General features: G+C 35.8%; 2 protein-coding genes and 1 long non-coding RNA gene across 4 annotated transcripts; 2 read left to right on the top strand and 1 right to left on the bottom strand.

The window, feature by feature from the left end:
* Positions 1-32,255: 32,255 nt before the first annotated feature.
* Positions 32,256-89,346, bottom strand: EXOC5 (exocyst complex component 5). Its single transcript, XM_045566602.1, has 18 exons — positions 88,960-89,346; positions 64,549-64,643; positions 63,631-63,778; positions 61,750-61,944; positions 58,147-58,211; positions 55,674-55,702; positions 54,379-54,488; positions 53,057-53,101; positions 52,812-52,952; positions 51,674-51,756; positions 50,455-50,664; positions 49,007-49,154; positions 45,984-46,092; positions 41,488-41,608; positions 40,181-40,267; positions 35,437-35,545; positions 35,030-35,245; positions 32,256-34,405 (listed from the first exon to the last, which is right to left on the bottom strand). The coding sequence occupies exons 1-18, from the start codon at positions 88,984-88,986 to the stop codon at positions 34,217-34,219; spliced, it is 2,127 nt and encodes a 708-aa protein (XP_045422558.1). The 5' UTR covers positions 88,987-89,346; the 3' UTR covers positions 32,256-34,216.
* AP5M1 (adaptor related protein complex 5 subunit mu 1) lies at positions 89,249-108,566 on the top strand. 2 transcript variants are annotated; one of them, XM_045566613.1, is made up of 9 exons: positions 89,249-89,726; positions 94,244-94,889; positions 99,361-99,588; positions 100,948-101,087; positions 101,365-101,421; positions 101,795-101,880; positions 101,971-102,089; positions 104,926-105,022; positions 107,684-108,566. In XM_045566613.1, exons 1-9 carry the CDS (start codon positions 89,653-89,655, stop codon positions 107,752-107,754), a joined length of 1,518 nt encoding a protein of 505 aa, XP_045422569.1. In that variant the 5' UTR covers positions 89,249-89,652; the 3' UTR covers positions 107,755-108,566. The 2 variants fall into 2 exon arrangements, with proteins under 2 accessions (XP_045422569.1, XP_045422573.1); XM_045566617.1 differs by lacking the exon at positions 101,365-101,421 and having other exon boundaries at positions 89,251-89,726.
* A 7,666-nt stretch (positions 108,567-116,232) lies between these two features.
* On the top strand, positions 116,233-127,600 carry LOC123640364. Its single transcript, XR_006735959.1, has 3 exons — positions 116,233-116,247; positions 126,729-126,873; positions 127,448-127,600. It is a non-coding gene; the product is annotated as an uncharacterized LOC123640364 (long non-coding RNA).
* The last annotated feature ends 16,579 nt before the right edge of the window (positions 127,601-144,179 follow it).

Genomic DNA, 144,179 nt, shown 5'->3' with positions numbered 1-144,179 from the left:
TAACAGGATGAACTTGGCATCTCTGAACACCACACTTGACCCATCCCTGCAAGGACATCACTTGTGTAGCAGTCCCTGAAGGACAGGCAAGGGCTGGAGTGGATGGACACTTTGTTGGGTAGAATCAGACTTAGATATTTCTACTATGGACAATCCCGGAGTGGTTCCTTAACTGAGATTTCAGAAATATAGGCATTATTTCAGAAAACTAAATTCATATCATGGGGTTGCTAGAAGCAAATTTTATCAAATCAAATCCTTAGATCTTTTCTGTTCTTGTTCTCTAAAAATCGCTTCCTTTTCTCTTAGCTGCCTACACACCTGGGCATTGTCTTACACATGTGGGGCTCAGTTGACCTTATCTTCATGTTCCTTGTGCTTTGTATCAAGGCTACATTTTTCTCCTAGGTCACCTAACACTTTAGAAAAAGGGACTAACTTCTCCGTCTACTTGGCCTCAGGTCTACGACTTGACTGGTTACTTTTTCCTCCTTATCACATTCATCCGGGTAGGCATTGACCATGGTGGTGGTGGTAGCACCTTGACCCTTCTCTTGGCCGCAGTCTTACTGGTTTGACTGATCTCAATCTCCCCTGGCTTTACCCTACATGAGGCGGGTCTGGATATGGTCCTCGCAGATTTGACTGGAGGAAAGAAGAGGACCTCAGCAAAGAACCATGAGGAAGGCTACCCCTACCCAAACAGATCATTTACTACTCTTCCTTTCAGGTTCCTTCTCCTGGTCCCCCCAGCCACCACCACCACCTAAGTCATTAGGGATCTTTCAAAGGTCAAAGCAATACCTTCTGCAACTCTGACCCACACAGGAAAGTTCTGCAGTACTTTTCACCCTTAAAGAGACAGCCCTACTCATTCTATGAGGTTAAGATGTAGCATCACTAACCCCTATCCACATTCAATTTATATTCCTTTAAAAATCCAGTTCAAGTCAATTAATCATGTCTAGGATAAGACTTATTCATGTGAGTATTCCCAGTCTCTGACCCTCCTCTCCTACCCATCCACATCCACATACCCCCCTACACCCATCAATAGCTAAAAGAATGTTGTACATTTCTCCCCACTCTCTTGTCCTCTAAGCATATTTTGGCCTTTGCCAAACCAGTTTGGGCTCTTTCTGAGACAGAATTTGAGGAATGAGTAGACAGAAAAAAGACCCAAAGAAAAAGAAAAATGGGAAAGAATCTTGCTAGCTGGGCCACTTTCATTGCTTTCCTTTGCGTAAAATCTAGGTGATGGGTAAAGCTGAAAGGAAATTAAAAAAAAGAATAAGCCTGAGCTATTTACTTGTTCTGTACAATAAAGAACAGAGAAAAAGGGGAAGAGAGACAGAGAGAGAAAAAACCACAGTGTGAGGTGTCTAGAAGATTATTTCTGGGGCAGCGTGGGTAAGAAGTATCTTCAGAACTGCGATATATGGAAGAAGTGAGAAGGGGAGAGGGGATTTTTGTTACTGTGGGATATGAAATAGACTCCTACAGGGCTCCTTAAGTGAAGCAGGTTAGAATTAGAATTCCTTTAATTTCTCATGCTTGCTAGACTTTGCAGAACGTGATTCCACACAGACTGGGCCAGTTGGACCTTAGTTTATATTTAAATTACATAATGATCTAAGCCTCTGGTTGGAAAGGTATTATCAAGTTCCATTCGGCATCCCATAGAGTGACGGCTCTCAAGACAGAAACGAGCAGAGCACAGGCACAAAAATATATTCAGGCAAAAATAAAAATTCGAATTGGCCTAGAGATGGGTCTCCAACACCTCAGAAAACTCAACATTTACCACTGGCATGCTTTCTTTCTTTTTTCCTTTTAGGGGTCATTCAGAGACAGCTTCCAATATTTATTTTCTTACTTTTCTAAGAGGAAAGTCAGAATTTCAAAATGATAGCCTTTTCCTACATGAAAACTTACTATAGAAGGACTTGAAACATTCTGTTTCTTGGCCTGGTGAGGGATCAAAAAATATTGTTTATGATAGGTCATTGAGAGGAATATTTTTTATTTTTGCATTTTTCTGATGTATGTATGTGTTTCACAAGAAAAAAAGTTAAAAGTTATTAAAAGCATTCCTTTCTGCTGTGTGTTTACTAATAATTGAAACTCAACTTAAAATGTTGGGAAAATGGTAAAAGCACCTTTATTCTCTTTGATAATCTCAGAGCTGTGGAACAACTTCTAAATCTGGAAACATCTGGGTTTTCACACTCACTATTCCTCTCTCACCCAGTTAAGAACATTCAGAAGAAGACAGACTCATTTCAATATTCTTTACACATTTAGAATGTAGGAAAATCCTGGAAATAATTTAACAAATATTACCCTGCTCCATTTTTCTCACTTTGAAATGCATTTCTAATTCAAACATAATGTGATCTAGATATTTGCTTATAATTCTGCCACGTTTATTGTTTCATGAAATGCAGATTTCTGTCTGTGAGAGTTTGAAATCAGATTCCAAAACAGGGGGCCTAACTCTGAACAAGAACCCATCATTTTTCATGAGGACAGAATCCAACTCCAGAGGTAGTCTCAGTTTAAGTGTGCCAGATTTAGGGATAAAATCCCTTTTGGTCTATGGAGAGAGTTGAAATTTTAATCAACTATTTTCTAGCTCATAGAATCCCATATGGTGTTGGGTCATTTTGAACCATGGGTATGCTTTGACGGTGTACATCACTTTTGTTTCTTTCCCTGAAGTAAAGACACAACATCCTCTGAGGAGCTGCACTGGGTGGAAGCTACTCCCACGAATCCGTTGATATCTGCTGGCAAAGCTACCCAAGCAAGTCACGCGTGAGTAGTCGCCTTGCTAATGTTTTGGCATGTCATGATTATGCACTGCTAAGTCTTTGTCAGGAATAAACCTGTTGCCAATGTTTGTTGTTCATGCCTGTTGTTATTAATTTTCTTTCTTCCCCACCCCTATAGCAATCATGCTCTGTTGTAAAACGGTAAGAAGAAAAAGTAAGGAAGCTGATGATTGCTGTCCTCATTTGCTTGCAAGAGTAAAGGGAGATGAGGCCACAGAGAGGGAGAGAAGGGTGTATCAAACAAACTCCCAAAAGGAAGTTTGTTGGCATGAATGCCTAACTCTAAAGCTGAACTCCTCCTCGGCAGCACATTGTAATCACCAGGGGAGGTTTTAAGAGACTCATGTCTGGGTCCTTCCCTGATGTTTAAACGTGTCAGGAGATAGACTGAAACATCAGGATTTTTAAAAATTTCCCAAGGTGATGCTGATGTGGAATCAAGATCGAGAACCATTCCTACAAGGATCCACTCTTTAATCACTCCTTGTCTTCCACCCAGACTCATTGAATTGCCCCCTCTCAGACATCACGGGAGCATGTGACATTGCAGCCATCCACGACCTCCAAGACCAGCTAGTCTCACCCTCTCTTTTGTGGCAGCTATGATGTAACACAAAGAGCACTGGATCTAGGTTCAAGGACTATACTCTTCCATTTCTTAGTTTAATGAACTATGGCAAGTCATGACATCGCTCCCAGGCTCTTTTTTCTAAGATACTGGACTTCTGAGAAAATTCAGTGACCATTATGAAGGCACCTAACTCAGTTTCAGGCATATGGCAATGCATGGTTGCTCTGTAAATATTTTTGTCTTTGTTTCTATTTTTATAGATGGGGGCACTGCACCCCAAAGGGATAAAGTAATTGCCCAGAACTCTTTCCATTATAACTGATGCTGTCAGGAGTTTTCTTGTTTGGGTGCTATTTTGTGTGTGTATGTGTGTGTGTGTGTGTGTGTGTGTGTGTGTGTGTGTGTGTCTGTGTGTTTTAAATTGGACCAAGTGAAAACACATCATTTTAATTCTATCCATGGTCATCCCTCATCCCTTTTCCCCATCACCATACAAACACACACCCCTGTAAACTTGGTTCAGAAGGATATATAATATAGGAGCAAACAAAAATGTTAATGCTGCCTTGGGATTTTTAGGGATGGGACTGCTCACCAAATCCCAGCTCTGATAATATTCCACTTTGGAGTCCGAGACAATCTATCTACACCTCCTCCGTTATCTCCTCCATCGATAAAATGGAAAAATTCCACCAGAGATTAATTCTTGCCTGCATGGCACTTTAAAGATTAAAATGCACTACATAAAAAAAAAAAAAAAAAACCAAAGCATTAACCATAGGGAGGAATAGAAAAATCACCAAGGGAAGAGGTAATAACAACTGAATCAACCAGAAGGTAAGCCTTTACTAAAAATGAGCTACACGATTGCTATAAACTTAGATTTCCTGTCTTGATCCCTTGAGTATCTGTAGTTTGCCTGATTAAGACTTAACTAAAATCGAAATTCCAGGTAAAGCTGCTGTGTTTATATAAAAGGGCAAGCTCATTTTTTAAATTAAAAAATCCGAGATAAGTTAGTTCTTAGGTGAACATTGCAGTGTTTTCTCTCTCTCTCCTCTTTCTCTCTCTCATTTGTTGATCTTCATATTGAAATATGTCACAGTTGGTGGTGTCTTAAGTCATGCGTGGATACAGCTAAATGTCTATCTGTGAAAAGAACCTTATTCTCTACTACCAAAAGTGCTTAGGAGCCATCAGACATTTCAAAAACAGAAAATACTATCAGGTACCAATACAGACTCTTGTCCCTTACTGCTGCCCAAAAGGATTCCAAAGTTTCCCAAATGTATCTTAGTTTGATCAAATACATGCTAAATTAGTTATATGTTTTCTATAAAACTGAAAAATCAGTCAGGAGAATATTTTTTACTTGATATTATAAAGTTTGTCTTCCCTGAAATGCCTTCATTATCCTTTGAAACAACTAATGTTCACATTTTTATCAAGGCCCAAGCCTCACTTCTTGCAGGAAACCTCTGCTACTACAACCTGTGCTGGAATAACCCCTCTCCAAGTTTGTAAAGTTTAAAGTTTGAACATGACAAAATTAATGATTGGCTGCCAGGGCCTGCCCATGTGGTTCTCAAAGACGGTGGTGGGTGGGAAGGGGTGCTTGGAAGGGAAAGGGGAGCCTATGCAGGTAACCTCATCAGGAAGTAGGGAAGCCAAGGGTGGTTTCTGCATCCCCAATTTCTCTGGATGGAACTAACAAAATGGGCGTCAACTATCTGGGAGGTCCTGCCCACCACCGGGCCCAGAAGCCTTCCATGTATGTTTAAGCTGCAGTGGACAACTGCCACCAAACTGCGGCCAGGTTCACGATGGATTTATATGGCACAGACCCCTGGAACGCCCATATGGCTGGCTAGTTGGGCAACCTCACTCTGGTCATTTTATTAATCTTGCAATATGATGCCAAGTTTTAAGCAAGTGAATATTTTGGATCATGTCATGTTTTTCTGATCATGGAGAGAGTTTTACTTTAATTCTTCTTATTCTCAATACTCTACAGTATTATTTTTGAGTTTGTAGATTTCAACCCCCAACCAAATTGCAAGTTCACTGATTAGAGAAATCATGTTTTCTATGGCTGTTATATATCCCTCGGTATCTAGTGTAGTATGGATTGAGGGGCTGGAGGGTGCATACTCAGCAGCAGGTTTCATTGTTTGTTGAAGCTTAAGTGCAGTATGGAATGTCTCAATATAGATTTCTTTAACTGCCCGGAAATAAGTCTGTCTACCATAAATACTCATCCCCCAAATACATCCCCATATACACAGGAGGCTCTTGTACTTGGTTCTATTATTGGCCAGACTTTCAGGATACAAGCAGTATATTCCTTTATCAGAGAAGTAAACGAAGGTACCAAACATCTTTGTGATTCCATCGCTCAGTTATAAACACAACTTTCAACTTTTTCTGATTTTCTGGTTTTCCACAGAGCTACTTATGAAAGCTCTATTTCTTTTTTCTGTCTATGCTAAGTGACTGAGGAAATAGAAACCACACATACTCCCCGCCCCGCGCCCCACCCTCCCCCACACACAAACTAGTAGTGTGTCCTCAGGAGGAGCCACCAACATAAAAGTCTGGAATGTGCTTGGCTTTGCACCCATCACAGCAAGGCATTAGAAATATTGGATTTAGTGTTGTGCGTCCACAGATATAAAATTAGGCCGACAGAAGTCTGGATCCGGGCCTCGCTCCATACTGCTAACTTGTAGAGCACTGGTAGCCAAAAGGGTTTGGAACGGTTGTCTCTCTACAGATGCTGCCATTCATTTCTGTGGGAACAGGACCACTTACATCTAATTACAGTTTCTGCTTAAATTAACAGGACAGATATGACAGCAAAAACTTCTTCAGACTAACTGGTGGGGAGACCTTTAGCTGACACAGCTTATGAAGTAGTTGGCTTGCAGCAAAGTAATGTCAATTTTTAAAAGTAATTTAGGATTCATATGATTCCACCCAGCAATTTATGGCAGCTGGAGAAAAATATCTGGGGGGGGGGGTGGGGGGTGACTGGGCAGGCAGGTGCATACAGCATTTTAGAAAGAAGAATAGGTTATCTTACAGAGCGACGATTGTAGAAAGATTAGGTTATTTTACACATTACCATTACACCACTAATGAGCGGTGGAGCTGGCATTTGAACCCTGACAGCTGAACTGCAGAGCTGTTGCTTTTAACCTTGACTGCCTCCAAGGACACCTCAACCCCTAAGGTATGTTGAAAATGCCACTAACAAACAACTAAAGGAGACCCTATGCTTAATACTGGTTTGATGACAGTTTTACTGGCCTTCATTCTGGCTAGTCAACTGTGTGTTATGGGATCCAAGGCGAATCGACCCCTCAGGACCCTACAGATCCCTCATTCTCTAACGGGGGCTGGTTAAAGTTCTTATGTTCTGTGGGAAGAGGGTGAGGCTTCAGGGAAGAGCACTGGGAGGCAGGGAAGCAAAGGCTGGGGCCCCACGTCCCAGTGTCCTCCCGGCATAGCCTCCCAGCACTGGACCAAAGAAAGGAAGGGCAATTATCTGGGAGAAATTTGGAATTGCTGTCATTGTCCTGTCAGTCCCAGACAGCCACCAGACCCAGAATGATCTCCATTGTTATGCAAGCCAGAGTGCAAAAATCACCACAGGTGGTGTCAACCAAAGTTGGCAAAGGGAGGGATTTGGATGGTTTGGGTTTTTTCAGCACCCAGCAGCTACCTGAACAAGCTTGCTCTGGCCATTTTCTCGCAACCCTGTGGCCCATATTTCAGCCAGTCTATGTTGCAGCTCCTATGGTCACATTATGGTGGGCAATGATGACAAAAGAAAGACTTTTTTTTTTTTTTTTTTTTGAGACACAGTCTCGCTCTGTTGCCCGGGCTAGAGTGAGTGCCATGGCGTCAGCCTAGCTCACAGCAACCTCAAACTCCTGGGCTTAAGCAATCCTACTGCCTCAGCCTCCTGAATAGCTGGGACTACAGGCATGTGCCACCATGCCCGGCTAATTTTTTCTATATATATATTTTACTTGGCCAGATAATTTCTCTGTATTTTTTTTTTTAGTAGAGACAGGGTCTCGCTCTTGCTGAGGCTAGTCTCGAACTCCTGACCTCGAGCAATCCGCCTGCCTTGGCCTCCCAGAGTGCTAGGATTACAGGCATGAGCCACCATGCCCGGCCAAAAGAAAGACTTTAAATGGGGTAAAAGCCAAAGATCACTGTCTCTCCCCTTAAGTATTTGGTGGTGAGGAAATGAAAAAATGTAGCATTTTCATGTTGCCATTCAAGATTTGGTAAAAGGCTTATTGCCACACAGTAGAATCTTGAATTCGTGATTGAATGAAGAGGGGAGTCTTTTTGTTTTTTTCTTCACAGTTCCAGCTTTTTATTTTTTATTTCAGCATATTATAGGGGTACAAAAGTTTAGGTTATGTATATTGCCCTTGTCCCCTCCCACCCCGCCCCCTGCCAAATCAGAGCTTCAAGTGTGTCCATCCAAGAGGGGAGTCTTATTTAGTCTTAGACTTATCTTGCAGAATCTGAGAGTTGAAAAACATTCAGAAACTACCTTTGAATTGGTAAGTCCTGAATGTCTCTTTGCCTTATCCATTAGAACCTGAGAAATTGCCTTTTAGGGCTCAAGACCATTAATAAGGTAAGAAAAAGATTTTTCCCCTGAGTCCCTAATGTGACTATTCAGATAATAATATCACAGTGGTGATCATATGCAAAACAAGGAAATAAACATTACTAGCTGTAGGTAAAAAAGTACCATTTTACACAGATCTCCAGCACATTCTGAAAGCAGAAATTGACACAGAACCCTATGAAGAGAGTGAATCTGACCAACAGTCCTCAGATAGCCACTCCAGCAGGGAAAGAGAAAGTGATAGAAATGGAAATTTTCGCCTTCAGCACACTGGTACTATCCTCCTTCAGGCCACCAATATGCGTTATGATCAAAGGAAAGGCAATTTAAATTTGTTGGGCAGAATTTTTTCCCCCCAGCCTATGGGCAAGGCTGTTTTATTTGCTTGACCCTCTCTAGTCCTAAAACTATTTATGGTCAGATATTACCAAACGTGTGAAGAGCCACAGAACAAAATTACATTTCTTTTAACCAAGGATAGGGGAAATAAGTTAATTTCATGCTATTTCTTGAGGTCAGATAACAAAATGCACATTTACCCAGGAAGAGAAATCATAGGCTTTTCTTCCCAAAACTGTGAGTCCTGAAAGTATAAGCAGCTGAATCCAGGAAGCTGATGGAGGGAAGCTGTGTGAGAACTCGGATGCAACGTCCTGTGGCAGCCAGTCAGGCTATTCCAGGGCACAGGCCATGGATAATGGCGCCTTCGCTGGCCATCAGAGCCAAGCGGTGCGCGGCTCCGAGACCAACGCCCGTTGCTGGACTACTGCAGGCTATGGTGACAAGGTCAATCCTTGGGGCCAACACACAGCTCTAGGGACTCTTTGCTTCCCTCCCCACATTTCAAGCATGATTTCTTGCAAGAAAAAGGATGGGGTGAAAAGATGGGATGGGATGAAAAAATGGGATCTTGTGCCACAGAGAGGGAAACAGACAACTGAGTACCGAGTGCTGATAGGATTGGAAGAATTAATCCATGAATTTTAGAGCTGGAAGAGACACCTGAGGGATCATGGAGTCAAACCCTTTTTGTAGTTGTGGGAACAAAGGTGCAGAGAGTTAACTTGTCCCGGATGCACAGCAAGTTGGTGGCAAGACAGGACCAGAAAACATGGCTGTGTACATAGGTCAGTCCTCTTTCTACTAAATGATATCATCTCTAGTTCAGGAAAGTTAAAGTCCCTTTAAAAAGAAAGGAAATGCTTTCCATGTATATAACATTATGTTTGGAAATAAAATTTAATTAGGTAGACTGTCTCTGGTCTCTACCTTGTACATGTCTAGCCCACCCAGCTGAATTCAAATTATGATTGTATTGGTGGGAATGTAAATTAGTAAAGCCATTATGGAAAACTCCATAGACATTCCTCAAACAAGTAAAAATAGAATTACCATATGATCCAGTAATCTCACTCCATATTTACCCAAAAGATTGTTCACTGCAGCACTATTAACCATAGCCAAGTTATGGAATCAACCTAAGCGTTCATCAGTAGATGAATGGATAAAGAAAATGTGGCATATATACACAGTAGAATACTATTCAGCCTTAAAAAAGAGAAATTCTGTCATTTGCAAAAACATGGGTGGAATTGGATAACATTATGCTAAGTAAAAAGAGCCAGGCCCTGACAGACAAATACTACATGTCCTCACTTACATGTGGAATCTGAAACAATTGAGTTCACAGAAGCAGAGAGTAGAATGGTGGTTACCAGGGTCTGGACGGGGCAGGGAAAGGGGAGATGATGGGCAAAGGGTATGAAGCCTCAGTCAGATGGGAGCAGTAAGTTTGTTTGAGATCTATTTCACAGCATGGTAAATATAGTTAACAATAATGTATTGTACATTTCAAAATTGCCAGGAAGGTACATTTTGAATGTTCTTACCACAAAAATGATAAGTATTTGAGGTGACAGATATGTTAACTTGATTTAATTATTCCACACTGTATTTACAAATCATAACATCCCTTTGTACCCTGTAAATATACACAACTATAAATTGTCAATTTATAATAAAAATAGATTAATTAAAAACCAATTTATGATGAATAAAATCTGTCCTATATCACAGCCAACCATCCAGGTAAGCAGGACCCACAGCTTCCTACTGCTCTGTGGCACCACAGTCATCCTCTCACTCCTCAGTGGATTCCAGTCCTGACTCCAGAATCCCAGACAATACCTTACTTTTTCCTCCTAATTCTGTGTTCTTCCCCCACTGTCACCAAGCTGAGAGTTTTGCCCCTGAATTCACTGGATATTTAAGAATGGAGGTATTCTCAGAGACATGGTTTGCATATTTAAGCAGTTTACAACTTTTTATCAATATAGTAGGCAGTGACCAATACAAACCAAATAAAGCTCAATGTCCCAAGGGGGTGGCTATAATGACAGTACCTAAGAGAAGCACCTGAAGATCATCGTCTCTACTTCTAATGAACCCAGGAGACAACGCAGGTGGCCACATCTTCCTAGATAGCCGACTTCTAGATCGATCAGTGGTTCTCAAACTTCAGTGAGCATCAGAATCACCTGGATGGCTTGCTGAACAAAGATTGCTGGACCTCACCCTCAGCATTTTAATTCAGGAGCTCTTGGGTGGGGCCAATGATTTATTTGCATTTTTAACAAGTTCCCTTGGTGATGTTGATGCTGATGCTGCTGTTCTGGGCATCACACTTTGAGGATCACTATTCTAGACCAAAACTAGGGCAGTCTGGGAGTGGGAAAGGATAAACAAATGCATATATTTCCTCTTGAATTGTATCTACATAGCAGATTCCATCATACAATATTAAGGAACAGGTCCTACCAATAAAGCTCTTGCTTGGAGATTGCCTTGGACTGATGCTTTGGGAGACCCTCACATCCCCAGGGAGTTATGGATCAAGAAAGGGGTCCTTTAAGGGCTGAGAGATAGGTGGACCTACAGCTAAGATGATGATCTTGAAAGGAAACTTCGGTCCTGCATCCTCAAAAGCCACACAAATCACTGTCTCATTATCACAAGCTGGAGTGACACAGTCTAGAGCCCTACCTGAGGTCAGATCCACAAATCCAGTTGTCCATACAAAGCTATCTGATGCCAGATTCTGGGGCAGAGCATCCAATAAATGATGTTCCCAGAGGCTGGTGTTGATGGTCCTCAAGCTGTGACCTCAGGCAGGCCAGAGGATGATCTCAGCACATCTGTTGTAAAGTGATGCACAGACTTTATTTTTAAAGCAGATGCCTTAAAAATATCCCCGATAGTCTAGTCTTCTTTCATGCTATTCTGAGGGCTTTAACAGGCCTTCCCTGTGGGGCGGACCAAAAAAGGGGGGAGGGTGGGGATCCCTCCCGCACAGCATGTTATAGTTGACAATATTAAAATGTATTCTCAATTCTCACAATTCTGTGACTGTTGGTGTTAGTATCATTCCCATTTTACAGATGAGGAAATGGAAATCTAGTAAGGTTTACCCAAGGTCATGAAGAATTGCGATTCAAACCCAGGCCGCACAAGCTCGATGCATGATGCCACACTGCCTCTCAGAGGCCGTGGAACAGATGTACGGCAGTCGCCGTGGGAAATGGTTCTGAATAAAAGTCAGGAGGACAACCAACAAAACTAATTAAAATTTTTCATGCCAAGCAAAGTAACAAGAGAATGGGGCAAGGGGCAAGCTGTTTGGTCAGAAAATGATGGAGAAGCAAACAAAAACAAGCTAAAACTGGATTGGTTTTTTCAAACAAGACATTCACACAGTGATTTCACAAACAGATTAATTTCTCTGAGGGTACACTTGAAGGTTCTTACATAAACTATCCTGAGGGACCCTTAAGCAGACACCTCACCAACCACTCCCTCACAGACTTATTTTAATACTCTATTTTGCCAAATTTTTTAGTTTAGGGTCATCTGGGAAGAACAAGGAACTAAAACTGCTATGTTGAAGGTAGCCAATTTCCAGTGATTTGAGAACACTTATTGAGACAGCTTTAAATATGTATTCATGAAAATGTACTTTTCTCATAAAGTCATTCTCCTCCTTGCTTCTCATCTCTTTTATGTCCTGGGTCAGGGCCAGCCCTAGGCAAAACTTACAAACAGAGGTTTATTTTCAGCACTACCTCCCTTCCTAATCTGCACTCCCCCTCATTTTCCTATACAAACCCCAGGTACTTCTTCCTACCTCCTTTTGTCCAAGGACTCAGTTTTCTTTCCTTCCCAATAAAAATCTGCTCTCCAGAAAGAACATAATGAAATTTTTCAGTCTTAGACCAATGGTTCCCAACCTTGGCTGTACACTAAAATCACCTTTTATTTAAAAAAAAATACATATACCAATGCCTGAGCTGCACCCTAGACCAACTGATTCAGAATCTCTGATAGTGGAGTTCTGGCATCAATATTTAAACAAAACAAAACAAAACTCAACTCTCCTTCAAGTGATTCTATTAATAATATGCAGCCCCAGGGTTGAAAATCAAAATATATACACAATGGGAAGGCTTATTATCTTGCTGTTTGAAAAGATTTGTATTTTATATCACAACAAAGCCTCAGTAGTGGGATTTTTCAGGCAGATCATGAGATTGTTGAAGAGAAGAGGGAGAGTTAGAGTGAGAGGAGAAGACTCCTATGTTGAACCACGCCCTGTAGAGGTGGGGCCAGCAATTGGAGGGTCCTTCAGATGCCTGCATTTGGCTTAGACTCATTCTGTCTCCTGGGTTGCCTCTCAGACACACTGCCCTTTGACTGATGTTCACAGTGGTCGTTATTCTACTTCCTACTTTCAGTTATCTCTACTTTCTTTCCATGCTGGCAGATTATTTTCCTTCTTAGGCCTGATTCAAATACCTATCCATGACTTTCAGCATTCAGCTAAGAAAGTAAGGTATGCTGATTTATTGAACAGGTAAATGCTTTAGCAATGGTTCCTGGGTCATCTTGTAAAAGAAATGAATTAAAGCTGATTGTCTCTTTCTGGGAAAGCCTCATAGGATGACAATTTGGTAGGATCACCAAGAAATCAGGGTCTGGTTCTCAGCTTTGTGGGCTCTGAACTATAGTTCTATTATTGCACAGGAGGGTGATCAGGCCCTTGTGAGGCAGCTTGTATGAGTCTACCATGTAAGAATCATAACCCTACCATGCTCACTTTTATTGAGATCTTTGACTGCCAGATGGACTACCCCTGTTGGCCAGCCTATACCTTAGGAAATTAAATTAAGGTCGGGAAATTTGTTAGAGAGACTAAAGACAGAGCAAAGATACATATGGAAAAAGTGCCTCCACAAAATGCTTCCAGGCATCCCATCTAGAACTTCTAGAAAACCAGAGATTCTTACATTTTAGCCATACTTGCTGCATCCCCTTCTCTTTGCCCTTGAAACAGAGAACTGCTTTCTGAGAGTTAGACTTTGGGAGTGGCAGAAAGATCAGTCCACGAGGATAATTTTGTTGAAGGGATATTGCCAAAGAGAGTCAGTTACCCAAAGTCTGGGACAGTCTCTTCCACCAGACCAGTGGTTCTCAAACTCTCCTGCACGTTAGAATCACCTGAGAGCTTGCAAAACTCTGGGCCACACCTGGACCAGCTGGATCACAATCCTTAGAGCTGGGAGCCCATGGCATCAACATACTAGGGGTGCTAAAAATGCCACAGAAATGTATTGCCAGTGAACTCAGATTATTTTTGTTTTTTTCAGATTATATTTTAAATCCCAAGGTGATTCCAATGAAAAGTCAAATTTGTAAACCACTGAACTATGTCTGTGAAAATAATTAGCACATTCACATTCAGATTCCCCTCTCCCCCAGACAGGGCTGGAAATAAATCCCTTCTCTTTTTTTCTACCTTCCATCCTATTTGGGAGGTCTCAAGGTAAGGGAATCTTGTATTTATATCTATATGCCAGACATGGAAGAGGCTTTTACATACTTTGTCTCCTTAGTTCTGGACACAGGCTGCCCATCCCAATCCACAGGGCTGAGCTTCTTTAACATACATATGTCAACCACAACCCCCAGGTTTCCTTGATCAGAAATTTTGAGATTGGGTGCTGGGAATCTGAAAATTTTTTAAAATTTCCCAAATGAGTTGACTCGAAACTAGGGCTAAGAACTGTTGAGCCATGTAGATAACCCGGCACTTGTGACATCTTTTGGCACTTGTCACAATAATACCACTTTTTATTCAGGGTCAGATTATAGGATGGACAAATCAGAAAAATGCCTGTACCACTAATAAATTAGAAATGTTAAAAATACCTTGGAAATGTGTTTCCAGTGAAATGAGTTATTTATACATGCATCCTAACAAAAAGGGCAAAATGTAACATGGTTCCATTTCTACTAAAGTAGATGATATAACCTTTCAGAAGAAACTAAAAGGGAAAAGAAAAGAAAACATCCTTGCCAGTATTGACCACCCCCAACTAAACGAACATTGGACCACAATTTTCAACATCCTTGGTGCTCACATATCTCAATCCAGCCCTTATATCATAATGTCCAATATTCACTGATGCTATTTGGGTTGGTTGTTCCCAGGTAGACTGTATGGTAAAATAACAGAGCCAATAGCAATACTATTTATTGAGCACTTACTATGCATCTGGTGCTAAGTGTTTACTGTAACTTCTTTCTATAACTTCTCTTATATAGGGAGAATATCCATTCATTCTTCATTCAACAAGAATTGACTTTCTGCTGCAGAAAAAGGCAGCACAGTATTTAATATTGGCAAGCACACAGGCTTCCGAATGAGACAGCATGAGTTTGAATGCCGGTCCTGTGGTTGTGTGTCTTTGGACAAATGATTTACTTCTTCTAAGCCTTGGAGTTGCCTCTTCTGTAAAATATAGATAATAATGAGATCATGAGTAATTCATTAAAGCACTGAGCACAACGTCTTAGAACTATTCAGTAAGAGTAAGCGTCAGGGATTGCTATTGCTTCTGTGTATACTATGTGCTAGACCCGTGCTGGGTGCTGGATACCTTTATCTTCTGAGCAAATTCATCCATCCATTTGTTTATTCGTCTATTTAGTAAGTCAATCAGTAACAAACCATTTTTTAATGCTGTGCTAGACGTGGGAGCGCACAGGTAAGGGGGAGACAGTAAACAAATAATAGAAACCAGAGGTGATGAGAGCTGCAGCAGTGGGGGGGTGTAGCGGCCTGCCAGCGCCAAGGGAGGGGCCAGACACCCTGGGGAGAGGGGCAGTGGCCAAAGGCCTCACGGAGACATCTGAACAGCCCCTGGAAGGAAGAGCCGCAGCCTGAGCCGGGAGGGTGGGAAGTGGGGAAGGGAAGAGCATTCCAGGCAGAGGAAAAACCATGTGACAGTTTAGGTCTCTAGGGTGATGGCCCTTGCTGACTGGAGAGGAAGGGCCTTCACTTTTCTCTGGATATGGCAGTTTAAGGGGTTGGGATTTAATTATTGAGCCTGTAGACTTAGATCCACCTACCATAATTCTCGGGAAATCCTCGTTAAGATTTGATGAGTTACCTGCGCTGCCCATATAAATCAATTGAGCAAAAGTACAGGCAAATAGTGTTTTCACTATAGCAATCACTCAATCATTTACTGGCAAGAAACTGCGAGTCCAAAGGCAAAAAGGAAATTTGGGTTTAATAACTGTTTTGCAATAGCTATTCCAATAGGATTTTCCTGCTATTTTTCTAACACTTGGATTTGTTTTATTAGCCTTTAAATATCAAATGCATAATTCTGCAGCAAAAATGGGCTTTTGAAATGTTAACAGAAAGAAGTATTATCAACATACACTTACTACGTTACGGTATATTCTAAACACAAAGGATCTTGTCACTGAGGTTTTCATAGGAAGAAAGCTCTGCCGATGCAGCTACAAAACACAGACCAAACCTATAGCACTTTGTATCACTCACCCCCACCCCAGAGGAACCCTTTTTGAACGCTTTCTGCACACTCCCAGCAGCCAGGATGTCTCCCGGGAAGTATATGTTAGCCCTTTAATCCGGATCCTTGCAATACAGTGTGATAAGGAAAAAAATAATAAAAGACTATACACACTATTGTCTCTGAAAGTTGGGGTTGAGGGTGATGTTTATTTTCTTTTTATACTTTTCTGTATTTCCCAAATTTCCTGTAATGAATATGATTTATTTCTTAAAAACTACATAATTTAAAAACATCCTGAGAATACAGGACAAACACTTTATCACTTAGGCTTCACACGTAGCCCTCTCTCACGTCTCATAAATCCATTTTGCTTTGCACAATGTGACTGTGACAGAGACATTGACCCCAGTGCCCAAGTGCCTCAAAGAAAATCACTCTTGTTACTGTTGTAAAATTTCAGCTGTTTTCTTTCGTTTCCTGTGCATTTTCTTTTCTTAATTACATCTTGTTTCAGAGTTTATGATTTAACTAATTTTATCTTAATGTATGCTTTAAAATCAGATTATTGTCACAGCTGATAAAACAATAGGCAATAGGAATACAATTACAATGGCTGAACATTGATCCATTCCTTTAAAAACCTTCATTAGAAACCTTAAAATAGGAGCAAGAGGCTTGGAGGTAATTCATTAAAATTTCTCCAATGAACTTATAACAAACCATAAGAAGCCAGTAATGACAACATTTTAATCATTTGCAAATATCAATAACTATTATATTTTGATAAGCAAATCAAGATTAATACAATCTTAATAGACTGCTTATTTTCTCAAGAAATTAAATTATAGGGAAAAAACGTCATCTCCTGGTCATACTCTTACACAGCAAGAAACAGTTTAATTGTAAATGTGCCTTTTAGAACCTTTAAATTTCAAAAAGATGAGGAGGAGGACAGATCCTGTGTACTTACTAATCTGTAAATAGAGTACCAGGCCAAAAATCAATTCTGAAATGCGGCATCAATTGCACAGGCTTCCACTTAGTTTTAGTTGAATAAAAGCCCTACTAGATACGCAAATAACATCAAACTTGCCGGATTAAAGAGAGGCCCCTCATATTCTAAATCATGATTGTCAATCATCACCCAGGATTAAGGGATATATTTTAAAAACCTAAAAGCAAGCGCTTCCTTTTAACTTCTGCCTACTGCGCATTTTGGATTATTGCCCAGAAATAGCATTACTTGAAACAAGACTGCCTCCCTCCTACCATCTATGAGAAGTACATTGTTACCATCTGCTGTTGTCTATTTGGAATAAAACTCAGCAAGGCAGGCAGCTTACCGTTCAGAGCTCTTCAGCAGACTACGCTTGTGTTTAGAACGTAGCTTCACATTTAAATAGAGCTGATTTTTGGTTTAGTCAGTGTTTTCTCAACATTGCTATCCTCCCCACCAGAAAGAAGCAAATTAGTCTAAGAACTAAGACGACCACAACATATTTACATTGTAAAGTGGAAACTTCCTTTAAACCCTGCAGTGACCAGTGAAGCTTTACTTGTAAACTCTCCAGGTTTATTCAGGTGAATAATTTCCCCATTTTGTATTTTCTCATTAGCATTACCCTCTCCAGGCATCCATGACTCTCACTATTAGAAAATACTCTTTCATGTGTTCTTAGCGAATAAAACCTAAAAGACGTAAACATCAAAGGGCCTTGAAATAATATATTTTATATATAACAGGAAAATTTTTAAAGGAGTTATAGGCCTAATAACACACAGATTGTGAGAATTTGTATAAAACAGATGTTAAGATATGCAAATAATATCTCTAAAGTATCTGATAACAGGTTTCTTCAGTTAGGAGTAGGGGAAGACTGAAGGTCTAGATGGGGAAAGATATCTACCTGTCTATATTATTTTACACTTTTCATTTTTAACATGTAAATATATTAACATTTTTAAATGTACCAAACATGCTTTACTTATAACCAATAATGTGGTTATTTAAAATTGTAAAAAGGAAATAAAATATATACTGGTTCTTTAAATTAAAAAAAAATCAACACATTCCAGGACTAATCTTATCAAGAAATAACCTTTTAATAAGATTATTAAAACAAAGTGTTAATTTATGAAAAGTTCAGCATTCTATTAAAATGCTAACAAAGCACTGAATTACAACCCAACAGGTTGCTTCATTGAATTCATTCATCTACTTCTGGCAAAGACATTCCAAATTTGAACTTAATTAATATTCCTTCTCCTGGTTTCCATAGTTTCTTTTTAAACATGAGTACCAGCAGAAACTGGCAGTAACTTCACCCATATTCTCAATAATAACCCCCTCTGGCTGTCAATATGTATGAAAAGGAAAATGTTTTCCATACCCAGAAGAGCCGCCATTTTCATGTCTTTTGTTTAAAAATATGCTGGTAACATTTCCTTCTCGCTCTTTCTTATTTCACGTACGCAGTTTGACATACTGAACTCTTTCCCTGCCTGTGGTTCACTCAATGCTCAGCTGAGAAATCAATACTTAAGAGTAGTGTTGCCATTCCTGGATCCAAACAGCAGCCTCCCATTCTACCTTCTTTTAACCTCTACAGTGGTCTATAAAATCAGGGCCTGACAATTAAGTGTTCTAGTAGGAAACAATATCTTGGCTTGAAACTGAGCTGGGTATAGAATATTCCTTTGTTTCTATTCTAACATCTGAATGAAGGTCTCCTGGACCACTGTAAACAAATAAATGGATTAGTAAGAAACAGTATCTAAATGAGTAAGTGACATGTCGGTCCACTAAAGTGCTTGGTTAGGCACAACTGATTCACCATATTGCACACCTTTTCTCTAAGGCTATTTTACTCTAGCCCAGAGTGGATGGAATCACAGTCTCAGACCTAATCTTGTACCTCTCTCTGCCTCATCTTCTTTTGTATCCATGCTTGCCCTTGCTGGGCTGATTGTCTCCTGGGAGTCACAATAGCTCCAGCTGTATGCTGGTGGGCTGTAGCAGCATACTCGGTACTTCTGTATCCCCTTTATCTTAGTCTAGAACGTCGACAGCCTTCTGCCATGACGCTGTTGCTCTTGTTTTCCACCTAGCTTCTCCATCTCTGTGCATGGACACATTCCATACTGCTGATGGAAAATATTTCTGCCAACTAAATGTGTCTGTTGTGATTTACAATAAGGTTTATAGCCCTGATCTGGCATGAGCTCTATTTCCTCTGGTTTGCACAAATCAGATCTGGATGGCACCTCACGTCAGCCCCTGTGGTCTCTGCTTGTGCTACTCTTTGCATTTGCTGTTTACTGGCCGTCATTGTCAAACGTACACATGAAGACCCCACCCAAGAGGCCACAAGGGCAATGACCTCTCTGGTAACTTGTCTTTGGTTTTGCTGACAACCGTGGCTATAACAGCAAGTGATCACACAAGGGAGTCTGTTCTCATGGCCTGTACAAATGGTCTTATCTTGTCCACTGCTACTCTTATGAAACACACTGATTCCTCTATTTTCTCCTGAAAGGTTTTCAGTGAGAAGAATAAGCTTGTAAGCAAAGTTTAATTTTGGTTTGAGAAGAATAAGCTTATCACTCATGACAATAATGTTAGTAATCTACTTCATTGAGTTTTGTGTAGATTAAATATAAAAGCACTAAAATAGCATCTGGCACAGAGTAAGTGCTCCACCAGTGTTAGCTATCACCATTAGGAGTTCTGATTAGTACCAGGATGTAGGGTTGGCTGAAGCATTGGAGAAGTGCTTTCCTATGTGTAGACTTAGATGGGACTCTGTGTTCCTATGTGGTCACTAAAATGGACTAATTTCAGATATGAGAAATTCACTATACTGTGACTGACCTTCTAGTCCCACTCTCAATCATTTTAAAGCAGAAAAATGAATGGGCCTTGGAATCAGGAGTGAGGGAGTGGGGCAGGGAGAGCCTCTTTGAGTCTGAATTTGAGCATGAAAGTTCTGGAGAGTTTTGTTGATGGGTGTTAAATTGGATTCAACATGTGGAGCCTGATAGAAACTCCACAAGGTCCCTGATATTGGATTTGGGGCTCATGAACCCGAGAAAAAATCACTGCCAATGGCATAGTAAATCACTTTTGGAACTGTACCTTGATTATCCTCCAAGCATACAGTAAAGATTTAGTAACCATTATGACCTTAGGTTTAGGGGGAATTCAAGGTGTTGGATTGGAGTTGTTAGCATTTTAGTATTTTTAAAAAATTGACCCTTTATAGCCCAAGCCAGTAGAACAGGAGTACACTACACTATATATTTCTGGTTATACTACATTGTATAATTCTGTAATGTTTGGAGTATACATTAGTGAAATGAGAATGGGAAAATATATTATTAATATAAATATATATACACATATACATGTGCTTTAATCCATCTATACAAGAATTACTACAATAGTTCTTATTCTTTGAGGTCAAATGTTAATTATTCAACAAACAGTGCAAGCCAGGAGTTGCATTATATCCAGAAAGTTCTAGAAAATGTGCCTCTGGGTTCTACAGTATTTTTAACAGCACGTTAATGGCTATGAATAAAATACTGAGGTAGTTAACATTTTAATTACTTTATTTTAAATAATCTTTTAGAATATAACTTAAATTCAGAAGTGTACAAATTGTTAGGTCATTAAATATGAAATGTCCAATTTCAAATCGAAAGTGTAATTATATCTAAAACAAGTAGTACAATTAATCAAAGTATGTGCCTAAAGTATTGACAGAGTTTTGCCATCTTAATGGTAGCTTGCTTATGCCAGCAATGAAGAAGCCTGAAGAGCAAGTGGTGATGAAATCATGAAAGGCGTTTTCCACGGCTTGTTGAGAATTGAATATTTTTCCTTGCAAGAAGTGGTCCAAAGCCTGGAATGAGTGATAGTAACTTGGTGCAAGGTCTGGTGAATACAGTGGATGACAGAGAGTTTCCAAGTCCAGCCTCTGTAGTTTGAGCAGCGTTGTTTGTGCACCATGTGGTCAAGCATTGTCTTGCAAGAGGATTGGCCTATTTCTATTAATCGTAAGCATCCTCATCATTTCGTCCAGTTGGTTGCAGTAGACATCCATTGTAATCAACTAACCAGGTTTCATGAAGCTGTAGTGGATAATACCAGCACTGGACCACCAAACAGATCCATTAGCTTTTTTTGATGAATATTCGGTTTTGGACTGTGTTCTGGAACTTCATCTTTATTCAACCATTGTGCTGAATGCTTGCGATTGTCAAAACGAATCCATTTTTCATCACATGTAACAATACAGTGTAGAAATGGTTTGTCTTTATGTCATGACAGCAAGCTTCGAGATGACTTCTCTGCTGACCCTTGCTTAATTCATGTGGGACCCATCTATCCAGCTTCTTTACCTTGCCCATTTGTTTTAAATGGTCCGATATTGTTGGAATAGTAACATCAAACCTTGCTGCTAATTCACGCATAGGTTGAGATGGATTAGCTTCCACTACAGCTTTCAGCTCATCATTATCCACCTTGGTCTCAGCCCACCCACATGCCTCATTTTCAAGATTAAAATCACCAGAATAGAACTTCTCAAACCATCGATGTACTGTGCATTCATTAGCCACATCCTTCCCAAACACTTCATACATATTTCGAGCTGTCTGTGCTGCATTGGTTCCACAACAGAATTCATATTTGAAAAAAATAACATGAATTTTTGACTTATCCATGGTTTAACAAAAATTGCTCTAAAAAAAAATTTTGAAAGACAATCACAAGCCAAAACATGCATTTGAAAGAATGAGGATGTACCTTCACAAAAAAAGAGAAGTGTCAAAGTCAAATGTCAGAAATACCAACTGTCAAACTTAGTACTTAAGGAAATCGGACATTCCATACTTAATAACCTGCTTTACATTTACCAACATGAGGAATTGTTAGGGCTTCTTAATTTTTGCCATTCTGCGGTATGCATGATGGTATCTCATTGTGGTTTTAATTTGCAATTCTCTGATAACCAAGGAGGCTGAGCACCTTTTTATACTTCTATTGGAAATTGGATATCCTCTTTTATGGATCATGTTTCCAATTTTTTGCCCATTTGTCTATTGGATTGTCAGTAGAATTCTATTTCTTAAAGCTTAGGTCAGTCCACAAATTGATCTAAGCAGAAGTTTCTAATTTCAATGCAATCTAATTTAGGGTATTTTTTGGTAACCTGTAAAGCTATCTTTGCCTACACTAACATGAAGATACTTCCCTATGTTATCTTCTAGAAGCTTTATTGTTTTATCTTTCACACTCAGGTTCATAATTCATTTTTGTGTATGGTATTAGCTGGGGGGGGTCAAGATTCGTTGATATATATATGTGTGTACTTATACATACATATATATATGTGTGTGTGTATATATATATATATATATATATATAAAGAGAGAGAGACCATGTTTTAAAAACTGCCTTTCTCTCACTCCTCTGCAGCACCAATTTTGCCATAATTCATTAATCAAGTATCCACATGTGGGTCTATTTCTGGACGCTCTATTCTGCTCTATTATTTCTCTATCCTTGCTCAACATTAAACTGTCTTAATTACTGTAACTTTGTAATAAGTGATGGTATCTAGTGGTGAAAATTCTCCAACTTAATTTTCTTCAAGAATATCCTGGCTATTATGGGAACTTTGCATTTCTATATGAATTTTAGAATCAGCTTGTCAATTTCCACAGCAATTTCCACCTGCTGATTTTTATTAAGATTTTATTAAACGTATAGATCACCTTGTGGAGAATCAATTTATAATATTGAATCTTCCAATTCATGAATATGGCCTTTCACTCAATAATGTTTTTCTAGTCTTATGCATAGATGTCTTACATGTCTTTCATTAGCTTTATTATTACATATTTAATGTTTTTGATGCTTTTGTAATTGGTATTTTTAAAATTTTTATTTTCAAATTGCTTATTGCTGGTGTAAAGAAATACAGCTAATATCTTGTATATTGATTTTGTATACAGCAAGCTTACTAATTTATTATGATAGTTTATCTTATATGGACTTTCTAGGTACACAACCAGATCTGCAAATAATAAGTTTCTTGCTTCCTGCTTATTGCACTGGTGAGGATCTCCAGTACAATATTAGGATAGAAGGTATTTTTCCTTCATTACTGATTTCAGGAAGAAAATTTTCAATATTTTCAATATTTGAAAATTGTTAAAATGTTTGGTATATATATTTTTGTAGATCCTTTTGTTTCCTAATTCGCTATGCTTTTTTTATAGATAATTTCATTAACTATTTTTTCCTGCTTCTATTGGTATGTTTTTTCCCTAGTTCTGAAAATATGGTAAATTTCGTTGATTTTTCAAATACTTAACTTTTCATTTTTAAAATAAATCTGATATGGTTTTGATGTATTTCCTTTTTATATATTACTGGGTTTGGGTTGCTAATATTTTGTTTAGGATTTTTGCATGTTTGTTCATGAGAGAGATTGTTTTGTAATTTTCCTTTCTTGCAATGTTGTCTTTGTTTTTCACATCAAGGTTATGTTGGTATCATAAAATGTGTTGGGACGTCTCCCTCCTTTACTATTCTCTGAAAGAGTTTGTACAAAATTGGTATTATGTCTCCCTTTAACGTTCAAAGGAACTTATTAAGAAAGTCATCTGAACCTAAGTTTTCTTCACAGGAAAGCCTTTAATTATGGATTCACCATTTTCAATAAATACAGGACTGTTAATATTTTCTACTTTATCTTCTATCAGTATTGGTAAGTTTTAAAAATTTTTTTGAAATAAAGTAACCACCTAATCTAATTTTTAAGTGTATTGGCAAGAGTTGGCCATAATAGCCTTTTTTTTTTTTTTTTGAGACAGAGTCTCACTCTTGCCCGGGCAGCTAGAGCGCTGTGGTGTCAGTTTGGCTCACAGCAACCTCAAACTCCTGGGTTCAAGTGACCCTACTGCCTCAGCCTCCCTAGTAGCTAGGACTACAGGCATGTGCCACCATGCCCGGCTAATTTTTTCTATATATTTTTAGTTGTCCAGCTAATTTCTTTCTATTTTTAGTAGAGATGGGGTCTCACTCTTGCTCAGGCTGGTCTCGAACTCCTGACCTCAAGCAATCCTCCGGCCTCGGCCTCCCAGAGTGCTAGGATTACAGGCGTGAGCCACCGCGCCCGGGCCCCATAATAGCCTTTTGTTTTCTTTTTAATGTCTGTAGAACTTCTATGGAAGTTTCCCTTGTCATTCCTGATATCAGTTGATTGTGCTTTCTCATTTCTTCTTGATCAGTCTCTGCCAGAGTTCATCAGTTTTATTAGTCTTAAAAAAATCAACTTTTGTTTATCCTTTCTCGTTTGTTTGTATTTCATTATTTTCTGCTTGCTCCAGTTTTTATTATTTCCTTCTTTCTTTCCTTTCTTGGTGTTGAATTTGAAGCTTTATCTTAACTTTTGGAAATGTATATTTAACTGTTTTCAGCTTTTCTCCCCCAATGTATGCATTTAAGGTTTTTGTATTCCAAAAGTTTTAAGTTGCATTTTTACAATTCAAATATTTTCCATTTCTATTGTAATTTTTCAGACTCTTGGGTTAGAGTTGCATTAATTTCCAAATGTATGGACACTTTTTAGTTATTTTCAGCTTAATTACACTGTAGTCACCGGACATACTCTGAATAATTTCAAATTTTTGAAAATCTTTAGAACTCTACGGTCTAGCACATAGTCAATTTTATAAATTTTCATGTACATTTGAAAGTGTATTCTATGGTTGTTATGGGTGATCTTCACTTTGTTTTATATAATCTCCTTCACAGAAAATAAAAAATTAAAAATTTTTAAAGACACATTTGTCTTTACTAAAGTTAAATATGCATTACAATTAGGATATTTGCTAAATACAATTTCAGAGTTTTAATGAAATTCATATTTATAGTTTTCTTATTTATTAAAATATTCAATATTCTGTAAATGCTTTCTTTTGGTCAGTCATTAGTAACCACAATGAAAATTATTTCATTTCACTGTGTTAATATAATTCCTAAAGCAGAATAGAAAGCATCTGCAATATAAGGATGACAACATGTAGGGTTTTCTACTACCAGATTTGGAAATAAAATTACCTCCACAGGATTTGCTAATCCTTTGGTTATCTAGTAGCCTGCTTTAACTAACCTGGTTATGTCAAACTTTCAAATGATCAAAACAATATGCTTTCAAAACACCTGTCTGAAATCCATCAAAAAAATTAGTTTGTAGTATATGCATAATTTGTAATTACACTTTCCACATATTATTGCCAAGAAGTCATTTTATTGACCTTGCTGAGATAAACATCCAATTTTTGGGATTCCTGTTAAAATACAATGGCTAAGAATGTTATAGATCTGCAGTATCTTCCCAGAAGAGACTACTTGACATCCTAAGTGTTAAGTGGAAGACTTGGCTTAGAATTGGGAATCAGGGTGTAAACCATTCCAGCATGTGAACAGTCCAACTAGAGGAAGTTGCAGTCAGACCTTCCAATTTACACTTCCTAAAGGACTGACATCAGGGTAACTGGTGTCATTCCCTTTGAGTCTACCCATTACTACATTCATACACTAAAATGACAGAAAATTATTTTGCTTTAAGTAAAAATTCAAACAACCATTTATCAAATTATATATTATTAAAATTTCAAAATCATTCCATGTTTCAAAGCCCTAGAATAGATTTTTTTTCTCCTGCCATAATTTCTAGCAGATTAAGATGTTTAAATTTTAAACATCACCTGAACTAAGTTCTCCTGGTGAAAGAGTAGATGTCCTTTCAGTACTTGTTGACATTCCTCCTAGACTTACTTTTCCTAATGTATATTAAGTCCATGGTGTTAGTATTCACCAAGACATGTAAGCCAAAAATCCTAGAATCATTTTTGATTCCTTCTCTTGCTCACCCTTCACAACTAATAAAGCAACAACTGATAAGTCCTATAGGTTTAATCTTCCAAATGTTTCCTGAATCCATTACCTCTTCTTCATTCCTGTGCTACTCCCCTAGTTTAGGCCCTCACCATCCAAAGTGATGCACTAGCCTGGCTTCTGCTCTTTTCTCTCTTACAGCCCACTGCACAGATTCTTACCAGTTATGTTTTTCTAAAACACAGAATTGTTCATGACATTCATCTGCTTAATCTCCAATGGTTTTCTCTTATCTTTATGATAAAGCCTAAATCAACTGCCATAACATTTAAGACTCATAATATGCTAACTCCAACCCAACTATTCCAGTTTTACTTGACTTTTTTGATGAAACACACACTCTGAGCTCTACTCGCACAGCACTCTTCCTTTCACGTCTTTGCAAGTGTGAGTTACTTTGTCTAGAATGTACCTTCCCTCGTCTCACTTCATGAAATGCTACTTATCTTTTAAAAATCCGGCTGAAATGTAACCTTCTTTGTGAAATCTTCCTAGAGGTAATAGAACAAAAAGGTAATAGAACAAACAATGGCTCTGGAAGCTTGAGGACGTGAGTTTGAATTGACTCTATTACTTTTTAGATACATAATTTTGGTCAAGTTATTTAACTTCTCCATGCCACAATTTGACTATTTCATGTGAAGTTTATCTTAACGTGTGTTAGATCCAGCCCAGACAGACTCCTTTCTCACATGAAGTCTATCTTACTCAACATGTATTTTTTTAAAGGCCTACAAAAACAACAATTGTATCATCCTTTTTCCTTTGAATTTTATTAGAAAAAATATCCTATTTGTATTCAGCGCTTAATGGTCATATGTTCATTCACACAGTTTCTCTGATGTATCGTTATTAAATAGCAATTACAGTAGCAAGGAGATATATTACAGAAAAACATGGTATACATTTCACATTTAATTCCTTCAAAATTTAAGTTGCATGTCTTTGGCATAACACTTTACCCTCCTCAATTCAGCTTTATCAATTTGCTCACTACAATTAAAAAAAAAGCCAAAAAACTCACCAAAATATAGTTGTTTCTGAGTGATGAAATTATGAGTAATTTTTTAAATTTAGAATTTAAAAATCTTTACATGATTCCTGTAATGACCATTCTTATTCCCCCAGTTGGGTCCTACAGCCAAAACGTCAGTAGCTGAACGGGGTGAGGATGCCATCCTCCTGAGTGGGGCAGGGGGAAGTCCAGTATGGGGTACTGAAGCTCAAGTGGGGTGACGGGAGTGTCACACAGAAGGGAGTGTGTGTGTATACATGTAAAATATTTATGTGTGTGTACACACATAAAGCTTCCTAGCACTATCCATTAAGAAGGAGTAAGGGCAGTGATATCTCAAGCATAATAAACACATCTCATGTCCAAATCTTGGCTTCTGATTATCAATTTCACTAACAGGTGGAGGAACGGTTGATTCCAGAGCTGGGGCCTAGGCAAGTACAAGATGAAGTTGGGAAAATCCTATTGTGCCCAGCAGTAAGAAAGTGCTTTAAAAATGGTGGGAACATGTCAAAAGAACACAAGAGCCAACTCGAAGAGGTTCCTACTGACTAAACTTGGGACAATTTGAGATTTGGTAAAATAATAGATTATAATCCATTGAACAGAAAACCATAAATCTGACACTGATTAGGAGCAAGATCTATATAACTTCAAAGTACCTCCCCACAAAATATTACATTGGGAAAACTATTATAATAGCTTTGCAGTAGAGAAGCCTGATAGGCAGTACCTTAAGCAAGCGATCAAAATGAACATCATCAGAAATGAGCAAAGAGAAATTGTGCACCACCTGACAGGATGCAATGAGAACACAGAAGCTGTAACACTGCCCAAAAAGAACAACTGGAATCTAATCATGAAGAAACAGAAATCTGTATGTAAACATCTTACAAAATAACTTGCCTACAATCTACAAAAGTGCCAGGGTTTACAAAAGTCAAGGATAGACTGGGGAACTGCGTCAGAGTGAATGAGACTACGAACACTACAACCTGAAGCAACATGTGATTTTGAACTGGATCCTAATAAGGCATTATTGGAACAATTGTTAAAACTTGAATGGGGGTCTGAGGATCAGATGGTAGCAATATGTCAATATTAACTTCCTAATTTTGATGTTGTATTGTGGTTATACAGAATTCTTTCTGGAAATACAAAAGTATTGGACGGTGATACAGCACAATGACAGCAACTTACTCTTAAAGGGAAAAAAATTTATTTGTACAGTATTTACAATCCTTCTATAAGTTTGAGATTTCAAAAATTTTTCTTTAAAAAAAGCATAATGCCTAAAACTAATCAATAGATTTTTTACTTAACGAGTTGATAAAGGAATTCAATGTGATATATAACTCTAAAAAACATAATTTTAATGATGTTGAACTTTGTCCAATTCCTGTGTCCACTGTGCACATACATGCTTTTTAAAACTGTTTTGGTTTTGTGTCATTAATTCCCCCATAAAATTGTCTCAGGACTTTCAGAATCTTGTTTAAACACAAACACACACCCACACACCCTATTAGGATAGTGAAATGTTCATAGATGCTGTGCAGTAAAGTTATGTGAATTCTTTTTTTGAAATCAAACAAAAATGTAGAGATTATTATAAAAATAACTTCTCCCCCTTGTGGCAAAAATTGAAAATATATTCCACTGGAGAATCCTAATAGAGAGGCACTTAGTATTATTCCTTATAAAGTATTTTTACATAATTCAGTGAATCCCCATGTTATCTTCTAAATGGTACATAGTATTTAAAAAATATATATACTTAAGAGGTAGCTTCACAGTGTTCTTTAGGTCAGCATTGTCCAGATTCTATTTGGATAACATTCTCTGCAGCAAAAATCTGCAGGTTTGATAGAAATGCCACAACAAAAGGCTAGAGTTCAAAGGAACCAAAGTTACTCACAGTGTAAAGATTAAAATGATAGGCAGGAAAAAAGGGATGGCTTCATTCAAAGGCACCTGCCAATTTAAGATTACAGGGGCATCAGGAAGGCTTCCCACCTCTCAAAACTTAATCTCAAAAATCTGAAAGTACACCACTGGAGATTAATTCCTTTGAGTTAGTTCTATTCAATCTTTACTTAGTTTATTAATATAAAGATATGCTGAAAGGGATAAGACATTTTCTTCATTTAAGATTCCCAATGGTGAAAACAAAGAAACTCACTTATCTGAGCTATAAATGAACTTAACCCTCCACATTTCTTCCTATTAAGTCACCAGGCACTGATAATTCTATGTTTCACTGACCTTTCACTGATTATAATTTAAGTGGTTTTTGAAAGTAAACTTAATTCCAGTTTCAGACTTTTAAATTAAAAGTGGCTCAGTTGGATACTGTCTCTTAAACACAGTAATATAAATATTAGTATCTTGGCTAAAATGAATTATTGACAATTTTAATACATGTTGCACAGTACATATTAATATAGAAAAATACATGTTATCAGCAGCATAATGTTGACCATGTTCTAATCCATTCCACCTGCTCAAATATTAGTGCAAATAATTATATATTTGTAATGCATCACTGCTGTCTAGCACAAATCTATGCCTTCTGAATAAATGACTTTCCTCTGAAGTTGTTTGCTATTTGAAGTATGATGTGATATATTCTTATTTAAACTGGCTTTTTACGGTGAGGCGGACTACAACCTTCTAAAACCACTTAGAAAATGAGCAAGTATGTTTAATTACTTGTCTTTCCCCCCGAAGTGATATTTAATCATAAAAACTGGCACCTATCAAATAATAGTGATAAAATATATCGGACCTAGTTTAAAAATATGAATTTTGTTAAGCCCAAGGTTATCAGCCTAGCTGTTTCAATTCACCAATTAAAATCCCTATTCTCTAAGTATCAGGTCTCTCTCCAGTATATACTTCAAAGGTGGTTTCCGCCCTAAATTTGGAAAGAGAAATGATTGATCAGTGGTAGAAATAAAAGGTAAGAGTTATGGCAGTTTTTAAAACCCTTAACATGCAATTTTGATTACATAAAATGACTATCTATTGCTAATATACTAAATACTTTTTGCCCTATATTCACTACAGCATTAGGCATTTAAAAACTACCAATGCACTAAATGTTTAACAGAATTGGCAAGCTTATGACATTTTAAAACAATTTCCTTTTGAACTTAAAAATACTGATTTCCTCATATCTTTCAAAGAAGAGTTGTCATTTACTCCTGTATTACAAAATATGATACAAAATACCTGGACTCTTTCTATTGTGAAAATTATTAAGCAGAAAAAGTATTACGATTATATAAAATAATACTCAATAAAAAGAACTCTGTGATGGATAGATTTCTATTTGGTATAATATAAACTTAATATACAATTAAAATTTCATGACTATACTTAATACAATTTTAAAAACCAAACTTCAAAAAAAGTATGACCACACATTGAACACGTTAAAAAAAATACAATAGTAAACTATATTGACCCTGTATACCAACTTCATAATCTATTAGTAAATGCTACAAAGAGACCCAAACATTGGATGAAAAAAAAGATTAAGCAAAACTAACAAGCCTATCAAACTAAAGGATCTATTTAATGTTACATAACAAGAATAGTATATAGAACATGAAAGTAAATGAGAAAGATTTAGATTTCAATCTGAGCCTTTTATCAGCTGTAGACCTTGACTGGTCTACTTACCTTTTTGTGCCTTAGGTTTTTCATCTGTCAAATGGAAATAATAGTACCCAAATCCTAGGGTTGCTCTGGAATCAAATAATATATGCAAAGGACTTAGCACAGGGTATGAGACTTAAATTTTAAAAATGTAGCTATAATTTATAATGCACTAAATTTTTTAGATTGCTAACTGTTTTTACTTCATGTAGAACTATTTAGTCTAACAATATGGACTGGTCTTTTCTTCCAAAGCATATGATATATTACAGGATAGATCTTCTCAAGCAGAGAGAGGTAATATAGAAACTGAATATAGTTAGACTAACTGGATGAAAGTACAGAATGCTTTGTATGTCAAATTCTCCATTAGAAATCAGGAGAATTCAGTATGCCTCTGGAAAACATGTCACACTTCTGAGAAATCAAGAGACAATATGTGGGTAATGTGCAGAATATTTTTGCATCAAAAGAATGTTAATCTCCCAGATGTGAGTTTTGTAGTCACCAAAAACTATGTACTGAGTGAACCTTGCTATCTCTCACATATAGTACAAGCATGCCTTAGCCACTACCCTACAAACAAGATCAACTTAAGAGGTTTTGTGGCATTTTAGGAACCAAAATCTCTTTACTCAGATACTTGTAAATATTTACCTGCATAAGTGAGAAAAAAGTATTTTCAGGAAGCAGTAAATTCTCCATTTGGAATCAATCTACTGGTTGATAATTAAATTATTTCACTGTGAACCAGAAGGCTGGTATTCAGAAAGTGAAATATTAAAAAAAAAAAAAAAAACAAGAAAAAGAAAACAAAAACAAAGTGAAATACTTAGAAGTGAAAGGGGAAATAGAATGGTCTAAAATATAACATAAATTAATCTACTTTAGCAGCTCTTTTTGAAAAAAGGAAAATCCTAAGGACTTGCAACTATGGCAATCCTCAAAATGAGACCAATAATTATCTTGGAATGGTTAGATAGCTGGTCATCTGTCTATGGATTCATCTAGCTGTTATTTAATAATTCCTCATAAGGCCTCTTCATCTACTCTGGTTGACTGTCATTTTCAACATCATAATTTACAGAAGTTAAACTACCTTCCTTAAGCCTGTGTTCTGTATTTCACATAGTACACTCAAGTTTTAGAAAAACAATTTGCATTGTTTTACAGCATATATTCAACTTTGATACATTATCTAAATATTGCATGTTAGCTCATGTGGAAGTGTGGAATACTGCAAAGATTCCCCTTATTTAAAATGTTAAAGTTAATAATATACAAAGCTCCATTATCTCTACCTAAAATTTTACCATTGTGCATATGAAAAACATTTTACTTATTGATCATCTCTTTCAAGTCATAAATTTTGGGTATAATTTTGTGATAGCTATAAATATGAAAATACTTTAAAAATCAGAATACAAAGAATGCATATTCCTTCACACAACACTTTTTTTTTTCCTTAGAGAAAGACCATCTATTTAGGCTAAATTTCTTATCTTGGTTATAGTCAGTCAAGTATTTTTCTGCTAAAAAAGGAAGTGAGAAGATCTATGCTATGAGAAATAAAAAACATCTTAAAATTTTAAATAAAAAAAATCATTTATAAAATTCAGCATGGATGGTCTTAAAATGTAAAAAGAGTGAAATAAAAAAAACAACTGCAGGGAATTTGTTTATTGAACATTAATAGTAACACTTCTAAATTACGTATTCATTTATGAGTTTTCTTTGTCACTGTCTTGTCAACGGACATAATGAAAACTATTGCACAGAACTCAACCATGGAAATAATAACAAAATATCTAAGCAACAAGTATATGCTTTACATTTTAAAAATTGACCCAAACAAAAAATTTGAAGCACTTCTCTGATTGGAAGTCTTAAAATGTTATCTCATGTTTTATTTGAGATTTTTTTTTTTTTTTTTTTTTTTTTTTTACAAATTGACACTGTACAAAGAACTCAAATGGCCAGTAAAACTACTGCCTTAAAATTGTTGGCTTTAAGTAACAGAGGTATAATTTGAATTCACATCAGAGCTTTCTAAAATGGCAATAGTAACAAGCATGACTTTCTCTAGTATCCAAAACCTGTTCTGGCTCTCCCTTGGCTAAAGAATAGAAAATCAGACAGCCTTCTAAAGCTGCCACAATGTCCTAAAATGCTTTGACAAAAGTTGGCATACTTCATTTCCCTTGCTTACCTTGATAACACTGGGCTAAACATAAAATGGAGTAAATTCGGTAAATAGTAACTTAAACAGTAGTTAGCTCTGGACCTAGAAGGTTTGGTAAAGTTGATTACCATTCAGAATAAGGTTCTCAAATGCCAAGAATGAACATTAAAGTTTATCTGTTTCTAGAAGACTATGAACCACACAATGGAAGCTGAAACACTACATATAATTTAGAATACATTCTTGCAGAGCACGCTTATAGGGTTTATAGAATAATGGCCTTTCTAAATTTTCACTTGATGTTTAAAATTTTATAAGTGATTTATTATGTCACCAAATTAAGTTAAGCCAATTAACTATATCCAAGTAGGAATAACTTCACAAATGCCTTGAAAAAGAATAACAGAGCTACAGATATGAAAAGCAACCAGTCTTTGAAAAGCTTATCTCCAGACTTAGAATACACAATGATAGCTATCAATTCTCAATTCCTGTTAAAATAGAATACTACCTGAATGTTCAGCCATCCCATCTTATTCAAGTTTAGCATGAAAAGAGAAATCTTAAAGGACTGCATTGTTGCTAACCACTGTCAATATTTCTCATATGTATCTTTTAGACTATACCTCACTTTTTTTTACTTCCCTTATAATATTAAAATAATGAATAAATACAGTTCTTTAGTTAAGGTCTGCTACCTTATCTAAAAGTGAAATATAAAATAAAGTAGTTTTATTAATTCCTTGCTAGACTTGGCTTAAAATCTATTTACCAAATAAGAAATAGTAAACTTTAAGTCTTACCCAGAAAGCAGACATATTATGAACCACTCCTAATATCTACATAAAACATTTCACCATTTTAATTTAGTTTATGACATTTTTCTTGGAATTGTATCATTGTTATACCTCAGAAAAAATCCAATCAACCAACCGCAGAAGTTATGCTGTTAATCTTTTGAAAGAGGCAAAAATTCTTCAGGAAAACTTAAAATAACTTGATTAACAATTACCAGTACTAAAAAGGACATTAAGAATTGGTGAACAATAAACTTGGTTTTGCTGTATTTCACCTATTATTAATGCATAACAGAATGGTAAAATTTCCAAATGGAATATGTTAAAGAATAAGAACCAGAATACTGGTAATATTTCATTTGCCTTCTGATACCAACATTTTCCAGAATGAAAACAGTCACATGTAGTTTTACAGAATTTGAAATTTGTAAGTTCAAGAATGGAATTAAAATCCAATTTGGGGGGGGGAAAGCAAAATATAGCTAGTGGTGTCCAAACATCAAATAAAACCTCAAAGGTAACTATGGCTGCTGTTTTCTTCCAGTCATTTTTTCCATAAAATGTTGGCTGTGTCATAAGGAGTCTCCTGTGCTTTCTATCAACCAAGGCCTGCTGAAGTACAACACATTCCCTTTGTAAATTCAACCTCAGCTGAAGTGTCGAGCAAGGCGGGCAGATCTATAGTCAGCACGAAGTTGTACGAAGGAGTGAAGTATGTTCTTGTCCAGATTAGCAAGTTGTTCTCCTGAGCAGACTTGCTTTAAATTGTCTGGGGCAACTACCAGAAGATTGCAAAGTGCATGCAGAGTATCAAAAAGATGTAATACCAATGGAATCTGAATTGAGAGAAGGAAAAAAATAACATTGAAACAAAATAATTTGCAGTTTTACAATAGTTTGTAAACTTCTCACATATAGTCAGTCAGGACTTACTGGTATGGGAGGAGTTCTATATATTAGAAATTTTTTAAAGCACCTAAAGGGTTAAAACTCAAAGATTTCAGTAGTTACATAAACTCTATAATCTTTTAAAAAGGTTTTATGTCAATTTCCTTCAATAGTAACAATCATTTTATAGTTCAGTGGACTAGAACTAGTTATCATTAATATAGAACTTTTCTTAAATAATTTAAACCTTAGGAAAAAATGATTTCAGAGAGACATACATGAAGAAAGAGTATTATTTTTCCTAATGTGTGACATATACAGCACTAGCCATGGAAGTCAATAATGCCAGGACTGTGGAACTGAAAATAAAACCTGAGGCAAAATGTGTTAATATTGAAAATATAATTGGAACAACACTTCTTCAGGTAAAGATGTGTTAGATCTCTCTCATACAATATCAACAAAAGTTACAAACTTTTCACTAGTTATTACATACAAGTAAATATAGATTTTTAATGGGCTGACTTATGTTTCTGCACCTATTTACAAGTTTGATATTTATGTATACATACCTTGAAGTCTTTGGCACATTTTCTATATTCAGCTACATCACAAATTGCTAACATGCCACCCATACAACTGTAGGAATATTGTTGAAGATGCTCATAAATAAGTCGATGAAAACGTACTCCAAGTTCCATTAAAACTGTGTCTACATTCTTCCCATCCATGGAGTTTTTAATCTTCTCCACTTGTTTTCGTACATAAGCACAGACTTTTACACAGGCCTGTAAGAGGTTTTCTACACTTATTATGTAGAAATGTATATTAGCTTAGCTAAAGAGAAAATACATACAGTTTCTCATTAATCTCTAAGTATAAAAAAAAACATAGGGCGTAGTTAGATACACTAATGAAAATGTTAACAAAGTATTAACAAAGCAGCTATTCTTTTAGCAAATTGAATCATTTTACTCACATTAGTATACTGAATTAAAACATTGTTTTCATCTTCTGGCTTAAAATCTGTTTTCTTTTGTTCTGCAGCCAAGATATGCTTCATTTGTCCAATCATACAATTTAATGTCCTAGAGAATTAAAAACACAATACATTTAATCCATTTAATTTATTATACATTTACTTTTATATTACTTGTGCTAAATTAAACTAAAATTATTTAATTTCATGCCACCATAAAACTATTTTGCTATTGGTAAATTCTAGATTTTAGAAAAAGTCCTAGGTCTTAATATCAAAGAGCTCTTGGTTTTATCATCTTCCTGCTCAAAACAGAGGGCAGATTCTTTAAACAATACTTTATTTAAGAAAATCTTAAAAATCTTAGAAGCCTGTTACTAATTCATTTCCTTAACAACTAAGGATCCTCAAAGGCAAAACAATACACAAGTTGAGTACCCCTTATCTGAAATACTTGGAATTAGACGTGTTTTGGATTTTGGATTTTTCAGATTTTGGAATATTTGCATATACATAATGAGATATCTTGGGGATGGGACCCAAATCTAAACATAAAATTCATTTACGTTTCATATATACCTTATACACAAAGCCTGAAGGTAATTTTATACAACATTTTTCATAATTTTGTGCATGAAACGGAAGCATCAGAAAGCAAAGGTGTCACTATCTCAGCCACCCATGTGGACAATCTGTGGTTGTTTGGCATCACCATCATGCCTGACTCTGAATTTATATACCAGAGAACAATCATTTTTTTACATTTATTCACATGTAAATACTTAACAGTAAAAAATATGACATCCCATTAGTACAGTGAAAAAATAATGTGTTCGGGGTAACTAAGCACAGTGGCAACACCATAATACTTGTATTGGCTATTAAACAGCAGCAACAACAAATGGCAGGCTTTCAGTCTCCACCTATGATGCTGTATTTTGATTAAAAGGTTACTGTGCACTGTATTTTTTTTTTTTTTTTTTTAGGTGAGAAGAAACATCCAAAGCAATTGAGGGACCAGGAAGTAGGTCCTCTAAGGACGAGGAGGCATTCTGCTGAATGGCTTTTTGAATGTTTCTTTCAGTCATCTGTCACATTAACAAGAGTTTTTATCTTAGAAGTCTCTCTTTAATTTTTACAAACTGACATGATTCTTTGTTTTGTTATGAATGCATGCTGCCCTAATCCTTTACTAAGCCTATAGCACGTTTTCTTGTCCATGTCGTCCATAGGCACTTTTTTGGCAGTGTTGGCAACATCATCTTAATCATCGCAATTATCACAATCACCTTGATTCAGAACCATTTTGGTTATTTCATTATCAGTCAATGAATGAATAACTGGACCCTCAATTTTGATGTTAAACCTCTTCAATTTCCACTTTGTTCAGCTTACTGATGGACTCTGAAGGTATATTTTTTGCATATGTAAACAGGTCAGACATTTTTTTCCTCACTTCACATACAGATAGAATTCTTCAAAGTCATTGCTTTGTTCATCATCATCACTGAACACAGTCATAGGCCAGGCATGCACAACTATGTCTTTAGTCATTGTGTTCCAAGTGTTGGCAACAGCACATAAGGCATCCTTCATGCTAAATAAACTCCTTCTGAAAACCTTCCACACCTATACCTCTAATCACTGCTGCTGGCATGCTGCACAAGAAAGTGTTTTTATAATTATTCTTCATTGATCTAAGAAGATCCTGGTCATGAAGCTGAATTAATAAAGCTACATTTGAGAAAAAGTACAAACATTACTTTTAATGAGAATTTCACCTGGAGGATGAGCAGAACTGCTGTCAAATGACAAATCTTGCAGTTGTCATCCAGTCCATCTTCCCTGCAGTAAAAGCAAACCACTAGTACAAAATGTTTATGAAACCAATCAGAAAAAATGTTGCTGATAATGCATGCATTTTTGTTAGCATAATAATGGATTGGCAAGAAATTCACTCCTTGAAAATTGTGTGGATGCAAGATTTTGCCTAATACAGCAAGTTTACACTTATGCATGCCAGCTACATTAGTACATCCCAGTATAGTTATGCTGTCCTTGGCATCCTTAATTCCTAAGGGGCTGCCTCATCAGCTGTAGTCTGTCAGGGTCCTTCTGGAGCAATAGTGCCAAAACAGTGATGTTTCATCAGCATTATAGACTTGTTCTGGCATCAGATTTTCATCAGTGATGACCTTGGCAAACTTGTCAATGAATTTCTCCACTGCTTCATGATCAACAGATGCTTTTTCATCACAAATATTTAAAATGCAACTAGCCTGTTGAATATTCACAGTTCCCTTCAATTTTCAGTTCATCCAGGATAGATCTTTGTTTCATGATCAGCATACCATTAAGTGGCATGTGCTCACTGCAATGCTGATGAATCCATTTTTTTGGTACATGATTCAGACCTTCATTTTTAGCCTTATGTAGTGTTTTTGTATTTTTCATTAACTTCTGTTCATCACTTTCAGCACAGAACCTCAATAGTTTTTCCTTTTGTTTCTTTAGGTCATATATAGTGGTCATTCTAACACCATACTCTTCTGTAAGATGTTTCACATTTATGATGCCATCCAGTTTCTCCAACAGCTTGACTGTGCTATAGAGAAACACAAGGGCTTCCTCTTTTTTGTTTCTTTCTTTTAGCTCTGTTGCCCAAGCAGGAGTACAGTGGTGTGGTCATAGTTCACTGCAGCCTCTAACTCCTAGCCTCAAGTAATCCTCCTGCCTTAGCCTCCCAAGTAGCTGGGACTACAGGCACATGCCATCATGCCTGGCTAATTTTTTTTTTATTTTTTGTAGAGACAGGGTCCTGCTATGTTGCCCAAGCTATTCTTGGCCTCAAGTAATCCTCCTGCCTCAGCCTCCCAAAAAACTAAAAGACTTACATAATGAAAACTATAAAACATTGCTGAAAGAAATTAAAAAAGACATAAATAAATGGAAACACATCCCATATTTGTGGATTGGAAGAATTAATATTGTTAACATGTACATGGTACACAAAGTGATCTACAGATTCAATGCATTCCCTATCAAAAGTCCAATAGCATTTTTCACAGAAATAGGAAAAACAAACCTGAAATTCAAGTGGAACCACAAGAGATCCTAAATAGCTAAAGTAATGTTGAGTAAGAACAACAAAAACAACAAAAAATCTGGAAACATCATACTTATTGGTTTCAAAATATATTACATGGCTATAGTAATTAAAACAGTATGGTACTGGCATAAAAGACAAACAGACCAATGAACAGAATTCAGAGCCCAGAAATAAATCCATGCATTTATGGTCAACTCATCTTCAGCAAGGGTACCAAGGACACAACACAGGGAAAGGATAGTCTCTTCAATAAACGGAGCAGGGAAAACTGGACATATTCACACATAAAAATGCAATTTCACCCTTACACAAAAAAATCAACTCAGATTAAAGATTTTAATATAAGACCTAGAACTGTAAAACTAGTAGAAGAAAACATAGGAAAAAATTTCTTTTCTTTCTTTTTTTTTGAGACAAGGTCTCATTCTATTGCCCAGGCTAGAGTGTAGTTGTGTCATCATAGCTTACTGCAACCGCAAACTCCTGGGCTCAGGTGATCCTTCTGCCTCGGTCTCTCAAGTAGCTGGGACTACAGGCATGTGCCACTATGCCAGCTAATTTTTTCATACTTTTGTAGAGATGAAGTCTCACTATGTTGCTTAGGCTGGTCTCCAACTGCTGGCCTCAAGAGATCCTCCTGCCTCTGCCTCCCAAAGTGCTAGGATTACAGGTGTCAGCCACCATGCCCAGCAAAAAAATGCTTCTTGAGATTGGTGTTGGTAAAGATTTTTTTGGATATGACCCCAAAAGAACAGGCAATAAAAGCAAAACTATACAAAAGTGACATTGTATCAAACTAAAGAGTTTCTGCACAGTAATGAAAACAACCAATAAAGTGAAGAGACAATCTATGGAATAGGAGAAAATATTTGCAAACCATACATCCCACAGGGGGTTAATATCCAAAACATACAAGGAACTCAAGCAATTCAATAGCAAAAAAACAGATAACCCAATTTTAAAAAGGGCAAAGGACCTGCATAGACATTTCTGAAAGGATGACATATTATACAAATGGACAACAGGCATATGAAAAGGTGCTCAACAGCACTAGTCATCAGGGAAATGAAATATCACTTCACACCTATTAGGATGGCTATTTTCAAAAAAGGCAAGAGATAACAAGTGTTGGTGAGAATGTGAAGAAAAGAGAGTACTTGTACACTGTTGGTAGGAATGTAAATTGGTACAGCCATTATGGAAAACAGTACAGAGATTCCTGAAAAAATTAAAAATATAACTACTATATGATCCAGAATCCCACTTCTGGATATATAGACATATCTGGTTTTACTGTGTTTTGCTTTATTGCACTTTGCAGATATCATGTTTTTTATAAATTGAAGATCTGTGGCAACCGACCTTCACTTTAAATCAATGATTAAGCTTAGTGAGGAAAGCATGTCAAAAGTTGAGACAGTATGAAATAAAAAAACCCTCAGGATCCAACAAAAATAACATTCTAATAAGGATGAAGGTAATATGCAAAATTAAAATAAAAAATTCAAAAAATAAAATCAAGATGGTGGGATTAAGATAGATTTCTTTTCTTTAAAAATCATTTTCATGCTGCTATGATACAGTGTTTTTCCAATTTAGGAATTATAAGAGAAAAAAATAAAACCAGCAACTTGCCTATCAATCCCAGTATCCAATTTCATCTCCATTTGTTCAATTATTTCTTTTTTCTTCTGAAGGCATTCAGATAACTTCGGAGAAGAGCTGTTATATATTTAAAGGGGGAAAAAATCACATTAACAGCCTTATAATTTCTAAAACTTTTCACATGCATATTACATTATGTACCTTTATAAATACATATACACACATATTATTTTAATTTGTTCACAAATCCAAGAAGCACATAAGAAAGAATTATTTAGCATTCATTATGCCTAATGTATTATAACAGTCACACTAGAAACAATTAACCAATTAAAAGGGAAGAAAGAGGACAATTTAAATTTGTTATTCTGATCCTTGAAGAGACATCTCCTAAGAATGTGATTTTGAACTTTTGGAATTATTTGGTTTGCTTTATAAATAAATATCTAGTATGGTAATAAGAAAAGTCATAGGGTATCATCAGAGTATTAAGAACACAGTAAATCATGCTCATTACAATTTGGAGGCTAACAGCCAATACAGTTGTATATAGCTTTCTTAAGTTTAAAAAACTTGACAATCATATTTGTCTTCTGAATGCTACCAAAAATGTCAAAAATATCAAGGAATGTGCAACCCTAAGAATTGTGTGAATTCTCTGCTATGTGGCCTAGCAGTTCTTTAAAAACAAATTCTCTTTCAAAGAAAGAATCATAAGTGATCTCTGAGACTGTTTCTGGACCAGTCTTGGGATATCAATATTTGTAACAAAATGCCAAAAATTTTATATGAATATTTTTCCTCTTTAATAATAGTGCTTAAAAGACAATTTTGTAAAGCATGTTCACATATACACTATCTTATTTCTCACACACTTTAAAAAGTTCACATAAATTGATACAAAGATATAAGCTAAACCTTACCTAATGCCTCACCAAAATCTGTTCTATTGATCTCATAAATTTTTTTGTAAGTCTTTGTATTACAACAACTGGATACAAGTGGACTGTGTTTGTTGGATCTTGTGAAGGATGTCAAATTCCACTAAGCTAGAGGTCTTCTTTTACATCAGATTTCAGTTCTAGGTTTATGACACATTAAGTCTTTTCAAATATACCAAAATTAACAACATAGTAGAAAAAGAAAACAGGAGTGCGGGGATGAAGCAAAAGGACTTTTACATTTTATTTCGTAAGGACTTTTACGTTTTATTTCATATCACCTATCCTGTTTGACATTTTTATGAACATGTCCTACTTTTAAAATTTAATAAACATATATGTAGAATATTTTAATATTCATTAAAATGTCAATGAAAATCAGAAAATTTGACTAACCTTATTAGTGGCATAAGGTGATCATTAAACTGCTTGTCAAAAAGATGAAAAATAGTATTGGCCTGTTGCACAACATCCAAAAAATAGAGATTTGCATTCCTAGAATCTGAAGAAGGAATTCCTAAAATTGGAAAACATACATATGTTAGAATTACCCTTGAAGAAATTCATCTTGGCAGTAGAAAAAAAGAATGTGGTTCTATATACACATAAATAAAAGTAACTTCTGTTTTAACAAATCAGCAATGATTTTTATGGACAGAAGAGAAAATATATAAACAAGCTTAAGTTAATAACACTCACCCTAAGTTATTTTGGTGCTTAAATTTTCACCATCTACTTAGCCTTCATGATTTGCTCAAATAAATCAAAAAACAGATCAACAAATCATCTTGGGCTCTACCTTCTTCCCTTCCCCAACTCTCTGGTGCCCAAGGATTCACATGAGACAGGAATACATTCTCAACATTTTTCTTATAACCAGGCCTCTCATCTCTGATAATACTTAAAATAATTTTCCCCCCAGAGATGGAGCCCCACTCTGCTGCCCAGGTGTGTGGTGGCATGATCATAGCTCACTGCAGCCTGGAACTCCTGGGCTCAAGTGATTCTCCTGCCTCAGCCTCCCGAGTAGCTAGGACTACAGGCTCACACCACTGTGCTAATTTTTTTTTATTTTTTGTAGAGACAATTTCTCGCTACATTGCCCAGACTGGTCTTGACGTTCTAGCCTCAAGTAATCCTCCTGCCTCTGCCTCCCAAAGTGAAAATAATTTTCTTATTGGTCTTCTTGTATTTTATCCTATATACCGCTGTCATAGCAATGTGCCTAAACTTACACATTTCACTCACCACTACTAGTGCTCTCCATTATTTCCTCAAAAATTCTCAAAATCTCCTTACCCTCTACAGAATAAATTCCTGATTTTCAGCATGGTAATCAAGCCACTCCACATTCTGACCCCAAAATGTCAGCTGACCTCTCTGGATTTCAGTTTCCTTCTTTTTGTAAAGAATAACAGAAGACCTCTAAGGTCCCTTTTCACTCTAGATGTTTATGTTTCTAGCGAAAATTAAAAGATGTAACAGACTAAGAAAAATATTGATAGCTAATGAAAAAACACAAGCTTAACATATAGAGTACTTTATAGCTATGGTTCCCAACCCCACTGGTCCACAGCCTGTTAGGGACTGGGCCACAGAGCTCCATTTCCCCCCTCTTCCCATACCCGCAACCCCCTCCCCCCCAACCCCAGCCACCCCGTGTGAAAAACTGTCTTCCCTAAAACTTAGGAAAGGGGAGAGGGTGCACCCACAGCAGGAGATAAGCGGCCAGCAAGTGTATTTACAGCTGCCGCTCCCCAATGCTCACATCACCACCAGCCCCACCCCAGTCCGTGGAAAAACTGTCTTCCATGAAACCTGTCCCTGGTGCCAAAAAGGTTGGGGACCACTGTTAGGATGATGATTTTTTTTTCAAAGTCTTAAACATGCAAAACAAAGGTGATTTTTTTTCCCATAAAAGACAAAATTACGAATTGATAAGAAAATTAAAGTTACAAGAGAAAAAAATTTATATATGTAGAAAATACTAACCTTTGCTATTAATGAAAAACATGAAAATTAGGGCAATATTGATGTATGTTTTTAACCACTAAACTATTAAAGTTTTTGTGGAATACTCAATGATTACAGAAAAACTGGTACACACATACAGGCCAGCAGCAGCATAAACTGGTGGAGAAAGAAAACTTTTAAGAAAATAGTTTATATTGAAATGAAAAAATAAAAAAATTATATATCAACAATTTTAAATTTTATATATAAAAATCTATCTCACACTTTCACTCTGGGATTTTATCCAAAGAAAATTAATCAAAATAAGAAAAATAATTTTAAGCTCTACAATATTCAATGCAGCATTATTTATATTACCAAAAACTTAAAAAGATGTAAGATGTCTAATAACAGAGTGTAGTAACTTTATATGTGCATGACAGAATTTTATAAAATCATTAGAAATAATAGCAGTGAATACTAACTAAATAGCTGCTTGGATTGGCAGGGTGCAGTGGCTCGTGCCTGTAATCCTAGGACTCTGGGAGGCCCAGATGGGTGGATCGTTTGAGCTCAGGAGTTCGAGACCAGCCTGAGCAAGGGCGAGACCCCATCTCTACTAAAAATAGAAAGAAATTATATGGACAACTAAAAACATATATAGAAAAATTAGACGGGCATGGCGGCACATGCCTGTAGTCCCAGCTACTTGGGAGGCTGAGGCAGGAGGATTGCTTGAGCCTAGGAATTTGAGGTTGCTGTGAGCTAGGCTGACGTCACGGCACTCTAGCCTGGACAACAGAGTGAGACTCTGTCTCAAAAAAAAAAAAAAGCTGCTTGGAAAATACTTATGAATATGAGGAATCTTTCTATCCTACAAGGAAATTTCCTAAATCTTTCCAAATTGAGAATATTGCCTGGAGATGCTAGATTTCCATACTAGCTAAATTATAAATCCTTCATATCACACAGATATAAATTCATGTTACTTTTTTATTATCTTCATCTTCACATCTTTGAGGTATTACCAATACAAATTGCCATATTAAGTCATTTGCAAATGGCAAACATTAAATACTTGATATGAAGGGTTTGCTGTAATTAAGTTTTAAAAAATGCTTGTCTATGTCATAAGAGCAACAGTGTGAAAAAATGGGTAAGAAAAACTACAGTTAAGCCAAAATGACTGAATTATGGCTAATTTTGGTTCAATATTACAAACATTATGGAATGTTATATATAGTCCATAAAAATTGCGAGTATCTACTATGTACTTTCTAGATGCTACAGTACAACAATGAATAAAACAGACAAAATTCTTACCCCTAAGAGAGCTTACATGCTATTGTTTCTATACTCTCTCTCCAAATACTCAATTTACTCTTTCACTTCATTCAGCTCTCTGGTTCATGTCTCCTCAGAGAGGCCTTCTCTGACAATCCTTTCAAAAAAAAAAAAAAGCCTTGCGCCCTCGAATCTTCTATCCTAACTCCCCAATACTATTCTCTATCCCTTACCTAGTTTTACTTTTTTTCATTGCACTGCCTAAGCATTTATCTATCTTTTCCATAACAATGTAAAACTCCACAGGTACAGGAGTAGGCACTTAATAAGTATGTGTTAAATGAATGATTTCTAGTGAGTGGAGGCAGACATTAATAGATGAAAATGTCATTGTGATAACTGCTATAAAAATGATGAGATAGTGAGTAACCGGGCTGCAAGAGGAGGACTACTTTGGTTAGGATAATCAGGAAGGGCCTCTCTGAGAAGGTGACATCTTAGTTGAGATCAGTTAGTTGAAAAGCCAGCCATGAGAAGAGCTAAGGCAAGAGGATTTGAGGGATGGGGAAAATTAATTGCAAATAGCCTAAGTGAGGAAAAAGAACAAAAGTCCGAGTGACTTGAGCAGTGAGGGGAAATGAAATATCAATCAGGAAGAATATATAAGAGGCTAGATCAAAAACCATGCTTTTCTAAAGAGTTTGTTGTTAGTTTCCCTCTAAGAGTAATAGGAAGCCACTAAAGGGTCTTAAATAGGGAAATGATAATTAAACTGGCCGTTACACAAAGCCAGTAATACAGGGAAACCAGTTATAAGTAGACAGATAAGATGGTGTTTAAACTAGGATGGCATCTATGGAGATAGAGAAAAGTAGATGACTTTGAGTTATGGCTGGAAGTATTAATATACTGACAGGATTTGTCAATGAACCGGCTGTCAGGGTTGATGAAAAGGAAGAATTAAGGTAACTCCTGGGTTTGGGTGAAGCTTGTCTGAACAACTAGTAAATGGTAATGTCATTTTTTTAAATTGACATATAATAATTGTACATATTGATTATGCCTTTTAATGGCATGGGGAAGAATAGAGAGGAACAGGTTTAGAAAGATAAAGAGTTTCATTTTAGATATGTTAAATTTAAGATGCCTACTGATCAAGGGGAGAGATCAAGTGGGCAACTGGATTAGTAAGACCGGAACACAGGTCATTATTACACTACTAATACTATGTAGTAAGCCCAAAGGATCAAAAGCAAAAGAAAAATTTTAATATGAATCTATTCCTTTCCAGACTTATTTTTTAATATTTTCCTTTCTAAATCTTACAATACTCAATTCCCCAACCAATTGTTCTCACCTTCACTTCTGTTCCTTGACATTTTATAACTCATAGCATTGTAATATGTTGTGCCTATATTGTAGTGACTTACGTAGCTTATTACTTTACTATGCCGGATATAAACAATATAAGAGAACCACTTTGTACAGCTTTCAGCACCTGGCAAATCTTTTCATGATGGAAGCTCAAAATTCTTTGCCCTGATCCGAATTTGACATGCAAAGGTGATTATATATAAAATAAACAACATTATGCATATAGTTTAACCAAGCAGGATGAAAGGAATTTAACACAAGTGTAACACAAGTATACTTACCAGCAAGTCCTGTTTCCAAAGCATAATCAATATGCTCAATACATAAAAATTCCACAAGAATGGTAAAAATTCTAAAGGCATTCCTTGGTAAATCAGAAGGATCAGAGAGCTTTAAAAACAAACAAACAAAAAATAACTCCTCAAGTCAATGGTCTTTTTAAAAAGCCAACTTTTTTTTAGCAATCAATTTTGTATAAGACATAGTATTTTTCAGGTATCAAAATAACTCATATCCCACCCACTCCCACCACACACACACACACACACACACACACACACACACTTGTAATACTCCACATTTTTCTAGAATTCTCCTGACTTACAGCAGTATTTCTCAAACTTGGATTGCAATCCATTAGTAAAATCCAAGTATACTCTCATAAAATACATACACACACATACACATATAATTTCCACACTGGGCTACTACGTAAAATGCATTTCTTATTGCAAGTCAAAGAGGTTTGACAGCCATTGACTGAACAAGGGCTATTCTAGTAAAAATCAGAATGAAAAGAATTCTCTATTTTATTGAGGAGTGAAGATGGGGAAATTAATAACAGATGCACTATAAAATATGACAGGCTCAAATCACAGTTTCATCATTTCCTGGTTGAATGAACCTTTGAGATGTTATTTAACCCCACCAAACCTCCATTTCTCCATTTGTAAGATGGGAATAATATTAACAGTACTTGATTCTAGCCTTGAGAGTATTTTATCGTCTTGAGGTGAGAATAAAATACGAAAATAAATATAAAGTTTTTTTAGCACAGTATTTGGCACATGGTGAGCTCACAATGTTCATTTTGGTGCTGCTGCTTCTAAACTATTTAGTAAAAGAATTATTAGTTAATTATGCTAAGAAAATGAAATCCCTCTTAAAAATTTAGAAAAATTACTCGTGACTTGTTCTAACTGCTTTCTATATTATTTATAAATTGATTTCTCCCTTTGTCAAAGCTCTATTTGTAGCCTCCATTCATGTACCCTCTCAGGGTTAACACTTGTTAGCTGATGTATAGAGTTGGGAGTTGATGAAGAATTCTATAACCAACTTTAAATCCCCACTGATTATAAATACTGATTTAGTATCACTCAACTCCTTTCTTGGTCTTCTTAATAACTACCCCAACCTTCACCCTTCTTCAGTCTCTCTACCCCAAAAGACAAGCCACAGACTGAAAGAAAACATTTGCAAATCACATATTTGATAAACAAATTGTAACCAGAATATAAAATTCTCAAATAAGAAAACAGACAACCTAACTAAAAAACGCATGAAAGATCCGAACAAATACCTCACCAAAAAGTATTTATGGATGTCAAATGAGCACTTGGCTCAACATCAATCATCATTTCATTAGGAAAATGAAAAATAAATCCATAATGAGATATCACTACATACTCTATTAGTTTGGCAGTTTCTTAAAAAGAAATACTGTATGATCTAGTCATATCACTACTAAGTATTTTTGAAATTTATTCATGTTGATACATGTAACTCTACTCATTTAAATTATTGTAGTTTTCTAGTGTACAAACAATATCAGTTTATCAATTCTCTTTCTGACAGTGAGTTTGCTTCTAAATTTTCACTGTAATACTGCTGTTATGATGTTAGATATTATGTGAACATATGAGCTTCTCTAAGAAACTGCCAAATTACTCTTCACAGTAACTGTACCAATGTTCAATCCCATTGGCAGTATGTGAGAATCCCTATTGCTCTACTTCATTACCAGCACTTAGTCTCATCAGACTTCTTAATTTATGCCAATCTAATGAAAATGACATGGTATTTCTATTTTAAGTTTCATTTCTCTATTGGTGAGATTTAATATTGTATTGATAATTTACATTTGCTTTTTTGTAAATTGCTTATATGCAGTCTTTGTCTTCTATCGATTTATATTTGTATATATAATTTATATTGATTTACTGTCCCTCAATATAAACAGATTATATACACCAACATAAATTAAAAAGGAAAACTGCCTCAACTCTTACTTCCACTACTTAAAAGCTTAGGATCTCAGTTCTTCACCTGTAAAACAAGAATAACAACCTCACAGGGTTGTTATGATGATTAAATGAGTTGATGTATATACTTAAAGTACTTAGAATAATGCCTGGAACACAGTATGTGCTCTAAAATTATCAGCTCCTATTATTTGTTTCAGATAATCTTTTGCTAGTAGTATTGGTTACAAACACTTTCTCACAGGCTGTAACTTATCTGTTTACTTTGTTTAAAGTATGTTTCAAAAAAAAAAAAAAAAAGGAAAAAAAAAGTGTGTTTAAGAAGAGAAATTCTAAATTTTCATTCTTTCCTTGTGACATCTATGTTCTTAAAACACTCTTCTTTCCCTAAAGCTCCATCTGTTTGTGAGAAAGGTCTAACTTTCCCTTTCATATCTTCATTTAGTCTTACAGAAAGAAAATGTGATCTGTTCAACTTTAATTATATTAAAATTTATTCCTACTTACAAAATAATTCTGTTCTCCAACAAAAATCTCATATATAACAGAATCTTAAGAATAAATTTTAATCACAAAAATTTTTTATTATAAAAAACATTTGTTCTTAACCAGCTAGATTTATATCTTAATATAAACAAGATAAAACTTAAAATACACAACTATATATAGTCAACCCTCTATATCTGTTGGTTCTGCATCCATAGATTCAATAAAATGCAGATCAAAAATACTTGAAAATAAAAAGGATAGTTCCATCCGTACTGAACATGTACAGATTTTTTTTCTTGTCATTATTCCCTACACAATACAGTTATAACTATTTACACAGCATATACATCATGCTAGGTATTATAAGTAATCTAGAGATGATTTAAAGTATACAGGAGGATGTACGTAGATTCTATGCAAACACTACACATTTTATATAAGGGATTTGAGCATCTGGGAATTTTGGTATCCACAGGTGGGTCCTGGAACCAAATCCCCACAGATACCAAGGGACAACTGTATAAACAGAATAAATTTACAATCACTCTTACCCTATGGCATCTTTCAAAGGCTTGTTTGGTTTCTTGTAAAAGATTAACCACCACTTCTTGGGATAGAAAAGTTTCCCCATGAGTATCAATACTCGGCCCCAGTGGTAAGTTGGTGCGTTGTCTAATTCTCTCTTTCAAATCTTGAATACTAGTACATCATACAGACAAATGAAAAAAGAACACTTTACACAGATTTCAACTTCAAGTACTCTCAAACTTAGTATATATCAACAACAAAAATGAACCAATAGCCAAGAAAACTAAATTCAAATTCCAATAACTACTTTTGTGAAGTGAAGCAAGCCTTGATCCCTAAACAGAAGATTTTCATTTGACAAATGAATGGATTTGGACTTATGATTTCTAAAGTCCCTTTCAGCTTTACAATTCTCACTCAACAGCCAAAAACTCATTGGGTTTCCTCAGGAAGTAAGCTTTTCCAAATAAGTTAATATTCCAAATAGCTAAATAGTCCTGTTTAAAACTAAAACTTTAAAATGTTAATTAATATTTACATGTATTTAATCATTTAAACATATCGCATATTTCTTTACCATATTAAACAAAATATACTAAACATAATTTAGCTTTTCTTAATGACGGAGGGTCACCTAGAACACTTATCGTATGGGGTATCTTCAGAAGGTTAGATTTTTTCTCTGCTAGAATACATTGCTCCTGACGACTCGCAACTCATTTTTTTAAAATTCTCATGATTGCTCTTTTGCTTTTCTCTTCCCTTTCTTGCTACTACCTTTCAGATATTACCTCTTACTCCTAATTATAATTTCTGATCATTATTTAATTCACAACAAGCTGGAAAACAAGAAACTGGTTTGGGTGTGTATGTGATGTGTGTACACTTTGGACTCTGATGGTATGGCTCCACAGAAGTCATTCTGCCTCCTTCTTGCATCAACCAGGTTCTAGGTAGTTAAGCTCTGGTAACTGAGATGCCAACAATTCTTACAGCAAGTCATTTTCTTCTAGTACATGAATAATTGTAGGCTTTAAGGTATTAATTTAATAGTTTAATGCCAAAGTCATTGAAAAGACTCATCAGTTCAAGGTACCTAAACTGTGAACTACTTGCTATTTTTTTCATACTTGCAATAATAACAAAAAATGATGTGCTTCCTAGTCAATAACCTGTAATAATTTACTCCAACTAGAAAAAAGAAACTATAGAACTCTTTATATTACTGGTATTCTGCTTTACAGTTTTTTAAATTATTTTTTAATTGACAAATATCTGCCTTACATTTTAATCATGTTATGTTAGATCATTTTAGCATGTGGTTTAAGAGCAAGATTTGATCAATAACCTGGGTTAAATGAATTCCTCATAGACGATTCTAATGACAGTCAATATTTGGTAAGTTTGCCCAAATATAATAAGGTTCTTAATATTTTCAGTTTTAACTATAATATTTAAGAAAAATACTTACCCTCCTGTGCCAATAGATCTCTTTTGATGGTTTTTTGAATCATAATAGCGCTGAAGGATCATAGCACTTCTGCTTTTCAAATATCCAGTCTCCACCTCAATATAGTTCTCCAAATAGGAAATGAAAATGGATTTGATAAGCTTAGACAAGAAAGTCTGTTTATCAGTACCTAAATTAAACTCCATCAACTTGCTGGAAAGATTGGTGGTTCTTTTCATGGAAAAGGGGAAGAAAAAGATTAATATATATTTTAGGTGTAGTAATAATACTAAGGAATATATATTCTTACAATGTGACTTTAATGACTTATGCTAAACCACCATTTCTTAAACCTTGGAAGAGTACATAGGATGCAAACAGCAGCTATACAGGGTTATATTTAAATTAGAGTAGAACATTACAAACAAGATTACGGTTTTGAAAACTGTCACAAACTCATAGAAGAAGAAACTGTGAAGCAATGAACTAGTCCAGAAATGGCAATAGCAGCAGATTGGCCTCAAGTATGCTTTAATGCCATTCATCACATGGTACACAAAACAGAATACTGAGAGGTCTACTCTCTGTTCACCCTCTTTTGTTTTTGCCCATGTGGACCTTCCTCTAATTTTCTATCTCCCATTGTTGAAGACAGTGTCAGAATAATGTTGTTGAGATGGACTTCCTCATTATGGAAACTTTAGAAATAACTTCTCCCAAAATGAAGACACTGAAGAATAGCAATAGAGTTGGAAAAAGTCAAGGAAAAAAAAAACCCCGCGTGAAGCTTCTGAGATAAATCTCTCTAAGAGTAACACTGCCATTTACAAAAGCACAGGACAATTCTCCTATCATATGTTAGGCTGAAATTGTTATTTGTTTAAGAATATGTCCCTTCTACAATTTCTGAAGTTTTAACTGCAGAAAACTGTAATTATATTAGTACTTAGAGAAAAAAATAAAGAATAAACTAGCTCACAATTAAAATAAGAAACAAAATTCTTTAAACAAGGTCTTAAGTTTCATTGAAGCACATTAAGAATAACATCTAATTCCTCAGGTTAATGTACTAAGAATGCTATTCTGATACAATACTAGTCTATACAGTCCAGCATGTAATACTAAAAGGTATACTGCTATCTGACAAACTGCTATTCAAAAATACCTGAATATTTCCCCATTTTCTATTTAAAAAAAAGAAAATTTGATATCTATTATTTTCTAATAATTAAAAATATACCTTGTATACAGATCATAGAGACTTTTGAGATACTGCTCTGCATCGGACTTCCTACATTCTTCTAACTGGTCTTTCACAAAACTCTAAAAAAAAAAAAAAAAAAAAAAAGAGTCAACATTCTATTAATTAATATTAAATTCTATTAACTTCCCAAGATATTTTTTCCTTTAAAAATCACTCCGGTTTTGAACTTTTCTGACTTAAAATCCAATCATAAAGGCAATGCACAGAAAACAGACCAATTATAAAAAATAAAAAAATAGGTTTTTAAATTTTACTGTTTCTCATATTTACCTGTAAAAGATCTATATCAGTTCTTAGAAATAAGTATTAATAATTTAGAAATACTTCTTTTGAAACTGGCCTATTCTGCTTCATGAGTTACATCAAAAACAAAAACCAAAACTGAGGCTACAATTATAGAGTCAATTACTTAGAGCAGTACTTCTCAAACTGTGGTCTAGGTTAACACTAGTGTTCCTTGATACATTGATAATTATTACTCTAAAATAGGATTTTGTGGTCAGTAAATATGGTAAATGCCGTGTATTACAACCCTACTTCTAGAAAATCACAATACATATTAGTACCTTTAAAGACTTCAAAAGTCTTCCGACTTCAAAAGTCTTGAATTGTGTATAAAAAAACACTTATTGAATCTTACTTAATCCAGTGGTAAACACAGTTTAGTGGTAAACATGTCTGAAAGTATAGCACCATGGGAGTCAAGGCTGTAAATTAAATTTCTGTGTTTTTAAACTTTTCATGTTTGTACCATACTATAAAAAATTCTACAGCTTGCACTTGTAATTCTTGTTCAGTTTCACAAACGTCATCTATTAGTGAAAGCAAGTACCAAAAAAAGAAAAATCTGAGGCTACTTTACCACGATATATTACTACTACTAATGTGACACAAATTTCAAGCATGTGCTCTGGTAACGTTGATTAGCACCTTAGTCTTGGTGAATAACAAAACACTTTTTTTAAAGCACGATGATTCCTTTCCCCTTAACTAGATTACTATTCCTAAGGTCACTATATAAATCAACTAAATTTTTAAAAAAAATTTTTAAATATAGGGAAAAAAATCACAAATTGCCTTAATAGTTACTTAATTTGTCACTGTTTGAAATTACCTGTAGTTTGATTTCAAATACATTTTGAATAAGTTTAGCCAGTACTGTTTCTGGATTACTAAAGATATCTCCAACTTGTTTGTTCACTCGTTGACAGAGTATTGCAGCATCTTCAAATATATCACTTCTCAAGTATGCACCCTAAACAGCAGAGGCATTTTACACAGTGAAAATATAATTTTTAAAATGATTTTAAATACAAATTAGCACAAAATGAAATCCAATAAAGTATACTGTTATGTTACCTCCTGGCACTGCTTTATATAAACATCAACACAATGGGAATAACCCTATAAAGAAGAAACACATTGTTATCATTGTTCTGGTTCAATTATAATAATAATAATCATCTCAATAAGTGTTATATGTAATAAAGCTATGTCTACGTCCCAGTGAATGGCCAAAAGCAATAGTTGTTGGACTTAAATAAAATTAATTATAGAGAACCCATAACTTAATTAGTATAGTTGTCTTCTTTGTCACTTTCTATGATGAAATTGATCAGCTGGTTTATATCCTTGTTGGACTTTAGACTGAAAGAGGAAAGTTGAGATATAACTGAGTCCTTTATCATAATTTTTGCCCTATGATTATTTAGCCATCTCCTTCAACCCCAAAACACACACACACACACACACACACACACACACACACACACAGATTCAAGGTCTTGAGAAAAGGTTTTATATATATATATTTCCTTCACTCCTATCTTAGATTCAAAGCATTTGTTTTCCCTTGCAAGAATCTGGACAGAACTATGTTTAATTGGCTGTCTGGAAATTTACTTTTAAAACTGAATCTATTTTAATAACGTGTGTTTAAAACAAACTAATTTGTCATACTAAGCTAACTATAATGAGATTTTTGCCTATTAACAAATCATACATAAAAACAAGGTAAGCAATATCAAGTGTACCACTGACTCTCAAGAGCCATTCTCAATATTCAGATGTTACCAAAATGAAGTCTAACAAGTGCTTCCCATTCCCTTTTGTGATAGAAATATGAAGAAACAGATTGAGGGAAGAACTATTTAGGCACTTTCTTTGCAGAAATATACTCCCACCAGGGATTTTTCTCCCCAATTCAAATTCCAAGAAGACAGCTCCATAATACAACATTTCTTTTTATTATCTCCTGAGATGCGCTGAATTTATTTTAAGTCTTTTCCTAGTTACATTCCATCTCCTCTCTGGTTCTTACATTCCAGATATAGGATATTTACGGTCAAGTTTTCTTGCTTTTGACCTATTTCATAACATGCTTGACCGAAAAAGATACATTAAAAAGCAAGAAGGCAGACAATTTTATAAAACTATACAAAAATTCACTGGTATATTAATATCATTGAATATAAAATCCTTATTTAGATATTGAATGTCTAATGCTTAACATCATTTACAGAGAGATATAAAATATACATTCAAATTATTCAAAACAATGAAAATTATCACTGTGACAGTTACACAACTAATAGGGGAAACTCAGAGACCATAATATATAAAACTTGTAAAATCTCCAGAACTTTGAAAATTAGTCTTCATTTTAAATTTGTACTATTTACCTTAAAATGAAGTAAAACTGCTGCTACTTCTCTCATTCTGGAGATTTCACCTCTTCTTTGAGCACTGGTAAACTCTTGAATCAGTTGGCATTCTAAATCATGATATTTACCTAAAAATAAAGTCATTCAGCTATACTGAGGCATATGAGGTATCCAAGTTATTTAAGAGTATCTAAATAATTTACAAATACAATAGCTATGGATCTAGTTTTCTTTTAAAAGAATTCCAAAAACAATATGAGATCATAGGCAGTGGATCTAGCCCCTATACTATGTTAATACTGTGGTATATAAATCTATATTTTCAAGACACAAAAAATTTCCAAAGTGGTAAAATAGGTAAGCTCCCCAGGGTTTGATTGCCATTCACCATTGCTACTTAAAACAGCATCTGACTGAAAAAAATCTTCCAGATGCCATTTCTAACAGCAACAGATAGCAAAATCTTAAACATGAAGCTATGGAAAGGGTGAAGAAGTCTACAGAAGTCTTTACTAGAGTTTAGATGTTTCCACCATGAACAATGGTTGATTGAACACCAAATTTCATCTTAAGATAATATGTGGTATTCACTGTGTTCTTGAGGTTACTGTGGATCTTAATGAACACCTGAACTTCGGACTAATCTACAGTGATCAAAAATATTCCCAGGATGTCCAACTATCTGTGTCACTCTTATTCTAACACTTTTGGGAATATAGCCACCTATATGCTTTGAACATAAATACATATAATAAACATATATTCTTTGAATCTTCTATGGAATGGTCTATCATACAGGGAACCAAGCTACAAATATGGTGGTCTTTCCAGAAACCAAGAATGATCTAGCCTAAAATATAATCAAAGACTGACAAAAATCAAACTAATCATGTAAGGAATTAAATAGGTACTGAAATACTTACATAATTTTAGCTTTCAAAAAAAAGAAGCTCATTCAGAGATACATGTATGGATGCAAAACAATTTCCAAAATAAATTGTTAAATTAAAAGCCCACGGTCTAAAGCTATTTGTATAGTACACTACCAGTTACTTTTACATAAGTGAGGACAGTAGAACTATGTGTGTGTGTGTGTGTGTGTGTGTGTGTGTTTATGACTTATGTCTTATGCAAGCATATTCATAGATTATTCTGGAAGAACTCATAGGCAACTGGTAATGGTTGTTTTCAGGGAAGGGTAATCAAACTCAGGGATTGGGTAGGAGGAAGACATTATTCTCACTTCCTCTCCTGTTGCTGTTTTAGTTTTCTTTTACTTATTCAAAAAAATTAATAAATAGAACTCTACTTACTTGCAATTTTGGATTTTACTTCTGAAAATCTGAAAGATAAAAACCAATGTTGAGGTTTATTAGTTGTGACAAAAACACCACGGCAATATAAGATCTGACAAAAAGGAGAACTGGGTGCAAGGGTATATGGAAAAATTCTCTACCATCTTTGTAACTTTTCTGTAAACATAAACTATTATAAAATTAAAAGATTATCAAAAAAAAAAAAAGAGAGAGAGAGAAAGAGAGAAGATGACAAAGCCAGAGGACCTCTGGCCTCATGCCTCTGACAGAAAGCATGCTAGGTGACAAAACTGAATTTAGGTAATTCAGATGGGGTAGCTGGTTTTCATTTAGGAAATTCACATTCCCTTTTTAAAGAGGGAAGAATTCTGCACGAGGCAGTAACAACCCAGGCAGTCCTAAAACTGAGTTATTGTTCCTATTCATATTCACTGGTATTTTAAATTTACTTATTTGTCTGTCCCCTCTCCCTGTTGGTATTTTTAAAAGGAAAGACAGATTGATTGAATGAATGATTGATAGGGTCTCACTCTGTTGCCCAGGCTGGAGTGCAGTGGCATAATCATAGCTAACTGAAACCTCAAATTCCTGGGCTTAAGCAATCCACCTGCTTCAGCCTCCTGAATAGCTGGGACTACAGGCACACACTATTACACCTGTTTAATTTTTTATTTTTGTGTAGAGATAGGGTCTCACTGTGTTGCCCAGGCTGGTCCTGAATAAGTGATCCTCCCACCTTTGGCCTCCCAAAGTGTTAGGATTACAGGTATGAGCCACCATACCTGGCAAGTTCTGTTTTATTATTTAAAAGAAAAAGATGATAAAATAATATGCTATATGATAAGAAACAGTAATAATAAATGATAAAATGATTTAAAAAATAAATGCAGTGATAAAACCATAAAATGATTAATGATAAAATATACAAATAAATAATTTTAAAACTAAAAAAAAAAAAAAAGAGGCCATAAAAAGGACCCAGCAACATGCCTATCAGAGTAACCAATCTTTATTTGAAAACCAATATACCACACTAGAATGTCTTCAAATCTCAAATATCTAAGAGGAATGTATAGAATGAAACATTGACGTTGTAAGATCCTATGCAACTGTTTGAAGGGAAAGGAGAGTGGCTGATAAAAGAGATGATAAAGACAGATAAAGAAGGAAATAAAAATTTAGAGTGGCATAAAAAATGATATATCAAAGTCATAGTAGATCACAGAATGCATAAAAGGCCCTATTCATCTGTGTGAAAAAAAATTAAATCTAATTAGGATATATATTCAACTCCCAGCTTGGTGGGAAGGTGTTTAAAACAAAACCATAATAGAAGTATGTACGTGAGGGGTGGAAAAGAGTATATGCATGTGTGTTCTGGAGGGGAAGAATAGAATGGAGAGAGGGATAAGGAATGTAGCCAACTATAATCATGAACCTATTTTGAGCTAGACATTTTAACCATTTAAGTAAATGGTCCAACTCTGAAATGAGATTAGGTTAAAGAGAGTTTTTGGTGAATGACTTTAAAAATTATTACAGTAAATTAAATCACAGTGCTGGGCAAGTATGAGATTATTAATAATAGCTGAAGAATAACAGATGATCATTACTGCTAATCTTTTATGATAACAGAGTTAAAACAGATACATTTTTGAGGGGAATTTACTACATGTTTGGAAGATAATGGTTAAGCTTTAAGTACAGTAACACATATTCTATCTGTTCCTGAAGATCTTCAAGTATCACCAAAAGAATAACAGATATATTATCTGTTATATAGAAAGTCATATTTCTTTCAGATGCTCACATAGATGAAGTACTACTATCACAAGTTTAATAAAGAATCTGATATTCCAGAGACTAGAGGAAATTATTAATATGAACAAAATTCCTTCTCAGTAGATAGTTTATTTTAGGATGAAATCTAATTTAGTGATGGCCTGGGGCCTTCCCTTTAAAACAGGAGCTCTTAACCTGAAGTCCCTAGGAAGGGTTCTGAGGAAAGGCTAAAGAATCTAGAACTCCATGAAATTGTATACCACAATCTGTGTGTATGTTAATTTTTTAAAAAAACTTTACAGCTCTCAACAGCTTCTCAAAGGTGCCCAAGACCCTAAAAAGGCTTAAGAACCTTCATCTAGAAATAGGGCAAAAAACAGCTGAATAGCCCCATACTTAAACTATCTTGGTTCTCAAAGTTCAAAATAGGAAAATTCAAAATATTACTTCTTTTATACTACTTTTTCAGAAGACAAGGCACTGAAATTATTTCAAGGTGTATCATTAAATTTACATATTAAGAGTAGACCATATTTTTCCAATAAAGTATTTTATATTATATCTTGTACAAAGGAGGTGTTCAATGAATTCTGGTTTAAATTAATGGACAAAGAAATCCATATAGCAAAAAAATACAATTTTATTCTATAAATTATAGCATATATCCAATGTTGAGAAATAAACTTGCCTATCAAAGGGTAACTCCTGGGCGATTAGGTGCAACTTCTGAATGATGTCTGCTGCCTCTTTTATCTATTAAAAAATAAATAAAAGCAATAACTTTTTAAAAATCTCTTATACGTATCAAAAAATAATTATATATTCGAAAATAGTAATATCTCTCTATGTATGCCCATAGTCCTTTCCCCCCCAAATTTTCTTTTAAAAATCCACAACAAATAAAACTTTATGAGCAAGAAGAATACATTTAGGATGTCACCAATGAGTCATAAATCATAAACACCTGTTTTCTGGCAGTAAAATTTGGTAATTTTTTGATACCACAATCTCTTCCCAATAAAACCTGTAGTTCAAGTTTATTCTGAAAAAATTCAAATCATTGGTTGCTGAAAGTTATGTATATACCTCTTCTAAGTTTATGAACCCAAAAAGAATAAACAAGATTTATGAAAATAATTTAGGACATACTGCTGCATATATACCACCGTAAGTTAAGTGAATAAAACAATAAAAATGTTTGCCATTTAATGACAATATAAATTTATAACACTTGTTCTAAAACCAAAGATAAAGTTTAATATAAAGCCTCCTGAATGAAACATAGCAGAGCAATGTGAATATTTATTCAAGTTGTGGAACTAAGGAACTTAAGCAAGATGTCTAAAATTCTTTAAATGCAGATATCTGTGCTTATTTACACAATAGTGCAGAGGAGTTATAGAATGTTCATTTTTTCTTTAAATTTCAAATTAGTACTCAGTTTTATTTCGGCACAATTTTAATAGCTGATTTTATGGTGACTATTTTACAATCAAAAAGAGAGACTGTTATAAACATTAAGGAAGAGCTAAGAACATTAATATAGATTTTTCTAAGTACTCATGTGAACTCTGGTAAGCAACTGTGAATAACAACAGGGATCGTTCTTACTTCTTGCTCCAAATGATAGAAAATATAGCATTTCTGCTTCAGTTATCTCTTCTCTCCTAGTCAACTACCACGTACTCACTCTATCCTGCTACACATGGGCACAGGTATCACTGCAGTATCTCCTTACCATGCTATTTAGTTGTACTAGCAAAGTCCATCATGTTCTCCTTATGAATACCCACTTCAGAAAGAATATGTCTGGCTTACAGCCAGTTCTGTTTCCATTAAGAGTTTGTTCTTGTTCTTTTTAGAGATAAAAGTCCTCATTGTGTGCTGTTCGCAAGCTTTGCTTACTGTACTAAGTAGTACAGCAATAAATAATGCTTGTTTCTATTAAATTCCCATAGCTAATTATTTTGTGAAAATAGTTTAAAGCATGAGGAGCTCTTAAGGTTACAACATACTGCAGTTAATCAGTTAAAATATACTACAATAAGTACAAAAGCTGTAAAAAACTACAATCTATTAATGCTTACATCTGTTACGGATATTTGGGTGAGGTGAGAGACTACCCATGCTAACAAACAGTGTTAAAGATAACCAGAGTCATCAAGCACTATCTACATGAGGAATAAGCTGCCATTCTAGGAAGAAAAACAACCAACATACATGTCAGGATGAAAGTAAACATAAAATAGGGTTTTTGGGTTTTTTTTTTTTCAGGAAAGAAGAAGAGAACATTCTAAAAAGCAAAGATTAAAAAATAAAAAATGACTAGGAAACACGAAGAAAAAGAAATATGACGTGTTGTAATTTTATTCAACTCTATTTCTTCCCACAATCCCACATCTTTTTAGCTATGTGGGTGCTTTTCCTTTTCTTTCCATTGGGAAGGTGACTGGCACAGATTGCAGAAATTGAGATAGCTAGAAGTTTACCTGATAACTGGAGATCTAATATCATATAAAAGTTAAGTGTAGTTAACTATGACCAGGCCAAAAATAATGAGTCTCAAATAGCAAACAATAACCAAAAACTTGTGGGAGAGATGAGAGAAAAACAAGGTAATTGGGAAAGGAGAAATAAAGTATAAGAAAATAGGCAATATAGGAGATAAAAGAAAAAGGGATACAGAAGAGAGTAAAGCAAAAGATAAATTAATACTGTTAATCTATACTTGCTTCTCAAAAACTACAGATCGCTAAGTAACCAAGTGAATGAACTAGCAAGAATATAAAATTTTTTTTCAATTAAAACCTCAAAAATTAAGAGACAACAGTTACACCAAGAACTATATAATTACCTGAGGATCATTAAAACGTTTAAAGAAAAGTGTAAAGAACATAATTTCATGATGCAAAACATCACAAATAATACAAATCAGGTTAAAAATATATAAAATCAATTTTAAAATATTTATTTTTGCCTAGATTCTAAATGACTACCTTGAGCTGTATTCAAATAAATGGGCCAATTCACACTGGGTAAAATATCTGCATTTTGTTGAAAACAGAACATAAACACAATATACAATTAAACAGGTATAATAATCCAAGGTAACAGTTGAATTATACATAATCTTTTACATATAATTTTTTATAACATGTATGCTACAAATAAGTACTTTCATAATATGTTATAAATGTATGTTTACATTTAGAAAGCTTACAAAAAAGAAATAAAACATTACATAAGCTATCCTGAAAAACAGTTTGGTGTCTTGTATATCCTTATATATAAAACTCACATAAATGTACAAAAGCTAGACATTGCCAGTATAAGCATCACGTTTCTTGATGTTAACCTTATTAGTTTTATTTTTTACTACAAATATAATTTCTGAAACTCATTTTTTAAAATATTGCCTTTAGAGGAATTATCATATATATGTAACCATTTTTTAAAGATCTCTAAAACCTATAAATTCTATAATCCAAAATTCACAAAAAATGTATTGCTTAATTAAAAGTGAACTCGAATAATACTTAGCTTTTATCATTCCACCATTTGAGATAGTCTATGGAATAAATTTGGAATAATTCAGGAAGACTGTATTCAACATATAAGTGGACAATGTTGCTATGTACATATATGATTTATAAGAATGTGTATTTTTTCCATGCATTTTGATTTTTTTCCCCGAGGGGAAGAAAGTGAGCTAAATTACCTTCTCTCAAAACTGTAGAGCAGCCAATGCTATGTACCCTTAGACCAGGACTAAGTGACTAGTGCTATGAAAAAGATTAATTTAAACAATTAACTCAGATTTTTTTTCAATTCTCCTTGGTCCAAACTGCTTTCATGCTTTATAAGAAATCTTTATTCAAATAATAAAAACTAGAAGTTCTGAATTCCTTTACAGACATCTTAGCTTATCAATGATTTGGGTCAAACCATCCCACCACCACCCAATGGAATGTAACTATTCAAAGACTGCAGAAATTCTGTGTATATCCACAGTCATTTAGGATAAAGAAATACTTATGAACATAGTTAAGCATTTTCAATCCATGCATAATTTCATGAACTGCCAAGCAACCCAACTAAAAATTTAAATATTAACACTTCATCAGCAATCTGTAGGAAACTGTATTAATTTATATTTCAGGGTAATAAAAATTTTTAACATGTCAGCTACTCAGTGATTTGAAGTCTGACTCTGAAAAGTAAATATTGTAGCTCATAATTAGGGCACTGTTATTAATGCTGTGATTTGCTTTTATCCTCTGATAGTGCTTACCTTTTCAGAATTTGTAAAAACATCAGATTTCAATTCTCCATCTAGAAACTCATTAAAGTACTTCATTAGTTTCTGAGCCTCCACTGCCCGTTGCCTGGGTGTGTTTACCCCCTCCAACTGGTCTCCAAGGTGACAGACTTTGGTTGCTACATAGCTTATGTGCTCATCTAGTTCCTGGAAATGTTGAAAGGCAACCTAGGAAAATGTACATAAGCATAAAATACAATTAGAGAACTCAGTCTATAAGTTAATATACATCAAAACTAAACTACTATTCTTATCACTACTCTCTACTACACCTGCCATTTAACAAAGAACCTGCACCATTTTGTCCTAAATAATGATTCTGAAAACAATGAACTAAGTGTATCAAAAGGCCAGACAACTAAAAAACTCCTTTGCTATTAAACTGAAAAGAAACAGAAGTATATCAATAGTAAAAGATACTGATTAAAAATTGAGTACTTAACATTTATTTTAAATATTTCACAAATTATGCTAATATTCTCGAATATAAAGTAAAATTGTGCTTTCCCAGTTTTAAAACAGAAAAGATTGCCGCAATTATCCTACGGCAAAAGTTTATTACTTCCTAGAATATTCTTTCCCGTCTCCCAGGGTACACGCTTATCCTGTGGTAGATGAAAATGGTGTGCTATGAATGCCTTATAATTGCCAATAGCAGAACTGCTGATAATCTAGTATGGTACTTTTGTTTTAACCTTAAATTAAGGGGGAGAGAAAAGCAAACGTAAACATTTATTGAGGACTTTCTCTGTGCTATACACTATTCTAAGCTTATTAAATGTATTTACTTAAATGATCCTCTCAACCACCCATTTTACAGATGAAATAACTCAGGCCCAGAGAAGTTAAATTGCTTGAGATTACACAGTTTAAAAGTGGTAGAGCTGCAATTCAAACTCAGGCAAACTGGCTCAGAGTTTATTAGTTTAACTATTAATACTGTATTACCAAGGGAAAACTGCATTAGAAGTATGTGAAAACTGTCACCTTAACTACTTAAAAACACATTCCCTATCATATTTAAATTATTGACTTCCATAATTAAAAATTTTCTCACAGCCATATATGCTTAAGTGAAGGAATTAAAACTGAAATTTTAGCAGAAATTAGTTTGCTAATCCCTAACACTAAAGAACTAATGGTCCCTGGGAGGCAGGAAAGCTAAACAATACTCCTCAAACTACACTTAGAGAAGGCAATCAAATTCCAGATCAGGTCCAGCCTGTAGAAGGATTCAGATGTTCCAGATTAAGTTGAGGGCCTAAGAGTGACTAAGAAGCTTAGCCAACTTAGCCCCAGGACCAATCTAGTGGTTTGCTTTTACACCAAAACAGACAGAGGAAGAAGAGTTCTGTGTCTGCTTTTCTCATAGTTACACTAGAATTCTCACTGGGGCACATTCATCATGACTGTGGAACTTCCCTGACGAGGTTTTCTCTATGGGAAAAACCTGACCCAGGCAATAGCTGGTCTCACATTACTTCATTTTACGATTAAAGAGAATGCAAATGACTACCTAAATATCCAAACTAATAAAGAGTCCCTAAAAGTCCAGGTCTACTGAAGTGTCATTCTTGAAAGTCTGCATTGTTATAGGGGAAGCAAGGACCACACTGAACTGGATACCAACCCAAACTGAGAAAGCAGTCCTGTGATCCCAAACCAGTACTCTGCAGAAAGCCAATGCCAAAAGTACCTGATAACAATTCATTAACGTTTTATCCCATGGGACTGGGGTGGTAGAAACCTGCATAGTTACTATCATTTGACTAGATTTTTTGAAGAACTTAAAACTGGAGGAAATGAAGACATTATAGCCTATAGAAATTAATCATTGCTTAGGTAAATGTTTACCTGATTGCTTTTCTGGAGCTCTTGTACCTTCTTGGCAAATTCCTTGGCTTCTTTCTGACATTGTTGCTCTAGTTTCTCCACTTTCCTTTGAATCCTTTCATCCATTATCTGAAGTTCTTGAATATGATTTACAAATTCTTCTAATAATCTAATAGTGGAAAATTAAAATATATATCAATCTATTATTAATCATTAGGAACTGACCACTTATAATCATAAAGAAAGTCTTAAGAGTTCCTTCAGCTTGTAATGATCGTGTTAATTTCTCTACAGCATCTTATTAGGAATTTCTTCAATCAAAAGATCAAATCTTTCTGTAACTTCATGACTTCTTCATAGCTTTGTTCAGGCCACATAGCTTTAAAACAAACATGATGACATTTGAAAATACAGCCAGTCTTTATTCACTTTTCAGCGGATTGTCTCTAAGGTGAATGAAAATCTCACCCAGAATCAAAACAAATTTTATAGTCTATTTAAAACAGTCAAGAAAGTAAACATACTATACAGAAATAACAGTGCATTCCAGAGTTTGGTGACTTTCCGTTCCCCCAATTTACAACTGTACTTAAAACAACATATTCAACATGTTTTTGTTTTAGAAGTATAACCAATCCTTTAATTTATTACTACTAACTGGAGGAAATATTAAATTTTTATACTCAATAAAATCCCTTCCCTCATACCAGTTAAAGTGTTTCTTTCAAAGAAAAGAAATACAAAAGTAAAAACATAATCTATAATCTCAAACTTCTAATTCTCTGTTGGATTATTTGGGTCTTTTATTGACCAACTGTTAACTAAAATCCCTTTACAGGAATATTAACAGGATTCCCAATAGTCACCTCTCTTCTAACACAAATTTGTACTAGACTGAGTCTAGGGAAAAAAAACAAAACAAAACACATTTTACTTCACCTTTTAGGATCAAAAGCTTCAGGTCCTCCTCTAGAGCCTCCTCCCGGGGTTCTCCATACAAGACGTTCAATATACTCATCTGCCACAAAAGGCTCCTGGTTTTAACGAAGTTTCATATAAGAGTACTTAATATTATTTACAAAAATAAAACAAGTGCTACTATGTGAGACCTTAAAATGGAATTAAATTACTAATTATTTAAACATCCTTATATTATTAAAATGTATAAGATTTTTTTCCATTAAAAACTTCAATACACAAAACAAAATGCTTAACAAGATCAAGATATTAAAATACTAGACTGGTATTAATGACCAGCTGTAACAACACAACAGAAAAATGAGAAAAGGACAAAACAGGCAATTTTTAGAAAAAATACAAATTACCAAAAACCATGTAAAAAATGTTCAGCCTTACTAGTAATCAAATAAGATCAAATTATCACTATTTTTTAACCTCAAAAACCAACAAAGTTTTTTTTAATTATAATGAGCAATGCAACAAAGGGTAAGTTGAAATTTGTATTCTTATTATTGTTAGAAATGTCAACAGGTATAATCTTTTTGGAGGACAATCGGTAACATCAACACTGTTAAAAATGCTCATATCCCTTAACAGTAATTCTACTTTTAAAATTCTTTTTTTTTAATTTCAGAATTTTATGGGGGTACATACATTTTGGTTATATAATTTGCTTTTGTGCAGTTTGAGTCAAATTGTAAGCGTGCTCTCCAGTCAGTCAGTGTGCATTGTTAGGTGTAAATTTACCCAACTCCTCCCTCCCCCTTCCTACCTACTTGATTTCCCTTAAATTTTACTTCCATATGTGCACATTGTTGATCTGCTTTTAATATTCTAAAGGAAAAGCATATAAGAACACACAGATTTTTGCAGAAAGTTCACTGAGCATTATGTGCAATACTGAAAATTTGTTTACATAAATATTCAACAAAAACACAATTGACAGACAAATTATGGTAAACTTATAGGATGAAAAGCTATGTTCCTACTAAAATAATGTAAAAATTTAGAAATCAGAAAAAATGCTAATGTAATATCTGATGAAAAAAGCAGAATATAAAATTTTCAAAATTTTCTTCAAAAAGCATTATTTTTTTTTTAAAAAAAAGAATATTGCAGTAGAAGGCCCAATCAAGAAAATAAACATTCAAATGTTCACCATCAGCAGATAACATATTTTTTGACTGATTTACACACTAATTTACATACTTTCCATACTACCCTCTTTCATGAAAATGAATACCATATACTACCTCCTACTTAGCATATAACTTAAATTGGTAGTATTTGCTGGTGATTCCGAATGAATTGTTATATCCCTAAAATTCTTTCTTAAATTTTTACAGATTTAAAGTACTGATGTGTTTGAGAATTAAGTCCTAAGTATGAATTAGATATCCTTGCAAGGCAAAAATGTGGTCACCCTGAAATACATACAATGAACTCATTTAGCAACATAGCATCATTTGAAAATCTCACTTTTGTTAACACGGAAGAGTTGATGCATGTCTAATAATTCTTAATTTATATATATAAATCGAGAAATACTGACTGAACACAAACAAAGGAATTTATTTTTAGGGCTACTTAGAACTTTAGAAACTAAGCTACTGAAAAATTTTAGAAAACCTGACCATCACATGAAATACCCCTAAAGAATGATGAGATGGTGACGTTAGCTAAATTTGTTTAAATGCTTACTAGGTGGCAGGCATGTGCCCAGTGCTTTACATACTTTATCACATTCAGTATGTACTATGGTAAGTATCATAGTAAGTCTATGGGGTAGGTTCTATTAATATTGATTCGTTTTACACCTGTGAAGTTATATGATAAAAACAAGTTATTTAATCCAAGATCTCATAGATTTATCTGATTCCAAAGGCCCAAGTCTTAACTACTGGTAAAATCAAGAACTTTTTTTTTTAAAGAGACTAAATTACTTTAGGAAGTAGTCAGCCCTTCCAAAAGTCCACAGTACTTCCATTAAATAACTTCATATAGCAATCATAACTTCATATAGTAATCATGTTCCTTCTCTCTATCATTTTGGTTTTCGTATACACATTTGTCTAAATACTTAGTAATCTTAGTTCTTAAGTGTTACTAATTTCATTTGCTATCAAATAGTTACAGTTCTTAATGCAACGTTACACTATTCATCAATTTCAATGTAGTTTTATTAAATGATATACATCCAAAAACTTACAAATCAACAGGTAAATATTACTGACATAGTGAAAAATAATGAAGCATTTCTTCATATTTTTAATTCTCTTATCAAGTATTCCCTCATTCAACAAATATTAGTTGAGAGCCAACCACATACTAGAAACTATTCTAAATACCCAGGAAATAGTAAACAAGAAGGGAAAAATCTGTGCTCCTCTGGATGTAGTGGAGGAGAGGGACAAATGAGCAGAAAAATGACAAGAGTGGGATTATTTTTGATAGAAATGATCAGGCAAGGACTTTCTAAGAAAATAAATTTTAGGCCAGGCATGGTGGCTCACACCTATAATCCTAGCACTCTGGGAGGCGGAGGCAGGAGAACTGCTTGATCAGGAGTTCAAGACCAGCCTGAGCAAGAGCAAGACCTTATCTCTACTACAAACAGAAAAAATTAGGCAGGCGTGGTGGTGTGTGTCTGTGGTCCCAGCTACTTGGGAGGCTGAGGCAGGAGGATCACTTGAGCCCAGGAGTTTGAGGTTGCTGTGAGCCAGGCTGATGCCATGGCATTCTAGCCCAGGTGACAGAGTGACACGCTGTCTCAAAGAAAAAGAAAAGAAAAATTTTAAACAAAGACCTGTATGCAGCCAAGTAATAAGCCATCTGGAGAAGGAGAGTTTCAAGCACAGGGAACAGTCTTAGTAAGCAAGCAACCACAAGTGGCCAGTATACCTAAAGTAGAGTGGGTAAAGGGGAGAACAGTAGAGGATAAAGTCAAGAGAGGTAGTGAGAATACAGAGTTTGGACCAAAGTCTTACAGTACTATGATATATCTATCACCTGTTACTGATAGCAGAAAAGGCCAGGTTCTCAAGAGGAAGGACCCTGCAATAAGCTGGCAAATATACATAGTAATAATTCTCCTATTCCTTCTCTCAAAAGGAGCTATAACCATTTACTTTAGTACAATAGGAGAAGGTACACTCAAAACATTTTGAAGTCTATTGGATACAGGGTCCTAATTAACATTGATACTTGACTGTCCCAAAGCACCATGGACTCTGAGTGAGAATATATGGTGGCCAAGTAATTTCCTGGCCAAGGTGTACCACAGCATACTCCAATGGGTTCATGAGCCCACCTAGTGGCCGTTTCCCCAGTTTACAAACACGGTACAGGAACAGACATTCTTGGTGGCTGAAACAAGTCCAACACTGGGTCCTTGAACTGCTATAGGGTGAGGAAGCCCAAGTATCAGTCTCTAAAATTGCCCCTGTCTACTCAAAGTAGTTAATGATGTGGGATGGCAAAAATTAATACCACCCTTAAGAATTCAAAGCAGGGATCTGCAGTTTTTTTCTCAAAAGACCAGACAGCAAATAATTCAGGATTGCAGACCAGATAGTCTCCATTATAACCATTCTACTTTGCCACTGGACAAATACAACCACGGACAATTAAAAAATGAGCACAGGTATCCATAAAACTTTAAAAACAAAATTCTGGGAAGATGGTGGAGTAGATAATAACAGAAATTTGTCTCCCCACCTAGATAATAATTGCACTGGCTGACATTGTCTGATGTAACTATTTTGGAACTCTGTAGTCTATTGAAGGCTTACACAATAAAATGTGGTTAATTTCAGTAAATTTCAGCTCTTAGCACAGCAGTAGCTACCTAGGCCCCACCCCAGCCCTGTGGCAGACAGCTGTACAGATAATCCTGGAATAATGTGCACACAGTTTGTGAAAGCCAGGGTGGGCAAAAAGGACACTGTCCTCCAAATATTGGGGATTTGTGCTCTGATCACTAATTGCTGCTTCTGCTCAGAGAAGTATAAAGAGGCTGGTGGCCTTTGTTTTTGTGTCTCCCTCCATTTTTGCAAGACTCTCTCCCTCAGCATCAAGTGACTGCCAGAAGACTTAAAGGGCCAGCACCCATTTTTTTTAACACCCCCCTTCATTTTTTTCTTTTTGCTCTTTTGGAAGTCAGATAGTAAAGACTAGAACATTTAAAAGCAACTGCATATACAGGGAAAAGTAAAAAATGATACACATGCCCAGGGATAGGTGCAGGATCAGAGAAGAGCTAAGATCTTAAGTTTAATGATCCTTGGCATGGAGACAGCCTATAATAATAAAACACACACACACAAAATAACAAAAACAAGCAAACCCTGGGAAAGAGGAAGAATCTTATTTTCAGAGTTACTACATTATTATTAATAGATCCAAATGTCTAATTTTCAACAAAAAATCACAAGGCATATAAAGATACAGGAAAATTAATACCAGGAAAACATGGCCTAATCATAGAAAATAAATAACTTCCCCTAAAAAAGAAGCCCTGGTGGCAGATCTATTCGTCAAAGACTTTAAGACAACTATCTTAAAGATGCTCAAAGAAACAAAATAAGAAGTATAAACAAAGAAAACAATGTACAAACAAAATGGAACTACCAGTAAAGAGATAGAAAATTTAAAAAGAAACCAAAAAGAAATTCTAGAGCTAAAATGTATAATAACTGAAACGAGAAATTCACTAGGAGGATTCAAAGGCAGATTTGAGCAAGCAAAAGAAAGAATCAGCAAACTTGAAGCTAGGACAATGGAAATTACTACTAGTCTAAGAAAGAGAAAGAAAAGTGAACAGAGAAGCAGACCAACATACACACTGTGGAAGTCTCAGGAAAAGAGAGCAAAAAAGGAGCTGAAAGAACATTTGAAAAATAATAGCTGAAAACTTCACAAATCTGAAAAAAGATATAACTATAAACACCCAAGAAACTCAACAAAATCCAAGTGAAATGAACTCAAAGATACCCACACCAAGACACAGTATAAGCAAACTTTCCAAAGACAAAGAGAATAGTAAAAGCAGCATGAAAGAGTTTACTGGTCACATATAAGGGATTCTCTTTAAGATTATTAGCAGGTTTCTCATTAGAAACTTTGGAGGCCAGAAGTCAGAGGGCCAATAAATTCAAGTGCTAAAAGGGGGTGAAAGGGGTACCAACTGTCAACCAAGAATCCTATATTCAGCAAAACTGTCCCTCAAAAGTTAGGGGAAATTAAGATATTCCTAGATAAACAAAAAGGGAAAGAGTTCATTACCACTAGACCTGACCTGCAAGAAATGCTCAAGGGAGTCCTGTAGAGTGAAATGAAAGGATATCAGACAGTAACTCAAAGACATATAAAAAAACAAAGCTCTTAATAAAGGTAAATACATGGGAATTATAAAAGCTAGTTTTATTAACATTATAACAATGGTTTGTAACTGCACTTTTATCCTACATGATTTAAAAGACTAATTAAAAAGAATTATTAGTCAAAAAGCTAGTACTCTTGTAACTTTAACTTGTGTTTTGTACATAATTTAGGAGACTAATGCATTTCAAAGAATTATTAGTTTGTTTTGGGATACATAAGGTATAAAGATGTAATTCTGTGACATCAACAAGCAAAAGGGGGGGGACAAAGCTGTTAAAACAGCAGAATTTTTGTATGTTATTAAAGTTAAGGTGGTATAAATTCAAGTTAGAGTGTTATAATGTAAGATCTTAAATGTAATCCCTGTGGTAACCACACATAAAAAGCTACAGTATACATAAAAGTAAATGAAAAAAGAATTTAAATGTTTCACAGTCAAAAATAAACCAAATACAAAAGAAGACAATAATGCAGGAAATGAAAGACAAAAAGGCTATATATAATGCATATAAAAATAACAAAATAACAGAAATAATTCTTTCTTCAGTAATTACTTTAAATGTAAGTAGATTAAACTCTCCAATCAAAAGACAGAGATTGGCAAAATGGATCAAAACACATAATCCAATTATATGCTGCCCACAAGAGACTCACTTTAGATCTAAAGACTAAAAGTGAGTAGACTAAAAGTGAAAGGATGGAAAAAAATGTTCCATGCAAATAGCAAACAAAAGAGAGCAGAGAGCTACACTAATATCACACAAAATAAACTTTAAATCAAGAACGGTTATAAGAGACAAAGGACATTATATATCAATAAAAGGTTCAATACAGTAAGGAGATATAATAATTATAAACATTTACACAACTAATGAGAGACCATCAAAATATATGGGCAAAACTTAACAGAACTGAAGGGAGAAATAGTTCTTCAATAACAGTTGGAGAATTCAAGGTCACATGGGACATTTTCCAGGCTAGATCATATATTAGGCCACAAATTAAATCTCAATAGATTTATGGTATTTTCTTCAACGACAACAGGATGAAGTTAGAAATCAATAACAGAAGTAAAACTGGAAAATTCACAAAATTGTGCAAATTAAAAAACACAATCTTAACCAATAGATCAAAGAAGAAATCACAAAAGAAATTAGAACATAGAGATGGATGAAAATAAAACACAACATACCAACACGTATAAGACACAGAGACAACAGTGGTAAGGAAGAAATTTACAACTATAAACACATTAAAACACAAGAAAGATCTCAAATCAACAACATAACTTTACAACTTAAGTAACTAGAAAAAGAAGAATAGACTTAAGTAACTAGGAGGGAAAAAAAACTAAACCTGAAGTTAACAGAAGGAAGGAAATAAAGATTGAAGAAGAGATTAACAAAATAGAGAAAAGAAGAACAAAAGAAAAAAAATAGAACCAAAACTTGTTTCTTTGAAAAGATCAACAAAATTGACAAACCTTTAGTTAGACGGACTAAGAAAAAAAGACTCAAATTACTAAAATCAATAATGAAAGTAAGGACACTACTACCAATTTTACAGAAATAAAAAGGATTATAAGAGTACTATGAACAATTGTACACCAACAAATTGGATAACCTAGGTGAAACAAACTCCCAGAAACATAAAAACTACCAAGACCAAATCACAAAGAAATAGAGAATAGACCTATAACTAGTAAGGAGATTGAATTAATAATGAAAAATCTCTCAGCAAAGAAAAGCCCTGGACCTGATGGCTTAACTATTGAATTCCACTAAACATTTAAAGAACTAACACTAATTCTTCTCAAACTTTCCCAAAAAATTGAGGAGGAGGAAACACTTCCTAATTCATTCCATAAGGCCAGCATTACCCTGATACCAAAGTAAGACAAAAACACTATAAGAAAACTACAGACCAGTATCCCTTTATGAACACTGATGTAGAAATCCTCAACAAAATACTAGCAAACCAAATTCAGCAGCACATTAAAAGGATTATACATGAACTAGAGAATGGGAGAAAATGTTTGCAAACTATACATCTGATAAGGGGTTAATATGCAAAATATATAAGGAACTCAAACAACTCAATAGGAAGAAAACAAATAATCCAATTAAAAAATGGACAAAGGGACTAAATAGACATGTCTCAAAAGACATGAAAATGTACAATAGGCATAACAAAAAAATTCTCCACATCACTAATCATCAGGGAAATGCAAATTAAAACCACAATAAGATATCACCTCACACCTGTTTGAATAGTTATTACCCAAAAACCAAAAGATAATAAGTGTTAGTGAGGATGTGGAGAAAAGAAAACCACTGCACACTGTTGGAACAAATGTAAATTAGCATAGCATTATGAAAAACGATATGGAGGTGCCTCAAAAAATTAAAAATAGAACTACCATATGATCCAGCAATCCCACTACTGAGTATATATCCAAAGGAAATGAAATCAGTATATCAAAGCGATCTGATGTGTTTATTGCAACATTATTCACAATTGTCGAGACATGGAATCAACCTAAGTGTCCACTAATGTGTGAACGGATAAAGAAAATATAGTATATATACACAATGGAATGCTATTCAGCCATAAAAAAGAATGAAATCCTGTCATTTGCAACAACATGGGTGAACCTGTAAGACATAATGTTAAAGTGGAATAACCCAGGCACAGAAAGACAAATACCACATCATCTCACTCATATGTACAGAGTAGAATGGTAGTTATCAGAAGATGGGTGGTTGGGAGTGGGACAGAGGTTGAGGAGATGTTGATCAAAGGACACAAAACATCAGTCAGGAGGAATAATTTCAAGAGATCTATTATACAATATGGTGACTACAGTTAATGACAATGTGCTGTATTATTGAAAATCTTTAAGAGTAGATTTTAAGTGGTCCCATCACAAAATGATGTGAGGTAACGCATATGTTAATTGGCTAGATTTAGTTATTCCACAATGTATACATTCTTCAAAACATCATGTTGTACACAATACCTATAATTTTATCTGCTAATTTAAAATAAATAAATAAAAATAAAATACATAAAAAGATCATACAACATGACCAAGTAGGATTTATTCCTGGGATGCAAGGATCGTTCAACATATATGAAAAACAATGAATATAATACTCCATATTAACAGAATGAAAGGGGGAAAAAAATCTCAATTGACGCAAAAAAAAAAAACAGTTGACAAAATTCAGCACTCTTGAATGATAAAAACTCTTAACAAACTAAGAAAAGATAGAAATTATCGCAACATAATAAAAGCCATATATGCAAAAGCCAGAAAGAACATCATACTCAGTGGTAAAAGACTAAAAGCTTGTCCTTTAAGATCAGGAACAAGGCAAGAATATCTGCTCTTGCCACTTCTATTCAACATTGTACTGAAAGTCCTAGCCAGAGCAATTAGGCAAGAGAAATAAATAAAAGGCATTCAAGTTAGAAACGAAGAAGTAAAATTATCATTGTTCACAGGTAATGTGATCTTATATGTAGAAAATTAAAGATTATACACACAAAAAAACCTATTAGAACTAATAAATGAATTCAGTAAAGTAGCAGGATGCAAAGTCAATATATGACACACAATAATCAGTTGCATTTCTAGACACTAGCAATGAACAATCCTAAAAGGAAATTATGAAAACAATTCCATTTACAATAGCATCAAAAAGAATAAAATACTTAGGAATTAACTAAGGAGGTGAAAGACACAATGCAAACTACAAAACGTTGCTAAAAGAAATTAATGACACAAATGCAAACACATCCTATGTTCATGGACTAGAAGACAATATTGTTAAGATATCAATACTACCCAAAGTGATCTACAGATTCAATGCAATCCCTGTCAATATCCCAATGACTTTTCTTTTTGTAGAAATAGAAAAATTCATATGGAATCTCAAGGAACCCCAAATAACCAAATAAATAAATAAATAAAATCGTGAAAAAGAAGAACAACGCTGGAGGACTCACACTTCTTGATTTCAAAATCTTACTTAACTACAAAGTTACAGTGATCAAAACAGTATGGTATTGGCACAAAAAATAGACATACAGACCGACGGAATAGAAGATAGCCCAGAAATAAACCCTCACATATGTAGTCAAATGATTTTTGGCAAGGGTGCCAAGACCATTCAAGGGAGAAAGGACAATCTTTCAAATGGTGCTGGGAAAACTGGATATCCACACACAAAAGAGTGAGATTATATCCTTACCTAACACCATATACAAAAATTAACTCAAAATAGATCAAATACCTTCTTGTTATACCTAAAACTATAAAACCCTTAGAAGAAAATGTAGGGAAAAGCTTCATGACATTGACAATGACTTCTTCAATATGACACCAAAGGCACAGGCAACAAAAGAAAAACTAGACAAATTAAACTTCACGGAAATTTTAAAATGTTGTGCATCAAAACATTATCAACAGAGTAAAAAGGCAACCCAAATGGGAGAAAATATTTGCAAAACACATATCTGATAAGAGATTAATATCCAGAATACACAGAACTAAAATTCAACATCAACAACAAAAAACAACCCAATTCAAAAATGGGCAAAGACTTCAATAGATCTTTCTCCAAAGATATATAAATGGCCAATAAGCACAAGAAAAGATGCCCAGCATCACTAATCATTAGAGAAATGCAAATCAAAACTACAATGAGATACCACCTCATACCTGTCAGGATGGTTGTTATAAAAAATAAAAAAAGTAAATAACAAGTGTTGGTGAGAATGTGGAGATACTGGAACCCCTGTGCACTGTTGGTGGGAATGTAAAATGGTATAGCCACTATGGAAAACAGTATGGCAGTTCCTAAAAAAATAGAAATAAAAGTAAAAATAAAATTACCATATGATCCAACAATTCCATTTCTGCATAAAAGAATTAAAGACAGGGTCTCAAAGAGATATTTGTACATCAATGTTCATAGCAGTATTATTCATAATAGCTAAAATGTGGAAGCAACCCAAGTGTCCATCAACAGATGAATGGATAAGCAAAAGGTGGAATACATACACAATGGAATTATTTAGCTTTAAAAAGTAAGGAAATTCTGACACATGCTGCAATATGCATAAACCTTGAAGACATTATGCTAAGTGAAATAAGCTCACAAAAATGTAAATATTGTATAATTCCACTTATACGAGGTACTTAGAGTAGTTAAAATCATACAGAAAGTAGAGTAGTAGTTGCAGAGGGCTAAGCTGAGGGGGGAAATGGAGAGGTATTGTTTAATGTAGCAGTCCCCAACCTTTTTGGCACCAAGGACTGGTTTCATGGAAGACAAGTTTTCTATGGACTGCAGGAGGATGGTTTCAGGATGACTCAAGCGCACTACATTTATTGTGCACTTTATTTCTATTATTATTGCATTGTAATATATAATGAAATAATTATACAACTCACCATAATGCAGAATCAGTGGGAGCCCTGAGCTTGTTTTCCTGCAACTAGACGGACCCATCTGGGGGTGATGGGAGATAGTGACACCCAAAGTGTGTTGCTTATGTCCAGTCTACTTGTGCAATCTTGTTTTGGCTGTTGTCACTGCAAAAAACCCTGCTTCACAAAGATAGGATATTGGCAATGGAAGCAGGATTTTCAGAGCTTTTGCAGCAATCTCAGGATGAATATTCTGCCTTGACTTTAATCCAGAATATATGGAGATTTGAAGTTGTCTTAACCATACTTTTAAGCCACCGTCATTTGCAATCTCAAGCAGTTGATACTCTTCTAGCACAGACAAAATTAATTCACCTGGCTTATTCACAAATGAGTCACATATCCATTCCTTCCCGGTTCAGGGATCTTTTGTGGTTGGGAAGTAATGCTCAAACTCTTTTGAAAGCTGAGATAGATGATCATGCACCAGCTGGGAAAAAGAAGGCCCTGGTTCAATCTCTTTTAAAATCTCCACTAATGTTTGAAACATGCTAAAAATCCTAATGTTCACTTGTCACCCTCATAATTCCAGTTTGGCTTTGACTGCAGCCACTTTATCTGCCAACTTGAACAGTCGTCGTTCTCCTCTGAAGTGACAGATTGAGTTCATTGAGCAGGTTGAATATGACACACAAGCAAGTTTTGAGACCCATTCTGTGTCACTGAATGTGCTGCCAGTGGTGACTGTTTTTCTAAAATAAATCTCTGGAGCGATTCTCATAACTCAAAAACTCTGGCCAGTGCTCTATCTGTAGAAAGTCATCTCACTTCTGCGTATGAGAGAAGATGTTTGTGCTCTGCACCCATCTCTTCACAGAGCTGCGTGAACAGATGTGAGTTAAGGGCATGTACTTTAATGTGGTTGATAATTTTAATCACATCCTTTGAGACATTTAGCTCAGGTGACATTTTTCAGCTAGCCATTTCTTCTCTATGGATGATACAGTGTGTACACTCACATTCAGAAATGACCTCCTTGATCCAAGTAGTGAAACCAGAAAGCCATCCAGTCATGGCAGCCACTCCATCCATCTGTATACCGACACAGAATGACCCATTCAATTTTCCTGATAGGTAATCATTCAAAGACTTCAATAGTTCTGTAGCTGTGGTATTGGTTGGCAACAAAAGTGTATATAACATAGCCTCATGCACATCCTCCTAAAAATATATCGCATAAAAAAAAGCATTATTGTCTTCTTGTCAACAGTGGTAGACCTGTCAACTTGGACTGTGTATCAAGGTGACCCATTAATCCTCTCTAACAATTGTGTGTTAATATCTTCTGCTATTTCATCAATTCATCTAGTTACGGTGCTAAAGAGGAACACGTGCCATTTTTTGAACTGCAGCCTCCCCTAAAAGTTCACAGCAAATGTCCTTAGCAGCAGGCAGGATCAACTGTTCACCAATAGGAAAGGGCTTCTTAGCTTTAGCAATGCAGTTAGCCACTAAGAATGATGTTCTCAGTGCAGACACATTTGATGAAGTGGCGGCCTTCAATAATTGCTTTTTTTTCTTCATGTTCATGTTTTTTGCTTTTGAAAAACTCCAAAGGCTTCTCTTTTAATGCAGGGTGCTTGGTCTCCATGCAGCAGAGCAGTTTTGAAGGTTTCATGGCTTCGTTGGATAGCCAGTCACCACATACTACTATACAAAGCAGGCTTGGAGAATGTGACTGTTGCAATGAACCTGTAATTTAAGTAGGACTCCTGGTATTTTCTTTGAAATGAAGCTTTCATTTTGTTCAGTCTTAGGGTCTTCTGCTGTCTCATCATTGTGTCTTTCCCCCTTTTCAGAGAAACTCTCCAGCGACATTTGTTTTTTACTCATTTTTGCTAGGGTTAGCTCGTGGGCTTACCAAAACTGCAACTGAGACAAGTGTGCAGTGTGGAAAAGAGGTATGGATGGAAGTGGTAAATGATGGGCAGGCCACGCATGGACTAAAATAAGTGTCGGATTCTGACTTAAAGCCTGCCACCAGATGCAGCTGTACAGCCGAAGTATGTCAATTCACTTGCTGTTATAAAGCCTGCCACCAGAGGCAGCCTAATTGTCACTTGCCACTCACTAGTAAGCTTTTGATACGTCTGCAAGCAATTGATTTATTATGGTCTCTGTGCAGTCAAACTTCTCTGTTAATGATAATCTACATTTATAGTCGCTCCCCAGCACTAGCATCACTGCCTCAGCTCCACCTCAGATCATCAGGCATTAGATTCTCATAAGGAGCTCACAGCCGAGATCCCATGAATGCAGTTTACAGTACGGTTTGTGCTCCCATGAGAATCTAATCCCACCACAGATCTGACAGGAGGCGGAGTGCAGGCAGCGATGATAGCCATGGGGAACAGCGGGGGAGCAGCTGTAAATACAAATGCTGCTGCTCACTTCCTGCTGTGCAGCCCAGTTCCTAACAGGCCAGGAACCAGTACTGGTCCACAATCCAGGGGTTGGGGACTGCAGGTTTCATGGGTACAGAGTTCTAGTTTTACAAGATGAAAAGAGTTATAGAGATGGATGATGGTGATGGTTGCACATTACTAATGTATATAGTATAATACCACTTAACTGTACACTTTAAAATGGTTAAGATGGTAAGTTTTATATTATATGTATTTTACAATTTAAAAAAATTGGGAAAAAAATTAGGCAACTATCCCATGGGCCATAGTTTGCCAACCCCCAATCTAAAAGATGCTGGGGCAATGTTACCTATCACATTCCCATTTAACTCAGCAGTCTGGATTTTACAAAAATCAGATGAATCCCAGAGGATAACTACCTCAAAATCAACCAAAAGGTAGCCCCAATGACATCTGTCATGCCAGATGTAGCATCGTCCAGCCTCACTAATTATTGTACCTTCCACCACGAAGGAGGATGTATAATACCTGGTAGGCCTCTTCAGGTTCTGATATACCTCCTCTAGTACACATATCAAATGAGACAAAACCAGAAATGGGTTCTGCAGAAGTGGGGCCCATACAACCAAACCTGCTGCCATGAGTGGGCCATACAATTTGCCAGACATGATAATATTAAAGGAATCAGTGTTTACTGAAGCAGTAAAGGTATCAGTGCTGGGAAACAATGGTTTATTTATATATAACAGGCTGCAGGAGAATCACAACACGGATTCCTGGATTGTGAAGCAAGATCATACCATTTGCAGCAGAGAATTATACATCTTTTGAAAAACATCCTTCCCATATGCAAACCTTTAGGAAAGACATCTTGGGTGGACAGAGAATTGGCCTGAGGTTAAACCATACATGGGCTCACAGGCAATGACAAAGGGACTGGCTATCAGAAGAGAAAGACTGGAAGACTGAGGACAAGGAAGTCTGGGGTAGGGGAATGTGGATGGTACTATGGACAGAACTGTGTCCTCCCCAAATTCATATGTTGAAGCTTTAATGACCAATGTGACGGTATTTGGAGATGGGATCTTTGGAGGTAATTAGTGTTAGATGAAGTCATGAGGGTGAGGCCTTCATGACAGGGTTAGTGCGCCTAAAAGAAGAGAAAGAGATCACTCTTGCTCACATACGCTCTCTCTCTGTATGCATACATGAAGTGGAGATCATGTAAGCGCATGGTGAGATGGCAGTGCCTACAAACCAAGAGAAAGTCTTAGAATGAAATGTACCTTGTTGGCACCTTGACCTTGGACTTCTCAGCCTCCAGAACAGTGAGAAATAAATTTCTGTTGTTCAAGCTACCCAGTCTATGGTATTTTGTTACAGCAGCCTGAGCTAAGACAGATGGATATATGAGACTGGATACAAAGTGTGAAGATTTTTGTAAAACATGTCCAGAGAACACACACCAGGGAAAAAGAACTAAACAATCCAGTAGACAAAATGACTCTGCTTGGCATTAGTACATTGGGCACATCAATAAAGCAGACACAGAACAGAGGCAAGGCCCCAAATGCATGAGGTCCAACTACTAGGGCTGATCTAGCTACTATCAACACCAAATATCTAGTCTAACAGTGACAAAGATCAACTCTGAGTCTCTAAAACAGTCCCATTCTTCAGGACTAAACAGCCAGATGGTAGTTGACTATGTTGGACTCTTTCCACTCTAGAAGAAAGAATAATTCATGAATTATTCTTGACATGAATTATTGACATTATTATTGTCTATTCTTGACAGAATAATTGACATTATTCTGACATGAATAGAAACATTGGGATGGATTTGCCTTTCCTCAGAGGGAGTGTTTGTTTCCCTGGCATGGGATTCCACATATCATATCAAATCAAGAGACCTACATTAAAGCAAAGGTAGTGACCATGAGACCCACTGGTCATATCATAAACCACACCAACCAGGGGTTGCCAGTCTGACAGAGCACTGGAACAGTCTGCTGAAGGGATGGCTGAAGCATCAGTTCAGAGGCGGTACTCTATAAAGATGGAGCACTATCCTCCAAGATGCTGCATACATTCTGAACTTAAAACCTTATGATACTGTGTTCCCAACTGGAAAAACACATGAGTCTGGGAACAAGGGGTAAAAGCAGTAGTGACCCTATTTATCATGACTCCCAATTTGTGTTTGCTATCTCTGCAACTCCGGGTTCTGCAGAGTTAGAAGTCTTGGACTTCAAAGGAAGAACACTTTTGCCTAGAAACATAATGTCAGTCTCATTAAACTATCATTACAAATGCTGCCTGGTCACACTGGCTGCTTATATCCAGGTAATAAAAAGCAAGAAAAGCAATGACTATCTTTGGTAGGGACAATCAACCCTGAAGATCAGGAAAGGCAGGGCTGCTATTACACAATTGGGGCAGGGAATAGTACGTTTGGCACCCAGATAATCCTCTTGGGGATCTCTTAATACTCCTTCAATCTATTCTGAAACTACATGGACAAGTGCTGCAACCCTGGCCTAAAAAGGGTATGGCAGTCAGTTAAGACAACAAGAACAGCAAAGGTACTAGTTGAAGGTAAGGCAGAGTTAGAATGGGTAGTAGAGGAGGGAGACAGGGATGTCAGTTGGAACCCTGAGACCAGCAGTAGCAGTGGGGGCCACAGTAACCCCACTAACCTTCTTCTAATTTTCCTCTAGGATGAGACCCAACTAGAATGCTAGAGGAAATGCTCCACAAATGTATATGAAAAAGTGAAGTCTAGTGGCACAAGAGTGATCTGTGGTAAACACAGTGATGCACCATCCAGATCTCCCTTCAAGAAGGGACTTACCCTAGCTGCTAGTAGTGCTATCACCAGAGCCTTCTCCTGGCAGTATTTTCAGGGACCCCTTCAAATGCAGAGAGCTACTTCACTCAACGCCATGCCTTTCTCAATGTGGTCCACATCCAATCACTGATTAAGATGGGAGTATAAAGGCCTGACCAGTTTGGCCCAAAGCAGGACCACTCTGCCAGGTCATTTTAGTTCCAGAACCCTCCACAGGAACCATCAACACTATCACTGGGCCAGCACTGTAATCTACTTCTCCCTATGTATGCACAATCTTGTTTCCTCACTTATGAATATTCATGTCAAGGGTACTTCCTAATATTCTGCACACTAAACTCTGTCTCAAAGTCTGCTTCCCCAGAGGACCCAACCCGCAACACCTTAGTAGTCCAGTCAAGAGATGACAGTGACTCATGAAAGTGGCAGTGGACAAGGTGCTGAATACCAACAATTCAAACACTGCTATACCATTACTCAAAGCCTGGCTCAATTCCCATTTCTTCCTTGAAGGGTTCCTTCCCTACATAATCTCCATTGATTTTTCTACTCTTAAGCCCCCATGAGGGTTAAAAATTCAAATCCCAGCTCAGAATAATATAGTACTAATTGTCATTTATTATAATCATTTTTATAAGTTTCACTCTTTTCTCCACACTTAAATGGAAAGCATGGGCAGGCTCTGTCACACACTTCTCTTGCTTTCCAGCTGTAGTCAACAGAACAATGCTGAGCACACCAAGACACTAGCTAGGTGGAGCCATGACTGAAACCCCTGCAGAAGATCTTGAAAATCATGTCATGCCGAAACCAAAAAGGCAGGACCACCACCCTACAATCCAAAAATAAAGAACAGGCATTACATGGTGCTGTCAGTCCAAGATTCTAATCAAAACCAAATATGAACCTAATGCAATTCTGGCACTGGAAATAAATGAATTTTACATTTGGCCTCTCCTTTCTAACCCCATTTGATTTGATTTTCAGTGAGATTCTTTATGTGTTTCCTGTAGATTATTAAAATTATATTTATTGACTCTTGATTTTTTTTTGAAAAGCACTACAAAATGTTTTGTCTCAGCTTTGCAAAATAAGGTTCAAAGGAAGTATGGAAAAGTAGAAAGATAAAGCACATTAAGACACAAATACAACTAAGGTAAACTTTGAAAAAGTACGTTTGAAAACTAACTGCAACACTACAAGATAAATAATTTTACCTTTTAAAATTAAAGTCAGCTGTAACATTCAATCTTAAAAGGGATCTCAGCTCTTTAAACTCAGATAATTAGCCAATTAATCATATTATCACAATTGATGGTACTTTACAATTTTACAAAATATTTTAGATTCTCTTAAGCAAAATTTCTTCCCAGGATAGAATGTATCTTACTTCTGTACCTTTTATATCAGTCTCAGCAGAATCACAGAATTAGATTTAAAATTTTTAATATAAGAATGATCTTTAAATATCATCTTAGCCTAGCTCTTTCATCTCATTTTTATATATAAGGAAACTGCGGCAATGAAATTTAAGTCTTATCAAGGTACTAAACCAGTTTTTTAACCCAGAGAATTTTCCAATTAAGTTGACTTTTAAAATTATATAGAGACCATGACAATTATCACTTAATATATCTAATAAAATCTGCCTTAGCATTTCACATCAAAGTTAAGTGTATCTATAGATTTACACATTAAATATATTTACAGGCACTTAATATACACCTCAGGAATGAAATTAAATAAGTGAATGCAAAGAATCATTCATTTGGTTTATAATATCCTGAATAAAGATATATAAATAACTATATTCTCTTATTATTTTAATATTTCAACTCCCAGCAAAGAAAATAGCATCAGAAAAGTTAGCTCAAGTTTTTAAAATATCTTATGTATATAAACTTCTAACAATCAAAACTTTTAAATTATATACCACTCAACTAACTAGAACTTTAACTCAGAGGTTTTTTGTTCATTTGCAGGATGTTTTATGAAACTGCAATCCACTTTTAGGAAAACAAATTAATCTTTCAAATCTCTCTAACACATCTCCCCAACTATTCAATTTCTTAAACCCACCAGGAATTCAGTATTTTAGACTAATTATACACATGTGCAGTCTATAAAACTGTCCTCAATTTAAGACTTGCTCATTCCAAAAGTTCACTTCCAAGGTGGTTCGACTGGAGACCTCAAAACATAAAATACTTAAATGGAAACCTATTACTCTTAAGCATCTCCCTCTGCCTCTATTACACTCTCTACACTAAGAGCAAGAGAAGCCTTTTAGATCTTGGTATAGATACAAAATTGATCAGCCTCTATTCCAGTTATCTACTGCTGCATAACAACCACCTCAATACTTAGTGGCCTGAAATAACAATAACCATATACTGGTCAAAAATCTGCAATTTGGGGAGGGCTCAGTAGGGAAATCAGGTTTCTGCTCCATGTAACATCAGTTGGGGCTTCTCAACTTGGGACCAGAAGATCCACTTCCAAGATGGCAAGCTGTTGTTTACTGTTAGCTGGGAGTTCAGCCAGAGCTGAAGGACAAGGGACTTGGTTCTTTCAAAGGACTGCTTGGGCTTTCTCTTCGTATAGTTGCTAGATTACAAAAGGGCATATTAAAAGAGGGCCAGGCATATCACCTTTTATGACCTAACTTTGGAAATCACTATATAGTATCACTTCTACTGTGGTGATAGGCCTGTCCAGATTCAAAAAGTGAGCGTAGATCCTACCTCTCTATGGAAGGGGTGTCAACGTCACATTGTAGCATGGTAGATCTTACCATGGCCATCCTGGAAAACAACCTTGCACAGCTCCTTTTTGTAATTCTCTCTCACTGTAATGAAATGAACCTTTTGGATCATTTCTTCTCAGTCTACCGAGGCTAAGAAGACTGAAGGCTTTTCCTCCCTGATAGATCCACAATCTAGGCCTATTATTCTCAACCCACTTAAATTGAAAGTGGCTACCACTTAATTTTTTGAAATGGCTACTACTCTTTCAATAGTATTCTCTTAAACAGTTTAAATTTATCAACTCGTTGCATGAATCACCAACCACCTACTTTCCAAAGTTCACAAATTTGGAATTAACTTAACCCCTCAGTAAACAAATTCTTTTGATTCTTCCTCCAAAACATCTTCTCAAATTTCCTGTCTTCTCTGTCCTCATTGCCTAATCAGTCGACAGACAATTCTGGAACATGTACCAAATGACAACTATGCCAGGTTCCCCATGATCCCTATTTTCCTGGCTAACAATCTTTTCCCATTGAAGGCTATTCTTCACATTAACATTAAAATCGTTGGCCTTCCCCATCCCCACAAAAAAGTCAGGTCAGCCCCCGTAAGCATGGTCTACAATAAGGCTTTTCAAAACTTTCCCCAAACTCCCATGATCTCAATGCCCTTGCCACCACTCCCTATTCCTAAAAAATGCATACATACATCCTATCTCTTCTTAATATCTCCTAAACATACCACACCTTACAAACTGGAGTCATCTTCTGTCTCTGCCTTAGAATGCTCTTCTCCTGTTTGAAAAGTTTCTACTCATCCATCAACACTCAATTTATATGCCATTACTATATAAAATCATTCCTAATTATCCCAGGAAGAGATTCTGTACTCCCACTGAACTGGATCATCAGTTAACACATGTGTTTTCTCAAACAGATTTTTAAATCACCATCTTTTAATTCTGTTACCTAGAATGATGTCTGGCCTAGGGTAGTAAGGTACTCAATAAACGTGCTGAATTGGTAGCCACGTTCTATACACAGTTATTTAACAATTAATATGGTTAAAACAAAAAGCATTTTAGCACCTTGAAAGTAAAGGGGTACTCCTTACTTGTATATCTCATGTTGACTAATACTTAAGTAGCTAATTGAACGAACAAGAGATACCATTTTCAATATCTGTTTAAATAGCTGTTTTAACTTACTTTGAAAAATTTAAGAATACATAATTATGTTTGTGTGGGGAAATGTGTTTTTGAATATTCACATTCTAATTTGCAAGTCAAATAGCCACTACCATCACAGACAAATTACCTGACCTCAAGCACTATTATCAAGGAAACTAGGCCAGGTGCGGGTGGCTCAGAGTGTAATCCTAGCACTCTGGGAGGACAAGGCAGGAGGATCGCTCAAGGTCAGGAGTTCCAGACCAGCCTGAGCAAGACTGTGACCCCCGTCTCTACTAAAAATAGAAAGAAATTATCTGGACAACTAAACATATATATAGAAAAAAAAATTAGCCGGGCATGGTGGCACATGCCTGTAGTCCCAGCTACTCGGGAGGCTGAGGCAGAAGGATTGCTTGAGCCCAGCAGTTTGAGGTTGCTGTGAGCTAGGCTGACGCCACGGCACTCTAGCCCGGGCAACAGAGTGAGACTCTGTCTCAAAAAAAAAAAAAAAAAAAAAAGGAATCTACATTTACAGGAAGATAAGAAAATTTAATCTACAATCTTGGCATTTAGGACCTCCATAATTAAATCCCAATTTACCTTATATGCCACTCTTATTCTTCCTGTGTGCTATACTCCAGCCAAAATGAACACTCTCCTTGTCTCTAGGGCCTACAACCCTTCCTTACGTCTTGGCCTTTATTGTCTTCTTTACTGGAAAGTCCCTCTACCCAGTCCCACAAACGCAAATCTTATTTATCCTTTGTAGATAATTCAAATGCCACCTCCTAATCCTTTCCTTATTCTACATGTAATCTTCCCATCCTCTCAACACCTATGGCTCTTTATCTATAGACCTCTTTGACACCACTTATAACTATATTTCTAGATTATGTTGTTATATATCTATCTGCTCTCACTATTTGACAATAAGGACAATTCTATGTCTAATTCAACATTTTTCAAAGTATGTACCTTATAATGCACAAAATTAACAAGCAGTAGAAAGTAAAACAGTCTTGTGGTCAAAAAAAGTGTGGAAAATGAACTTCTAAAATCTTTAACATACTAAGGTAGGCTATAAATCTCCAATGTTTGTACCCATTTCCATAACTTATTTGGCCTCTGAACCCTTTTGGTGTGTTTTTGCAGCACACCTCATAGGACTAACATTTCTAGGGCATGCTCTTTAAGACATACAGCCTCATTAACTTTGACACCTTATCTTAGCTTAATAGGTACTCAACAAATATTTGTTGAATAAATGAATTAACTCTAATTATCTCCCATAAACATAGCCTACCCAGAGCAAAGGGAAGACTGTTAAAGAATGACAGGAGAGAAAAGTAGCAAATGAGAAGGCCGCATCTTCAGTGGTACAGTAAGAGAAGAATATTTACAACAACAGATAAAGAATTTCTCACCTCAGCCACTTTGTATATGTATGTAGAAGATATAATTAATCCACACCTCAAAGGAATTCCTATTCAGAATGCCCACCCTGAGGTGATCATTTAACACATTAACTGTCACATGAGTTGTATTTAACTCACGCTAGTTTTGAGCCCAGGGCCTCGTGAAGCATATGTAACTCACACATCTCTTTACCTTGGGAGCCACATGAACTAATTTTCAAGTTGCATATAACTTACGTACAGAAAAAAATGAAAATAACAATTTTTTCATTAAATTAGAAAGGATCATTTTGTTTTCGATGTTTTTATTCTATTTTCATAATAAAACACCATGGCCCCAGGGAAAAAAATTTTTTTCCAGTGTGGCAGTCAATGTGTTAAAAACACTGCAGATGGATCCTTTCAGAAAGCTGTCAACAAGGGTTGAAACTGAGAAAGTACTCTGGGCAATTTCCAGGATAAGCACTATCACAGTAAGTGAATCATATATTACCAAATCATTTCCGTGTGCTGAGGATACACACTGTAGTTTGATTTTGTTGTATGAAGTTGTTTACATTAAAAAAGGAAGAGTCATGGGACCAACAATAAGACTTTAAAAGAGGCAAAGTTAACACAATGAAATTTCATGGGTTCAAAGCTTACTTTTGTTTTCATTTAACTTCTTCAATGTGAAAAATGAAAGCACAATTCTACTTAATAGTGCATGAAAATCAGGATGCATAAAAACACAATATCCTTGACTACATCCTGCCTTCTGTTTCCCACAGTTCTTCAGCTGTGACTAAGGGAAGCAGGCAGAAAAGACACTCCCTGACTTGTCCTACAACCTAGATCCCATGGCAGAGCTACAGGAAATTGCAGCAGTGATTTAGGGTTTGTTTTTTTTTTTCCTCTCTCTCCTCCCTCTAAAGCAAAATGGTCAACTTTTCACTTGGGAATGAAAACTTACTCAAGAGCAGAGTTCGTTGTAGGGCTGGACACATAGCTATACCAGAAAAGATAAATACAGTTCATAACTATAACTATTAACACTTAATTGTAACTATTAATATGCTTTTAATTTTAATGAAGCAACAAGCTACATAAAGTCAAGAAAAGAAGTCACATGAGTTAAGATCTACAAATATATTTAAATTTGTTCTAAGAGTGCTCAGTCTCTGTCATCACTCAATCTTACTGGCTGGCTATCACGTAACTGGAGTCACTAAGCTAAACCCTAGTTTGGTTCAACTACGTTACTAAATGGCAAGACCCTAGAAAATAAAATATGTATTTCTCCACCACCTCCCACTCCCCCCTGGGGGTAAGCAGGAATCAAATATATTTTCAAATAAGTTACTGGATTCATGTGATTAAACATTTAAAGAAAAATATACATAATATGGTCTAAGACACAAGTGCGACTGTCAAGCAGGATTAGCTCAAAAGATGGTGTCTTATGAACTGTATGACAGTATAACAGTTTTCTGTTAATAGCTAGCTTGTCACGAAATGCATTTAGTAATTAAATATTTCAAACAACTTTATAGTTTTCTACCCTTATAAGATGTGAAAAATAAAACAAGGAACTACAGCACTACTTAGTATCTTGCCTAGGGACACAGTAAAAGTTCTTAACAAAAAGAATGTCTCTCTGTTCTCGTGTCAATAAAGAAACAGATGGGACAATTTTGGAATTACAGAAATTAATGTAGTATATCTCCCAACACTTAAATCTGAGAAGATACAACTAATATTTCGTCTTTCTTGTGATTATAATCGTTCACAAATACTACCTTATTACAACTTATTACAGTAATGGCATATGGTATTTCTCTCAACAAAAGCATTATCTATCCAAAAGCTGGCTGAAACCCAAAATGTGTTAACAATAACAAATGTAAAGTTCCATTTGTTTTAAAAACTGTGGCATTCAAATTTTAAGCCACAAAAACTGCTGAATCTTAGGCCGAAAAAGATACAATTTTCACTTACAAAGAAATTCTCTATTGTCAATTGCAGTCTTCTCAATTACTACACTTTTGTTACTCAATGTGAAACACAAGCACACACAAAAAAGGGTCTTTCCTTCTTTTTTCTTCACATCTGTTTTCATTTCTCTCACAGACGGAGATGCTTTATATATTTCATTGTTCTGTGGTCCAATTAGAGTTTCTATTCTATTATTTCAAATACAACAGCTTCTTATAATGGACTTCACTAAGTTAAATTTTAAGGTTTAGATTCTAAAAACGGTCAAGGAAATACATTAGAATGCTCACTGTCTATCACGCGTTAAGGATTCTCTAGCTTGCAGTTATGTGTTATTTTACAATACACTTAAATTCCTTAAGATCCGAACACATATTCATTTTAGTTTTGCCTCCCTTCAGTTGAAAGGGCTAAGTAGGCCTTTATTGTCCTAAAAACTAATCCAAGCCTTTTCAAATGTAAGGGTAAAGTGACCAGGAAATGAGTGCCACTTCTAACATTTACTAATGGAATAATCACTCGACAACGAGAAGCCCCCAAGAGTCCCAATCCCCAGGCGGCCCCCTTAGAATACCGCCGCACGGATCCAAGAGACAAGACAAGGCTCGCCCCAGCCGGAGCTCCTGGCTCCTCTTTTCCCGTTCTGAATCAGCCCTTCCCACTATTCATCCGGAGTAGACATCTTCCAACGCCCGCCCCTCAGAGCATCTGCCTCTCGCCCTCGCAGACAAAACTAATCCTTGGGCTTTCGGGCATTCGGCTTCCCCTGCCCGCGGACCTGCCCACCTCGGCCCCAAAGCCACCCCTCCCCCATTTCACGCCCCGCCCGCGCTGACCCCGGAGTCACCACCCCACCCCTTTGGTCTCGCACCTTTCTTCCGAGGGCTTCTCCTGGGCCGCGGGCGAACGCCCGCTTCTCTACCAGCCCACCTCGCTGCCTGCAAGCCCCGGGCCTGCCACTCCCTGGAGAGCCGCCAGACCCACCTCGAAGAGCTCGGCCGTCGTAGCCATCCCGGCCGGCTGAGAAGCTCGCCCCGCACTGTTAGCCGTCTCCGCTTCACATGCTGCGCCTCAAAGGCGCCGCGCACAGGTCCCCGCTCGGCTCGCCAGCTCCGGCTCCAGGCCGCCACGGGCTCCCCTACTCCCCACAGAGCCCAGGCGGGGCGGGAGAGCGGCCATGAAGCGAAGCCGCAAACGCCTGTCAGCTGCCTCCCGACGCCGCCCGCGCCGCTCCCATTGTCACCGCCTCATACGCCGGAAGTGGAGCTGCGCGCGCCCGCGAGGCTGTCGGGAGGGGCCGGCGAGGGACGCCGGCAGCCGGCGAACCGGAGGGAGGCTCGTCGCTCGATTATATGGGAAACTTTGATCCTTGCGGGCCACCATCCCGGAAGTAGAACTTAGAGGAGGAAAGTCCGGGTGTTGCTGGGGATGAGTAAATTCCTCAAGGCTCTGGGTGGGGATTCTTAGAACTTTCTGTGGTCTGTGTCGACGAGGGGGTGACTGAGAGGGTTTAGTCACCTCGCCTAAAGGAGCTGGCGTCTCTGCTGAGCTTGACCAGTGCGTGGCGTAGGATGAGGCTCGGGGCTTCTGGTAAGAGTTCGTCTGAGAAAGCCGGTCTGCGCTGTTCCTCGGTGGCGACGTTAGTTATGAGCTGAGCTGATGCTTTAGCGGTTTACCATGGCCCAGCGGGCAGTGTGGCTCATAAGTCACGAACCAAGAACTGCGCTTTGTGGCACCGTGAGATTCTCCAGGTAAATACAAGTCTGAATTCTCAGGGAGGATGGGAGGGTCGATGATGTAGCATAGTTTTGTGATGGTCTGTGTCCCAGGTACGCCACGAATAGCTTCGTGACTCGGGCAAGTTACTTAACAGAATTCTGTTTCTTCTGTTAGTAGTCCTACCTCATAGTGCTGTGAGAATTAAGTAAATTGATGCCTGGCACATATTAAGCACCACAGTGTATGTTTTCTAATATTAGCATTATTGTATCTTAAAATGAACTCCACTTGCTTAGAATTTATGTGGAGATGACAAAGAGAAAGGAAGAAAACTTATTGAGCACTAAACATTTTAGATTTTTGTACTTTCATTGATAAAATCATTCAAGAACATTTTAACTCATTCTATTGAAAAATACTTCTTGAGCTGTGTAACTGTTACTTTCATCTTATCAATATGTGTCATTGCTAGAAATCATCAGATAGTGATTGTATTCACTTTTTCATTGATGTAAGTTGATCTGGTCCCACTTTTAGAACTTGCCCTATTTTGTTAAAATAACTCTGTAAAGAGAACTATACAATAACTCGTGAAATGTGAGTGGCAATCGAGTAATCTATTTCAACCTTTATTCTCAGTAGCCACTGATAATCCTTTTTTGCCAACAATTTATTCTTCCCGGAGGAAAGCTTATGGTGAAGTAGTGTAATAGAATTGAGATTGAGGCAGGTAAAGATGGATGTTTAAATAAACAGGTGGCAATGTGGATATGAAAAATTCATTCTTTGCAACCTAAACAGTTTTGTTACTGAAGCATCAGAGTTGGAGTTTACTATTTTCCCCCAAGATTCCTGGTTTACATTTGTTATAGTTTTCTGACCTCAAGTACAGGAGGTTAGTATTATAATATTCTTTAGTCCATGGTTCATCAGCCCCATTAGCCCATTCAAGATACCCCTCATTTTATTTATATATTCCCTTTGATTATCTATTTCTAACTACTGTTCTCCTCCTCCCCCACAGGTAACTCTTATATGTTTGGTGTTATCCTTTTATTTGCATGTATTTGTGCATTTTTCAAATTGCATAATTAAGTGTGCTTTAGACTTCATTTCCTTTTGTTACCTTTGTCATATTTCTCAGCACTGTTTTCAGGAAGCATCCATGTTACTTTGTGTTCATCTAGAGCAGCACTGTCTAGTAGAATTTTCTACAATGATGGAAAGGGGAAATGTTCTAAATCTGTGCTGGCTAATATTATAGCCATTAGCCACATGTGACTATTAAGCTTTTGAACTCTAGGTAGTGTAACTGAGGAACTCAATTGTTAATTTTGTTTAATGTTAATTAATTTTAAGTTTGAATAGCCACATGTGGCTAATGTCTACCACATTGGGCAGTGCAGATCTAAGCTGTTGCTTCTACATGCTCTGTAGTGCTCCATGGTGGTTTACATCCTCCATATTTTACCTATCCCCCTCCCCAGGAATGACCTTCCAAGTTGCCTGCAGTTCTCAGCCATCAGAAACTGCTGAAGTAGACATCCTCAGACAGGTCTATGGGGACAAATCTATGCTGATTTTGACTAAATACTGCCAAATAATTAGTTCCTCAAAATGCTGTCACTCATCTACACACTCACTAGCAATGAGTGAAAGTTCCTGTGTCTCCATTCTCCTAACACTTAGATTCTAATTTTTGCCAATAAAGGATATCTTTTTATTTGCATTTTTCTACGTAGCAATGATTGTTAGTCCTTTGAGTTTCTTCATCTGTAAATTGCCTGTACATATCTTCTGTTCTTTTTTTCTTTGAAAGTTGCTGGGTTTTTCCTGTTTATTTGTGTATGTTTAATATTAGTCCTATATCATTTTTAGATATTATAGATATTTTAATTTATCATTGTCGGTTAACTTTATTTTGCTCTTGGTTAAACAGAAATCACTGTTTTTGATGCAATGAAAGTAGCACTTTTGGAAATTTGTTGAAGTCTTTTCTGCCATTATTTCCAAAGCATATCTTTCGACAGTATCTTAACTTTATAATTTTATCTGTTATATTTAAGTCTTTAATCCATCTGTAGTCCATCTTTGAATATGGTACTAAGTAGGAATCCCGTTTTGTTCTTCTCTATACTGTGAGCCAGTTTTCCTAACATCATCTTTCAAGCAGTATATCATTTCTTCACTAATTTATGGGGCTGTTGATAAAAATGTATTATGTCCCCCATATAAACATTGGTCTATCTCAGTTCTATTACTTTGTCTTTCTTATGCCAATACTATACTGTTTTTATATCTGTTGCTTTGTAGATTATCTTAATGTGTCATAGAGATTGAGATTTTTATTGCTTAAAAAAATAATTTGCTTGAAAAATTCAGTCTAGGTTTCAGAATGTTTTCCCACTGTGGTCAGGGTAATATTTCAGGAAAATTCAAATATGTTTGCGTGGGCTGCTTTTCAGCATCTCTATGGAGGCAGCAAGTTGGGTTCAAGTAATTCACTTTAATTCTGTATCATTGAATGAATTAGTTAAGTTTTATTATTTTCACTTGTCTTACCTCTTAGAGCTGGTATTAGGGCTAAACTGATATGCACTGACATATTACCCATATATATGCCAAAGGCTAATGGCTGGTATTTAAGATTTAAAAAGGCAAATGATCTCATCTCTAACTACTTATTTCCCACAATAAAGCTTGGTTTAGATCCTGGTTTAAAGATTTGTTGACTAGATAGTAATAGCATCAGCTTAAGTCTGGCTTAGGTTGGTATTGTACCTCATAGTTGTAGAGCTATTTAAAGTTTGAGTCCTATTTTAGAAAAAGCCTAGAATAAATTTGAAATGACAGATTGAGTCATCCAACAAAATATTGAGCACATATTGAGGCATTGTATAAGGTCCCAGATTAACTTCTTATCTTTACAGTCAGTCATGAAATTTTTATACTTAAGAACTTTAATTATCCTTTAGTTAACTAGAGAATAAGACACTGAACTAGAGTTAGTCCAAAGTTCTCTCCTATTCCTATCCAAGACTTAGAGAAAGAAATGGCATTTACCTGCTTGGCTGTAACTGGTATGCTAGCTAATTTTTCCCCATTCTTTAACAAGAAGATGCAGCAGAATATAAGTGAGTGAGGTTTACTTATACTTGAATAACTTTGAATACGTTCTTGTTTTTATTTTGAAAAGTCAATAAACATTAATATTTTATTAGTTTAAAAAACTGTTCTAGGCCGGGCGCGGTGGCTCACGCCTGTAATCCTAGCTCTGGGAGGCCGAGGCGGGTGGATCGCTCGAGGTCAGGAATTCGAGACCAGCCTGAGCAAGAGTGAGACCCCGTCTCTACTAAAAATAGAAAGAAATTATCTGGCCAACTAAAAATATATATACAAAAAAATTAGCCGGGCATGGTGGCTCATGCCTGTAGTCCCAGCTACTTGGGAGGCTGAGGCAGTAGGATCGCTTAAGCCCAGGAGTCTGAGGTTGCTGTGAGCTAGGCTGATGCCACGGCACTCACTCTAGCCCGGGCAACAAAGTGACACTCTGTCTCAAAAAAAAAAAAAAAAAAAAAAAAAAAAAAAAAAAAAAAAAAAAAAAAAAAAAACTGTTCTAGTTAGGTATGTTTTTAACGCTTGACAAGAACTACCACCCCTTTATTTTATTTTACAAATAAGAAAATAGGCTTAGGGAAGTTAGGTGACTTACTCAAAAGTTATAAGCTAATAGATGACTTTTTTCTGGAATGTAGAATAGAAAGAGAAGGAATAGGGAAAAGCACATCTTTTGGAACTAAGAAAGTACAGTATAACAGATTTCAGTAAATAGGTAAAAGCATCTTCTGTTTCAAAAAAAAGAGAAAAAGGATGAATTAGTGACTTATTATTCAACCCAGAACATGCAAATCATAAAGTATTATTCAGATTTTATTTTTTTTTATTACCTAATAGTATCTTCCAAGGCCATAGAGATAAACCATTGTTACTAAAATGATCTTCTGTATTTTTGTAGGGGTTGGCCAGAAGACTCAGGGTGTCTGTTATTCACTGTAGGTTAAGTAGAATGGCACATTCCTTTTAAAATTGTACCATCTCAACTAATGAATCTAAAATTGTGGAGGGTTAAATTGAACTACTTCTTTGGTCATACTCTACTAAGATGGAATCAGAAAAAAAAAATTCTTAAAGATGGCCTAAAGTGGTCTAGTTATCTACGTCTTGCTGACCAAGATAGAATCTCAGTGGCTGAGAGACAAGGATTTTTGAATTAGAATCATGTACTCTACCTATTTAAAAAATTAAATAACTAGATTGAATTAAACATTTTCAATAATAGCTAACATACCAAGTATGAAACAGTTACGCCAGTAGGAACTTAACATGTAATATAATACTTTTTGGTTGTTGGCTTTTGTGGGTGTGTGTATTTGTTTTTGTTTGTTTTATTGTTACTGTTTGCCTTGTGTTCTGGACTTTTTTAAAATTCTTTCATTTTTATTTTATTTAGAAGAATCATTAATAATCTTTCTGTTTCCATAAAATGCAGACGTTATCCAACTGTTGAAAAACGAGCCAGGGTCTTCAATGGAGCAAGTTATGTGTCTATTCCTGAAGATGGTCCATTTCTTAAAGCACTACTCTTTGAACTTAGATTACTGGATGATGATAAGGACTTCGTGGAGAGTCGTGATAGCTGTTCACGCATCAATAAAACATCTATCTATGGACTCCCCATAGGAGGTGAAGAACTCTGGCCAGTTGTTGCTTTTCTGAAGAGTGGCATGATATATGCTTGTGTTCCACTAGTTGAACAGACTCTATCCCCTCGTCCACCATTAATTAGCATCAGTGGAATTTCACAAGGCTTTGAACTTCTTTTTGGGATACAGGATTTTCTTTACTCTGGTCAAAAAAATGACACTGAGCTGAGTATAAAATTGAGCCAATTGCCTGACCTGCTTCTACAGGCTTGTCCATTTGGTACCATATTAGATGCCAACTTACAGAATGCACTGGATAATATCCATTTTGCTTCTGTGACTCAGCCACAGAAACAGCCAGCCTGGAAAGCTGGAACATACAAAGGCAAACCACAAGTGTCTATTTCTATTACTGAAAAGGTAAAATCCATGCAATATGATAAACAGGATATAGCAGATACGTGGCAAGTTGTTGGAACAGTGACTTGCAAGGTGAGGTTTTCTCTGCTATTTGTTTATCATACCATTTAACATATATGGAGAAAAGTAAAATTTGCTAACTGTATTTTAAATAACATTCTTGATTTTTGTCTTAAACATCAGTCATTAGATGTGAGTCATGTGAAATTTTAGTTATCTTTTTGCATTTCCTACCAATGATACTAGTTATCTGTTGCTGTGTAATGAATTGTCTCATTACGCCCAAATAAACATTTATTATTCTCATAGTTCCTGTGGGTCAGAACTTTAGGAACAGCTTAGCTGGGAACTTCCAGTGTAGAGTCTCTCATGAGATCACAGTCAAGATTTCAGTTAGTCATCTGAAGATTTGACTGTGGCTGGAAGATCCACTTGCAAGGTAACTAACTCAGTTACATGACTGGCAAGTTGGTGGTTATTGGAGGATGGCCACAGTTCTTTTCCACATGGCCTCCTCAACAGGCTACTTAAATGACCTTATAACTTGGTGACTGGCTTCCCTCTTTCTCTGAGAGAAAGAAAGGGAGAGACAGGCAGAAGCTATTCTTTTTATTACATAGACTGGAGGTCACATAGTATCACCTCCACTATTTTCTGTTCATTAGAAGCAAATCATTAAGAGTGGTCCATATTCAAGGGGCATGGAATTAGGTTCTACCTTTTGCAAAGAGTAGTGTCAAAGAATTTGTGAACATATTTTTAAATTGCCACACCTGTTTTCCATTTTTTTTTTTTAGAAGGCATGAAATTGACAAATCTCTGACATGATATCTAGAATCATTTTGAAGGGCTCTTGTTTTGTTGTTTTAGTTGTTTTCCAGACAGAGTCTTGCTCTGTCTGCTGGGCTAGAGGGCCATGGTGTCAGCCTAGCTCACAGCAACCTCACACTCCTGGGCTCAAGTGATCCTCCTGCCTCAGCCTCCTCCTCCCTTAGTCCCCCAAGTAGCTGGGACTACAGGCACACACCACCATGCCCAATTAATTTTTTCTATTTTTAATGGAGACATGGTCTTGCTCTTGCTTAGGGCTCAGGCTGGTCTCTAACTCCTGAGGTCAAGAGATCCTCCTGCCTCAGCCTCTCAGAGTGCTAGGATTACAGGCCTGAGACACCGTACCTGACCTGACCTAGGGCTTTCATTTTGTTTAAATAAGTCAATAGGTTGATTTAGGGTTCTCTGGTTTAAGGTTAGAAAATAGGAAAGACAATGGAAATAACAGTACAGTTAGCAGTGAGTAATACCGTGTCGAATAATGATCAAAAATCCTCCAGGTATGCTTTCTACAAGTGTGTGTTAATAGTATTCTCAGATGTCTTTTTTTCCTATCTTCCTTTATTCTCTACACTTACGAATATATACATTTTATATATCAAACTTAATGTTGCATGGCTATGTATAAATCTTGTAGGTAAAAGTAGATTTCAGAGAATTAGAATAGTCCTGACAAATTTATTTTCCTTTTTAACCCTAAATTGAACTGAAGGTTCTTGTCTCTATGTTAAACTCACTTCTGTCATGGTCAAAAATAAATTCCAGTTATTTGTTTTATTAATTAACTATTGTAAATGGCTCCAAAATTGAGGCATTCATGGATTATGTCATTCTTAAGTCTTAAAGTAGTTGACTCTTTTCCTCTCATAAGTTTAGTGAAATAAAAATAGGAAAACTCACCATTTCTGTGGCAATAAACAGAGAATATGTTAATATCGTGATATTTAAATATCTCTGCTCATTGATAGGCTGACTCTATTTTATTGTTTATGGGAATTTCAGATTGATACCTCTTCTTAATCCTGATACAGATTATCATGATGGACAACTTTCTTCTTTAAAAAACTTTCTTAAAAAAGAAAAAGGATGGAGGTATACCTTAACCTACACACTAAATGTTTCTTTAAGGTTGTATGTAAGTAGTATAACTGTTAGCCAAATGTTTTTTAAGTACTTCAGGAGCTTAATATTTAAAGGAATTTTATTGTGAGGCCCATTGTAAATGGAAATGATTATCTTTATTTTATCTTACTCTAGTAGAAAACCTGGTGAACCAAAAGCTAGTGGACTAAAGTTTTAGACCTCACTCTACCACTAATTTTCTGTGTGTCTTTGGAAAAGTCATACAACTTCATGACTCTTTTCTCATTTTTGAATGATATAAGCTCTTAGGTGCCTTCTTTTTTATAATTCCTAGTTTTTTTTAAAATTCGTAGTTTTAACGTCTGGATTTTCATATGCCAGATTGGTTTAAAGGGTAGTACACAGATTCCTTTTAGAATGGATATCCTCATCCTGTAGTAAATGGCTCATGATCTGGTGTCCAGATAGTGAATAATTCATTGGCAGTTTCCATAATGATTTCTGTTTTTCTGACTCCTTTAAGAATGGTAGACTGTTAGAGGATAATTTAATAAGTATAAATAATACTTTTAAATTTTAATAGTCTTTGCTATTAATGTTCACTTATTATCTCTATAAATATCTATCAAAAACAAAACTACTTTTTATTCCTACTAGTTCACATATAGAAAGTGGCAGATGGTTTAAAAGTTGAAACACTAAAATATTTTTGTAAGTTTTAGTAAGGTTATTTGGCATATTTATTTTTAAATGTGATTGACATTATTGTAATTGCCACCAAAAGACCTTATAAAGGCACTAATTGTACATGGTACTATTCACAGTGCCTGTCTGTTCTGTAAGCGCTTACATTGTATAGCAGATACATTCATGAATTCACACATGTCAAGGAGTAGATAAGATATAAAGAAGTGAAACATTCGTACTAGAAATAAAAAAACAAAAGTAGGGTCCATAATTAGAAAAAGATACCCCCTGAGCAAACATTCTTTGATTGTTTTCCATGCATAGAAATATGCTAGGCACTAGAGATATGAAGAAAAATATAACAGACAAGCACTTGTAGGTGGCTGACAGTTAATGTATGCTGCAGACTCTGTATATGATAATGCATTTGGAGCTAAGCGTTATACCGCCTGAGTTCCACTAACTCTTAAAATATCATGCAGGTCTAGTGAAACAAAACATATCAATAATCTTTATATGGCTCAATTAGCCAGTTTGATACAGTACTTTAATAGAGGTAAATGTCAAGTTAGAGTTGTGCAAACCCACATACATGTAAATTGTTGATATGTATAAATTATATCAAGTCTGGTTGGGTAAGAAAAAGCCACTACAAAGTGGGGCACAGTGCTGTAGTCCAGCTACTTTGGGAGGTTGGGAAGGCTGAGGTGGGAGGATTGCTTAAGGCCAGAAGTTCAAGGCTGTGGTACACTATGATGATTGCACCTGTGAATAGCCACTGCACTCCAGCCTGGACAACATAGCAAGACCCTGTCTCTAAAAATAAATAAATTTATGGTAGTAAAGGCATTTAATATAGTAATTAGGGCTTCCTTAAGAGCTGCTGAAGGAATAAGTCTCTGATCCTCTAACTGCAGCCTTCCAGAAACAATAACTAATTACTTCAATCTGGAAATCTGGAGTCTGGGGTAGATGAGAAACCAGAGTTCACAGAGAAGTCTGAGAAGCTGCCATGTCTGTCTGTTATAACCTCAAAGTGGGAATTCAAGGAAAGGTTTGTGAAAGTGCTGCATCTTGCCACTACAGCCTTAAAGTAGAAGCTCAAGGGCAGGTCTGTGAAGCTGTGATATCTGGCTTCCATGACCTCCCAAGAATAAGGGCTTCCCCTTACCTTCTCCCCTCTGAATCTGTCATGAGTACCTGCCATTGGCAAAATAACACAAACCACATAGGAAAGAAGATGCTGAGTTTCTCTATCTGGCAAAGGAATGTGGAGGTGATAATACGGAATGTAAGGCTTCACACAAAACATCAAATAAGCTAAGACATGAAAAATGAAAGAGTTTACAGGAGAAAAGAACAATGTAGCTGGAGGGAATAGCACATGCAGAGGTGTATATGGAAGTATAAGACTATGATTTATTCAAAGAAATGCAAGAATCCAATATGTCTACACTGTAAGTTGCAGGGTAGAAAATGATTAAGGAAGTAGATGAGAGCCAAAGAATGAAAGGCTTAAAAAGTAATACACAACCAAAGGAGAGCTATTGAAAGGATTTGAGCATGGATATAATATAACAAAAATTTTGTTTCATTTAGATAGTTATAGCATTGATAGAAAGTGGACTGATTAGAGAAATGCAAGTCTACATATGCTTAGAGGGCTGTGACAGAAATTGTAAGGGCATGTACCAGTGTGGTTGCAATGAAAATGAAGAGAAGTCAGTGGATTTAAAATATCTTTTTAAGAGTTTTAGAGGTAAACATAGGGGTCTCTGAAACATGATAAAACCATTAATCAGAACATAGAAAGCAAGGAGAACAGTACCTAGAGAGAAAAGTGAATTAGGTTGAGGAAAATGACTTTGATAAATTCAGAAAAGCCCCAATCAGATATTTGCTTCTAAGATGTTGGTAATATCCATTTCTGTTTATATTGCAGTGTGATTTAGAAGGAATCATGCCAAATGTTACCATCAGCCTGAGTCTCCCCACCAATGGATCTCCACTTCAAGATGTTTTAGTTCATCCTTGTGTGACTTCTCTTGACTCTGCCATTCTGACCTCTAGTAGCATTGATGCAATGGATGATTCTGCATTTAGTGGGCCTTACAAATTTCCATTCACTCCACCTTTAGAGTCATTCAACTTATGCTACTACACTTCCCAGGTAAACAACTTTGGGAAAGTTGAGACTTTGTTAATCTTTATAAATACTGTTGATAAACAAATCATTTGTACTCTTGGTCCAAATGAGAACTTTTCCTGAGTTATATAGCAGACAATAATTGATGAATGAAAATGAAGATTTAGTTCTTTGAAAAGGATACCTCTTGTCTCTAATGTCTGTAACTATTTGTAAATAGTTTTCAAAGTCATTGAATTTATTTTTTTAATGTTCTCTAATAAGGAGTCCATGGCCATAGGATAGATCCTGGTATGACTTAGTCATGGTTTTAACCATGAACATAAAATACCTCTAATCCCAGGCAACCTGAGTTACAAATAGATAATGTTACTATTAGCTATTTATTGCTTGTTGAATAACTGCTGTGTGTCAGACATTGTCGTAGGCACTTTACATGTATTTTCTCCAGTACCTTTAACAACTCTTAAGGAAGGTATTATTATCCCCATTTTACATATGAGGAAAGTCTCAGAGAAGTTAAGTGACTTGCATAAATCATATTAACTGTTAAGTGGCACAGCCTGGATTTGAACCCAAATTTTCTAGACTCCTAAACCTTTTTGTACTATACCATTTGTCTTTTGTCCTAGTCGTGAATTAGTAGGTTGGAAAAACCTACTCAAGGTAGCTTATGTAGAGGGAATTTATTTTGAGAATGCAACAGGCAATCTCATTGTCACTCAAGGATAAGAAAAGAAGTACACCCAGGTCAGACTGGGACTAGAAAAAGAAAAAAATCACTCTATACTGAGGATCCACATTGTCTCTTCTCTGCTTCTCAGTCTCCTCTTTCAGCTTGCTTTCTCTGCTTGCACATGACCTTACAGCTCTAGGATCTATACTGTATAAGTAGAGTCTCTCTTTGCCTTATTTCACCTATATCAGAAGAAATGATTGGCTCACCTCAGGCTACAGATTGTTTCCCCTTCAGTCAGTTATTGATGACCAATGGAGCAAACTGCTGCTGAGCTAGGGGGCTTGGGGGAGTCACAGGTACAAATGGAGCAGCGGGAACTGTGGGCAGGGTGGCAATGATCAGTATGTCTAGTGAACATCAGAGAACCTGGAGAAGGGGAGCCTGGACAAGCAAGAGTAGAGACAAGAATATATTGTATGCCTTTGTAAAGCACTCTTCTTGTCTCTGAGAACAGAATATAGATCTCTTAGAATGAACATAGATTCATCAGTGCTATTACCAAAACAACTTGGAGTAACCCATGAGTCATTAAAGGCATATCTACATATAATGACTGTATTACTGCAAGACTCTTTTCTCACTATTGCTATTTTAGACCCATTAACTTGAGAATTATATAAAAGTTTGTTTATCTTTGTTTTCAGGTCCCTGTCCCACCAATTTTGGGTTTTTATCAAGTGAAAGAGGAAGAAATACAGCTAAGAATAACAGTTAATTTAAAACTTCATGAAAGTGTGAAAAATAATTTTGAATTCTGTGAAGCTCATATACCTTTTTATAATAGGTAGGAATAAAATAACATGATGCCATGATTTCTGTCTTAGTACATTCCCAGTGCCCCACAATAAATTATTTGTCTTTGTTATTTACCTTATTTTTAAGTTCAAACTAATTTTGTGTTATTTAAATGAATGCTGATTCTGAACCAAAACATAGTCATAAGGGTAATCTCTTTGCTGATATATATGTCTTCATTTTTCTGGTTAAACTTGCCAGTTAATTATAAACTTAAGCCAATGTAGCTTCCTTAGGGGTTATTTTACTCTTGGCTTTATTTCTAGCAATTTCTCTTCATTCTGCATACAAGTCAAGCCCAACTGTCAACGACCTGGTGAATTGTAAGATTACTTCCTCATCACTTTTACATTTACTCTCCAGCATAGTTCTTTTCAAAGTATATTTCAAACTAAATGTATAATAAAATTATAGTTTAAATGCTGTGTCAACCCATGTGACTATATTAATCATGCTATATAATTTTTAAGTTGTCTTTAGAATTAATAATGAAATGTATATCATCACCAAAGATGTTTATGTGGTTTGTGGTGTTTTTGAAGATGTAATATTCATTATCTGTTCTAGTATGCAAACTTAAATACAGCTCTGCTATCCTTGAATTAAGGAACAGTAACAAGATTTAACTTAAATCTCTTAACACTATTATATCTGTGATTATTTTTTCTTTCTATTTTGTCCTTTTCTTTTTTAAAGAGGTCCAATTACACATTTGGAATACAAAGTTAGTTTTGGCCAACTTGAAGTATTTAGAGAGAAAAGCTTACTGGTCTGGATTATTGGTAAGCAAGGGTTTGTATATTGATTTTTTTTTAATTTGCTATAGAATCTACTTAATTTAGAATAGTTGATTGGTATATTTGTGTTTTTAGGGCAGAAGTTCCCAAAATCAATGGAAATTAGTCTTTCTGGAACTGTAACTTTTGGAGCCAGGAGCCAGGAGAAGCAACCATTTGACCCAATTTGTATTGGAGGTACAGCATATTTAAAGGTAAACTTATTTATATGGCTTACTACAATAGAATCCCTTCCTTTGTTTCTAAATTGCTTATATCTAGTTGATTTTTAATGTTTTCCACCAATTTGGGGAGAATTCTGTTCTTTTTGTCTGGGCTAAGTCCTTTTTTAGGTTGTTCGGTATTAGTCACTTTTCTGTTTCACTTAATAGTTAAAAAAATTTAAGGGAGCTGGGCACAGGGTACATGCCTGTAGTCCCAGCTACTCAGGAGGCTGAGGTGGGAGGATTGTTTGAGCCCAGGAGTTCGATGCTATAATGCACTGTGATTGTGCCTATGAATAGCCACTACACCACCCTGGGCAACATAGTAAGACCCAGTTTCTTAAAAAAAAAATTTAAGGGAAACAGGTAAGTATAACCTAAATAGCCCAACTAGCCTAATTCTACCTAGTTCTTAGTTATCAAATTCAAGATTTGTATACAAAAAATATGAGATTTAGTCTTTGCCCTCTAGGGATTTTTCAATGACGCACATCAGTAATTTATCAATGCTAACTGTTTTTGGTGTTTCAAGGAATGAGTAAGCAGTTCTGGCCCAAGTGGTCAAGGTAAGCTTTGCAGTGGAGATGAGTTTAAGCAAAACTCCAAGGCCTAGATAAGCATGAGTTGAAGATTGACCAACATTTGTTTAGGTAAAGAAATGATGTAAAAGACTGAAGGTGAATAAACAAAGCATGCTTAGGAGCCAGTACTAGAAACAGTAGTACTATATGAAGCTGGATAGGTAATTTTGGTTTGGATTATAGAAGATTTGAATTTGACTTTTATTCCTTTGGTTGATAATTGTAGTTTTTTGAGTAGGGGGGTAGTCTTCCACAAAGTGGTACATTATGAATATCAATCTGGAATGGGTATGAGGAAGGTGAGTGAATAAACTAGAGACAAAGCATTTTATGGCTATGTATTAATATTCCAGATGAATGGTAATAATAAGTTAACGATGCCGAGCTAGTGTAATGTCAGCAGAAAGAGAAAGGAAGGGAGAAAAAGTAAGGGACTGCTGCAAGAGCCATGATAAAAGTAAAGCCTTGACCACTAATTAAATGAAGAGCTAAAAATAATCATAAGTCAAAGATGGTGTTGTTCAAAAAAGTATGTAATTTAAACCAAACTTGTTGCTCTAAGAGGGTAGAGACATGTGAATTTCATTCATGCATTGTTTTGTCCAAAACATCTAGTCCAGTACTTAGCACACAAGTATTTACTGAGTAGATGAATATGCTTAAAGGAAAATTATGATATAGAGAAAGTTGGGAGGGAATGAGTTTCATATCATATTTGCTGCTGGTAATAGCAACATATCCCGATGTCAGTGACCAGTGAGTAGCTAAAAACCTAAAGCTTGATTCTCAAGGGAGAGCTCACCTATATATAAGGAATTAGGATTTAGCCACAGAAAGAAAATAGTTGAGGCAGTGGAAATAAATAATATCAGAAAAAGATAAGACAAAATATGGGGAAGATTCAGAAAAAGCAATGAGAGAATTGAAGGAGTGATCAGAAAGGTAGTAGGAAAACCTAAATAGAATGGTATTAAAAAAACCAAAGAAGTAAGTTTGGAATCTATACACAGAGACAATTCAGGAGAAGTGGTAGTGAAGTCAGAAGAATACTGGTGCTAATTCATTTTTTCTACCTTGGCTTCACCTGTGTCCACAAGCTTTGTTTTAAGGATTATGATAAAAATTCCTACTTCAGATGTCTTTTAGAAAAAATGTGAGGTGTTAACACATTGTATGTCCTTCAAAGGTAGGGGTTATGATTTTTCTATTAATTTCCATCACCTAACCAGTTACAGTCTCATTGAAGGCATGCATTACCTATTTATATTCATTCATTGACTAAATGAGTTTTATAATATCTCAGTCAAGTGGAAATCAACCTTGTCATAACTTCCAGCATTCAGAATTATACCAAACATGCAAGCAAAAACCCTTTACTATCAGAGATAATTTGAGTTGCAATAGGGAAAAACATTGCTGAGATCTGAAAGTTACATCACATTCTAAATCACATCCTATGCCTGTGATCAGTTAGTTTCACAGTTAAAGGAAACAGTTAGGAAATGGGAAAAATTTGCAGGGAAGGGAGAGATAGGAGGAAAAAATGTATGGAAAAGATATCAAGATGTTGCTAAATCAGGAGCATTCAGCAGCAGAGGTGAGGAGAACCACAGCAAAAGGAGACTAGAGCTCCATAAAACAGACCTTTTTATAGTTCATGTGAATGTCATGGTAACACAAGGTAAACTGATATTTCTGTTTTAGTAATTACATTTTCATGTTTTGCTAGAAGGTGATTATGTTCTGTTCCTGCCTGTAAAAGAATTATGATCTGAAGTATATCATAACCACATAGCTGTAGGGATAGAAGAGAATATGCAGTATACTAGACAGCACAGGGGAAGGAGCACCAGCTTTTGTAGTCAGGTCTGAGTTCAAATGCCATCTCTGCAACTTATATGCTGGAATGCTATTTGCCTCTATCTCTGAACCTCAGTTTCCTCATTTGTAAAAAGGGGTACCTTGCAGTATGGATTAGTGTTCATGTTAGTGAAGTGCCTGGTATGTGTTAAGCACTTCAAAGTTACAAACTTAAAAGAAATGGCCCTAATGCAAAGAGGATGAAAGTGTGTGTTCATATATATATGTATGTGATTGCACACACACACAATTCATGTTTAATACTTGTGGTTTTTATTTTGTGAACCGTGTGAGATAAATTCCCTAAAATTGTGTCAAGGGAAAAAAATGTAACCATCCTTTTTACATAATCTCCTCAACTTGATATATCTCTCTCCTTTTTCTAGCTTCATTTTAGGATCTTAGATTATACACTCACTGGGTGTTACGCGGATCAACATTCAGTTCAAGTTTTTGCATCAGGAAAACCAAAAATAAGTGCACGTAAGTTGTACGGATTCAGAATAAATTAAGGGAATTAAAATGGTGTTACACAGTTATTTACCTAAACTAAAAATTATAATGTAATTGAACTTAGAAATTGGAGAGTAATTTCGATTTATAAGATTCTAGCCTGATTCCACCATGCATAACAGTTTGTATACTTTACACTGTCTTCTGCCTTCTCCTATTTATAAAATGGTCTGGGTGAGCAAGGATTGAGATAGAGGTGACCTTTAGTATAAAGTTGGATTTGTTTTTCTCTGGGTATAATAAACTGTTTTATTTAGAGTTGGGTCACAGGGACTTTGGTGTTGGACAGACAGAGGTTTGAGTCTGGCTCAGACGTTTTACTAGCTGTGTAACTTTGGGCAAGTTAGTAAACTTCTTGAAGTTTTGGTTTCCTCATCTATAAAATGGAAATAATAGTGTTCTTTACCTTAGGATTGTTATGAGATTTAAAAAAGATTATATTGCATGCACTTAACATGATGTTTTAGCATATAGTATGAATTCAGGAGATGTTGGATATGGTGATTATTTAAAAATTTAAAGTATTTTTAGCAAATGTAATCAATAAGCATAATTTAGTGCCTTCTCTATTCTACCAATCGGAGAGCAATAGAAAGATGTTTCCTGCCTTCAGTGTGTTTATTGGTTGGTTTAAAAATATATATACATATATATATTTACATGTATATATATGAGAAATAAATGAAAATATAGGGAAACAAAAAGCAACTTATAAATGGATTGAAAGTTATTTAAATCAGATCAAATACATGTATATTGACATAGAACAGAGAAGTAGCTAGCATGAGATAAAGTTAGCTAGATTTTAACAGAAACTTTTTGCCTCATATATTAAGGAGAATAAATCTATTACATATTTAGATAAGAATAATCCCAATTTATAAAACTGTTATATTTAGATAAGTATTTCTTAAAATAAGGATTAGGATCTGTAAAATAGGAAGAATCAGACAGGACTCTGTACCTGAATGTTTCAAGAGAATTACAGAACTTAGAACTGTAGAATTGTAAGCAATTAATTGTGAATGGCAATAATAAGTTCTATGTAATGTAACCGGAATAAGCCAATATTGTTTACTTCCCTAGGCTTTCTCAGTTTTGTTTTATATCACTTTTTGTTGTTTTTTTTAAAAGCATAAATGTAAAAGAGTATTTATAATGCATTTGCTTTTTTATGAAGGCTATAACAGACAAGCCAGTGGTTTTGTCTAAAGCAAATAGACCAATATTTTGGATTGTATCTCTGAGATACTGAATGCCAACAGACCAATATTTTAGATTGTCTGTGGGAAATACATTGTCTCTTTTGGTGTACCTAAAATATTTTAAGTATTTTATTAATATTAACTAAACATATTGCAGTAATTTTCAGAAAGCATAACATACGATGGAAAGTCTTGGTAATATACCTGCTTCTTAATACAAAATGTATTGAATGAAAGAGCTCATTTTAAATAAATCATTATGACCAGTCTTTTCTTTCTTTTGTCTATCAGTTTCCAGAACGTGGCTACCAGTTTGTACAACTGTGTAAAACCTTTATTTTTGCCCTCATTTTGACAATAAAAATCTATATTCACAATATATAACTTAGTTCTGAAAATAGTTTAGTGATAATAATGCTAATTTAAATAATAATGGCTTATGTTTATTGCTTACTATGTGCCAGGCAGTATTCTAAGTGTTTTATGTATATTAACTCATTAATCCTCACAGCACCCTATGTAAGTGTTGTTATCTTTATTTTACAGATGAGGGCATTAATGGAACAGAGAGATTAGGGTCATAGCTAGTAAATGGCAGAACTGGAAATCAAACTCATGCAGTCTGGCACTAGAGCCTCTCCACTTAACAGTATGGCCTGTTGCCTCTCAATGTTACTAGGTTCTCAAACTTAAAAAAAAAAAAAAGACAAGGTAATATATCCTGCATTCTTTCAATTATGAGGAAGGGCATGAAGAAGAAAGGAAGAAAAGGCTGAATTAGATCTTTAGTGATATATGTATAATACTAAGAATTTACATGAGTCTAGCTCCAAATGAACATTATTAATCTCAATGTTACAAATCAGAAAACTTTATTCAAAGAGGTTGCCATTTGTCCAAAGTTACAAAGCTATTTTTAAATAGGCTTAAATTCGATCAGAACTATTAATAAGAAATCAGTGAAGCAACCTATTTAGAATGTTGGTGGAAAGTTGGCTATTGATTTATCTCTCTGATACTTCGAATGAGTACAGAATAGCAAGACCAGAATCAGGACCCTGGTGAAGAGGTTACAAAAGGGAAACCAATAAAAAAATTTTTAATGTTTTTGAAGTTAAAGTAATGGTTTACAAGAAACAGAATTTGAGGAAAATGTGAGGATAAAATTGGCAGATTTGGCATGGCATAAATGAGGGATATTTTATACAAGCTCGAAGATAGATTGGTCAGATGTTTACTGTTGTAAAGCAGTAAAAGTTATAATAAAGCCTTGATAAAGTAGAATTAAAATGAATATTTCAAAGCATTGCCTTGAACTGATTACATTCCACAATTTCAAAAAATCATGACTTTGCTCTCTTGTTGAATTTTTGCTAAGGTAAAATAATCTTATAATTAATTTCTTTTTCTTTTTCTTTTTTTTAAGACCGGAAACTAATTTCTTCTGATTATTACATCTGGAATTCTAAAGCCCCTGCTCCAGTAACATATGGATGATTATTACTGTATTTTCTCATGTTTAAATGGAATTTATATAATAGTAACATAGCTTAAATGAAATCATGATTTTACTTGATTTAATGTGTTCAGTCTATATAATCTGAAAGAACATTTTAAAGGCTAATGTCTCCAATTTTTTCACCCTTTGTTTTATGCCAGTATAAGTCAGAACACAAAAAAGTAGTGAGTCAATTTGGCTTATTTTAGACTAGTCCTGGGTCATCCTGCCACCATGTTGACTTCTGCCTCTGTGGCAGACATTGCTAATCAATCACATTCCTTTTTCTGTATGAGCCTTCCTGGATAAGGGTCAGGCTCCTTCTCAGTGGAGAGATTCAGGCAGCTGCTCCCAATGGAATGCAGATGACATGCAATATAAAAATTATTTGCTCTTCCAAACCTCAGTTCTAAGCTCCTACTATCACGTGTTGTCACTATGTTAGAAACAACTATAAAGTTTTTGAAGAAACAGCCAATGGAGACAAAGGAAAATTATTTAAATAGTAACCTGTTCTTAACCAGAACTATCCTATTGACTAATAAAGATCTGCATGATTCTATTCAAGGTGTTTATCTCTGTTCTAGAGTTACTTTCTAAGTAAGCTTGTTAATCTACTACAATAACATTTTGCTTAGGATGTCAGTAGGCATATTAAGGTGGATGGGATACCTTCCGAAGATGAGCGTAGTGTTTTGTGATCATTTAATGTCTGCAGCCAAATTTTAAAGATAATTTAGTATATTGCTTTTTGTGTTTTATTAAATTAAAATTCATTAATGAATGAATTCAGGTAAAAATTCAGAAGCCATTCTGTGTGTAAAGAGTATCATTTAATCTTATTTTAGTCTCACATAGCATATCTCTTTAAATTTGTCACTGTCTTTTTCTTATTACCATTCTATTGATTTCTTCAGAAACAGTCTAGTTATACTCTACCTGTCTCTACAATTACGTGTCACATTGTTTTCAGAGCAGTTCATTGTCAAGTTGGACTTTAAGTGACCGTTCAAGAAAAGATGAAATCTCAAGATCCTCAAAATTTAATTCATGTCAAGATTCTTTTTACAGAACAGAATTTAGAAGTGTTATAAAAATATGCATTACAAATTAATATTCAATTCAATTATATCTTAGGTTCTATTTTTTAATGAGTCTCCTAAGGAAGAGCTTAGAAAAAGCTGCTAACTCCTTGAAAGAGAGTTATGATAGTTTGAAGGGATAGTGCATATAAATTTAGGATTTGAAATATGATTTTTTAATTAAGGTCAATCCTACTCATTACAAACTCTCATTTTCTGCAAAGCATTATCACGGCATAAGGTTCTATGTTCAAAATTATCTCAAGTAACAAAGAAAAGAGAATAACTGCCTGACCAGGACTTTAACTTGTTATTCTAGCTTAATCATAGATAATCAGTAGTCCTTTTGAAAGAAGAAAGTATCATTCCCCATGAGTTATTTGATCTCTCTTAAACTCAAAAAAAGCTTAATGTTTCACTAAAGTTAATATATTACATTCATGTTAATGCAGCTGTTTGGAAATCTTGATTGTATAAATGTTTACCAAATACACAAAGGTAAGCAGGAGGCATTTATCTAGTAAGTAGGCAGAGATTTAATATAATAATCCCCTAAAACTTTCTTTATAAACAATTAGAAAAACCAGTGAATCTTTGATTTGACATTTCTAGAAACCTGACGAAAATCTAGGGAGTCCTGGAAAAGTGATGAGATGATGGGGAACCTGATGCCATCTGTTGCCATTTCATTCTAACATAACACCACAGAACTAAACCGATTCAGGTTTTCATCCCAATGAGATCAGCTGGGCACACTGTGATGCCTTTGATTTTGTCTAGAAACCTGTCACTTCAGGATAATTTCTGAAGACAAAGTCTGTTTCCCGTTTGGTAGGTGACCTGTTTAATGTTTTCCCTGTGTCTGGGAACTCCTTAGTGTAATTAGCGACCTTTGAACCCCACAACTAATCCTGAGCTATTTTGTATTCCTTACTCATCTTTAAGGCTGGACCTTTCTTTTCTTCAGAGTCCGCTGCCACAATTAAAGAAGAAACAGCTGCATTTCAAAGGGATTCCGATTCCAGAAGCTTAATCATGATTGACATGTTCTTATTCTAAGCTATAAGACACTCTAAGAGTCCTTTCTTGGGTTAAAACTTCAATCATTTTCTAAAAAATTATCTCACTATGGATTTTATTCATTTTCTTTGATAACTATGCTTTGCATTTTTTAACTTGAAAGATGCTTTGCGTTTGCAGTGAATATGAGCAACTACTTCCAGTGAAAGATTTGGATGGTGTCAGACCTACTCTAGACGCAAAATTGCTAAGTTCCCTTTTAGTGCCAAAATATGATTATGAAATCTGATGTCTATCATATGGGTAATTATTCTTCAGTAAACCCAAAATGTTAAAAAACCAAGAGTTAAATTCCTGAGAATGAACTCCAGAAAAGATGGTTCATGATTTTGGTGAAACCCTTCTTTTCTCCATTTTTTACCAAACAATATTTTTTAAAACTTTTTAAAAGCCAGCAATGTAGTAGTGAGGCAATACCCTTACAGTAGTGGCATTTCTTACTTTTTAAATAGTTGATTCAAATGTCACATTTGAAGTAAATAGCCTCATGAAGAATTCTTGTGAGAATTTGTTAAAAAAAATTTTACTAAACATTAGTCTGTCCTATAAAATAATTTAATTTTTCCATACCAACTAAGTATTTCCACTGGGTTAAAATTATGGTTTTATGCATTGCATGATTTAAGATCTTTCAAGGTAGACATTTTATACATAGTAACAACTGCTAATATTTTTCTTCTAACTTTTGTTACAGTATTTCAAATACTTCATAGGCATTCATAGATTCAGACTCCTACACTATCCCTGGGAGCTAGGTAGGTGGAATTATCATCCAGAACCTCTGCAGGGACTGCTGCCACAGCAAGATGGTTGTTCCTAAGACAAAGGTCAAAAAAGGGATGTTAATAAACAGTCCTCAGGTTTAAGGGACTTTTTTAGGATTACATCTTAAATTCCAACAAATCAGATTTAGGAGTTACTGAAAGTGAAATTGATCCATCCCTCATCCAAACTTTGCAATACTTTCCTGTTCTGACATCATTTAGATAGTTAGCTGTATTATCAGATTAGAAACCATTGTACTAGGCTGCTGAAAGGAAAAGGAGGCAAAAAGCTAAACATGGGATGAATTCTGAACCTTTTAACCTGGCTGAAGTACGTTGGTGCCTGTTATGCAAATACCTTCAATCCTCTGCTAAGTTCAGTGGAAATAATTTTCTTGAATGACAGGTTTATTCAGCAAGGATTCAGTTGGTGATTAATCCCCCTTTGATCTAGGGTATTTCACTTAACTACCAGTTACCTCGTTCTGACAAAGTGCAACTGAGATTAGGGAGATCACTAGAACACTACCAGGGTGTGCGTTTATTCTTTATAACCTTTTAAAGCAAGGGCCAAGAATGCAATTTATTTTCAGTATTTGAAGATGTAAAGTCCTGTCTGCTAAGTTAGAAAGTCAATTGAATACCAAATGAAGTTTGTTTCTTACGTAATAGAACAAACATTTCTTTTTGCTTTTCCTAACAATGATATTAGGAAACACAGGCTTTGAAGAAAGAAGAAACAAAGACTACATTCTAAGTATAGCTTCTAGTTTTGTTTCATGCAGTGGAGTGTATATTTATTGGCCCTGAGATAACCCAAAAATCAAAGCAGTGGCTACAACTTAGGCTGAGAAAATGCTTCTGTTTCATTAAATTGCACAGTTCTTCTCACCGCCCCCCTTCCACCACCACCACCACCATTAGAAAATGCTATATGGTAAAGAAATTCAGCTGGGGAAAACATGTTGTAATACATAATTATCCATATTGAGACTTCTGATTTCAAAGCTTTGTTAACTTTTTCCTTTCTTGAGGAAAAGGAGCTTATGTTCTCATTATAAGAATAATTGCATTCATTTTTGGAATGACTTTTTTAATAAAGAAAAGTAAATGATACTATTACCAAAATGTCTCAAAGTAATAATTTTAATTTTTTTCTGTCCTTTTCTCAATTATCTGAATACCTTCTGTCTCATAATTTTAAACTTTGAAATATTCTATGGAATTTTGCACAATATTTTAAGAAAAAAATTTCAATATATGTTTCATGCTAGGTTTCTCAAGGAATTTGCTTTTTTAAACTATTATCAATATCAGTGTAGTATTTATCTTTCAAGATGTCAATTTAGAGGATTTATTCCTCAAGTATTAATATAAAGTCCTTTAAAAAACAATAATTTGTAACAAAAGTTTTTAAAGATTAAATTTTTATTAATGACTAATTTTATTATAGATAAGGCAGTTTTAGTGCTTAATGTTCATTATTCTAGTAGTAGTTTGAAATACAGGTATTTAGATCTTTTTTTAATACTTTTTTGGCTCATACTTTTTGTGATCTAATTTATAAGTTGAAACAACTCAAAGAAATGCATATCTAACTTATGTTGGGACCAAACCAGCCTCCTCTAGTTTTAATTTATAACCAGTTTCTAGATATATTTTATTAGCAGGTTCCTTAACCATAGCAAAATTGAGAATCAGAAAAAATATAAGGTATGGGCAGGGTCTATAAGACAGAGGGCACGTTCCCATAGCTATTTTGCTAATAAACTAGTGTTTTTAATAATTACTTCTGCAGTAGATATTTAGTCAATAAATGTTGCAGTTTATTTTGAAATGTGCCATCATAGACTATATTTATATACAACATAAATGTATGAGTGTATATTTTTATGTAATGTATACAATGCTAGTGTGTCTGACTTGGTAGATTTCCCTGTGAAAATCAGTATCATGTCAGGGAAAGAATATTTTAAAGTCAAATAGTCAAATATCTTCCCTCCAAACACAATGTTATTTAATAGTAATGAAGAGATGCATTAAAATGAAAATTGCCAAGGAACTCATGAGATTAGTGTTTTAAAATAATTAAAACTCTTATGAGCTGAAGGCTTTTTATGGATATAACATTATTGTCCATATATACCCTGCAGCAGTACAATGCTGTATCTGTATCACTAGTTTCTTGTCTTATTAGTAGGTTACTCAGGGTCTAGTTGATTTTTCTAAGGCCCTGGCTAATCTGCGTAATTGACGTCAGTGTGGTGTTATAATGCCTAATGCGCAAGCATTTACAGATGGATGAATGTCCCACAATAGAAACCACCTGCTGAATTGGTTTGTTTTTTTTTTTTCCAATAAGATGTGAAAATTTACATATCTAATAATCTATTAAACATTTAAAGTCACACTGCATGTTTCCTTTAAATGTCCTCTCTTAAGTGACAGTTTCTGTTTAAAAAAACTTATTTAGTAAACACTAATAATAATGAAAAATAAAAAAATTAGTTATCCCTCTTAAAATTTTTACTTTTTCCTTCAAGAGACTTGGGTGCCCTCTGCAGGTAATAAAAAGATAACTAATTAATGACTATATCTGTTTGTAAACCCTGTGATTTTTTTCCCTTTTAAAATCATAGCCTACCTACACCCAATCACAAAGAAAATGTGATCCAATTTATTTATATTGTTAACTCTTAATTTGCCAGTGATTGAAGTAGGAGTTTCTTTTCTCTGCTGGTTTTATAGTTGCGTTGGTGTGATGAATGTGATACCATTGAACTTTCCTGATAATAATAGCTGGGGCTCTTTAAATGTTAGAACTACAGTAACACACATTTGCTCACAGAAAGGAGATTGGGAAAACAGCTATTTTGAAATTTGTTGAAGAAGTAGAGAATAGCTTGTTTATTGCCCATTATATTTTTAGAAAATTATATGTTTGAAATAAACCTTGCTTTTCAACATGCATCATGTAAAAATACATGAATGAAAAAAAACTTAAAAATTACACAAGACTTCTATTTCTTGACCTTATTGATGAATGATGATTGTGTTCTAGCTCAAAAAAACAAGTCTTCTTAGAATTTATTTAAAAAAAAAAGGATTGACCAGATAATGTTTTAAGTATTGTTGAATGCATGGGTCTACTAACTAGAAAGAGTGAAGAGCAAAAGGCAAAGGTTTCCTCACCCTACTATGGAAACATACATTAGTCGTTCGTTTCAGTGTACCCATACTTTCTGAATGAGTATTGCAGATTTGTTTCTAAAGGATATAGGAGTTCATTTTGTATCTGAAACTAGAACTGCAGTGCCAGTGGCGCTTCTGATTCAATTAACTGAACTTGGTAAAGCTGCCAGGGAAACTAAATATGATGAGAACAAGAGGAATGACGGGATCAAATTAATAGAAATAGATCTTTTTGCAAGCAACATAATGATTCTGATCATCAACCTTGAAAAGTAAATTAGAACAAGCAAATTGCTGTTGAAAAATTCTTTCAGCACTCTGCTGTTGCTACTCAGCTAGTCATGGCTCAGCCAGAAGCAAGGAAAAAATGCACTCAGTTTTGCATTAACAAAGGAAACATTATTAAAGTGAATGTTTACATTGTGTTTATTGAGGTGTTCAAAGAATATTTGTTGCATCTTCAAGCAACCTGCTGCTCTCCAGACTATTATAGTGCTTGAGTGATAATGAAAATGAGTCAGTTGTACATTTTAGAAAAATAAATGACTTTTAACATAGTGTTTCTCAACTGTCTTAATTTAAAATATATAACAATCAGATTTAATAATACTTTATCTTTTAAAGATTTTTGTCCCTAGGAGATGTATCCCATTATTTTAAAAAGCCCTTATTTACTTTACAAATACTTTCCAGTTACCTTCCGACACTTTGTGTAGCTTTCCCCCCAGAAACTATGACGCATAAGAAACAGTAAGCTGAAAATAATAAAAAACTGAAAACAACTGTAAAATTACTGAAGTGAGTGTGCAATTGAATATGTAATATGTGCATTGGAAAAATATCTGTTGATTTTTGTGATCACTTTTGAAAGCCATCGTTATTTTGAACTACCCCATAAAGACTAAATTGAGAATGGAAAAGACAGCTATTGAACAGGCATGTCAATCTGACATTTAAAAGTTTAGTAAATAAATGTACATACTAGTAAAATGGGAAAGTTAATAATTAAGAATTAAAGAATTTAGCTTTCACCTTTCTAAAATGAACAATTTAAATCACTTGTATACTTTAGAAATAGAAGTATAGTGTTTAACAGGTATGAAAATACCATATTTTACTTAGTTTCTTAGCAAGTGTTATTGAATACAAGTTCAGTATTCTGTAATCCCTTATGGATTGACTAATTTTTGAAGAACTGTTTTCTTAGATTTATCAACAGGACAGATTGTCGGTCTTTTCCCATATTTCAGCCTACAAATCATATCTGTCACAGTTATCAAAGATTAGCCTATGCTGTAGGCTTGTAAGAGCCTTTTAGCCAGTTACTTTATTTACCATTTCTCTAATGCATACATTTACAAAGCATCATGTATTTATGATTTTAGTCTAGAACCAATAAAAAATTATTTATTTGACTGTAATCAAAAATGTTTTGAATCTAGCAGCGTGCAGTGGCTCATGCCCGTAATCCCAGCACTTTGGGAGGCCAAGGCAGGAGGACTGCTTGAAGCCAAGAATTCAAGACCAGCCTGGGCAACATAGCGAGACCCTCTCGCTACAAAAAATTTAAAAATTAGCCAGGTGCAGGGGCATGCACCTGTAGTCCTAGCTACTCGGGAGGCTGAGGCAGGGGGATCACTTGAGACTGGGAGTTTGATTTTTGAGACTGCAGTGATCTGTGATCACACCACCCTACTCCAGCTTGGGTAACAGAGCAAGACTCTGTCTCAAGAAAAATGAAAAAAATATATATTTTTTTTAATCTAAAAGTAGATGCCAAGTCTCTAACTCTGCTTTTGGTAAGGCAATAACAAGTAGAAGTGGTTAGTAATTTTTGCAGCTTGTTAACTAATAGAGTAAGAGGACTTTTTAACTAATGTGAATATCAGTAGTGGCATACCCATGATGCATATTTTTCTCATACATATTAAAATAGCACATGCCATTTTATTTACTATTGAAGGCCTAAACACAATTAAACATAAAGTATGGCTTGGAATTAAAAACTGCTGAGCAATCTGGAAATGGAGCCCTTAATTTGGTCAATAAAAATTCATAATTAACATTAATTTTTTATTGTATTCCTATTATATGCCGCTCCAAGACTAGATACAAAGACAAAAATATAGTCCCAGATTTTGAATGATTCATTGTAACTCCTGCAATGTGTTAGCATTGTAATACAGAAGACTACTTCTGTACATTGTTAATACAGGAAATGCCCAAAAAGGTGATGAATGAAGTTTACCAGGCAGCTAAAGGAAGGAAGAACATGCCATGGAGCAATATCGTATCTCTATAAGTCTATCTTTGGCAAACAGAATTCCAGAAACCTGAATGTCTGGGATAGCAGAAGGAAAAAAAGGAAATTATAGTAAGTATATTCATGTAAGAGATTTTTTTTGCCTCCAAATATTTGATGTTTGGATATGTAGGATAAATATGCATGTCTAAGAACAAAAGTTATTACATTTGATTTAATATTTAATTTATTATATTTAACACTAAATTAAATACAAAAACTCCTACATACTAAATACACGGTTCTCCCACTGACTCCCCAGTCTGCCTCCCTCACTAAATTTGAATGTGTGTTCACATTGCTAGTATAAGATTTATCTCTGTATTATCAATGAAGAAAATATGATGTACAGCTAGGATGATAAGGAAAATATTTAAGTGAAGAAATATTATATAATCCATTGGTATGCTAATATGTATTATATTTAATCAATTGATAAGCTAAATGTTTATTTACTTTATATCCAGAATTTCTACCTTGAAACATAGGCCTTGTTTACTTTCAATATATATACACATATATACAAACAGAAATACATATACGTATGTATGTGTGTATATAAGAAAACAAGAAAAATTCAGGCTCTGGAGCACTGGCCTCACACTGATTCATATTAGTATGTAAATCTTTCCCTTACCTACCACCCCAATATTTCAAACTTCTGGTGGACAATGACATTCATCTTCACATCTTTGTATTTCTGGTGCCACTAGAACACAAAAGAAGCTTAGTGTTGCTTTAATGAAGTAGAAAAATGTTAAATACATAATAAAGTAGATTGTCCTTTCACCTAGAACAAATAAATGATGTTTGAGTGATTATGGTTTTATATGTGTATATAAAAAGGCCATTGTGCAAACAGTGGTTCAATCCACGCTCAGCACAGGTGAAATCTACCCTGTGATTGCCATCTCTAACACTATTCAGAGAATTTGCTGCCATTTATGACACTGCTCTTAAGTGTACAAAGCCTTGACTCAGACTGTTAGACTGGCAACAGCTGAGGCTGCCCATCATGACACATTACTTGCAGTTATGCTTCATGAACCTTAAAGCATTTGGCAGTCCCATCTTAGAAATTTCCTCCTGGAACTCACTCTACAACAGCTTTGTGGGATCCCCACTATTTACCAGAATCAGTCTTAATTTTGTTTGATACGATATGACCTGATTTGCTATGACTCCCCCCTATAAAGCTACAGCTTTCAACGAGCCCCATATACTGGTGAAATGGAGTTGCACCAGCATCCAAAAATTCCAAGTGATTATTTTGAACATTTCCATTAGCCATAAAGGCAGAGTTGTATAGAGAAAATGCTACAGTCATTGAAGTCACACAGGCCTAATTGCAAATCCTGGTTCTGCCATTTACAAGCTGGGTGTTCCTGGATAACATTCTTAATCTCTGTGGTCTTCAGTTTCCTCCCAACTTGATAGGGTTATTGTGAGCATTGAATGATACCAAGTTCTAAGTGCATAGGTATTAAATTAATGTTCATTCCTTTCTATATTAAAGATTTATAATGGCCTTTTCACAGAACTGTCTTTACCTATAATTATGTGACTATGCCTTCACATTATCAAAATTATATGAATTGTCCATGTGCCTTTGGTTTTGAATGTTCAACTATATATTGCTGGAATGCCTGCTCAGTTGTTTCAGTGGGTCCTTGGAGTTAATAAAATGGCTGTAGAACTGAGTGGGTATAAATGTTTTACAAAGTTTGCTAAAGTTTAACAATTCATCATTATTCATGGAAAGACATTTACTCTAAATTCACATATTATAAGAAAATAGTCATACTCTGTCAAAATGAGATAGAGTAAAAATAAAATTCATACACACAAACATTGAACAAATGTGGTAATAACCCACAAACTCTTAATAGACCTCAATTAACTTCTGGAGGTCTTTTACATTGTGCAAGGTATGGTCTATGCCATTCATAACAAATTGCTATGTGTGGAAGTCATATCTTTCTAAAATGAACCATGATTAAACCTAAGTTGGATGTTTGGTAAAGAGATGAATATGTTCAGAATATTCTGACACATTTATTATGTAATAGACTATACTAGGCCCTAGGAAAAATGTAAAGGTGAGGTTAAGTGCCTGCTTTCCCAGAATTTCTAATCTGAAAGATAAAGAAATGCCTTGAGTACCAGCTGTTATCTCTTGGATTTTCTTGAAATATTTTTCCTAAAAATGATAGAAAAATATTGATTTCATTGACAACATAAAATATTTTTAATTATCAGATTCCTTGATTTAATGTTTTAATGAAACTTTTCTCCTTTTTCTTTTTTTGTTTTTGAGATGAGGGTGTTGCCATATGCCCTGTTGCCCAGGTTGGTCTCAAACTCCTGGCTCAAGCAGTCCTCTCACCTCAGGCTCCAAGAGTAGCTGGCATTATAGGTGTTAGTGAAACACTGAGTTATCAAATTTAGCTTCCTGAAAATCTGCTTTCAGGACAAGGACACTTAAATCTCTGTAGTACTAGAAAGAGTTGAAAATAATTCGTTCTCTTCTCACAGAAAAGGCACATTTTGTTTTATTCTACCAGCACTGTTGCCGAAAGTAGCTCTAATGAATAAGATATCCTAAACTGCAGCTATGGATTTCTCATGTCAATGAGCATATTTTATCTTCCCTAAGCCCATGTCTCTGCTACAATGCCAGGTTTCTCTGATGTAAATGATATAACATTGAGGCCTGGGTGTCATCCTTAGGAACTCCTGCTGAAGACTACTCCCCAACATCTAAGAAGCTTCCTAACTTCCCTGCATAGGGGGGACCCCCACCCCCAGAGGCACAGTTGGTGGTGCCTGAGAGCTTCCCAGGAGCTGCATGTACTCAACATTTTTTAATAGCTGTTTCTCTTAAGTCTTATTTCTGGCGAACACGTTGGTTTTACATTTTTAGTAGTGATAGCATTTTCTGTTTAAATAAATTAAAAATGAATTCATATAAAGAAAACTATTGAGTAAATAATAGTTCAGTTGGTATTATATATGGCTAACACAAAGGTTAAACCTCAAATGAGTGCTCAGAGTAATCTTGGGCCTTTGTGAAAACCAAGGATTGATGCTTAGGGAATCTAAAGATAACTCTTCATCATGCTACCTAACAGAGTTTTTCAGTAAAACCCTTGGAGGATTTAGTAAGCAATGTAGTCAGTGGAGAATGTACTGTGGCTCTGGGGTTAGGCAGACCACAGTTCAAATGCCATCTCTGTTTAAGGAGATCTTGGGTCCAGGGTCCATGTCATTTGTAAAATAGGAAGTTTACCTCTTCAGAATGGTGTATGAATTAAATGATATGGCACAGATGAAGTGAATGGCACATAGGCGATGCTTATTCACTCCCTTTTGACTCCCCTCTAATATCAGCATTGGCTGTTTCTATTTTCTCAATGACTTATGAAATGGAAGTAGGTTACAATTATTTACATTCCAGTTATTTTTTTGTACTGTTCTGGTAAAATAGGGAAAAGCCAAGTATTATTAAATCCCTGTATTTACAACAACACAGAGAAGTTAAAAGTTTGTGTCAAAGGCAAAGTCAGGTTTTGATTTTCATCTAGTTAAGTTAATGCCACTGCTGCTACATTCTCTCTCTCTCTCTCTCTCTCTCTCTCTCTCTCTCGCTCTCTCGCTCTCCTCTCTCGTGCGCGCGCGCGCGCGCACACACACACATCCTTGTAACAGATCTTTTTTTTTTTTTTTCTGCTTTGGTAACTAGGAAGCTGGGAGCTGAAATGCTGACTTTTATTAAAGGTGTTCAGAGCCTTCTCATGCACATGTCTGGTTAATAGCTTTGTGTTGTCTGCATTTTAATTCTATCCTTATTTTCCCTTTGCCTCAATCTATTTCTTATTCTATTGCATTCTATTGTACTACCCTATCCTGTGGTAGTGATCTTTATTAATATTAAACTATGACATTTTTAGTATTTCCTCAAATCATTTTTGGAATAAGGCTGAGAATAATTGTATATGCAAAATCATTAATCCATTGCTGAGTAATGTTCTAGGTAAAATTTAAAAGAGAGATTGGAGAAAATGTAATATCCTGAAACTGATTATGTCAGACAATTCCCTGGTGACTTCTAACTTTAAGCATTTCATTCTTGCCCAAACACAGCTGTTACGCTGCCACTCATTGCTTTACGTCAAAAGCCATTAGAATCTATTTGACTATTTAAAAAGAAAAGGAGGACTCACATCATTAACAACGCTTTCATTTCATGTATTCAAATACATGTTGTCTTTCAAATTGGTCTCCTCTGGAGATGACTCCAGTGAAGCTATCATAACTAGAAAAATATTAGGGTACTTCTCTTTACAAAGCCTTCAAAGCTAATTTAGAAGCTACAGAAGAAAAATGAATCTTATAATTTCCTCTTCTTTTTCAATAAAACCACCTTATCTAGCATAATCAAACACCTGTATTCATAAGGCTCAAGAAATCAAGTATTTGGAAGAATATGCCACATGGTTTGATGGCCATTCACAAGGAAAAAGGCATTCCCATAAAGATTGGCACAATGGCAGAATCACTGGAAAACGTGTGTAGTTAACCAATGAGACTACTTTGAACTTGGTTGCAAGTTCTAGTGTGTTTGTTTTCAAAAGAATCTCAATAGTAAGCACACCCCATACAGCATAATCCTACATGTTTCTAGGAAGCCAAAATATTTCCAGTATCAGGATTTATTTGAATTCTGTTTGTTCAAAGCATAAACAAAAGTTGTAAAAAATAAAAATAATTTGGGAGTCTTTTTATAGCAAATATCTATTTTGACAGGAAAATTACAGCAATTGTACCTGAGGTGTATAGTGTAGGACTGGGACTCCTTAAAATGAAAGGAAAATGAAAGAGTATTTGTGTATGTGTTTTCATATTCTAATTTGAAATATTCTATCAAGAGAAACTAAAAATTATGTTTTATTGGTCATTGTCATTTTATGACAATCTTGTAATTATTTGTATTTAATGTTAAATATTTCCCAGCATTTTTACTTCAATTATTTTTAGCTATTCACCCACAAATGCTGTAAGGCTGACATAATTATCCACTTCTAATTTACAAAAGCCATGTATTTACCTATTTGCTATAATACTTTTTATGCCGGCATGCTGATACTATGACAAGACTACTTTGAACACACAGTAGGTAAAATAATATCATATATTGCACAGCAACCCCAATAAGTGAATGGTAATTTAACCAGTAAGACAAAGGAATTACAACAATAAGAATTCTTCTCTTTTAACTAAGTTAAAAATGAAACTCACATTGGTCTTAGACAGCTCATTGGTTTGGTAATCACTAGAGAAATCAGCCAGTCAAGGTGCAAAGCATATTTGCAAAGCTGCAACTAGTTAATAGAGATCCTAGTAGATCTCATTGTTGTACCAGCGTTGTAGGTATTAGGGACATACCTAGAGTCTTTGGCACCAGACTGGATTTTTTTTAACATCATCACTTCCACAGGACAAAATTATTTTCAGTAATAATCATGAAAGGAACAAGAATTATGGCCAAAAAAGAAGAACAGATAATGCAAGTTGTCTTTTATTGAATATGTATGTGTGTATGTATGTGTGTATTTGTAATAATTATGCCAGTACAAAAAGAAAAAAGGAAATATTACAGAATTTTTAAAATACCAATACTTTTAAATAACATTAATGTATCTTTAAAAGGGAAGAGGGATTTATACCTACATGGTGGTGTGTTTCAGTAATGCACAACAATATTACAATAACCAAGAAGTGAATTTCAATAAACCAAAACATCTGCCAAAGATACAGTTCAGACAGCTAAATCATACCACTGGTGTAACATTCTGTTTTCCTGAGTTACTCCTTAGTTTAAAACAAATGGTTAACAATTTTTAAAAAGTATTATCCAAATTTTGTGAAAGACTTGATATTTGAAATATTAATAAAATTTGCACTTCTTGGCCAGGTGCAGAGTAGCTGACACCTATAATCCCGGCACTTTGAGAGGCTGAAGCAGGAGGATTTCTTGAGGCCAGGAGTTTCAGACCAGCCTGGGCAACATAGGGAGACCACTGTCTCTACAAAAAAATCTTAAAAATTAGCCTGGTGTGGTGATGTGCCCCGGTAGTGCTATACCACTTGGGAGGCTTAGGTGGGAGGACTGCTTGAGCCTGTGAGTTCAAGGTTGCATTGAGCTGTGATTGTGCCACTGTACTCCAGCCTGTGTAACACAGCAAGACCCTGTATCTAAAAAAAAAAAAAGCACTTCCCAAACAAAAACATTGCACCTCAGAGTTGGCATTGGCATGTTTTGCTATCATAATAAAAATTGCACAGAATGACCTAATCAAAGTAACTCAGGTTCTTTTTCTTCATCTTTAAAATCACTGTGCTAAATCGTTCATTTTAAATATACTGTTTAAACACAGGGTTATGTAATATCACAAAGTTTAGAGATAGAAATTGCCTTAAAACCAAGCTCCAACACTTCTCAGTTGTTACTCTTGGAAAGAATAGGTGCAGTAGAGTCCATGAGCGGGGTATTAACTGTATAACTGGAAATTCTCTAAATTAACTTATGTGTAGTATCTGATGTTTATTAAAGGATAAGTTAACAAAATGTGCTAATTTGAAACTTTCATATGCTTTATTTCAACTCAATAATAACTACAGCAATTTTAAAGAATTTAGACCAACAAGAGATCATTTTGGGGGGATTATTTTATCACTTGCACTGTTTAGAGTTGTTAGCACACGGCGATAATAAAAAGACCAGTTTTTGGTAAGTTCTTTTACTGTGTTTAACTTCTCTACAGAGAATGCATCCCCTTGCTGCCTACATCAGGAGGGGACCATCCTACCCTCCACACCTTACTAATACCTCATTTCATCTCTGCCTACAAAACGTGTTTTATTTTGTGTTGTTTTGTGCCAGACACATCAAATGCAGAAAACATTCAGAAACATGCTGCATCAATTGTGAGCTTTATATGTTCATCAATATTCACTTAATGAGAAGGAGATCCCAGGGTGCTATCTGTTAGTAAATTAACTATTGTCAAATAACTGTGTGTCAACCATGTGCTTCCAAGAGCCTTTATACAGCATGATTAGTTCTGCATCATATCCCGCCATTAACACTAGAAAGGCTTATTTGACCCATTTAACTGGGGAAGAAATTCAAGCTGGCTGTAAGTGGGCAGTTGACCCTCAGCATTTTTGCTTTCTCTTTGAGTACATTCCTAGTGTCCACTCTGCCCCTTCTCCAATCCTAAAAACTCAGTGCTTCTATGCACCTAGATTTTTGGGATTACTTCAAAATCTCTGTGTCCTAAAATACTAGGAACTTTGTGTGCTCTAACATTAGAGGATTTGCTTTTCAAATAGAATTGCATATTAATGGGTGCAAAAAAATATGGTTAGATGGAATGAACAATATTTGCTAGAACAACAAAGTCACTATAATTAACTATAAGTTAGGGTGCACTTTAAAATAACTAAAAGTGTAGAATTGGAATGTTCCTAACACAAACAAATGATAAATACCTGATGTGACGTATACGCCAATCCATGTGACCACTTAGTTCACATCATATGCCTGTATCAAAACATCACATGTACCCTATAAAGATATACAGCTATTCTGTGCAGATAACAATTAAACATTTTTTTAAAATTTAAAAAACAACCAATAGAATTACAGAGTGAGTAAAGCTTAGCACAAAGGCCAATGGTGCAATTTCTGAGATTGAGAGTGTTCTATGTTTTGGGTTACAGGGCCTCCTTACTACCTCTCAAATTACACTGTATCAATGACTCCCTATTCATACTACTCATGTGGTCCACCTGTGATAAACTGACTTAGCCAAAATCGTTGTCCTTGATTGCAAACAGGGAATTAGGGCTCATGAACTTATGGGAACTTCTATCCTGATGAGGACAGGTTATCAAATCTTTTTATAAAGTCACAGGGCTTTTATATCTTAAAACTAAAACAAAATCCCTCAAGATTCAGACAGTGTAGGTAGCTGTGCAATCATGACTACATCGTCTATTGTCAGTTTCCAAGTCTGAAAAATGTAGGAGCAGGACAAGATGACTAGATGATTTTTTTATGTCTCTTTAAAAAAAAATTTTATCAGTCTCTTTTTTTAAAATCAACTCTCTTTTTTATCAGTGTAAGTATCAAATTTTATCATTTTTAGCCATGTAATTTTGGGTGAGGAGACTAATTATTAATAATAAGAAAAAAGTGATGGTGGTGACAATGATGATAGGACCCATGGCTAGGAAAGGAAGTTGTAGAGTTATGAAAATCTTTCCCTTCTATAATTTTCTGGATTGAGTCACAATAAAAAGAAATTGATAAATTCTACCTACAGTTAATAGCTATTTGTTGGGCATCTACTATGTGCCAGACATTATTCTAGGCACTGGGGATTCAGCAACGAATAACACAAATCCCCTGTTCTCATGGAGCTTAACTATAGTAAGAGGAGCCAGAAAATAAAGACATAAAGAAGTAAAATATGTAGTATCTTAGGTGGTGATAAGTTCTTTGGAGTTAAAAAAGGGAAGGAAGAAGGATGAAGAGTTCTGGGAATGGAAGTGGGGTTCAATTTTTACAACATAATACATAATGGTCACATAAATGGTAGTGGGGAGGTGGGTGGCAGGGGGCAAAAGTGAACCTTCTAGTAGTTGGAAAGAGAGCGGTGAGTGCTGTGAAAGGTAACAATCACACACACACACACACACACACACACACACACACACAAACCATTCAGGGAAAAGAAGTGACCCAGGGCTTGATCGTCACCAGGACAGCAGGTGCCACGGGACAGGTGAAGATATCACTGAGACATACTTCTACTTCTCAAACTCAGTATTGTGATACAAACTAAAAGACTTTTTAAAACAACCATTGTAATTTTACAAAACACCTAAAGCTTAATTGCAGTTGCAAACTACCTTGTGAAACACCATTAAAGTCCACAAACACGAAGGGTAATAATACTTGAAATATTATATCCTAGGCAATACTGTTTCTCAATAAGACAATATCTGCTATTTGACTTACCTTTTTCTTCTGTTTTAGCTTTCTATCATTAACTATAATTGGAAGTCAGAGGTTGGAAATTTGCAATCCAGGAAATCCTTTGAGGGTGTTTTGAGGGAAATTGTAGGGAGAGAAGGTTCTGGGCTCAAGAGGAAGCTGACATTTGAACCAGCCCTGATCCAGAGTTACTGAGGCCATCTGATACCCTGGAGGATGTGGAGTATAAAACAGAAAGAGGTGTACGTTAGAGCTGCACCTTTGGTCAAAATGTGCACCAAGGAAGAGAAGTTGGGCTTTGTCTAAGAACTATTTTTGTTCTGCCCAGAGGGGTGGGCAGCAGAGCACCCACTTTTCAACAGCGACTCTGTGTGGCAATAAGAAGCAACAGAAGTAGTGGACTGGTGTGATTGACATCAATATTTCCCTTGATTGGGTGGAGAAGTTGGACCAAACAAAAACTCTTTGTGTTTTGGATAATTTTTCCATATTTACCCATGTATTTACGGACAGTTTGTAGAATAGTTCAGACATATTACATCTCCAAATTACACAAATATCCTTTACTTCTCCTTAAATTGAGAGGAACCCAAGTAGACTGTTTACTCACTACCACCCAAGTAAAGTTTGAATCATGCACTCCAGAAAGAAAATTTGAGAATATTCATTATCACACAAATATTTACTTAAGCCATAAAAATGTATAGTGTTCTAGTCTACTTCTGAACATAAATAATGATACCTAACACTTGTTAAGCACTTACTATTGATTAATCCCTATGCATTTTCTCTTTGAATCCTCCCAATAACCCATGGAAATTTGTTCTCTTGGTACTTCTTGCAGAAGAGAAAAATTGGGGCTTGGCAAGGATAAATGGTGGACCCAGAATCTGAGCACAGGGATACTGCTTTCTTCTTCTTCTAATACAGTGCCTTCCAGGAGGCAAACCTGATTCTTTGGCAGCTGCAATGTGAAGCCGCACATCTATTTTCATTCCTCAGCGATCTTCTCCCTAACACAGATAACACGGAAGCTAAAGTACTCACATTGATCCAGTTCATCTTTTCCCTAATTGGGTTGGTGTGAACATTTCTCTGCAGATCTTTCATCTTCCTTAACCTTCCCTTTTACTAATCACATCAGTTGATGTGTTCTCTCCGGCAAGCCTGCCAACGAAGCTTGTACTTATCTGTGAAGTAAACTTTTTACCCTGACTCCTCCATTTCCACAAGCAAATGACTCACTCAAATTTTGTAGGCAAGAGGTGAGAAAAATGTAAATGTGATTCTTTGAAATATCTCCTTTGAGTTCAGGGACCATACGTTGTAGGGGCTAATTGTCAGAAAGTTTAATTGTTACCCTGCAACTCAAGCTTCGCTCGTGTGCTGGGGCACACCATAGGTGCTAATAGTGAGAAAATTTGACTGTGGCTCTGCCGTGCTCTCTTCATTAAGCTAATGGAACATTTTCCTCTCATTTTCTCCCTAGGGTGGCTGTAGGAGTATAACCTTATAATTGTTGCTCTTATGGCAGTTGGAGGTAGAAGGAGTATATATAATCTTATTGTCTTTTCCATGTGGTGGTGGTTTATTTATGACCTATTGATAACTCCCAGCCAGCAGCAGAAAACTCGGTGAGTATTACATTAGCATTCCCTCCTAGGAGAGTGACTACTAAACAAAGGCTATTATTAACCAGAAAGAACACATACTAGGGATGGCCCATCATACCAAATATAAACTTAATTATTGCAAAGATCGATCCCTCTGGGAATCCTGGTTTGTTTTTTTTTTCACTAGAATTCATAAAGCCTTAATCTTTATCTTTCTTTAGATGTATGAAATAGGCTTCATGAATCATTTGGGGTGACTTTCAAAGGCCACTGTGCACCTTCTTTAAAGTGATAGGTGTTCTGTTTGGCCATCGAAGTTCTTGGAGTGTAATAGGCCAGGAGAAAAGCATCAAAACTCAGCATTCATCTTCCAATTTAGAGCCACTGGGCTGTGCTGAGTCTAGTCTTGGGTCAGCAGGATCCTCCCCAAAAGAAGGACCCTGTGATGTCCTTGGAACCTGTTAACCCAAGCACAATGGGGAGATGTGCTAAGGTGCAAATACCCGTATTGCCAAATCTTGACCTCCAGATTTGATACTTTGATGAAATAACCCTTTTACTATTAATACTATCTACAATATGTAACATTCTTTAGGAAATTGATTATTCTCTGAAAATTCTCCACAATCCATGTGTCACATTTGGTCTTCATTAAAGAGTAACTGAAAAGAACTTGCACGTTGATGATTTTGCTGCTTAAAATAGTTCCATCCAAGGACTGCTCTTTACTTTTGGACAGAAAATATCTTCTAAGGTAAGCACAAAGAGCTCATAGGTGTTAAAAATTAGGTTGCTATTCACGAGAATATACTGTTACGTGTTCTGCCCCTACCAGGATATTCAACATCTAAAAATTTAATGCTGGACAGGATGCATGTTCAGACATCTGAATGGTTAAAACTGAATTGTTAAAAACAATTGAAATTGAAGTTGATGAAGTATCTATTATGTGGCGAGAACAGTGCTAATAACCTTTACAAATGTTACTTCATTTTATACCCTGTGGTAGACAGAATAATGGCCTCCCAAAGAGATCCAGGTCCTAATCGCCAAAACCTGTCAATATGTTACCTTACATGGCAAAACAGACCTTGCAGATGTTATTAAGTTAAGGATCTTCTTATAGAAAGATTATCTTGGATTATCTGGGTGAGCTAATGAAATCACAAGGGTCATTATGAGAGAGAGACAGGAGGGTCAGAGTCAAAAAAAGATATGAAGCTAGGAGTATAGTGGCACACTCTTGTAGCCCCAGCTACTTGAGAGGCTGAGGAAAGAGGATGGCTTGAGCCCAGGAGTTGGAGCCCAGCCTGGGCAACATAGCAAGACACTAGCTCTTAAAAAAAAAGAAAGAAAGGAAAGAAAAGAAGATATGACCACAGAAGCAAAAGTCAGGGTGATATGGCCATGAGCCAAGGAATACAGGCAGCCTGAAGAAGCTAGAAAGGGCAAGGAAATGGATTCTCCTCCTAGAGTCTGCAGAAAGAACACAGCTCTGCCAACCCATTTTGGACTTCTGACCTCCAGAACTGCAGATAGTAAATTTGTATTGTTCGAAGTCACTATGTTTGTGGTAATTTGTTACAGCAGCAGTAGGATACTGTCTTAGTCTGTTTGGGCTGCTGTAACACAATACTATAGACTGGGTAGCTTATGAACAACAGAAATTTATTTCTCACAGTTCTGGAGGCTGGGAAGTCCAAAATCAAGGTGCCAGGAGATTCGGTGTCTGGTGAGGGCCCGTTTCCTGGTTCATAGACAGCCATCTTTTCACTGTAACATCATGTGGCAGAAGGGGAAAGGAGCTCTCTGGAGTCCCTTTTATAAGGACACTAATCCCCATCATGAGGGCTCTGCCCTCATTACCTAACCACCCCAACTCCCACCACCCTCATAGTGGGGTTAGGATTTCAATGTATCAATTTGGTGGAGGGGAATATAAACATTCAGTCTATAGCAGACATTAACACAACTCCCCAAAATTTTGCAAAACAAAACTGTCATCTCGATTTACCAGATGGGGAAACTGATATTTCAAGGGATTCAAGTGACTTGATTCACCCTGCTTCCTCTCACAATGCATAGGGTGTGGCCACTTTTGAGTGTACCTGCATTCTCTCTTGAAGCAAATGGGTTCTCCCCAGGTCCTGAAAAAGCTACGTGACACATCAGCCAGCTGACTCACTAACTAGACACCCATCTGTTTGTCTTCAGTCACCAGATTAGATAACTTTTTAATGAACTTAGCTGAGTTTCTTATTTTCCAAAAATTTGTCAAGTTTGGGAAGATTAATTCAGTATTTCTGAAATCAGAGCCTCCTCTATTGGTCCTTCTTTTGGCAAACATTTTCTTTTGTCTCAAAGGCTCTAAAACTACTTATACCTGGACAGAATAAACAGTCTGTTTGGAGGAAGGGGCTTAATGTATTTCCTGGTTTGTAAAATAGCAACTTTAATCAGGTAGGGTCTTGGAAAAAGATGTCAACTGCTAGTTTCAACTTCCCAGCTTACATATGGAGGGCATACTTTTGGATAGTATTTTCCATCTCCCCAGCATCTTGCAATTCACTGAGTTCTGCAGCAGGTCTATATATAAAGTCTGACCTACAGAGATTTACAAGGTTCGTTCTAGTTTTGAGCACATTTGGCTCTGTCATAGATACGTATTGATTGCCCATCACCCCTAGCTTGAGGTAATATCCATCCCTTCCTATATGGTACATGTGAGGACAACCTCAATATCACCATGTGACCTAGGTCTAGCCAATCAGAGCTACCATCTGACCACAGTGATTGATTCAGGGATCAAGGATGGGCATATGACCCAAGATGATCCAGAGTTCTTGGGACTTCACTGCCAGAGAAGAGATCTTTTCTCTTCCTCTTTGGCAACCTATAAGAATAATGTAAGCCTGTGACTCATGCATCTTACAGCAATTTTTTCCAGAACCTTGGGGGGCAGCCATCTGCTGCAAGAGAGAATGCAGCCAACACCCTACAGCTGAAAGTTGAGAGTTAGAGAAGAACAGAGAACAAAAATGAGAAAGTCCTAATTTGTCCAGCCATGCCTTATTGAGCTAGTCCTACCCCTGGACTCTTTAGGTACTTAAGCCAATACAAAACCCTTTTCAAACTTAAGTTAATTTGATAAAGATTTTTGATTAAAATAAAATAATTTTTAATTTAATTTTTCAAGAAAGTAATATCATAACTTGAGAAAAATATATATAGTGAAAGCCTCCTCTCCAGATTGTCACCATCTGCCCAGTGACTATCCCACAGGTTGTTCTTAATTTTTTAAATGTAACCTTATAGATTTTCTTTATGCATACACAAGCAAATATACAAATATGTCTCTATTTTCCCATATTTTAACACAAAAATTAGCATATTCGACATATTGCTCTTCACCTTGGTTTTTGCACCTAACAATGTATCTTGGCAATCTTTTCCTATCAATGGACAAAGAGCTTCTTCATTCATTTATACAGCTATATAGTATTACGGAATCAATTCTATTTATTTATTTATTTATTTATTTTGTGAGACAGAGTCTCGCTGTATTGCCGGGCTAGAGTGAGTGCCGTGGCATCAGCCTAGCTCACAGCAACCTCAAACCCTCAAACTCCTGGGCTTAAGCGATCCCACTGCCTCAGCCTCCCAAGTAGCTGGGACTACAGGCATGCGCCACCATGCCCTGCTAATTTTTTCTATATATATTTTTAGTTGTCCAGATAATTTTTATTTCTATTTTTAGTAGAGATGGGGTCTCGCTCAGGCTGGTCTCGAACTCCTGACCTCCAGCGATCCACCCGCCTCGGCCTCCCAGAGGGCTAGGATTACAGGCGTGAGCCACCCCGCACCCGGCCCAGAATCAATTCTGATTAGAAGGAACGTGGAAAAGCAGGTTGGTCTTGAGGAACTGAATCAACTCTATATGAAAAAATAGTATAGCTTTATGGCAAAGAGCATATAGGATTTCTAGGCCCATCTGTTAGTAGATCCAAATCTCCTTTTTTTTTTTGCATCTTACTAAGCTTAATATTTCTCAGAGATGAATATCAACCTTTGGAGCTACATTTGCCAGGACAATTATGGATGACTATATAATTGAAAAATGAACCCAAGGCAAATAGAAGACTACAGCATAGGTTGTAAACTGGAGACCTGCAACTCAATCTGGTTCACAAACATGTTTTCCTTGGCCTGTACAGTATTTTTTTTTTTTTAATCTAACTCCTTGTCAATGTTTAAAATTTTTAAATTGGGCTATTTCATATCAATATTTTAATATTTCATTTTATAATTTCATATTAAAATATAGATTTCTGGTTTCCCTTGGCAACTTGGATTGCTCATTTCCACAAGACAACAAAGGCTGAAGTTCAATAGCAAGAACCCACTTTAAACAGGGCATTTCCTTTCCAGTTGTCTACAATTCCTACTGCTTTCTATGGTCCCTACTCCAACTCTAAGGTCAAGGGCCTTTTGTCATATACTAGATTTCATGTTCTATTGTTTCTCTTTCTTTATACCCATGTACCCTATGTGGCTCTTATGGACATTTGACTGTGTGACCTTCAGTTTATTATGTTTGAATCCTGGGGGATTTTAAGACCCCTTCAAAGAAGATTTATTTTCCCAAGACTATCTTAAAAATGCTCAGAAAAAAAAAGTTTTTTCGTTTTTTCAGCTTCATTAATTTTCTTTGGACTATCAGTGAAAGAAAAGAATTATTACAGGCCGGGCATGGTGGCTCACGCTTGTAATCCTAGCACTCTGGGAGGCCGAGGCAGGAGGATTGTTTGAGCTCAGGAGTTCGAGACCAGCCTGAGCAAGAGCGAGACTCCGTCTCTACTAAAAATAGAAAGAAATTATATGGGCAGCTAAAAACATATATAGAAAAATTAGCCAGGCATGGTGGCATATGCCTGTAGTCTCAGCTACTCGGGAGGCTGAGGCAGGAGGATTGCTTGAGCCCAGAAGTTTGAGGTTGCTGTGAGCTAGGCTGATGCCACGGCACTCTAGCCAGGGCAACAGAGTAAGACTCTGTCTCAAAAAAAAAAAAAAAAAAAAAAGAATTATTACACCATATAGAAATCTGAGTACATAAAGTACTTAGAGGAAGGTTCCCTTACTCATTGTAACTGGCACAATTATTATATCAATCAACTTTCTTTCTATATTTATTTATTTTATTTCACTCTGTCACCCTGGCTAGAATACAGTGGCATCATCATAGCTGGCTGCAACCTCAAACTCCTGGGCTCCAGCAATCCTCCTGCCTCAGCCTCCTGAGTAGCTGGGACTACAGGCACATGCCATCACGCCCAGCTAATTTTTCTATTTTTAGTAGAGACAGGGCCTCATTCTGGCTCAGGGTGGTCTCCAACTCCTGACCTCAAGCTATCCTCCTGCCTTGGCCTCCTGGAGTGCTAGGATTACAAGTATGAGCCACTGTGCCACTGTGCTCTTTTGCACCTTTCTTTCATTCAATGCTCAATGGTGGGAAAGTTAGCATCTTGAATTATTCATCCTTCCTAAGGCCAATTCTAGATTTCAGGTTAAAACTGAAACCTGACAATGATTCAATTGCATGACCCAAAAAAACATTCTTGTGTTCTCCATTGTTCCCAGCACAATCCAGTTCATGGTAGGTACACAATAAAGACTTCCATCTAAAAATGACAGGTTAAATATACACATGTCTTCTGACATACTTACCAAAACACACAAAGACAACAGAAAAAGTTTTGTTTTTTAAAGCAGCCTACAGATTCAAGTGCAAAGACAATGGGAAGGAGATGATAGCAACATTAACTGTTGGAAGATAGAAAGCAGGACAGCAGATACTAGTAAATCAGAGAAAGCTGAGTCCTGAGGTGATGGTGGGGAAAAAAAACAAAAACAAAAACAAACAAAGCATGATTTTCAGAACTGAATCCCTAAAGCCTTGGGGATTGATGGCTCCAGATATTTGTGAAAATGTATATGAAGATGAAGCTTAAAACAGGAGGAACGGTGGAAAGTCTATTGAGGGTGTAATTGGAGTTAGGGGAGGAAGGGAGATGTAGGAAGTTAATGGTATAGACACTACATTGAAAAGAAGGATTAAGTGAAGTATGTATACCTGTTAAATGTTGATAGCACCACCAGCACTCTTCCTCCACTTGTCTCCCACAAAGCAGACAGTGAGGTTTATACTACCCAGGAGCGATAAAGTTTCTTCTTTGGAAATCTGACCCAACCAAGAGAAAAGATCTAGAAATAATGATGTGGGGTGGGAATTCCCATAAGCAGACCAGTCCAACCAGTCTGTAGTGAGACACAGTAATCAAGCCTCCCCTGCTAAGCATAGACTTTTCACTGAGTTTTTAGGTGATCCACTCTTAATTGTTCTCAACAGATAACAATTCCCAGAAATCAGAGGAAAAGCTCTGACATAAAAAACATAGACAAAACTAAAATAAGGAAAAAACAAATAAGTTGCAACTTGGAGGAAATAAAGACTATAAAGGGAGACCGAAACATTAAAAACATATCATCAACATCATCAGAGAAATAACAGGAGATACTGTATCCATGAAAGAAGAGATGCTATTAAAAATGGACATTCAAAAAAATGTATGAAAAGAATTCTTGGAAATTAAAAGTATGATAACAGAAATAGAGAAATTCAATAAATGAATTAGAAGAGAAATTGAGAAGCTCAACCAAAATTAGATCAAAAGACAAATAGAAAATATAAGAATATTTAGTTATAAGTTAGAAATACAGGAGGTACAACATCTGGATGACAGGGAAAATGGAGGGGTAGAAATCACCAACAAAAAATCCTAAGATTTTTCCAAAATTGAATGAAGAACATAACTCCCCTCATTGAAAGGGCCCAGTATGTGTTCAGTCCAACAAATGAAAATAGCATTATAACAGGCTTATAATTTTGAGATTTCAGAACTCAGAGGACAATGAAAAGATCCACAAAGTTTCTAAAGGGAAAAAACAGACATAAACAATCAAGATTCAGAATTGGATTGGATTTCTTAAGAGAATACAGGAAGCTAGAAGAAAGTGGAGTAATGCTACACAATTTTCAGGGAAAATAATTTACATCCTAGCATTCAAGGCCCAATCAAAATATCCCTTAAGGGAGATATTTAGAGAGTCAAGTTCCCCAAAATATTTGCTTCTCCTATGTATTCCTTTTTATGAAACTACTTGAGGATGTTCTTCACCAAAAAAAAAAAAAAAAAAGAGAGAGAGAGAAAGAGAGAAAGCCAATTAGGAGAAAACTTAGACTTCAATAGACTGAAAATCCTTCACTTTAGAGAAGCAAAGAGAGTCCCCAGGACAATAATTATTAAAGACACCAGTCCAGGTTATGTAAGAATCAGTTTCAATCTGCGCTTGATATGGTCAGGCACATCAATTACATTAACCACTAGCTTAAGGCAAAACATGGACTTCTTCAAACTCAATTTACATTATGATCTCTAATATCCAGAAGAGTGAAAGCTTTGAGTGTGGATGTGGGAGGGAAGCATTTTTCACAAATCATTTGTGCTTTTAGAGAAAGAATTAGTTCTTGTGACACATTTTGCTATTCCCCATCTCAAATTTCCCTCCAAGCCTATCTTGGCCTATGAAACAGAAATGAAATCTTAAATACTCTTCCATTTTTAAATAAACTTCTAAAATTTAGAATAGACTTACAGAAAAGTTGCAAAAATATTACAGTTTCCTTATATTCCTCACCCAGTTTCTCCTGGTACATTTGTCCCAACTAGGGAACCAATATCGGTACATTACTATTAACAAAACTCCACTGTTTATTCTGTTTCACTAATTTTTTCCTATTCCAGGTTCATACTCCAGGATATCACATTGCATTTAGTCATCATGTCTCCTTACCCTCCTCTGTCTCCTTGCTTTTGGTAACTTTGATCATTCTGAAGAATGCTGGTCAGATATTTTATAGAATGTCCCTCAATTTGGGTTTGTCTGATTTTTTTTATCATGGTTAGACTGGGGTTATGAGTATTTGGGAGGAAGATAATGAAGATCAAATATTATTCTCCCCACATGCTAGCAACATAACTTTTTACTGTTGGTGATAACTCTGATCACTCTGCCCACACAGTGTTGGCAACATTTCTGCACTGTAGAGTTGCTTATTTCCTCTTCCCACATTCTACTTTTCAAAAGCACGTCACTAAGCAGAGCAAAAATTCAAGGGGTGGAGAGTTAAGCTCTACCTCCTTGAGGAGCAGTGGTGAGTACCTACATAAATAATTTGGAATTCTTCATATGGAAGATTTATCTTTTCTCCCCTATTCATTCAATCATGGACTTATGAATATTTATTTTATACTTTGGGTTATAATTTAATAATACCTTATTTGGTTGCCCAAATTGTTCCAGGTTTGTGCACTAGCAGCTTTTAGTTTGCCTCTTATGTCCCTTTGACCCACCTCTTTTTCTTTTCTTTTTTTTTGGTTTGTTTTTGTGTTTTGAGCACTTTCTTACTCTCTGGTACTACAAGATGCCCTAGATTCATCTTGTATATTCCCTGCATCAGCCCTATAATCAGTCATTTTTCTAAGGAGCCTGGTTCCCTTTACTGGAGAATATCACATGCCCCTTCTTTATTACTGTAATTGTTTTTTTTTTTTTTTAAGGCTCTACACCCCCTCCACCAAGTTAAGAGCTATTTGGAATATGATGAGAAAAAGAGAAAGATATTGATAACTTTCCTCACGATTAGTGTATAATTTATTATATGTTAACACTTTAACCTAGCTTCCTACAAGACAGAGTATATTAGTTTTCCCTTATCCTAGAAAGACATTACCAGAATTTGGCATTTTCAGCCTTAACCTTATTCTCTTAGAATTATTAATTAACTAACACTTTATAATCTATCTGAAGAATGCTAAACAGGTATTCCAAGGATTAGATTCAGTGATACTAAGTATATTAAGAGCAGGAGCCCTATAAATATATGGAATAATTAATATTCTTATTTTTTGCATTTTAATTAAGACTATCTAACAGATTTGACAAATCCCATACTCTGAGTCATCCAGTGTATACATAACTAGTGTCATTTTTTTTACGTAAGAAAAAAAGTCTTTACATATAAAATGAACATCCAACACTAGAACTAAAAAATTACTTCATAAAAAAGCAGTTAAGTTAATCTGAAATCTATACTATATAAATGTGAATTCAAAGTTAATTGTATTTTTTTGCCCAAAAGCTACATTTGCACTTACAGATACAGGGCTCAACTCAACTGTCTGTGTCAAATGACTTAATCTGGTTATTAGACTTACGAAAGGATTTAAACATTTTAGTGAAGAGGGAAAAAATAAACTATTCTTTCATTTAAATTAAGTTTGCAATTCAAAGGATTTGTTCATTTGGGTCTCCAAGTTCTACTTTTCAACATGAGAGAGTCTTGAAGGTAGTATCTTTGCTTCAAAGCTTTTGCTTTCAAATTTACCTTTTACTTTGAAACTAACTAAAAAGAAACTAAGTGTATCAGAACCATACCTAATCCCCTAGGAGTCAGCATTGCATCAAGTTTATTAAAATTAAACACTTCTCTTTTTTCCTCTCCTTCCCAAATAGTCATCCGGTAATAGAAAGCAAATCAGCTGGGCCAGGATAAAACAGGCAATGTTTTTCCTTCACTAGTTCATTTGGAAAAGTCGCTTTGCTAATTGAGAAAAATCTAATGAATTTTACTTGTATTAAAATAAAAGTGATTGCTTCATAGCAACAATGTACTCATTTGAGAAAGTCATTACATTTATGTATTGTGTTGTCATGTAAATACTTTGCCAAAATGTATTAACAAGAAATATAATATTATGGTTCATGGTTCATGTAGTATCTGAAAAGAATAATTGTATAACTAATCAGTGAAAACAAAGCAAATGTTCCTCTTGGGTTTGTACAATAAAAATGGAATTAAAATTATTCAGGCTCAAAAATGCAAATATAACACATCTTCACCAGCAGAAAAATAAAACTATAAAGTCAAAACTTGTATATTCTATTCCTCCAAAAGTTTTAATTTGATTCCCAAACCTACCTCATCAAAATTTGCTTCATGCATTTTTACAAAGTAATCAAATATTTCATTGTTTTTAAAACAAAATTATTATTCATTTTCCTATACAAGCTCACCAATATTCAGAAAACATTCTGGAGGAAATTAATGCTAATCAGTGCAGTGGCAGCAACCAAAATGGCACTTTAATGTATTAAACAGTAACATAAGATTAAATTCACAGTAAACTTAAGAGTAAATAACCAATATCAATTTAAACAGATTAAATCTTGGGAAAGGGCAAAGGTTAGAAATGATCTGAAGCAATAATCAAATTCTGCTGAGAACAATAGGCCTTGCATTAGACAACAGCACCCCCTACCGGAAGCTTGAGGCTGCAGGGACGGATGGGCTCGGGGAACAGAACCTGTGAGGTGCTCAGACCTCCACCTGGCAGGCGGAGCCACCATGAAATTCAAGGGCATGATCAGTCTCAGAATCATTTCTTTTCTTTTGTGTAATCACAAACTTCAGGTTCATCACCTAGAATTTTTATTATTCCTAAACTGTAAATGAGAAAGAAATTGATTCAGAAGGTTTTACAGGTAAATATTTGGTGTGTCTTTTTATTTTAGCAAGCTAAAATTCTGTGATAAATACTTGAGATAAAAAAGAGAGGTCATGCAATGATCTTGATTAAACTTCCTTGAAATTGCCCCACAGTGCTGTCCTTAGTACTGAGAATATGTTTCTGAGGGTGCTTTGATCTGATACCCCAACAAACATGCATGATGGCTCTACTTAATATATTTATATACAAATACATGCACACACACACACCATATATAGACATGGCATGCAATCTGTGGTTCAGAGTGGAACCTAGTAGCCTCTAAGCCTCAGTAAAGCGGAAGGTCTTCACTATCAGTTTCCCCTCCAGTGTTCAGGTTTATGGCTTTTTTCTATGTTACTTTTTGGAGGAGTAAACATCATTTATAATCACTTACAAGAAGAAATATGAAAACTTTTGAGAGATGATAAAAGGGAATAATTTGACAAACAGACTGGTCATCTAGTCAACAGATACCCTTGTTAGGTCCGGAGCCAAGAGGGAGACACATGAAGCCTCAAGTGTAGCAAAATGCTGTTTTATTTTGAGCATCTGAGTGCAAATAGGTGGAGGCCAAATAGCGTCCACCCCGAGGGAGGGGAAAGCCTCGGGTTTTATAGAGGGTTTTTCCGGGGGGAGTAACACCTGCAGAGATGGGGAGGAGGGGTAGCTTCATCCTTAATAGGGAGGATAGGATTGCTGGCATGGCTGCAGCTGTCTGTGGTCGAAGTTAGATTTACAACCTCGGACTCTCCGGACTCCTGCGGCTTTTGTTTCACAGGCTTTATGATATTTTGCAGGTTCCCACTCTAAGTAAACCTAACACCCTTTTTAAAAAATTAATGTAAAATGCCCAACAGTGTTTTGAAGCCAACAATTCAAATAAATCAAATATCTAAACTAAGTTATGTCCTATAACGAAAGGAAACTTCAGTCAAGCTGATTTGCTAAACACGTGTAAATGCCACAAGCACTAAGTACAATCATCAGGGAAATAGGCTGAAAAAAAAATCAGGAGGGATCATTTTAACAGATGGGGGCAGATACATAGAACAGAAGAAAGAGGGAAATAGAAGCAAACATCAAAACCAGGTTGGGCTTGAAAAGAAGTCTATATTACTATAAAAAAAGATAAGAACAGCTCCGAGCTTTGCAATTTACTTTATGAACACCCACCCCACCACCTCCAGCATCAGATGCTTTAGTTTCGTGACTTACATGTGAACCGTTTTTATAAAAATCCACCAGGGAAGTACGTTACCCAGCCAAGTTGATCCTGTCTCAGAGGCCACGTTCACTCTTCTAGCCAAGTGAGAGAAGCTGACTTTCTTTTCCTCTCTCAGAATTTCTGAAGTACATGGAGCCCAGGGGCAGCCAATTTGGAAAGCACTCTCTTTAACCCTGTGCATGAAATACAGAGCAAAATCGTTTCAGAAAAAATGTTAAACATCTACTGGGATTTGCCCACAGGTGGACATGTTCATTTCCTGAGGCTAGAAGCACATAATGCATTCCTGAAAGAAACAAGATCAAAAGAATTTGCAATTACAGGTGCTTGGGGGAGGCAGCATGGTCGCTGGAAAACGCATGGAGTCAGAACACAGGAGTCGAGGATCCTATCCCAGCTCTACCCAGCTGTGTATCCCTGAGTGTTATTTAACACTCTGTGCCTTAGTTTCTTCATCTGTAAAAATGAAGACACTTGACTATTTTTCCAGCTCAGTCTTTGATGGCAAAGAAATTTTAATGAGGATTTAGTATTCTGACAAGACATGATTTAACAGTGTTTCATAGAACCATCATTGTCCAAGAAGGGAATGGGTTCACAAAATCAAAGAATTTCTGGACTGGGTGGATGATGCTGCTGACAGCAGTGTGGGATGGAGATCAGGTTGACGGGGACAGATGAAGAATTCTGTCTAGGCCAGGAACTAATGGAATATTCAAATGCAGGTGTCTTTAGGACTTCTGGAGGATAAAGGAGAGTTTAGAGTTGAAAATACAGACCTCTACCCACCATCCATTCTATTCTGAGTAAGAACTCATTCTCATGACCACATCCTGAAAGTGTCTGAATCTGGAACTCCTCCACTGTTCTTGCAGATCTAAACACAGCCTTCTCTCATCTCACACCTGTCTCCACCACCCCCAATCTCATACTTACACTTACCTAATCTTCACCTGCAACCCCAAACTCCAGTTTGCAGATCCCTGCACATTTTCCCAGTGCACCAGCCTCTTCCCAGCTTTACTTTCTTCCTTATCCAGTCTGGATCACATGGAAAATCATATTTGGTCTAATTGTGGGACCATCTAGAATCACAAGAAACTCATAGAAGGCACTGACCAGCCTGAGAGTGGGCTCCGACCAAACTGCATAATCTCCTTAGACCCAGACCTTAATATTCACACAGTCCCTAACATGTCCTCCCACACAACCCCAGTTCAAACTATGCTCACTGACTTCCGCACAACTATGTCTGCATGGTCCCAATCCACTTGTGTTTTAAAGTGAGCCAAGATTGAGTTCCTGGCCCAAATTCATGCCCTTTAGAAAATTCAGAAGATACCACTGAAGGTCACCACAATTTGAAAATGGAAGCCTCTCTGAGCCATGAGAGAAATCTCACAGTTCTTAGACCTGATGAGTTACTCCACTTATTTTTTCAGTATGTACTCAATAAATATTTATTAAGCAAATGATATTTTCAAGTCACATCTGTAGCCTTTACATTTTTATTCTATAATTACTTTTATAAATAGACTGAAACCTTTTAATTCTCTCTGCCAAAATGCTCAACCCAACAGGGACCACTGATGAATATAGTGACAAAGAGAAATAAAGTTATCCAGTTACCCCGAGTTAAACTATCAATATCCACATGTAATGAACACGAACAGCCATCTCAGGAAGTAGACCAAGACTTTGTAAGTATGTGACTTAAACCCGCACAGTTAGGAACCCCTACAATTCTCATTAAGGTGATCTGGGAAGTATGTTTAGAAAGGAAAAACTTAAATAGTTGATTATATGGTACCAAGACTGGAGAAAGACTGTATGAACTGTCCAGGAAAGAGAGTGATCTATCTTAATGACAAGGCTACAAACACATTTAAATCTTATCTGATTTTGTTAGTAACCTTCTGATCCTTTCTGGTAGTTGTTGTCTGATTATATAAGAAGATATAGTGGTTGTACAGATAGAAATGTACTATCTTCCTGGCAGTTATATTCCATACTGCCAATTAATAAATCTGTATTAATTCAGCCATCTCTACTGGGTTTAGTTATATGAGTTGGCATCTCCAAATCCTGACTACATAGGTGCATGTACGTTCTGCAAACCCTAAGATTTGAAAATCATAGAAAAGTAAATGCCACCTTGTAAGACCCTCCAGCAGAAGGCTTGCTAACCTCGCCAGCCTTATACCTGAACGGGACTCCTGCAGGGCACCTTCTGTAATATTTGAACAGCAACCCCAATTGATAAGTCAACAAATAGTTATTGACCTTGCTACACATATGTGTGGGTGTTAGTAATCATGATAGTTCCTATTTGTTGAATGGCTACATTATATCAAGAACAGCTCTAGGTTTATAAAGGTACAACAAAAACTATGTAAATTTTTTGCCTTGAAATCTTATTTATAACAGTGAAAAACTGAAATCAGCCTAAACATACAACATACAATTATAAAGCACAATCTCAACTGGCATAAACATGTAAATGAAAAGACTGAAGAGCTACGCATCCGAACGTTAACAGGATTAGATGTCTTTTTTATCATCTTCTTTGTTCCTTTATGTATTTAAATTTTTTTCTACACTGAATGTGTGTTTTCAGTATAGTTTTCATTCACTGCCAATTAACAAAAAGAAATTTCAAAAGGATTGTATAAGTCTTCAGAATCTTCTTTGGGTATTACTTCAATGGAATATGAGAGTTCTTACAAAGATTATATTGAATTTTTAGATGAAGTACAGTCAGATTGTCCCTTTGGTTTACTAAAGAGTTAATTTGTCATTCTGCTTGCACATATTTAGCCCCTCATTCAAAGCAAACCCATAGAGCAAGCAGTATCAGCCCAATTTTGCTTCATTACCATAGCAACATAACACTGACAAAAGCACACAGCTCCTGCCCTTCCTTTCACACATATGCCCTGTTATTGTTTCTCTTTCACCTACTCTCATTCATTGCCATTTTCCTCCATTTTCCCCCCTTTTCTCTATGCTGGCTTCCTTCCTCCCAAAAACGTTTGTGTGGCCAAAAAAAAGTGTATGTGACTAATCAAAATATGCTAAATTCTAAATGCCAATTTGTTTTTTCTATTCTATACCCTTTAAGCCTCTTCCTAGTCAACCATAGATAAGAAACAGTTATATTTTTTTCCCAGGAAACTCAGCTATTCAATAGTTCTGAATACAAATATTAATAATTTCAGTATTGAGAACTTAATTCAAATGAGCTCTCAGGTGGAAGGAGAGAATGCATAACGGGGGAGCCACTAGCAATGACTGGGTTTTATTGGGGTTTGCTCCACTCCCCTTCCCTCATCCTCCCGCACATACACACTTAGTCCACTACTGATCTGGGCCGTGTGGGGAGAGATGGGACCGTAACAGGAGCCATCACAGATAAACATTTCAACTACACCTAGTTGGAATGGGATCAGGGACGCAGACGCTGTTGTACTCCATACAGGGAGTGTGCCTATCCTACCGAGGCCTACTGAGCCCTCCTTTTCCTACACTCCTTTCTCCTCCCATCCCTTCCTCCTTCCTAAGAATTCTGACTTCACTCAGGTGTCTTCCCTTTTACTGGAAACCATATCCTTCAGGACAGTCCCAACTCCAAGCTCAGATGGTGAGTCCTGATTGATGTAAGCTAATTACAATGTTACCATCCTTTGCCAGGATTGGCCTAGGCATGGGCATGCAATGCTCTTCTGGCCAATAAGGCATAAAGGGAGATTTGTGGGTGGCTTCTGGGACAAGAATGTGGCAGTGACTGCTTGTTGTTCCCACTGTGCATGTTCCACTTATTCCACAGTAGAAGAAAGTTCAGCTGGGCACATCAATATCCAGAATAAAGAGCACATTTCTCAGCCTCCTTTGTAGCCCATTGTGGCCTGATAAGTTCTGGCCGTTGGGATGAAAGCAGAAGTGCAGTGTGGCAGCTTCTGATAATCTTCCTTACTGGACAGCTGACAAGTGCTCTTTTCCTACTCCTTTTCATTTTTTAAAAATTCTGCCATGTGGAATGTGGATGTGATAGCTGGAGGTGGAACAACCACCATGGACTGTGGATGACCTTGGGAATGGAGCCTATGTATAGCAGAATAACAACAACAACAAAAAAGCCACACTGAAGTCACTATTATTTTAGGTTTTCTGTCATTTATAATCAAACCTAATATTAACAAATATAAAGAAAAACGTGGCCCATTTTCAGTCTCTTAATGTTGTTATATCTAAAAATTATGTCTGGAGCTGTTGCAGCCATTGTGCAACCATGAGGAGAACCAGCCTGAGGCCAAAGCCAAATGCAGATAGCAGGTGATGAATAGAGTTAGAGTCAACTAACCCTGCAATTACCTTCATGAGGATTTTTTTATTATGTGAGAAAATATACTTCAGTATTGTTTAAGCCACTGAGTTGATGATTTCTATTTCTTACAGCTGAAAGCATTCTAGCTGTTACAGTATTGGATGGTTTCTAATGTTTATAAACTATAAATTCCTTCAGAAAAGACTCAGCTGACTAAAGGTTTGGAAGAAGCAGGATTAAATATGAAGAGTTGAAGAAGGTGTGTTATAAAACATTTAGAAAATAGAAAACAAGGGGGAAAAATAATCCCACCACTCCCAAATAACCATGATAATAATTTTGACCTTCTACTCTTTTTTTAAAAAAGTATCATATATAGTAACTACATATATTTTTACATGCAGGTAATCACACCATACGTTTAACTTTATCTCTCACACTGAATACAAATAAAAACTCTGTACAAAATCCAAGAAGTAACTACCTGGGAACTCTGGAAAGTAAACTATAACAAGGCAGTTAGAAGAGAAAAGTCAAAGCTTGAAGAAAAATCACAACGATGGTGGTGATCATTTTTCTGGTATTTTTTGTCAATTTTTGATTTTTGATTTTTTTTTTTTTTTGCTTGTTTGTTTGCTTCTTTATTTCCCAGCTTTTAATGGAAGGTGGGCCAAATGTGGGAACTGCTCAGCAGACGCAAACAACAAAAGCCTTTCTTGATACAGGACTGGGAAGAAAACACTACTGCAAGCTGAAAAGTGTGGGAGGAGTCCCTGTTTTTCTCATTTCTCTTTTTCCTCCCTATACCCTGAACTGAAGATAGTCACGGGTCTGCATGTCCTGGTAAGAAAAAAGCTTCCTGTTGTGGAAAGTATTAATATATGGAGTGGCCCCCATTATTTTCCTCTCTCGTTTTTTCCTTACTGTTTCATGCTGAGGGTGGGCTGAGAGCTCCTTTGTCACAGAAGGCTGGAACCCTTACAGGACCACATCTTTCTGGCCAGAGGAACCAGGAAAAGAGATCCCTGGGAATTGGAGAGTGTGGAGGAAATCTCAGAGAGGAGAGACTTTGAGAATGAACCTAATTTGGTGAGTGAACTTGACACAA

Source organism: Lemur catta, chromosome 1 (genome assembly GCF_020740605.2).
Source record: "Lemur catta isolate mLemCat1 chromosome 1, mLemCat1.pri, whole genome shotgun sequence".
NCBI lineage: Eukaryota > Metazoa > Chordata > Mammalia > Primates > Lemuridae > Lemur > Lemur catta.
The sequence above is the reverse complement of the archived record's forward strand: the minus strand, read 5'-3'. Positions and strand labels throughout refer to the sequence as shown.

Bases quoted from the DNA above. Each gene is read 5' to 3' on its own strand.
- AP5M1 (XM_045566613.1), top strand. From the start codon at position 89,653: ATGGCCCAGCGGGCAGTGTGGCTCATAAGTCACGAACCAAGAACTGCG. The intron at 99,589-100,947 runs GTAAACAACTTT...CTTTGTTTTCAG, and splicing joins TATGCTACTACACTTCCCAG to GTCCCTGTCCCACCAATTTT. The intron at 101,881-101,970 runs GTAAGCAAGGGT...TTGTGTTTTTAG, and splicing joins CTTACTGGTCTGGATTATTG to GGCAGAAGTTCCCAAAATCA.
- EXOC5 (XM_045566602.1), bottom strand. From the start codon at position 88,986: ATGGCTACGACGGCCGAGCTCTTCGAG. The intron at 53,102-54,378 runs GTAAATAGTACA...TCTTCTTTATAG, and splicing joins CAGTTTTACTTCATTTTAAG to GGTTATTCCCATTGTGTTGA. The intron at 40,268-41,487 runs GTTAGTCAAATT...AATATATAACAG, and splicing joins CACCTTATGCCACTAATAAG to CTCTTCTCCGAAGTTATCTG.